The sequence below is a fragment of the Anopheles coustani genome, chromosome 2, assembly GCF_943734705.1.
Source record: "Anopheles coustani chromosome 2, idAnoCousDA_361_x.2, whole genome shotgun sequence".
NCBI classification, from domain to species: domain Eukaryota; kingdom Metazoa; phylum Arthropoda; class Insecta; order Diptera; family Culicidae; genus Anopheles; species Anopheles coustani.
Window position 1 is genome coordinate 61,156,552 of NC_071289.1, and position 119,561 is coordinate 61,276,112.

Here is a 119,561-nt window from a genome sequence, read left to right on the forward strand (position 1 = left end):
GTTCGAAATTAATTGTTTCTCAACGAGATGCTGGAAACGACTCAAACTTTTCAAAATGTCATAGGTGTGTGTGTGTGTGCTGGTTCTGTGGACCTTAGAGGGATTTTTAAAAGGCCAACAATTGACCGAAAGCGGAACACACATATGCTGACGAGGCCTTGAAACCCTTATGAAGCTCAACGATGTTAAGTACCGGTATGCAAAGGAAGACCAGCGGGAAAAAAATGCTACCATGTGTTATGCAGGATTGTCCAAAACTCCTCAATGTCACGCACGGTACCACAGTGTGGTAACATTTATTTCACTGTCCCTGAACGCTGGTGAGGTTTCCGTACGGGGAGCAATTATGAGCTGTGGTGTACCATCGACGGATCAAAATCGTTGGACAGCTGCAGCCTTCTGATCTGGTAAGACAGTTTTTAGACGCTCAATCTCTGTGGCGCATTTGGAGGAGACTTTTATTCCCGTTAAATCTTCTGCGGAGACGGCGTTCCACAATCGTTAATAAGCCACATGTGCACCTCCCTCGGGTCGCGTTAGTGTTGCGTGAATTTTGGGTGCGTTCGCTTTTGGGACATCGTGTGCATCGCTCCTCGTCGTTGCCATCGCAAAGCGCTGTTGGAGAACGGATGGTCCAACCGCACTCCACGACCCGATTCGTTTCTGGGTCGTCACCCGTGGCTAATTGCTGCCCGTGCGCCTCTCGTCTGCCTTTTCGGCTGGCTGTCGGGCGTTCCAGTTCTCCGGTACAGGTTTTTTGGAACAAAGCCAACCGAACGGGTGGCACCACATGTGCGTCAAAACTGTGCCCCCCACAATTAAACCCTTCGCCCCGGCGGCGGTTCGAGCCACCGTACGGTATTGTGTGCTCATATCACACGAACACACCACGGTGGGAAAGAAAACATTGAAGATTCACTTTTCCACCGGCGAACTTTCCACACGCCCAATGCCTCCACAGCCGAGTCGACGTTGGGGCACATTTTCGAGGTCTAAAAACAATTTTCGCACATCGAATACGTCTCCCACGTCGGACCGCAGTGGAGCAAAGGTTGAACAGCGGATGCCATAAACCATTTTATGGCAGTTAGGGGTCGAGTACGAGAAAACACCGGTAGAAAGTGGGAACACCCCAGGCAATCGCTAACAACGGTGAGGAAAAAGTGCAAAACTCCAACGCCACTGCAACCACGCGCAATGCTCTACAGATTCGCGAATCTTCGGATAAGTTCAAGTTGCTGAGATAGCTCAAGAGGAAAACTTGCTAAGACCCAACGTACCCGGTTTAGGGAAATAAAGCTTTAGGAAAATAATAAAATTTATAAAGTTACCTTTTTCTAAGTAATTATTTTGTTCTCACTCAATCAATGAATGAAATAAACCAATTAATGTAAAATCAACCTTGATACCTTCAATACTTAGATACCAAAGCTTTCAACCGACATCAATTAACGGCTCAATTTAATCTTTAGTACTGGGGAGATTAGCTACAAACGTTCTTAAACCCAATCCGAGATTCAAAATAGAGAAGAAAATTTTGCTCCAAAAAAGTTGGAAATGCTCAAATGTAATGTAACAATGTACAAATAATGTAAAAATATGTTTAAAGATCAATTAGTAAACAACGTTCAAGGCACGGTGATATTGGAATGATAAAAAGGGAACTAGAACACGGAAATTCGTTTTCTCTTATGCGATGCCTCTTATACACGAAATTTCACCTGATTCCCTGAGAAACATGAACAAACCTAGTATTGCAATCCCCTTCGGAGGCTGTGCACAGCTTGCGGAACCTTCGCTAGTGCCGATGCACATGCTTACCATCCCGGTTGGCATTATTTTTATGCAAATGTGGCCATTTTTTTCTCCTTTCGTTTCGTATGCCCCCTGCATTGCTCCCACTTTTCCGCGCACTTTCGCTAGACAGAAACTTTCCCAAGGCTCGCCGATGACGTTCTTGCGAGTCATCCGTTTAAAAGGGGGTTTGAAAAGCCGTCTCATTCACAGTTTCCAGCTGAACATACACAAACACAAGCGGGGAAAACTTGGGGACGCGTGTGAGCAGGAAAAGAGTGAATCTGAAACTGGTCATGTTGTTTGTGCGTCTGAGCATCGGTTACATATCTTATCGCACCATAATGCTTTACTCGATTCGATGTCTCGTGTCTCCCGGAAGAGCTGCGTGCATGCCACCCATGGCAAAAGAAAGTCTTCTCTCACTCTCGACAACGGTAAGAAAGTGAACTTTAACGCCAAGAGCCCTCACGCCCGACCAAAGTGTTCCCTTTCAGAAATTGTGAATTATATTATGGTCGCGATAAAACAATATGCGTCTGATCTCATGATAAGAATCAATCGCTGGTGAGTATGAAATGAATTGCATGACCATTGGAGAAGGGAAAGGAGGGTGTGATGACCGATCGATATGGTAGGTTCGTACGATCAGCTGGCTGTCGTCTGCCCTTATTTTCCCTTAGGCAGTATTTGAATTAACTCGTTCTCACTTTCTTTCTCTCGAACCAGCCTGAAGTGAGACTCGAGTGAGATAAACGTGATGAAAGCAGTGAAATACGATGATATCACACAAGCGGCGTCTTTGATGTTGGTGACCGAAGATGAAATTCGCAAAGCTCCCTCTGCTCACTGGTGAAAGCGAGTGTGCTCGTGATAGCTCACCTATTCCGGGCTTTCGTAGCATCCCTCACGCACGGCGCACTAATTGAACAAAACAAACGAAACCGTTCTCCGAGAGTAGGGAATTTTACCCTTCTCTCCACCGAGGGACAGAATGTGAGATGAAAAAGAGAGTGAAAAGAGCGAGAGAGAAAGAGAGAACGTGTGGAAAAGCTTCTCGATTGCGACGCCTTTCCCGATGGTAATGTCGCTGTCAACTGACGTGCGCTGTCAAACCGTGCACCACAGCATCCGACGCCTCGAGCGATGTTCCCATCGACCGATGACGCTGATGGTTCGGATTTGGTTTCGTGTCGACATTCTCCCACCCTTCCCCACACCTTCTCGACCAAGCCCGCTCTTTGACAACCACACACCCCCCCACACACACCGTTGACCTGATTGCTCGTGCTCCAGACACTCCCAGCGACTGGTGTCGGGAGATGGTTCTTATGTGTTATGACGTCATTGAATACCGTGGCTGAACCACCGCCACCAGGACCAGGCAAATGGATGTCGACAGTTTGCAGCCCGTGTGTGCAAGTTTGGTGCATCCTATGTTCCGGGAAATTGATCGATTGAAAAGTTCAAGCAACTTCTTTTTGTTGTTGGCTGCTCGACCTCGTTTCTACAGACGTCATCGGTGTCCGCTTGTGGATGGAAGTGGTTACCATCCAACAAGTGCAGGCGTCATCGTTACGAGTGCTGGGGTGCCATTGTAGCCAATACTTTTCAGTTTAATCCAATTACACAATCCACTCATAACCACGTTCGCAGGGAATGGGAGCAGGACCGGCGCAACAGTCTGACGAACAGCGTTGAACTCTCTTCCTGCCACTGGACGTGCAGACACTTTCTCTAAAAGCCAGAAAACACATCCAGCGAATGTAGTTTGGTAATGCGAATGCGCTGGCTTTCTCTGGCTACAACTTCTAATCCGTGTCTAGTCTTCCTACGGATTTGGGGAAACAATGCCGAAACACCTGGGCGAAAAAAGATGGAATAAACTAACCCCAAGTATTACTTGCATATCCAGCATTGAAGCAAAAAGGTCTTCAGGAGAAAAAATGGTAAATAAAACCTTGCATATCCCAAGTCCGTGGGACTACGTCCAACGCGGACCTAATGACGCAACAAAATACTGTTCGTGCTCCGGTTCGACGATGCCGGATCTAAACTTCACACTTGAACAAATTCGCCTAGTTCAGCGCCCCATTCTACGACCTGGACAAGACTTATGGATGGAAATTGGATCTGTCATATCTGCGCTAGCTACCAGCGCTGGTGTTGGCTTTGTGGTTTACTTTCGGTTCAAACCCGCCGTCAACCATGCCGGTTGGCCTGTACAGTTTCAGGGTTAGCAGTTGCATCCACCGTTCGCTAGTGCTCCCGTGCGGCGGACGAGGTACGTCGATGGTTTCAAGTGGACAGATTGGAAAAACCGTGCAACATGCCCGAACGATGCACCAGCCGGAAAACTACCGTCCAATGAGCCCGGGGGGCCAACTACAGGCCGCTAGGCCAATAACGATCCGTCGGTTTAAGGGTGTTCACCGCAGCAGAGGTGCACGCGGCACTGTGCGAATGTGATCCATCCGCAAGGGGCTCGATTTACCATCGGCCTCGGTGCCAACACGAGTGGCAGGGGCTTTGAAACTTGCCTCGGTCATTGGACACCCCTGGGGTGCGGCTTAAGGATGAAGAAAAAATATATGCACATGCAGAAAACGGTACCGGCGTCGGTGTGACATTACGCACATGTGCCATTCGACATGTGATCGCATGTGGAAAAATTGATGCAAAAGTGCGTTGTTGGACGATAAAGTGTGTTGACTTTTCATACATCGTCAACGCTCAAGTGTAACATTATAATACCTGAATCTTTCCGTTGGGTTGTCGAGCAATCGAATTTCAAACCACTTCGTTCTCTACCAGTTGTTGGCTAATGGACCAACGTTTTATTCAAATATGATATAAACCAATCGATATTAGTGTTGTGTATTATGAATCTTTTATCAACTTATTATCTTTTATCAAACTTTTATGAATCTTTCGAAACCTTAATGAATCTTCATGAATCTTTCATCGATCTTTCACGAACCTCCATGATTCTTTCATGGCCGTGGATCATTCAATCAAAAATCGTGAATCTGAATCGGAATGACACAATTCTAATCGATATGAATCTGCAAGAATTAACTAAAATATTTACAAAATTAAAAAAAATTAAAATCTATGTTTTGTTACAAAATTATATTAGTCAGTAGTTTTCCCCAGCAACGGCTTAGAATTTATAAGATTAATCCCTCCCATTAGCCATATCGTTGTTTTTATGTTGGCTTTATCCTACACGTAATCTGAAAGACATGCACTCCACACAAACGAGAAGACACACTCGTAACCGAGTGGAGCTAAATGAGTGACAAATTAATATGTTAATCTCGCTATCGCCTACGCCAAAAACCGGAAATATTAATTTCGACAAAAGAGTCCGTTCTACTGCAAAAGGCAAATCGAGAAAAGTATCACAAAACCAAATGAACAGATACAAGGTTTGTCAGAGTTTAATCTTCCCGGATGGTGTAGGTGGACAATTTAAAAAGCGAAAAAATTATACTTCAGGAGCATTCTCAATCCACCATATTTTGGTGTCGTTATTACTTTAAAACTCAGATAAAAAAAATAACTTATGAAATAATATCACACACAGTATGAACTGTATAGTTTATGTTAGTTTGTATGTTGACTCATACATATACACAAATAAAAAAATCATAGTTCCAGAAACACACGACAAAAATGCTCATCTCTTTTATCTACAGCGTTGGCTCCACCACGGCGCAGTTGATTCTGGTGTGGTTCGACCCCATCGTCGACATCTGTGCCGACCAGTTTATTATTTATCATTCGCTCTCAATTGGATCCGGGCCCCTAATTGGAAGTGTCTCGGGGCAGGTGGACCGGCTCCTGTCGATCCCACTGTTTCGTACGTCCTTTATTTCTAGTTCGCCCACTGTGAAGGGCTGTTTGTTATTGGAACTTGTTATTATCCTTTGCTTGTCCTTCGTTTGCTCCGTCGAAGCTGCAACTCGTTAACCCGCGCTCGCGAGCCCCTCGAATAAGTGGGAGTTGTTTGCGTGGTTGTGTGGCTGAGGATGTTTGCTAGTGTGTCCCTTGATTGATAAATCCATGAACCATTGTTCGCTAACCAGGCCAAACAGTGGTAGAGTATAAGAAAACGGAAAAAGACTCAACGTTCGCCAGTCAGACTAAAGCTTGATCCTTATGGTTGTCCCACTTGCCAACCGTTGCCCCCGAAAGCGGGGCAGCGGAGGGCGGGGTATTTCTCTCCGCCTAGGACGCAGACATTGCCTTAAGAAGATACGACATCCGATGACACCAAAGCTGGGCAACGCTTTCCGTTTTCTCAGCGTCGTGTTCTTCCTCGTTGGAAGAAAGATGGCAGCAAAAGGAGCAAACACTAACAGAATGAATACTCGATATGTTTGCCGAACCACTTGAGCAAGCTTCACCAACCGAGCGTCGGTGCCATGCCTCCTACGGCGACGATGGTGGGATTGGAACACGCCACACTTGAGGCAACCACCCGCGGATTCGCGCACGATAGTGAGTCCGATGGGCGAACCGGGGACTGGGCGTAATGTCACTAACCTGAAAGTAGAACGCTCAGCCATAACTCCCAAGCATAGATTCCCGCTCGGCATCCCTGCCGTGACGATGCCGGGCTTTCGTCATCGGTTTGCTTTCCAACACTTGTACCCGTCAGTCGGCACCACGGGCGACACCCCCGACGATGTCCTCGTGCCAGGTTCTGACGCGCTGCGAGTAATGAGAGTTTGAGGACTTTGAGGACAGCCGCTGTAAAATCGTTGACGACGACGGATTCAAATCGGGACACAATGGTCCGCAAATCAACCCGCAAGTGGACAACAGTACGAAATGGGAAGGCTAAGTGGTCCAACTAACTACTAAGTATGGCAAGGGAGTGAAATGGGACGAACTTTACGCGAAACCATTCCACTGATTCGTTGGCTAGCCTTGGACGGTGGAATTAAACTCTAGTTTTACTAAAACATCTACAACTTGAACTAGCGTCGTAGAAACTATGCTGAGTCCTAGAGAGCGTTACACTTAATCAAGACTTTCTGCAAAGAATATTTTCTGAAATAATAAACTCTGAAGTAAACCGCACACCTCCAGTGCAACCAGTTAAACCTAGTTAAACTTAAGGTAATGTGAGACATGATGCCCCCCCTTTGGCAGAATATATTAATTTCTCGTACACTACTCATGGAAAATAATTATCCCAAATGTTCAGAGATCGATTCTCTACCCTCTCGCTCTTCGGCCAAAAAATAATAAAACGTCATCAAAACTCTTAATTTATTATTAAAACGAAAATTTTTGAGAGCACTTTTTCCACGCGAAATTTTAAATTGGGCGACAAAATGACCCAGAACGAGGGGACTGACAACAATTATTTAAATTTTTATTATATCCATGTAATGTGATTTGATTTTTTATCTTTTTTTTATCTGATGATTCCATCAGAAAGTAGATGTTAAGAAATATTTGCGAAATGTGCTTCCATTTCCAAATAAAAACTATGGTTTGTTGGAATGAATTTTACATAATATATTTCAATATCAAGAATTCAAAATAAATAAATTTGTCAGTTGGCAACGCAGAACGCAAACACAGATTTGAGTATTCTTTTATTTTTGGAAAAATATCATTTTGAAAAAGTATGGAAAGCTTGACAATTACAGTAGTGTTTTCTGCCCCACATAAGCCGGTGCATATTGCCTGCGGATAAGGATGTTTTATTTTATCACCAAAACCTTAATACTTGAATCGAATTCAGTTCGGTATTCGTTAAGTTAAGGTATTGAAGTACTTGATTAATGTCTGTTTGATATTTTTATATTTAATTTAATTAATTATCGTAGGAAAATCATACATAATTTTATGCCAGGTTTCTCTTGGTTTCTCTTATGATAGAGCCGTGAAATTCACATCGGATGTACAAGACACGTAAATGAACATAACATATTTCATTACTTCAATTTGTTTTGAATGCCTAAATTAAAAAAGTTACTACACTGGGGCATCTTGCCACACTGTCCCTTACAAAATTTCTAACCGTCTGAATCTACTGCTTCGATTGTGATGACACAAAATACTGCCTCAATTGGTGAATTGAGGGAACGCAACTGATGCTGAAGCGAACGTGAAAGGGAATCTTCTGGGCAAGCCCGCAAAAGCCCTCGATGAGTCAATAAGGTGCCGAGTCTCGTGGATCTTTCGATGATAGGACTTCACGTGAGTGCCCATTGATATTTTAACTTTCCTTTTCGGTATCTAAGCTTTCCTGTATTCGTCTAAATTCACTAAGCTATTGAAGAAGATTGTTCAACTCTTGGTGGGTAAATCCATACGATGAAGGGATTTTCACCGATGAGTCACGACTACGACCTGTTTTTAATCGCCCCATCTTTCAACGCCTATGAAGCAACCGGCGGACTCGAACCAAAAAACAGGAATTAAATAATATAAAACGGGTCATCAAGCTTGCGCACGAAGAGATGAGCAACCTTCTGCCGAAGTTATAGACCACCAACGTCCGTCCATTGCATCATCATCGCCGCCGACTGATTAGAGCCATTCAAGCGACTTGGATTTCGTACTGCCGTCCGTTCTGTGACCTGCGCCGACCGGAATTTAACCTCAAGAAACTGGGAATGCATAACATCGCCGCCATCTGTTCGTAGGAAACAACATGCAGACACTATCAAGAAATGCTTGATGATAAGGAAAAATTCGAGTTCGCGGCAAGAGTGTGAATCAGCGCTCAATTGTTGAGGGTTCCTTTTGCAAAGTCAAGGAGACACATTGCACAATGAATTCCATTTACATATTTTTTTATGTGATAGCTAGAATTAATTTTAGCTGGATTCGGGAATTTCCCCGATCAGAGATTTATTTTGCATATTTCCACAAAAATTAAGCAAAAAGCACACGATTCGGCAAGTATTAAACCTAGTATTGTTCTCGAAATCCGCACAGAATACAAAACCAAATTTTTTTTTACTGTAAATATTTGTTTTCTTATATTTATTTCAAAACCAGATAAAAAATACTTAACACTCACTATTCGCTTCAAACGCAAACAACGTGCCAACAGAAGGTTGCAAAATGCAAATCAACCAGCCACGTGGACGTTGTTTTTCCATTAAAAATGTACATTCCAATCGAACACAATGTATAATCGCACTTGTTTTTTCACCTTCGTCATGTTTTTCCGTAGCACCCCCTTTCTGTGTTTACTCTCGTCGGCGTCTTTGCTCCGGGGGAATTCTGAATTATTACCAGCGCATTCGCCTGATCGTTGTGCAACATTGTCGCACGGTGGAAAATGCATCGTAGGGATGGGCTCTCGTCCGCTACATTGTAATTATTTTTTCCGGGCCCAAATCGATCGATGCGCTAAGCGAAGCTGTAGACATCAGACTTTTTTTGTGCTAACCCTCAAATATCAATCGAGAAGCAGCACGTTCGATGCCTCAGTAGGCGGCAACGAACATCCTGTTTCCCTGGAGCTGGTTTGGTGGAGGAAAAATTATGCGTTTCGTTTCTACCGCACGGGTTGAAAATCCTCGTTTAGCCGGAAACGGAAATTGGTTGCACCGCTTTTGCCTGACGCTCAGCCTGGAACGATTTGGTTTGTTTGCGCTCCCGTCGAGACTGTTTTGTTTTAGCTTATTTTCCCCGTCTTAATGTTCACCTCAGCTAGACCAAACCGGCCAGACTGGATGGGAAACGCTGTGACAAAATGGCGGTGAAAGCTAAGGTGGAACCTTTTTAATTCACTTTCCGTCGCTTTCCGCGCTCTCATATCCTTTTCCTACGATCCTTTCACCACCACAACCTTATGAGATCCGGTGCAATGGAACGCCATTACTTCCTCCCAACGGCCCACGACTCAATTACATACGGTCTGGTGCGCCAATTCACACCATCCAATGTTCTTCTTTCGTCACTAAAGAGCGTAAAGAGTTGGCTGGAATGGTCGTTGGGGAAGGCTGAATGACGTACGATGGATAAAAATACGAGTACGAGGACCACAGTGAAGAAATGTGGTCGAGATTTTTATTCCTGGTTATTGAACTCATTCTAGTTATTATAAACCGTTCCAGAAAAAGGAAAGACCATAGATAGCATTAAATTTGAATGCAAAGGAGAAAGGTTTAGCAAACTATTATCTTCAGTTTTCGAATTACGACCGTGCAAATTTATTTATGTGAACATGACAGTCAAATCAGTGTATAATATGCAAACCAATTTTATAGATCAGGAACACAGATTAATAGATAAAAGGTAACAAGGACACTCTTCATGAGTGTGTGGATTCAACAAAATAAATCAAAAAAATACAACAACGTAATGTTAAGTTGTGATAATTGATATTCTCATGAAAGTGGTAGAATATTTTCCACTAGCTTATTCTTTCTAATGATTCACCATCACCATCCTGACTATTAACATCCTTATCTTCGACATGCGTTACAAGATTTGCAACGTTCAAGCTAAAAAGAATGGCATAGCTCGAGACGAGATGCTTCAATATAGCCTTAAGGCATCTTCAGCCACGCCGGGGACCGTTTGAAAGGGTTCCGTCTGGTCTTTGACAGCCAATCTAGACCTAGCAAGGGATTGAAGGACTTTTTTTCCGTGGTAGGATTTTTACAGACAGCGAAGCTGTTTTTGCTACAGATCCGGTGGGTTTCGCCAACACTGTCTGCAAGGTGCATCAAGATTATCTACCGGCGACGCAATAGAAATCTGAAGTGGGTTTTTGCAGAATGCAAAGATCTCTACCGTCATCACAAAACGCGCAGGAAAAAAGTAAGATTGGTGCGTTCGCTTGATACTCGAAAAACGTTTGAGAAAATGGAGGGGAATAACATAAATACTTTGAATGGCCGAACACATACAATTTCCTCTGTTGATACAGTTCTTGAGACAACCTTTAAGCCCCAGGCAGGTCTTATTTTCCAGCGTGAGCGAGTTTATTTCTTCCACACTTGGATGAAAATGTTTCCACCGGTGATCGTGGAATATATTGTGCATAAATCGAAATCTATCCATCCCGGATGGTACTTCCGCACATTATCTCAATTAGATCAATATTATTCCAATCGAATATCATGTTCTCCCCTTCGACGCAAGTTTTCGCTGGTGAAACCCATTGCTACGATACGTTCGTTGTGCAGAAAAGAGATCCAAAATGAAAGATGCACGCAAAGGAAGGCGTGATAATTACGTTATTCAGAGAAAAGATTTATTTTTAGGATATTCCGATCAATCGGACCAGAATCATCGATGTTCTAGTTGAAAGCTATACGCGAAAAGAAATTAACCCCACGAAGAGGTTAGCCATTAACCAGCACACCAAAAGCGAGAGATTTACATAGGCCGATGCAGGAACACTTGAACGGCGGCTAATAACAAGCACCGAGAATGTGCATTAAAACAAACCTCTTCATCCCGCCACCCAAAACGGGAAAGTGATAATTCCATTCATCCGGTCGGGCGGGGCGATTTTATGTTTCGTGGTTTTCACTTTTATAAGTGAGGGAAGCACTTGACCTCCGCATTTTAACCTCTACCGTAACCTTCAAACATGTTCTGGACATTGGCAGGAAAGTGCGGTTCACGGAGCACACAAACTATACTGAGTTCTTACGAATGTTCTTAGAATTGCTTGTAAATAATTAGAAGAATATCTATTAAGGGTATTGTTTTTCATATCTACAATAATTTAAAATAGTGTCTTCAATTCTTTAATTGTCGATTACGTTTTTTTCGAACTGGAAAAGTGATTGTCTACTGTAAAATAATGAATGCGATAATAAAACAGGAAAACTCGCATGAAAAAAAAAAGAACGAAGACAAACAACTCAAATTTACATCTCTTCAACAGCATCCAATTTACTTTCGTTTTCTTTTTCAATTGACACCGTCGAAGAAACTCTCAACAGGACATTGATAACGAACCAATTGAGCGAGCGGTTGCTCGTGTGTCGATTTGTATACTCTTCTTTCTGCATTTCCATTTCACCGAATCGAGCCCTACGGGGGCCAATCAATCGAGGCATTCATCCGAGCTGGGGTGTTCACCACCCGGTTGCATCGGAAATGCAGCGCGGAGCAGAAAGGGAAAAAGTCGCACTCGGATGAGGCGAACAGAAAAATAAAAACCGAACTAAAAAACCATACCATACCAGCATAACGAAAAATAAAACACACTCAAACGACCACCATCTGGACGGAGTCGGGTAGAGAAGCATACGCCACCACCCTACGGTATCATCCCAATATTTCCCAACCACCTTCCAACTTCTCCCATTGCCTGCTCCAAGGCGTTCGAGTACCGAAACCCCGGACTGCGAAGTTCCGAGAGGCGATTACTTTCTTTCCAATGGCCGCTCCACTATCAGCCGATAGTCGTCGTTTTCGTGGCACAAAGCACCGCCGGCTCTTGGCCACCATCGTCGGTCCATTAAACTCCGGCAACGCCTGACCGATTGGGTGGTGGTTGTTTTTTCTTACCCTCACCATCTTTTTGTCACGGTGTTTGCCCTGTGTAACTTCTGGTAAGGCCCAACGGAGAGATTAGAATGATCGGGGGAAGGGGGAAACATCGAACCATCGGAACCGCGGCCAAACTTGACGATAGGAAGTTGTTGGTTGCTCGCCGGTTTGGTTTCCGGCCGCTTTACCGGCCGCCTTTGCAGCTCTTATCGACTGTCATTCATTGACCGCAACTTGAAGATGTGCGTGTGTTGTGGTTCAACGGAAGTAGTTGGTCGCTGGTGTAAAGATCGAAAAGATGCCTAAAATCCACGCATTGTCGTCAAATTGTGTGAAAAAAGAGATAAATCTTGGACAAGCAATCAAGTGGTAACAATTAGATCAAATTAAATCTGATATCGGAGAATACTCGATTCGGCCCAATTTTCCCAACATGTTTTTGGTGACCATAACTAGAATAAATCCGTTTCACGTCCCCAGGCCGAGTATAAGTTTAGAGGATGTAAAGGACTCATAAGATAGTTAAAACAAAATGTCTGTAGCTTGGGTTCAACTACATTCAATTTATAATGTTTGTTAACAAAAAACAAAACTGATTGTACATAAATTTAACATATTTACAAAAACTTTGCTTTGCCCCAAACGAGGAGCTTTTAGCAAAATTAGTTTATTTAAAATGACTCGTTTTTGCTATCTTGGGGCTCTCTGTTTTGTTTTCTAAAAAACAGGAAAACACAAATAAATCCCTACATGACACATCTGTTTGATTCGTTTATTCTTTTTAAAATCCAATTTTTTGCGAATCCAAGTACAACTCAAAGCCGAACGCATCCGTTCCGGTTTTAATGGTGCCGCTTACCACTCGAGGCCCGAAACCCGGCCGGCTTAATTTGATATCGTACAAAAAGCATTCATCCCGCAAAAGTAATTAACCCACTTGTGCAGAGGGAAATGAGAAGAAATTATCTTAGCAACACCGGGAGTGGCGGGACTGGGCACAACAATTACCTCCGCGCCGATGATTCCAGTTGCCGGACAGACCTCGATCGGGCGTCTTATTCTAGACGTTCTGCCGTGCCCCAAGGCGGTAGCAGGAGCAGAGGAAGCAACGACTGCGGGTATGGCGCCATGACGCGAGGGGATCATTTACTTGCGCCTTCACGCTGGGCGAATTATGATTTCGTTTCGGGTGCGATCGGAGCGGAGCCCGTCTGTCCGTTTAGACGTACTCGTCGAAGTGGTTCGGCATGGTATGGTGCTCGAGTTTCGAAGCATTTGACCGGAAAGGGGTCGATCGATTGCTTCGATAAAGTGTTGCAGCAGGAGTGTTAGCAATTACCGGCCAATTATTTTTGGATTTATGCATTATAGCCATCCACAAGGGGAACCAGAACCAGATAAAAGAAAACACACAAAAAATGAAAATCCAAACTCCGACTTGAATTGTAAAGTGTCCGAATGTGCAAACATGTGCTAACTAAAAAAACAATATTTTAAACCTATCATTGAAATCTACACCAAGATTTTGCCATTTTATCAAACAAAGATGTACACTAATAATTTAGGCAACGGCAGTAAAAAAGCCTGAAAGTTAACAAATACAAAATAATCGTGAGAGCATCAACTGACGAGAACTATTAATATGAAAATAAAAAAAGTAGGAAAGGAATCACAAAAATATTCTTATCGTTGTTAGTTTGTTCAACACTAAGCTATTATGTTTAGGTTTATGTATGTAAATAAATGCTGCATTATGCATTCCTAGTCATCAATGAAGTCAAACTCAAAGTTCTATGCAGCAAGAAAAGTTTCTTTCTGTCCTTCAATCACTGGTAAATCGTTAGCTTAAAACAACAACTGAAATGTGTAAGAATTCTAGTCGAAACTATTAGTTTTTTTACGTATTTAATGAATTATTGAAAAGTTAAGGTTTGAAAGTATGTTTGTTCGTATACATTCTAATCTTTTCTAAAGATAGCGAGTTTAAAAAAATTGATAAGAATCGCGTTAGGCTGATCAAATAGAAGAAATAATTTCAAGATAGCAACAGCTAGATTATAATATAATTATAAACCAATTGATCTAGCGATTAAATGTGGTTGCGCAATAATACCACGGCTATCATAAGAAACAACACACTGGCCCGTTTCGAACCCTGTTGTGTCAACGGACACCGGAGGAGACTTCGAGAAGGAAACCCCGGCGCCGGCACATTCTCCGAACCACCACCAGTGTATGACGCGTTTTACGATGTGTAACCTAATTACGGTCGGCCGATTGTTACACGACGACACACTGCCGCATTCCAGCACTACCCCGTCTGCACACGGCTAATCGATCTGAGGTGGTAGCCCGCCAGACAACTTGCCGCCAGCATCTGTATTGCATATGTGCAGATTGTGATGATGCTGCGAGACGCAAAAGTGGAAAACAATTCAAATTAAAACGGCGGCAAAAGCGGGTACGGGCGCGGCCCGCTGATGAGGATGTTGTGTGCTGAGGGAATAATCTAAATGATTACCCCCGCGAATCGTGATTCGTACAATGGCCGTCGAAGCCACTGCTCCCAAGCTCAGGCGCTGCAATTTTCCCAAGCGAGGCCAATTTTCGTTCCTTAGGTTAAAGAAATTAATGAAAACAATAACGAGAGAAAAATAAGACACATATGGCACGAGGTGGCCGTGTTTTCATGTCATGCCGGAGAGTTGTAATCGGATCTACCATCAAACATCATCACATCATCAAAAATCCTCCCCCGAGCGGGTGCTCCAGTATCGCCCGAAGCCAGGTCAGTCCGATCGCGAATCATAATGCCAATTATATAAAATATCCATTAAAAAAATGGATACCATTCCTTGCGCGCCGAGATAACACACTCTATGTGTATGTGTGCTTTGTGGTTCATAGATCCCCCAGAAAAAGAAGACCCCATCGTGCGTCCACGTGTGGGAGAATTTATTGCTATTGTCGTTCAATCGTCAAAGTGTGATATTTTGTTGTTTTTTATTTCCTTGGTTCAATTTTACCATTCATATTTTTGCCCTCTCCAATATATTTTTTTTGTACATTCAAAAACAACAAATCCACACAACATTGGCGTTCCTTCTTCAGTTCCTTACCGTCCCTCCCCGCGGGTGGGTTCGCGCACGCATTTCTGTTATGATTTCGACCGCCTTTTAATGGCTGACCGCCATTACAGGTCAAACTCCTTATGGCCACACCGTCTGCCGGCCACTCTCCCTGCCTTTACCCTGTTCGCAAAATTTTGAAGCGCAGAAACCAGGCAGCGGCATACATGCTTCGGTGCCTTTGATGGTGAAACAAGGGTGGGAGGGAGGCTGTACCATGAGTACTGGGAGGAAATAAAGGCAAAAAGCACAGGAGGGCAGAGGAAAGAATGGAAAAAAGCTACAACTTAATTATAATGGCGGTAACAAATTTGCAGCGTATGAGATTTTGTGGCGTACGCGAAAAAACAAACAGACTCGAACAATTCTGAGGACGGATGGAAGAGGAAACGCCAGGCATCGATCCGTTTAAGTAGATTGATAAGCTTAACATGGGATAAATATATTTTAAGCTTCTGGAAAATAATGTTCATTTCATGCTGAATACACAATTATTAATTCGATGACTGGCAGAAATTTAATGTTGGTCCACATTTTCGAAATTTTCAAACGTATTAAAGTTTCGTAAAATTATCAACCATACATGAAAATTAAAGTTGTAAGTGCGCCAGTGTATGATAACCGGTTGATAACTGTATATAAAGGACCAATAAAACTTACATACGTTGACAAAATCGTATTTCCTTCCTCTAACATAAACTAGAGACAGCGGTATTTATCGCGTTTCCAACAGTTAGGTAAATACAAAAGGTACAAATACCAAACTTTATACCTTCGTTTGTACCAGTCTGCTCCCGTTGTTTTAAAGCGAACCCTTGAAATTTCGACAGCTTGGCTCCAAATCTAATCAATCCCGCAACGAAACCAGTTTGCGGTTCGAACAACTAAGAATCAAACAAGCAAAAAACAGAACGAAACACGGCAAAGCTCGGCAAGAGCGCAACATCTACAGGAAGTGCGGGTAGGCAGAGGGATTGCGAAAACTGCGCTGATAAACGATCCGGAGTGGCAAAGTTTTCCAACCACCCGAAAAGGGTGAAATATTGGTTGGTCGGGAACCAGCCCGGACCGGACATTGATTTATGGGCCGGGAAACCCGGGGCGTCCAGGCCCAGGGCTTACCAGGCCACCTCTCTTTCGCCGGGCGTTAGATGAAGATATTAATCTAATTACCGGAATGACTCGATGAAATGCCGAGCGCTGGTCGGGGTTTTCCGCGCGTCAACGTAGTTTAAGTTGGCTCGCAAGGCTTTTCCGAGAGAAAGAGAGATAGAGAGAGGGGGGTTGGGAGGGTATGTATTGTTGGTCTGTTTGGTTGGCTAATAGTGAAGACGATCCTGAATCGGGAATAGCAAAGTTGTCTGCCGCCAGGAAGTAGCTTTTCTTACGATTCAGCAAAGGCGAAAAAGAATCGCTGACCAAACAAAACAAAACCAAAGGAAAGCAGTCAAAAAAGTTTAAACTCTATCCTTGAACTACTTCTGTCGTCTAGAGCGCAATCGCTGAACTTGTGTGGGTAAAAGCTGATGCAGTAACGTTTTAGTCATGGTGTTTTACCTTTCCATCACGGTATAGGATAAAATTTAAAGTGTTTTTCAACATAGGTTAATTATCGGACAAAAGAGAAGATTTTCAAGTTGGTTTATTCAAAATCCTTGATATTAAAAAAAAAATGTTACGCGAAATAGAATATTATGCAAACATATTTAAATTAAGAACTGAAAGACAAAAATGTCTTACCTTTAGGCTGGCACACGAACGTGACTACAATACGCTTCTTCCTTTTCCGACGTCAACTTTTTACTTCCCTCCCAGGACTCCGCACGTATGACTTAGAATATAATTTAGAATTTCTGTAAGGTCCCGAATTCCGGTTGCACCGACTCCCGGTTTCGTTGGTTGGCTTGGCAGTATTTGGGCAAAACTTTTGCAAATGCACAAATCTATCTCACAGCACTCGTCGCGACGACGACGACACGCGTATCCTTTCTCGCGTCCCAGCACACACTACACTGCGAACGGGCAGGACACTTTTCGGCACAAACACATCAACAGCAACGGACAGCACGCGAAAAACACACCCACTGCAACTGCTCTCCGGGAAAGCGTGTGCTCACTTCTACACCGTTTCGTCTCGCGACTTTCTCACCGCAGATTTTCTCGCTCTCACACTCACACCTCCTCACGCCAACTGCGATTTCGTGAATCGCTTTCGGAATCGTTGAAAGTTTTTCCTATCGCTATCGCATCAAAACTGAACCATTTTCCTGTCCCGTTTGTGATGGAAAATCGCCGCGGTCACAACCACCGTGCATCACTTTGACGAGGCAGGCCGCGCAGCATCTCTTAGCTTTCTCACGCCGTGTTTTCGATCCTTTCGACGGCTTTCGCTCACAGCTCACTTGGATGCATTAGAAGCATTCTCCCCAGCCCGCAAGAATCACCCGGGAGCTTTAATTTTTGTATGTATTGTCCTATCTGTACACGGGCGAGCAGCTCACTCTGCTTCCCTTTCATTCCTCTCCAACACCCCTCTCCCACAAAGTTGATGAGGCGAGATTCTCACTTGGCTCATTCTGCGTCGTTCTCTGTTCGAAGCGTCGAACGGCGCAATTAAAAATAAGCTTTACTACTTTTGTCTCGTTTTTATTTTTTTCCCTCGCTTTCACACCTGCGGCAGGGTACACCCTGCGATTTACGATGTGTAAATATGCATAGGTTTAGCTTCAACCATTCGTTCGCACCAGCAGACGCACACCAGCAGACGCGTACCGCGTTTCTGGATTTCTCTTCATTCTTTCATTCGTTTCCAGTGCGTTCACATGCGTGCGATATGATTTTAATATACTCTTCAGTCTATCGCTGCTAGCCGACGCGGTAACATGCCATAGAAGGAAGCGAAATTTCGTTCCTGGACACGCTTTGTTAAATGTCCGTATCGACCATAAAAACACGCTGCGGTCTCAACCGTACACTTGCCACGCGGTATATGCCTCTTCTTCATCCGTCATTCTCCGTTGCCACCGCCGCAATACCAGTACAGAACATTTCAACTAGAACAAAATTACATATGATCTTCGCTCAGGATAAAACTGTTTCCTAAACGTTTCATTATGTTTCTTGCAGTACCTTACAGTCATGGGCAAAGTTTTAGTTAATTTTTGAATGCAAAAAACAAATATATATATTTTATTAATTTTATTTTTATGGGGTGAAGGAAGCCTCGGAGACGAAAGTGGTGCAAGTAAAAAAGTTGTAATTTATTGTTAAGCAAAACTTTGTCCAAGACCGCAATTAGCTATCTTCAACCGTTTGCCCGTTAGAGCCGAAAAACTGTTTCCCTTTAGGTCACGAACAAATCGATTACATCAGCATGTCGGCAGATGATGCACATTCGATTTCTGAAACAAAAAAAATTACTGAAAAATTCTATATTTGGACTTAGAATTTTTTTTTCGTGATGCCTGAGCGCATCAAAACTTATTTTATATTGGACGCAAGAACGGTGATTGTTGGAGCCAGCGATGGCCTAACGTGTATAGTTTGCTATTTTCAGAAGGAAGGAACGGAATCGACACGCGACGACATCGCGCCGCATAGAAGACCCCGCCGCATGCATGCATGGAAGAGCGTGTGCGCAAATTGGACGGAGCACGCACAGCCAGCCGACTGAGACTGCATCGTACCAGCGCTGTGGACATACTGCTGAACAGACACGCGCGATAGATTCAGGAAGTCAAGCTGGCTAAGGAAAGAAAGAAAGAAGAGATGAGACAGAGAAGAGGCGCGAACGGTGACCGAGCCACGGGTGCACGACCACCAACGCAGAAGTCAATGCGAAGCAATCGCGGGGCGTGGCTGGGTCAAAGCTTACGCTCCGAGCTTTTTTCCAAAGCTTTGCCAATTCCTACAGGGCATGAAGGCAGAACCAAAATGGGGCCAGCTAAAAGGCCACTTTTTCACTATGGTGAGAAAGCTTTCACCAGTGAGATTTTGTGGCACTGGGTCGCTTTCTCCTCTCTCTCTCTCTCTTCTTCTCTCCGAGACTGATGGAGCTTTTCGCGGTCCACCCACACCTCTTCCGGAAGCGCCTTGCAGGATGCTGCGGGACGTCGTCCGTCTTGTTGGATGGGGACGATGGAAAGATTGGAAAATGATGAGTATGGTCCCCCGCTGAATGTGTTCCGCCTTAAAGAGTTACGGAAAGGAAGATGGAGGGTGCGGGTGGGATAGTGGGGGAATTTTGCGTAGAAACACGTCCCTGCTTTAAAAAAAAACTAGCTCAGAACAAAGAGCGTGGGTGAAATTAACATTCCACGGATCATCAGTTTGCTTGAACATCAAACATTTTTTTTTTTGGCAGAAATTAAAAAATACGATGCAATAATTTGCATTCTTAAGTATGCGAACCAAGAGAATGATTCTCCTACTGTTGCTGAAAAGCGGACTGTCCTTGGAAATGAAGGAGCTTTAATTTGCGTTATATAGCTTACAGACGATATTTTGCAACAAAAAGATTCGTACAATGCTATCCAGGCCAAAAAGAAAACACGAGACGGGCGACTTCCCAAAACGAATAGGATAAATGAAAAAGGTAATCCTTTTAGAAAGAATTCTTTGAAAACGGACAGTGGTGTAATGAGCAATGCGCTTGGACGCATTCCCCAAGCCAACCATTTGGTTGAAGCCAGGCCAAGAGGTTTTGTCACCTACTTATCAAACGAATCACAGCCGACGATAGCGTCACGGAGGCAAATCGGTGTCCCAAACTGCTGCTGCGGTTGCTTTTTTTCAACTCGAGCCCCCCAGCAGGAACTGCGACCGCACACTCGCGCACTCTAACGCCTACAAACACACACACACATACACAGACTCAACGGACAAAACGACGCGCTAGCCACATCCTACCGGGCGGCCGAACAAAACGAGACTGGCTCGTTTTCGGTTGCTTGGCTGGGGACCGTTTGTGGGGCCTCGGGCCCCAAGCTTTCTTTCTCTCACTTCTAGCGGATAGCTGAGATATCACCATTGCTGGTGAGTAACGGGGAAAAGCTGCACCGTGAAATGAAAGAAAGCTCCCGCGTAGTAACCTTTGTTCAGTAAAGCAAGAATTGAAAGCTCTTATTAACCAAATCTGGCGCTTTGACGTAAACTACCATGCGTATCCATTGGATACTAATTTGTTTTTTAAAGCTTATCCCTAACATAGCCTCACAAAAGAATGCTTTTGAAAATTAAAAACTGAGATACAAGAAGAAAACAACCCAAATGTTTTCTGGAGTCTCCAGTAGTAATTTATTTGGCATAAACGGTATACAAATGGTTGGCGAAGAAACCGATGGCACTAGAAAGTTTTCCATTTCTTTAATATTTTAAACAAACAACTTGCCTAACTGGATGCCCTAAATAGACTGATGTTTCTGAATATAGCGAAACAAAACCGTCCCAGATGAAGAGAATATTGCGATTGTATTATTGAGCTGAATTGGAATAAATGCTTGTTTCGCGCCATTCCGCACCCTTCCGAAATTGTGTGAACATGTTTATTTTTCCTCTCCTGCTCCTCCTTCTCCTAATCCTCCTCCTCCTCCTCCACCTTCTCCTTTCGATCCGATCAGTAGATCCGTACTTGTGCTGATCCTTGCAATTCGTGTCCGCGTTTCCATTTCGATTGTCCGTTTATTAGTAGGAAAATAAACGCCACAGCGGCTGGCCTGTTTCGCAAAAACCGTGCGTTGGAATTGCGGGTGCAGGAATAGGCGGTACGACGGCAGTAGTGTGCAGGCGTGCCAGTGCGAAAAGAGAAAGAACAATCGATTACTTATGACATCATCGTGCACCCACACTCGGTCAGCGTATACTGGAGAGGCATGATCTTGGGGAGGGGAGGAGTAGGTTGCAGGATTAAATATCTTTGAAAGTTTTTTAAATAAAGAAAATATTGGAAAACTCGAGGACATCCGGGTGGATGGTCGGATACGGGGAGAAAGTTGCGATTGGTTGCATTACCCGTGCATGTCGTTCCTAGTTTCTAATGCCAGTGATAAATGAACGAATGACTGTGCGAATATGCAGACTGATGATGTTGATGACGACGATGAATGTGGATGATCAGGATGATACAGCAGAGAAATATGATTCCAGACGGTGTAGATGAGTATAAACCTCCACAACCTCAATATGTTCCCGATCCTTTCGCTTAACAAACCCACTTCGAAAGCCCAATTAAAATAGGAAGAAATATAATCATTTCGAATGAAAGCTCCTCATTTCACAGTCTTCTGACGTACATACATACATTCACCAATTCTTTCCCTGCACAACGAAAATGAAAAAGTGTGCTTGCGTACCAGTTTGTGTTTTAGTATTTTTCCTCTGTTTTATTAATTACTCAATAATAATAATAATAATTATAATGATAATAATCCATTACTTATTAAAAAGTGTTATATCAATAATTCATTTGTTGTTTACTTTCTCTCCATCTCTCTTCCTTTACTTATTTTTTCACTTTTATTTTTACGGGCAAATTTGTTACTCGTGTCTTCTTTCAACGAAAAATTTATCTTCTCCATGAATTCAATGTTTAGTTGTCCGTTTTGTAAGAGTTTCCGTGTCTATGCTTTCTCTTGGAGGGAGATACAGAGGCACGGGAAAATGGGCTATTATGATTTAACATTTTCGGCATTCCGATCCGTTTTCCCGAATGGTTCCGCGTCTGCGGTGTTTCATATTCTCGATTAAAACATCTAATGGGGGTTTAGTGTGTGTTGGATCCTTGCGATCTGTCCTATTTTTCACGAACCTCATTTTGTATGAGTTCACTGCGTCTTCGTTCCAATTGCCAGATAAATATGGACTATTTCTGGTGCATTCGTGTGTGATCCTCCCAATGGTTTTCTGTATGCGTGTGTGTTTTTTTAGTATTTACGATCGATTTTTGTTTGAGGAGAGGGTTTGTTTCTTTTTTTTTCACATTAAATCTACACTTTCCCATCGGTTAGTTTTTTTAAAACAAAAACGCAGGAAAAGCGCACGCCTATATATCTCAACCTACCTAATATTAATGCATTACACTTTGTTATAAAGTTTTTCTTCTTCTCCACTTGCTCCGTTTTGCGTTCGTCTCCATCGGCGGAAGAAAGGATAGTCTGTTAGCTATAATTTACCATTGCAAGTATCCCCAACGGAAAAACAGACGACGATTTCTTATACAATTCTCTCTTCTCTATCTCTCGCTCTTACTTCGCTTTGCTTTTAGGATTCGGTTTTCATCCCACATCGTTCATCTTGTACATCTATTCGGGAGTTTTGGAGTGTGTATTTTTCTTCTACTTTCCCCTACTTCTACGGTATAGAGACTGGATGATCGTTTTTTACGTGTATTCTTTTTTCCGCGTTCCGTAGTTTGATTCGTTTTTGGACGTTTGGTCCTTTTTACGTACTTTTCTATTCTTTATATGCTTCTCCTTCTTCCGGATCGACGAGAACACACCTGTTTCACAAAAAGCACACTACCAGACAACAAAACATCTATACACTTTTACACAGCGAGACAAAAGAACAACAGAAAATGAAATATGCGCATATTACAAAAACGGTTTAGTATGTTATCGCATTTACTCTACACAAAACGGAGGGAGCAGCTGCTGGAAATGTTTCGTCCAAATTTAGAAAAAAAAGAGAAGTTTGTGTGTTCAGAAAAGGAAAGACAAATAACTTTCCAAAAAAACCCCCTGCATTATGACAAACACCATATTTTTGACTCACTCGTACGTTGATATTGTTTGACTATAAAGGCTGCCATTGGCATATTAGTCACCCAAAGGAAAGACAAGAACTAACAAGGAAACCGTACAAGCAAGGGAATTTTCCTATCAAACAGGAAAAGCAGATTAGGTTTGATTTTTAGAAGCTGCAACCAGCACGTAACGAGATGAAAGAATTGGGCCAGGGTTCCCCTTCATTTTCACTGACCCTCATCTGCTACTCAACTCAGAAGCCTTTCGATTTTTGTTTTGTTTGTCGCTGTATGACTTGAAACTTCTCTCGTACTCCGCCTCCCTTTCCACATTTGCATCTATCTTACAATATCTATTTGATTTTGGGACTTTGTATATGCTTCTTGCAATCCTTCTTTATCAACGTGTTTCGGTTTCTTTTCTTTTTATGTTGCTTTTTTTTGAAGGATATTTTTCATCTTTTTTATATCTTCACCTAAAAATTATCTGCTCAATATTTGCTCCGTGTCGCAAGTTTCCCGTCCAATATTTTGATATAACATGTAAATGATTTTCCGTCTGTGATCTCCCTTACCTCCCCCTGGTCTATCGGGATTTTCGTATCGCGAGAGGAAGATTTTTTTTTGTTTTGTTTGTGTCGATAGTGGTGTGTTGAACACGTTTTCTTAGCTTAGGAAGATAATAGGAAAGAATTTTTAAAAGGTTGTAGTTGGATGAAAAATTGGCGATTCGATTTAGTCTTCTCTTGATGTCTACAGCTTGAAAAAGTAGTACCCTTCAATTAAATTGCCACGAATTGAAAAGAAAATAATAAATGGACAAACATCCAAACATACAGTCGATGTGCGTTCAACAATGTACACACTTTGATCCCTGATGTACCTTGGAAGGCTTTCTGATGCTCGCCCTAATCTATTTTTTTTTATGAACGATTTAGATATTTCTCACCGTTCTTACAAGGAAGCAAACATGTTTGTCCATCGAATGATTTGAGGAGTCTTGGCAATTGTGCGGTTTGAAATTTCCTTTCTTATTTTCAGTTTTTATACAAATTTTCAACGATGCACACCATCATCACCATTCAGTTGTCAATTAACTCAAAACTCGGTTTTAATCGTGCCCGTCCTAGTTTTTTCCTCTTTTACTCTACTTCGAGGTGTGACGCGCAGCCGGAAGATTGTTTGCAGCATTATGTGTTGTGTGGCATCCTTGCAATATTTAAATAATAGAGTGGTTTGAATCTGAAATAGAAAAAATGGAAACCATTAGAATGTGCGTTTGGTATGAAAAGCAGTTGAACTGTAATTTTCAAACGTATTTTGTTTTGATGATATCTGAATTTAAGAAAAATGAACAAAAAATAGAGAATCATGTATTTGTTTGAAAATTTTGTTTTAAAGTTCATAACTCTCTTCCTACTTCCCCTTTTAAATTGCAATTACGAAGAGCGACACATAGTAGACATGAGTCATACGGTAAATTTGTTTCGCCATTCTAAAAATAATCCACACGATACCATGCCTCGATAGGAGAACATTGCCTCCCTCTACCTCTCGAGATAAAAAGGGTAACGTTAGATAAAATATAAAGCCTTATAGAAGCAAGAAAAGTAGAAAAACTGGAATGTGCGTGTGAACGAAAAGATCCGAAAACTACGAAACTAACATTACGTTTCATCACAAACTAAAACTTCGCACAAAAATCACTATTGGCACGTTTTATCACATTTCGCGTCGACCACTTTCTAACCTTGTTAGTCAGAGGCAAAGAGAGCCTCGACGGTAGGAAAACAAAAACCGTACGACGATTAAGAAACATCCATTTCACCGGGTATTTCTGCGTGCATCCGAACGATGCCAACTGAAGCACGGAAACATGCGTTCATTTAGGGGGTGAAGGTGGCCCAACCATAACCACCATCCAGTGGGAGTGAAGCCTTTCCAAATAGCAATTGCCGCCAGCAATACCTCCCCCCCCCCTCCCTTCCCTCCCCTTACTACCAGAGGGTAACCGTGCCGTCGATGGATGCAATGGAAAAATTAAACTAAAACAAATGAGAAAACTAATTTTCCTCGCAAAAATGCATCGACCTAATTCGGTGAAGCGGTAGCCTCGTCTCGGCAAACCGTCGCCGTTTAATGGAGATTAAAACTAACGGCTACTCATGTGTGCTCGTAAAACAACAGATTAACAAGAGGAACTGTAAGTAATAGAAGGAAGTGAAGTAATTGCGAAAGGTGGACAAAAAATTAAGTAGCATTAGATAATGATTTTTTACGATCTGTTTTTGTTGAATAGTTTGTTTTTTATTTAGTGATTTGTGGGTGGAAACATATTTACCTGTAGAATTTAAACAACCGCTCCGTATGTGTTTGTATGCTAAGCACACAAATTGGATACAGCAGGATAAAATTGAAGCACTAAATCAGCTGCTACGGTGTGGTCTTCTTCTGTTTTTAGAAACTAGGACAGCCTGCTGATGAAATCGTCTTCCAGACTTTCCAGAACACTGCCAAGCGAAACGATGTGGAGTGTTGTGGCGGATTCGATGCCGAAGAAAATACGGAGGTAGCCGGGTTCTGCGTGGATGTGATCCACATTTCAGGGTCGGCGCTCGACGTTACGCTTTACAATCATTTTTCGTCACAGCATCATTCATTCATTTCTTATCTTTCGTGTCACATAAAGCCGCACAAAATTGTTTGTTGGTTTTTTCGACTAGGGTAAATATTCCTATATGATTCCTCTTTTCCTCATACACGTGAGTCCTTTCTCGCGAGCTATACTGATGACGGTTAGTGACGTAGCCAACGAACTCATAGAAATCGCCGGCGCCACGCGCATCAAAAGTAGGCGACGATAAAACGGATCGAATGACAGCTAAAGCGACCACGAGACGACGCCGAAGGCGATGGGTGAGCGTATGGATGATGGATGATGAAATGGCGATGAGATGGTGGTGGTGGTGGCTGGACAACTGTTGTCTTGCATCATCTATTGTGCATCCTGCCACTGGTGTGCAGGGGAAGGAGGATGGAAGGAGCGAAATAGGGACGAGCGGGCGGATTTCGGCGTGCAAAGAAGATGTTTGCCGACAAGCATGTGTGGTGGTATTTGACTCTTTTCTTTTTTGTTTTTTCACCTCCAAGGACATATTCAATCGTTTTATGTTGGTTCCAATCAACCGAATCATGTTTGTGTTCACTTTCGTTTACATATTTGTAGGGTTTTTCAGTGTAAATTATTCCTTCACACATGGGGGTTGGTTCGTAAAACATCTTTGACTATTTCGCCAGGCTACTTTGACCAATGTTTACGCTACTTTACGTAAGGCGCTTTTATAAGATGGGGGATGTTCGATTTTGATTTCCTCGTCTTTCCCGGAGAGACTAAAACAAAAAAAAAGCGACTATACCGTCGGTTTTAAAATTCTTCCAGGATACGTCTACCACTGCCGGCGTTCTCCATATTATTGCATCTACTGTACTGGGCAGCCGGAACGGGGGAGGATAAGGTGATACCAATTGGGTAGGTGGCGAGAAGTTGTGGGTAACAGCCCAGCCGCTCGCTTCGACACACTCGCCTGCCAACAACAAGCCTGGCAAGGCAGGAGCAAAAAAGCACTCGGGCGTTTTAAAAAGACGAAAAAAATGAACGAAGAAAACAAAAACATGAAAAAGAAACAAACGGGGCAATGGATTTCCTTTAGAGGATTTTACACTTGGATTTCTTCGGCGGTATCATCGGACAGAGCACCGCCCGGATCGCCTCATCGAACACCGTCTTCAGGCCCTTCTGCGTCAGCGCCGAACACTCGAGGTACTTCACCGCACCGATCTCCTTCGCCATAGCCAGCCCCTGTGGGTACGTGATCGGCGAGAGCTTCTTGTCGCGCAGCTTGTCCACCGTGTTCTTGTCGTCCCGCAGGTCGAGCTTCGTCCCGACCAGGATGATCGGTATGTTCGGGCAGTGGTGGCGCACCTCCGGATACCACTTTGCCCGCACGTTCTCGAACGAGGCCGGATTGACGAGCGAGAAGCAGATGAGAAACACGTCCGTCTGCGGGTAGGACAGGGGCCGCAGCCGATCGTAGTCCTCCTGGCCGGCCGTATCCCAGAGGCCGAGGTTGATCGGTTTGCCGTCGACCATCACGTTGGCGGAGTAGTTGTCGAACACGGTCGGGATGTACTCGCCCGGGAACGCGTTCGTGGTGTAGCTGATAAGCAGGCACGTCTTACCGACGGCACCGTCACCGACGACGACACATTTGATCGCTTGCATTTTGTTTGTTTGTTTTTTGTTGTTTTCTGTTTAGTTGGTGTTGGAGGATGTTGGATTGCTTTCCTCCGCTCTGACTTTTTCTAGAACTGTTGTTGTTGTTTCACAAGCTTCCAAGTCCTTTAAGCTCTCTGGTTAAGTAGCGATTGCAGGACCTAAAATGGCAAAAATCAAACGAGTGGGTTATTAGTTATTGACATTAAAAGTGGGTAAATAAAATAAATAAAGATTTTAACATTATAAATATACGGACACAACCACCACGAAGAATAAGCTAAAAGGAAATGGAAAGGAAAGAAGTTCAGAATTGTTAACGTGAAAATAGCTCTTAAAGATAAAATCTTTTCACCTAAAATTATTGAATTGTAGTTATATATTACCATCATTTTGGTTCAAAGTGCACTTCTATTGACACAAAAGGAGTCAATGTACTCCAGATGAATCATCGTTGTAGGGAATCTAGCAGAACTTTCTTATGCTTAGAGACATCGTGGACAACTGTTCTGAGAACTCTATCGATGGGAAAAATATACAAAACATTACCCTGCAAATCATGCACATTATCGCGAGTAAATGCTATAAGTTCTAGCGTTTGTACAACCGGCAAGCAGAAAGATTAATCCGTCGCGACCAACCCAAAAACAGTTCGTTGCTGGTAGGTAGGTATAAGTTGACGTTTTTGCAGTGTAACATTTCTCGCCATCGTCGTTGGAACGCCTTCCGATATCGGTATCGCGGAATAAAGATAAGGAAGTCTAAACTGCTGATTTCCTAGGAAAAAAAAACATTCACACTAGCGGGGAATAAATATCGAACTCTGGAATTGTTTGCCTTCGTACGTACACCAGGGTATGTACATATTCAGTGCTTCATTGCACAATACCATCAACATTTTGCCTAATGTTTTTCATTATAAGCGGCGGCCAAAAATAGCGCCAAACGAGTAAACACGGAGGGATTGGAAAAGTGGTTGGAAAAAGATTTTCCCGCAACCGAGGTGGGCGAGATACAGCGACAGAACAATCGTGTGGAGAAAAAGATGCAGTACGAATAACCAATTCTAGTTATAAGCTATGAATTTACTTCAGTTTCAGTTAATTACCCTATCGCGTGGCATGTTTTTCGTATTTCATTTGGTCATGGTCCTATGCTCCAATAAACAAATAAAATAAAATATATTGACTATTTGATTTGTCAAATTTGATAACATATAAGGAAGAAAAAGTATACCCAAACCAATATTTAACACAATATTTTCAAATCAAATCAGGAGCCTTGTTTAATTATTTTTTTTATAAACTTAAAAAAATATTACGATAAGGACGTCCTGTTACCCTTATCACAGATATTATGGTTAATTATTTATATAGAGTGATTACATATCGTAGAACATTAATACTAGAATGCATTGCTTTGAAATCTTGCCAGAATCCTTTCTAGCGGTCTTTTTGTCCGTTCTTTTCCAAATGCTATAACTTCACATTTTTTTCGAAGATTTTTCAAATGCGTAAACGGGTACTTTTAAGTGTATTTGTTGACTGTCTTTTGGCGTATTCGGTTTTTGTTATTTGTTATTTTTTATTCTGCTAGCTCGGTGTAAAGTACAAAAGATAGGGTCGTATTTCTTTTCAAATTTTATATTCTCAAGTGATTGTTGAGGAATAATGTAATTTACATATTTTTTTCAATTTAAAAAAAAAATAGCATACACAGTGATGTTTAAAAACTTAGAACACACGCCTATTAATATAATGAAATACAGACCCAAATACTAAACAATTTGTTGTTTACAAAATCGAATGCTACTGTTTATGCATTTTTTTGTGAATACTGACTGAACATTTACGGTTCTATAAGGGTTAAACTTCCAATGAACCATATTTTCCTTGATCATGGGGATCACACGATGCACTTGGCGTTTCGTTACGTGTAACTTATTGTGATGCATATCAAAATGAAATCACAGCGACAACAAAGCAAGCCACGGCGTGATCTTGTACTAATTTTCTCCATCAATCATCCAACGACCATGAAGATCATCTACAACAACAAACAGACGATGCGCCTGTATGCGTCTGTGGAGTGGTCAATTGACGGAAATTAGTGCCCCTGCTCGCTACTTTCTCCGGCGGGAGGTCGCGCGGCAAGTGAACGTAGACATGGCCAGATCCATCTTCCATGTGTGCATCTTTGGCAGAAGCACCCCAACCACCACATCGAGTTGGGATTCGGAAAATGTACGTGTGGCCAGCATCCACCGGCGAAGGCCCTTCGTTGATTCCGATTCGATCATAATGATCGCCTTATGCGGGAAGAGCAATTGCTTAGGCAAATGAAAAACGCCTAACGACGAGTGCACCAGCACCGGCCATGGTGGTGCCGTGATGGATGAATCATTGCTCTCGCGTATTAAAAGGGGTCTCCGCGCATACGCTGGTGGTGGTGGCAGTTATTTTTGTTTCCCTTTTTCCCTTCCAGGAATCATCGGTCAGATGGTGACGCGTATCAAAACAACGCAACCAAGGGATCAACGGTTGTTCGTCCGCCGCAACGCGAGTGGGGAATGGGTAATTTAAACCGTGTTCGACTTAATCGGGAGTTACTTGTCGCATTCCAAGGCCAATCACCGGCCGGGGTTTCATTCGATCAGTTTGTTCGGTGTGTGTGTGTGTGTGTATGTTTGGGGAGGGGGACACCTCCGCTGGATGTCGAGAATCCGAGGGCAATGTCATTTATGAGCAGTTGCATTCATGCGACGCGAAATATGCGTATGCTTGTGTTTTTGAACTCTGCATTTCCTTTGCTTCCTGTCCGATCCTTAGCTTTTTTTTATCCTTCTACAAACCGACGTGTTCGCCAACATGATCATGTAAAACAACGGCAGTACACGCAACCCATTGGTGGCCATTGAATGTTATGGGGTTTTCCTGCTTTCTTTTCCGTCCGTCCGTCTGTTCGTCCGTCCACCCGTCTTCCGCCGTATCTGCCCATCGTCCATCTCAGCGCGACTCCCTTGAACTCCGTATTTCTGTATGCTGACTCAACCAACCTCAACGCGAACGAAAACGCACTGCTTTCGTGCACATTCGTTCTGCACCACGTATGTGTAACACAACCACATGCACGCCACCACCGTCGAGCGACCTGCCTGATCGAGTGCGCGTTGGCGCGATCGTCATGTGTGGGGAGGCCCTTTTCAGCGTTTTCTATATTTTTATTTTTTTCCGTACATTGCCTAGCGCACTATGATTTGGAAAGCGTGTTTGGAACCTTAAAATATACACATGTGAGGCAAACACACACACACATACACATGGGAGGGGGGCATTCGTTGACGCCCGCGTTTTTCCGACCAACATCAACAACAGTATCATCGTCACTCTGAACCATCTGTCAGATCGTTTCGGTATTCCGTCATCTGGACCATCTACGCGAGGAATGGAAGCTGGGGGTGTGGAGTGTTGGTGGCTGGTGGGTGCAGCAGGTGACCATCAACGCCAGCGCAAGTAATATCATCATCACCGTCCTCCGCTAGATCATTCCATTTCACATACGCTACAAGAACTGACAGTTATGATTGTGGAATGGCACGGAGGGGCAAGAAACGCAGGACCTTGAAAGACCGGAACTGAGCAAGGCGAAGAGAAGGAGGACGTGGAGCATAAATAACGATCGAGAACGATCGGTGCACGCGACGGGAGGGTAAGCACCAGCTGCTCCCGCAAAACTCCGATGAAAATCCTATTCTCAATCCGCGGCCTACTGTGTGTTGTTTTTTCACTTCATTCTTCTTCCATTTCGATCATTACCACACACATTACACGGAAACACTCACACATAACCAGGCACACTTTGGCGAGCGAAATCTCTATTGCCGCTCGATGCCACTCCCGTCGTTCTTGTTGCCGTGACACAGCACAACTTCCCCACCGAACCAACCACTCCGGAACCTCGCGAAACCTTGGCCACCGCGCACTCCGCTCCGGCTCCTCCGGATCATACCGCACATACCGGCAACCACACCACCAGCAGTGTCACACCCGACACTTTCGCATATGTGTGCGTGCGTGTGTGCGTATACGTGCTGCGGAGCCTGTATGAATGCGTGTGCATACACGACCGTCGTCGGACAGGCAGCAGCAGCTATTCTGCTACAGCGACGACGGGGATGACGGTGTTACGTTGTTTCGCTTCATTGTCGCGCCTCCTCCGCCAACTCCGGGGCCACTTGTATGTTTCATATTTTTTCACCAAAACGAGAGCAACACAGAGATCGAACCTGGACGGGGGAGGGAACAAAAACTCACTTTGCTTCTTTCCGCACACCGTGATTGCTGCTCTGCTACTGCTGCTATACACTGTCACCGCTTTCGAGCCGTGATTAGGGATGAGTATGAGTGTTGATTTGGCTGCTTCTTATTCCGTTTTTCCTTCGGCGGCTGCTACTGCTGCTGCTACTGCTCCGGCCGCTGGTGCTGTTTTGCGCACACAGCAAGGAAAAAATGCACACGACCGCGGCGTTATCTATGCGCCTCACACCACGCGTCACTATTCGCTGCCCGTACAATTTCCTCTTTTATCGGCTGTTCCGAGTCGTTTTCTTCTGCCCCGAAAAGGCTCACTTCACAACTCGTTAGTTAGCACTTTTTCACTTGCACACGTTCCTCCAGCCTCACCCAGCGTCACACACTTCTGGATTCTTCAGAAGCGTTTCCCTACACACGGCCACTTTACTTGCTGCTGCTGCTGCTGGTGTTGCTGCTGCCGCGGATTCGCCTGCTCTTTTGCGTACTCTGCGCGGGGGGAGGTCTGATCAGTCGAATATATTCGTGGATTAGTACGGGAACGACTGACAATCAGGACCGAGTTGGACGAATTGGTCAGGACCAAGGTTGCTATTTGGGAGGTTACATCAAGAGGAACGTTTTGACAGATAAACATCATGGAAATTGTGATACCAACGCAATGAATCAAAGACGATGGTTTAATTCCATTCTTTTAAAATGATCGAACCATGGCATAAAACAGATTTAGGATGGCCTGATGCTCAATTCATTTGAATTGATTGTTTTTGGGTTTGTGAAAATCAAGATAAAGAGACATAACTAATTCCACATATTGCTTCGTTCTAGTCACCTTGAGAATAACCGCTTGTCAATTGAAAAACCTGTTACCGGTATTTCAAATATAGCATACTTTTTTCATCGGGCACTGTTGTGTTTTGGCTTCCCTGAATTTGTGTATCGTGTAAACAAGAACTAGTGTCCGCGGACGCATTTTTTAGATGTTAATTTAGTTGTTTCTAATCGAGATCTAGTTGAGCGCGTCTACCAAAAATGGCTCACTTACGGCAGTGCTGTGTGCCGTGCTGCAAAAACGAAAAGTTTTCCCTGGTGCACAAGTTTCCCTCGGACAACGAGCGTGCCGAGCGCTGGCGTCAGGCGTTGACCATCGATAACTTCCTTGGGATGCCGATCGAGGTGATCCGGAAGCGGTACTTCGTTTGCTCACGCCACTTTCGCGATTCGGACTATAAAAATAAAGCCTCGCGGAGCCTCAATACGACGGCGGTGCCGTCGATCAATCTGTTCGCGCTGGACGCGCCGGAAGGTTTGAGCAGAAAAATACCGTCTCCTGTGCGGCCTCCGATGGTAGCCTACTTTCGAGCCAGCGGTTCCAGTGTGACGGAGCAAGCGGAGCAGGAGGTGACGCTGATAGAAGCATTAGAAGAACCGGTGCACCATGATCAAGACGATAGGACACTATCCGAGTTTATCAAAACGGAGGAATTTATTCAGCAGCACGATCAGCAAAGTGATAAATCGTCATCAATAACCTATGAGTTGAATAATTTTATCGATGATAGCTTTACCAGCGATCCCACTATCACCATGACAACCATCACGAAAGGCGAATTGCTTGAAGCGACACCTACAGCCACCGATTCAAATCGAGATCTTACCCTTCATTCCTCATGCAGTGTGACAGGAAAAAGGGCGCTGCTTAAACGCCCGCATTCCAGCATTTCCGCAGATGTTATTACGGTACCGATTAAGACTGTAACGCAAGGAAGCACACCTACACCCTCACTTGGCAAGCAGGGCAGATTTTTCCCTCGCCAATCGCCCCTACTGGCGCCGGTTGTCACCCCCAGCGAACCGATCGTATTAAAGCGGATCAAAATGACCCCTTTCGTGAAAGAACGAAAGCAAAACACGACTAGTTGCGCAATGACGCAAACGGGCGATTGGCAGACGAGCACTGATAATGGTCGGACCGAAGCAGGGAACCTCTCGGAGGGGGAGCCAGAGCACGAGAGTACCGAGAATGTTCCCGTTGCGTCGACCCAGTCAACCAAAATCCTTGCCCTGCTGGAGTGTACTCCGGAGAATCTACAACGGTTGCAAAAGAAGCTGAACAATCAGGGAGGCGCACTTTGTTTAGACGAACGATTACTTCATCTCGACGATGATGAAACCGCCCGAGAAGAGGACAAAGGTCAGTACTCATCGTCGTCATTGGAGGTTTGAATAACTTTTCAGGATCTGACCCAGAAAGTAAAGTGTATCGCTCAGGCGATGATAATGTGTCTGCGATTGTGGTAAAAATGGCACGCTTTAGTCTTGCGACTGTGGCCGGCTTATCACGTAGGGCTGGGGGAGAATGTTGAGATAGTCCCCTAGCCTGTTATATTAATCCGGCAGATCTTCTCCTATCACGCTACCGGGACCTATCTGGTACTTTTCCACTTGGCTGTACCTTTCATTAATAATCGCATGCCTTCGCGTTCCGTCGAATCATTTGCAGCGATGGCCCCGAGCAAAGCGGACAGCAAGTCGAAGTTCTTGACGATTCGCAACGCGCAAACGCAGGCGACGACCTCAGTAAGCTACGTGTGGCTGCGCGATCACTGCCGGTGTGCGGAGTGCTACAATGCCACAACCTTCCAGCGATCGTACACGATCCTCGATTTACCACTGGACATTGAGCCGGAGTCGTGCAATATTAACAACGAGCGCATCGATATTACCTGTAAGTAAATAAGTAGAAGTTAATTCTATTCCAAATAAATATGTCAAAATCAAATGCAGGGAAAGATGGGCATCAGTCTACGTACGATTTGAATGATATTTTCGAAAATAAACGCGACTCGTATTGGAAGCGGTTGGCGGAACGACGTTCGCAGCTCGTCCTCTGGGATCGCGCGCTTATCTCGGCCAGCAGCAGCAATGGGTCCACCAAGGCGCCCGGCTACGCACGTGTCACGCTGAACGAGCTGCTCTGCGAGGACGACGTGATGCGGCAGGTCGTCCGCAGCCTCGTGACGTACGGTGTCGCGTTCATCACCAAGGTGCCGCCGAATCAGCAAAGCACCGAGATAGCGGTGAAACGGATTTTCCCCATTCACCGTACGCTGTTCGGGGAAATGTGGACGTTCAGTGACACGATGGACCACAGCGATACGTCGTACACGAACGCGTACCTCGGACCACACACCGACAATACGTACTTCTGCGATGCGGCCGGACTGCTCGTCCTGCACTGCATTCAGTTCAATGGGACCGGTGCGGAATCGATCCTGCTTGATGGTTTCGAGGCGACGGAGCGCCTTCGCAAGGCCGATCCGGACGCATTCGAGCGGCTTTGTACGTACCCGCTGGAGGCGGAGTACATCGAGGAGGACAAGCACCATCGGTACGTGGCACCGGTCATCCGGCGGCATCCATGCTCGAACGTCGACAATCCTGACGAGAGTATCGTCGAGCAGATACGCTTCAATCTGTACGACCGGGCACCGCTGAGGACGCTACCGCCCGAAACGGTGCCACAGTTTTACGCTGACTATCAGCAACTGGCGCGCGAAATCTCCAACGAAGAACTGCACTGGAAGTTCCAGCTTACGCCCGGCACGGTAATGATATTCGACAACTGGCGCCTACTGCACGGCCGGATGGCGTACCGTGGGAAGCGCGTCATGACGGGGTGCTACGTGGCACGCACCGAATTTCAGAGTGTTGCCCGAACGATGGGGCTGATTGAGTGATTCATCATTAGAAACCTAACGAATGCGTGTTGGAGCAGCAGGAGACAAGCATCGAGTCCATTGAGTTCGGATTTTTTTTTTTAAATCTCCCCGAGCAACAAGGGCAATCAAATATTTGTTGATAAATGAATAACACAAAATAATGAGTGAAAATACAGTGGAAACATTCTAAACTAAAGTTTTTGGTTTAATTATAAAAACAAAGCATATTCCTCGAGATATATCTTCTTTATGCTGGATTTCTATTTCGCTTTCCGATTTTAAATCCTCTAATTAAGAAAAAAGCTTAAAAATACTTCTATAAACAATATAACTCAGTGTTTGTAATAAATGTTTTAGATACTTTTTTATATTTGGACACATCCGCAGTATTAGCTTATTCGTAGACACCATGCCGCTCTTTAAAGCGGATTAATGGGAGTTTACTGTATTTGGAACTCTTTGTTTTATTTCTTTTTCCGTTGAAAAGGTCATAGCCATAAGCCTTTTTTGGAAGAAATGTAGATTTCGTGAGGTTCTTAACTTTTGCTGTAGTTATGCCAATTCTTCAGCGAGAGACATATAGAATCCATCTCGGCCGCCGTGTGCTATTTATGCTTTTCTGCTTATTTAATACAGATTAACTCACACCAGATGAATATTAAATAATTTATTTTCGAAACACATTTACAGTTTCACACATTTTTATCAAATCTTATCTAACGATGGTGCTAATGCTGGCTCGGCAAATACTTACGGATGAAAAATGCACACGTAAAGACATACTAATAATCCAAGGAGCAATGGATTTGCCGGGATCGTAAGTCCGACGCCCGCGGACGCGGTAAGATCGAAGAACTGAACCTGCACAAAGATCGGCACACGCACCTCTTCGTCCCGCCGGAAGCGCAAGTTAACTCGGGGGCCAAACACCACCTCTCCGGTGTGCAGTATGGCCTGATGGCGCACGTCATGTACGCGCTGGAGCGCATAGTAGAACCGATAGTCGACGTTAATCAACATGTTGCTGCAGGTGAAGTAATCATGTCCGCCATCGTGCGGAGTCGACGTATCCGTATCGGAACCCGGTTTAGCCTCAGCAATCACGTTCACCGTGCGTAGCTGAACCCAGTCGGTGGTTTTGTTGATCGGATTGCCGTATTTCGAGAGGTACAGATTTAGGTTGTCGTAGCCGTCGTTAGTTTTGCGCACACCGTGGAGCAGATGTTCGTAAAGTTTTTCCTGAAGCTGACGGCAAAGTTGGGTGTAGTTCTGGGTGGACTCCGTGCTAACGTTTCCCCCATCTACCAGCACGAAGTTGCACCGGTGCCAGGAGTTCACACCAAAGTTGATCGTTTGGTAGGACTCGTCCGATAGCGTACATCGGTTAACCTTGCTGATCGGAAGTCGCAGGCGAAAGGATTCATCAGGAAGCCGCGTTTCATTGGTGAAGTAGGCTAGCATCAGTTTAAGAGGGCGCTCGGAAGGTGCGTTCGGTTCCAAACCACCTGCCCCGAGTGTTCCATTCGGTCCTTTTTCTAGGTGCGACACGATAAGAGGTTTCCCGATCAGATACCCCAGGTTTCCGCTGACCGAGCGTGAAGAATTACTGAGCTTACGATACGCTACGGGGAACTTTACGGCCACCCGTTGCCACACGGATGTATCCATCCAGGAATCTGGCGTGTCGGGATGACAGAACAACTTCATTCTCACCTCCAGCAAGTGCGTGTAGTTGTTATAAAAATGTATCTCTAACCTATCACAAGTACCCATGCCACCGACATCTTCCTCAAGGAAGTCCGCTGTGGTGTCCGATGTGGCGTTGGACGTTGTGTTGACATTCTGTGCAGAGCAGTTCCATCCGGAACCACCTTCACCCACCGGATGGCACACGGATAAGGTAACATTAATACAGTCCTGCTCCTCCACGCAGTAGTGTTCCATGACGGTAGATTTCTTGGGTGTTCGGAAGAACCGTACCGATCGATAGTGCTCTACGAAGGCACGATTGAACGCCACCAGTTCTTCCACCGTGCGCCGGCAAATGTTGCTGCTTTCACGGAGGAAGCGCACTGGCTGACTTATCTGACATACACTATCGGTCAGAGAGTAAGGGAGGTCTGGAACGAAAGAAAGCGAAATGATACCGCAGTCTTCTGGTGATTATTAGCTCCAAAGTCAACCTACCAAACAATTGAACAGTCTCGCTGGTTTCATTGAAGAAGTACACGATATCCCCCACTCGATAATGGTCGATCCGGATGTCGTTCGGATCGGTTGCGTCGACCGGGAATACATCCTTCCACTTGAACCTGGTAGCAGCTGGGAGTCTTTTCGGATCATAATACTGTAGGAAAACGAGATTCAATACTTCAGAGCGTGTCGTCATCCTCGAAATTTCCAAAAACATACGCTCTCATCTCCCTCCTCGTGGATCGGCTCGACGAGACAGAACAGTCCGCCCTGGACACGGCAGGACTGTAGCCCTGCGTCGTGATGATACTCGTCCCGGTGCAGTTGCTCCTCGTCGCAATGGAAGGCTTTCAGGATGGCCTCGTTGCAGTCAATGTCGCAGCAGCAGTTAACGTCGCAGGCATTAATCTGAGAAACATTAAATCAGGTGGGTCTTCATTTGAAGAACATTTTCTAATGGAACTCTCACCGAGCCATACCTTCAGATCACACTGACAGAAGTATCCCCTCGGGACGAGCTTGGCCGCACGGCCTTCCTTGAGTAGTGGGAACGTTGGATCGAAATCGATCGACATGGTGGTATCAACGGTAGTGGCCGTTGAAGTTGTAACTGGCGGTACAGTGACTGACGTGCTCTCCGTTATTGGCCCAGCAGTCGTTGATGTTATGTTACCTGGAGCTGCAATAGTAGGCTTAGCCGTAGTAGAAGCTGAAGTTCCCAAGGTAGTAGATCCTTCTGTAGTTGGTGAAGTCTCCGTGGATGTAGTGCTGACATTGTTCGAGTCGGTTGTACTTTTAACGTTTATCTTGGATAGGTCGATCTTCACGAATCGCTGCACGTTTCGATCGTCCCTAGCAGCGATGGGGACAGCTATCAGTAACGTCGACAGCAAGATCACACAGCAATGGGTTACCATAGGAACCGAGGCGTGCCTTTGCCTTCTAATAGAGCTCGACGCCATACTCACAGAAGTGCTTAAACACTAGCATAAGCTCAAATTCGACCGTGCCAGCCGACTTTGTGAGCAGTTTGTACCGCTCGATGCCGGAGAACGCAATGTCACTTTTGGCCAGTGCGAACCCACCAGTATGGAACCGCTCCCTGAAGGCGTCTGCCGCACGTGCCGAGGACACCTTCCACGTGGCGATCTGTACCCGATGATGACCGGGCCGAGCTGGGACAAAACCGAATCCGTACCCCACGGGCCAGTACTGTCGGAGTGCGTTCACAGCGTAAAGTTCTACGTGCAGCTTTGGCCAACCCTGCAGACCGCGGGTGACGAGGTGCAGATCGATCGGTGTACAGAATTCGGACCGTTGCTCGATCCGGGCTGTACTGCTGCACGATTGCCCTTCGACGTGACCCTCGACGACCTTCCAGTTCGAGCCGAACTGGACGCTCCAGCGACAGAACAGGTTCGGTTCCTCGAAGCCGATGACCGAACTTAGCTCGCCGATGATGTGCAGCTCCGCCATCAGGCGCCCTTCGGTGCCATGCAAAATCTGGCCTCGTTTTAGAACCTACCAACTGCACCACCGGGGTAGACTTACCAAGGATGAATAAATCCAATAAAATGCGGACTAGAAACGACCGTTCAAAGTGTATTCTGGAGCAAACTGGTGCGTCAACTGAACTCCAAACAAGGACTACTTGGTGGTTACCGAGCAATACCAAACATTGCGTCACCCATGGCAACCGGATCATGCTGTCAAGGGGTGCACGTTTTGGCGGTGAACCTTGAAAACAAATATTCAAACAATTAGCTTTTCGTTGTGCGCTTTATTCCAAAAGCAACCAACTGTATAATTTGTTTGGTTGGAGGCAATTTTAATTGTCATTTACTGTAAATGTTACAAAGTTGAAAGGAACTATCAGTTTTTATTCCAGTACATTATTACTTTAAATAGGTGGAGGATATTCGCTTCAAGAATAGTTCCTTCGAGCTAGTTCATATTTTGTTTATACCGAAATTGGCAGCGAATAAGATTATTTCTCACCTGAGGTCAGAATTGCAGGTCGTATACAATTATGGTACGAACCATGACCAATGTCTTAATCATTCGGAAGAAAATGAAATAAGTGGCTGGTGCAAAGTATGCAGCTGGGGGCTTGACCGACCGACCTACAGACCAGTCAACCGATAACGTTGTCAGTTGATAGGAAAAAGTGCATTGCCCTATCCTGGGTTGATAGCAGTACTGTTGGGAAAGGCATAGAATCATGCGGATCACTTTCTTCCGTTTAATGAATGTAAAACCATAAATCAAAAAACACTATCATCGAAAACTTCAACTACATAATACCACATATTCTTTTTTTATTCTATTTCTATTTTATAGTTTTCATCAGCCTTTAAAATACTTGCCCCAAACAGTAGCAAGGAATTTTTCTCACAGAAACCAAAATTATGAAAAATAATAACACGTTTTATGGTAAATGTGTTTTTTCAGTTTTTTACTATCCTGTGTTTATTTCGAATGATTATACTTGTTGTTGTAATGGTTGTTTGCTTGTCTTTCTTGCGATATTGAGAAAATTTAAGCTTGAGTTTGAAGAACGATTGAAAAAAATATATGCTCTTTTTTCTTCTGGCTTTCTGCTGGTAATTTATATTGTTTGCTTACCCAGTCTTATACGCTCGTGCTATCGCTTCGTAACTTTTACGAGCGACTTCTTTTTTGTTTATCCCATATTGTTTATCCAAATCTCCGGGGAGCAAATGTTTCCTCTAACAGTAAAACAATTCATTGCTACGCGTTGTTGATTGCATATTTTAGATTACGTGTTACTTGCTTTTAACCACAGCTCGATCCGTTAGTTTTGTTCACCAATGTTTGTTTCCTCCCTCCGTTTTCCCCCGTTTTATCGCAACGCCTATATCTCAAGATTTGGCGTCGGGCTTGTGACTTTCTTTGCCATTTTGTGTTACTTATTTCTTACCTAACGTTTCCTCCTATGTACACTACTACACCACTTTATCGACTACAGCCTATGCTTATCATTGTGCTAAAAAAAGGACGAGGAGGGGGAGGGGGGGTATGGGGTTACATGGGTACTGATTATTCTGCCTAAATGCAGTGAGTATTACCAGTTGCTAAGTATATTACGCTACGAGAAAATAGTGTCACTCGAGAGAATGCAAATGGTGGTGCAGAAGATACCATTTCACACGATGTTCGATCAATGGCACACACGTACTCACTTTTGCTCGCACAGTCAAAGAATAACCTGCAAACACATTGTTTGTTGGAGTACCACCACGTTTTGTACCGATTTTACGCCAGGATTTGGTTTGCTCTATTGCTTATAGCTCCCGCTGCGGAGAGCGGATTGTTGAAATTTTTAAAAGTGCGTTTTGTTTGGTTTCAGCGGTACTGACCTTTATCAATTCATCCGTTTCATTTTTTCAAATGGGAAAGCACCCCGTTTTTCTCTACAGAGAAGGGTGCAATTGAATGCTTCCTGTACATCGACGATTGACTATCTCCGCACGCTTTCTCGAAATCACTAATGCTTTTGTTACATTTAAACTTGCTAGGAGTACGAGGGACGCCCTCGATGCAATCCTAATTTTCCTTCCCGTGCCTATCAACTCCTTCACGTGCAAGCACTAAATTATAGCTACAATATCAACGAAAGTAAAGCTTCATTTGATTAGTTGACTTATCAACTCCTGCTGCTATTTTCGGCGGGAATAAATTCCTATGCCCCGGGTGGAAATCTCGACTCGACAGTTTTCTCGATTCTCCCCCGGTTTTCTACTCCTTTCGTTTTGGTACATTCATACTATCGCACGTAATACCTGTGCTGATACACCCACGAGTCGACGACGACGTATGACTAGCAGTTTGGTGTGTGTTTTCAATTAGTATCCGAATCGAGATGAGATTCTCATTCAATTACTACCACCGAACCGTGACTTGGCGGCCGCCATTACAGTCAGCACAGCTCTTTGGCACAGTTCTTTGCGTATACACACACGTGCGTAATGTTATACAGGGTAAAGTTACCCCAAGGAAAGCCTCCGGGATTGAACAAACTCCTTTTTTGCAATGTCGCAAACCTTGCGTTCCTCTTGTGCGCTTACATAGATTCGATCGCGTACTATTTCAGCCCCGCTCCGCGATTGGGAATGTTAAATATCAATATGAAAATATTGCACCCGTGATCGTACGAATCGGTGCTAGAGCCATAGCCATAGTTCGTATGAATGCGCCCTGCGTGGGGGGAAAGGGGGAAATGATTGGCGATCAACCGTAAACGAACAAACCCGTCCCACCGGCTGGTAATTTATTTACCGGAAGTCTATCTAGTCGAGCGCAACCGTCTGAAATCACCGCCTTCGTCTTTAAGGAACTTAAAGTAAAGCTTCCATTTGATGAAAGAATAATACCTTACTCTCTCATGAATGAACGAATACACACAAACCTACACTCAGATCACTCGCTTCAGTGTCCCCTTCTAGTTCTACAGGCCACCAGAGCCGTTACTAATGGTAGGTCACATATTGGTCACATAGAGTCCCTAATTTTCAACACGCGGTAAATTTGTGAATTCAAAAACCAGCTTAAACGTACACTCCTCTAATGTTCGGTGACTATTGCAATATCGTTTAATTGCTGCATACGTCCGTACCCATCCCGTGCAACGATATTGCTGCTGTTATCGCCTATACTTCTCGTCATCACATGGCCAGATCCTAACTAACTACTTATTTACAATCTAAATTTGTTTCCACCGTTCGGCGATGCACTCTGATAGCGTTTCCTTCAAGTCGATTCTAAATATTGCCTTCTGTTTTCTCCATCTTGTATGCCGCTTTTCTGGTATTTATCTTGCTTTATCTCATTGTCCTATCGTTTCTGTATCCTTTGGTGGTATGAGTTGTTCGCAAGCCGTGCCCATCTCTATCGGTTGTCCTGATAGATCATCATAGTTTTATTAAATTTTGGGCAGGACGAAAACGTTGACATGTTTCGAAGCTTACGAGAAAAGTTTAAAAAAGATCTCCAAACAAGGCGTGGTGATGCAAATTCACGGGGTTCGACAGTATTTTTTGATAAAGTATCCTTTTGGTAAAATCCGGTACGAAATTCGTAGTCGTACGATCACCTTCATTGAATTCCTCCACGCTTTCGTGGCTCTCTCTCTTTCTCAATCTCTCTCTCCTGGCAACGGGATGACCTATGTACGCTGGCCGTTCAACCCCCGCCACTCTTACTGACAAACTCGTGCAGTATGTCGCACGCCATCTCAATGTTGTTCCGCGAGATGCCGAGCGCCGTGATGACGTTCTCCTTCGAGTAGCCTTCCTGCATCAGCCGCGCGATGTACTCCAGGTTGATGTTTTCGTACGGCACGTTCGAGTTGTTGTTGTTGTTCAGCGCCGAGTTTGCCATAGAGCCTCCGGCAAGCACCTGCATCCGCAGTTCGCCGGCATTGCCGGCATTGGCCGGACCGCTGGAGCTGGATAGATGGTTGTTGTTACTGCTACTGTTGCTATTGCTACTACCGGACACATTGGCCACCATCGTAAGGGCCGCTTGCTGCTGCTGCTGCTGCTGCCGGTTTCCACCACTCGCACTCGATTGTCCGCCTTCCTTCATCGGACAGAGGCCGCCGGACCCGCCGGTAGAAGCGCTGCCCGTGGACGGAAGGTTCACGTTCTGGTATAGCAGTGGATGGCCCACCGTCGTTGAGCCCTTGGATTGCGCCGCCAGCTGCGACGAGGTGATCGACTTCGAGGGCGGATGTGGAAGAATCTTTGTCCCCACGGCGGCACTGTTCGCCGGTAGCGATTGGTGCCGCTGGTGGTTGTTGGAGGCCGGCGACGACTGTCCGAACTGGGTGCGCGGTTGTGGCTGTGGTTGCCGTTGGGGCGTCGGTTGGGGTTGCGCCGGTGCCGGCTTAAACACGACCGTCGTCGTGGTCGCCGCCGTCGAGGCTGTTGACGTGGCGTTCGCGCTGACGGTCGACTCGGACGATCCGTTTGTGACTCCACCACCATTGTTACTGTTTGTGCTATTACTGCTGCTGTTGGCGCTACTGCCGCCACTGACCGTTTGCACGGTGACGAGCCCGTTCAGGTTGCTGCCGCTGCCGCTCACCGAGCCCCCGCCGAGCGTCGGCTTGAACTGGTACACGTTGTTCGGCGTGAGTGCGCCCGCCGTCGTGAGGATCAGGCTTTGGTCGGACTTTTCGTCCACCTTCAGGATGATCGGATGCCGTGCTTCCGGGGGCCGCGTGTCAATAATGCCGACGATCGTTTCCGCCGGCCCAACGATCACCTTGTCTAGCGCCGAGCCATCTCCAGCGCCGGCGAACGGATCAACCGTGTTGTTGCTGGTGTTCGCGTTGGCGCACGGGCAGGATGCACCGTGGTGTTGCTCCGGTTGGGCGATGTTTTGATGCTTCGGCACGGGTGGGGGGTGCGGCGAGGGAAGGTAGGTCGATTCCGCCGAACCACCGCCCTCCTTTGCCGCCGCCAACCGGGCGGCCAGCGAGGAGAGATTTTCCGAGCTGCGCGATAGATTGAGCCCGCTGGTGATCTGGTTCGAGAGGTTACACAGGCTCGAGGCGGCATTGATTTGCGTCCGGGAGGTCACATTCGCTTGCAAGTGTTGGTGTTGCTGCTGTTGCTGCTGCTGCTGCTGCTGCTGGAGCGGTGACGATTGGCCTCCACGCCCCGACGAGGACGACTTCTGTAGCCGCTGGTTCTCGCAAGGCGCCCCCGATTGTGGTAGGTTACTGCTGAGAATACCGGGGGACGATTTACGTGGTGGAAGCGGTGGTGGCGTCGTTGCACTCTGCCGATACCCGTGCTGGTAGATTGACTCCATCGAGCCGCTGGCGGCCACCGTCACATCGCTCGAGAGCGCCTTGTTGAGCGCCTTCAGAATTAGGTAGCTGCTCGGGGAGTTACTGGCGCCGGCACTTCCGGAACCGACCGGTGCACTCAACCGGTTCGCTTGCTGGTGCGTCGGCTGATGGTGCCCGGTCCCACCGGAACACGACGGCGAGGACGAGGACGAGGCTCCACCCTGCGGTAGAAGGGAAGAGGATGAAGATTTGTTGCACTTGACGAGATTGTGTCCGCCGGCTGCGGTGTTGGAACTGCTTCCGCCGCCGCTGCTGCTGGTCGCGCCGTTGAGTGAGATGTTGGTATGCGTCGCAAGGTTCCCGTTGACCGTTTGGGAGACGGTGGCCGCGGCTTGGGATGGTGCGGATGCGGCCACCGCAGCCGCAATGGCCGCCGGGGTGCTTAGCAGTGGCTGCAGGGACGAGGATCCGGCGCAGGTGGACGATGGCGTGTGACCGACACCCGCTGCGGAGGAGGTGTTGCAGGACGATGATGACGTTGTGGATGAGGAAGCGGTGGCGGAGGAGGAGTAGGTGGTGGATGATGAACAAGCAGACGACGACGATGACGATGATGATGATGATGTTGATGATATGGCGGATGAGTTTGCCGATGCTGCACTTCCGGGTGCGGTGCAGGAAGATGCTTGCGCCTGTTGGTGGTGCTGGTGCTGCTGCTGACTCGATGACCCGCCGAGCGACATCAGCAGCACCGAGGGACTTCCGGCGTAGATATCGTTGCTGGAGAGAACCGGTGCCGATGGTGCCTGGCCGGAAGGTTGTTGCTGCTGAAGCTGGCGTCGGGGCAAGCGGGGCGAGGAGTGCGGGCTTTGGCGGTCATTGTTGTTGCGTGCCAGTGTCATACTATTGCTCAGCGCGTGCAGGGATGACGTGGCGATGTTGAAGTCGTCCTGAAGCGATCCATCAAAGATCGAGGGGGAGGGTTTGAGTGTGAAGTTTGATTTTTTGGGTTGCATCACCGGGAGGCCACGGTCGTTTTTTGTTGCGGAAAGGTGGGTGTCGCATACATACAAACACACACACACACACAGACACACGTGCACAGAAAAAGTAGAACCGGAGAATAAAATCATTTAGTATGTAATCGTCGACCGGAAAATGTTAAAAATAGGGAACACAGGTGGGAGGGATCTGGCAGGACGAACACACAATCTTGAACCTGCCCGAGTGCATAATTGAGGTTATGTGTGGGCTGCAATCGGCTCGGAGGAGAGTAGGGTAGCTGGTTTCCTCGGGAAAATTTGAGTTCGGCCAAAAAAAGGATGAAAAGTGCTGTAGAAAGAAAATATGTTTAGCTGAAAAAACAACACAAACAGACATGCACTCACACACATTCCTGGATATTTTGAGAAAACGAAAAACATGCGTATAAATGCAAACAAACAAACAAAACTAACCGTTTTGGGGATATTGTTTCAATGTGCATCACCGGGTGAGAAAACAAGCTATCCCTGTTCGTTTTGCAGCATTGATGTTGTTTTAAATGTACCGTAGTTGTGCCGTAGTGTTGTACCGTAGTTGTACCGTTTTAAATGTACCGTAGTGTTTTCGACCCATTTTGCTTAAAACAAATGTGTTTTGCTACGATACTTCATTTAGAACAGTTTTTGCAACTACACACAGGTTATTTGACCAACATATTTTGATCAACGAGTAAAATCATTGAGTTTATCTTTATTGTTTGCAGAATGGATGCGTTCATTCTCATATTTGCACATAATAATTAAACAAGTCTCATATTTAGTTATGTTACATACTTTCAAAATCTACTTCAGTTCCGAAGTGAATGTGGTTCCACTTTATTAAAATATTTATTATGTCTTTGAAAAATTTGCAAATTCTTATATGCCTATGTGAAAAAAAATATATACACCCATACTTCTCCAAGCAATAATTGTGGATGGAAACGGTGGTGTCTGATTGTTTAGATACAAATCTTTACTTTCCACGTGGGTAATAGGGACGTATTAAAATACCTTCTTCTACAAGTGTGGGACGCAGGAAAAACTGTTTCCATCGGTCATTCGAGTGGCTGACATTTTCCACAAAATTTGCAAAGGTGGATCCATTGCCAATGTTCTCTAAAATGAACGGAAGGACGGACGAAGGAACTCCTGCCGCGTGGGAAGATTTGCCCACGACGTTGCAGCTGCTGCTAAAAGTCGCTTGCTAAACATAACAGATCGACAAACAGTAAGACCGGTGTTTTTTCCTATTAATGACTGCTGAAGTTATCAGGAGAGGGAGGTAAAAAAGTGGCGAAAGAAGGCGGGCCAATTGAAAACCGAAATAATTGAAGAAACGATATTTTAAGAAAACAATAACTCATCGCGAGAAAATAAAAAAAAAACCAATGGCACCCTTAGAAAATTGAAGTTGAAAAAATAAAATCACCATGATAAAATGGAAATTGCAAATATTACAATGCATTCTAAAAGAAACGATAACTAATGTGAGGGAAGGTTTACCAAGTGTTGTAGTAAACATAACAGATGGCCACCAAAATCGGAAAAATTAAAGACAAAATATTCGTCGAATCGATTGAAGGTTAATAATCCGTCATCATGTATGCTTTAAAAATACACATTGGATGAAAAAATACTTATACTACAATTACATAGCATTTAATTGAAGAAAATAAAACAAACAATGCCAGGCTGCAAACATTTTCCTGGAACAAAGATATAAAACACTTTCACACCCCATTTTTTATTGGGTTGGAAGCATAATATTCCGTTCCGTCATTCTGAGGCTTTTTTTACCTCTCCTTCCAAAATATAACTGAAAGTTCGTGAGGCCCGATTGATTGAATCAGAATGTAAATTAAGCGACGCTTTTATGGCTACCCTTTGTGGTACACAGTTTTAATTACACGCCGGAGTAACCGAGGTGGTCGCGATGGGGAAACAATTAATTTCATCACCAGTAAATGGTAATTATTAAAATCTTTAACCTCACCGGAAAAGCTTGCACCAAATAGTATACCCCTACTGTTACTCATCTCTCTCCCTCTTTCACTTTTACTATGAAATAAAAAAAAGATTTGCAATGGGATTTACATAAAGTGATGTGGGTGGGAACGATGACTTATTTCACCAATCAATTTTCAATCATAGTTTGATAATGGAGATTGTAAAAAACGTGCTCCGGGACGGTTGCGATTAATGTCGTGCGATGATGTTTTTTATTGAGTTCCATTATGCCACTACAAACGCACAGGGAAACGTCCACCGCGAACGATCGGGAAAGATAATCCTTGACAAACTCACCGTTATTAACGGGAGGTTGACAAAGCACGTCCCGCTTTTCAGCTACGAAAAGGATATGTCAAGCGATCGAATGATGAAGTAGATTTTGAATCCCTCGTCCAGAAAGCCGGAGTTTTGCCTTTTTCACGAAAGCGATCAATTTATTCAATTGCTTGAGCATTGCCGATTATTCAAAGACCTTCATGAACAAGGCTACTTAAGATGGCATGGTTTACACGGGTCAAGAGATACGCGAGGGACATCCCATCTTGGTAGGTTTCATCTCTGCGAAGAATACCCTTCGCTTCGGTTCCATTGAAAGGGGGATTGAAAATGGATCAATCTCCACATCCGGCCGATATTCGGGGCCTTGTTTGCAGATTTCCGGTCGACGTGCAAAGGCAGGAGTTTTCAAATAAAGGGTCAAAGTGTACGGATACCCTTTTTTACTTTAAAACATATCGCCTATTTTGGTTGTTCACTCTTATTTTTTTCCCCCGATATTAAAAGCCATTCACCGGACGGCATTATTTCCTACGTTCCGTGGAAACGGGGCGCGCATCGCCATCGTTTCATTTCCCGTGGCGGCTGCTGATGCAATATTCAGACACAACCATTGGTAACCGTCGAACTGGCTAACTAGGGCGCGCTTGAACGAGCGCCTCCATTGTGGTTATAATGTTTACCACCCCCGGCCGGCCAGTGTTGTATCCTTTTTTTCCGGCATATCCTGGCGGGCGCTTTTTCAGTACCGGTTGTACCGAGCAATGGCTAGCAAAATCGGTGGATAAATAACCGACTCCGTAGGCACATAGCGCGTAGAGTGATGTATTATTTGCTAGGTGCCTTAAAGTTATGCATGATTTACGGCATGTAGGTCGTTTTTCGGTTGGAAACTTCATCGACAGCGTTTAACTTGGACCGTTTGAAACCGTACGATACTTTGGTGTGGCTTGAATTTCCATTATACCGAGAAAGAATGGCTCCCATTTGAGCGAATATTGGCTTAAATAATAGTGAAGGTAAATTGGCGAGTTCGATAAATTTCGTGTGTATGTTCTTTCACGAACCATAAAAAACTAACACATACTAACCAACCGTTCGGAATGCACTAAAGTGGTACGATTGCATACACTACATGAAAAAAATAAACCAAGCGAAAACATAAACGGCATGCAAATATAAAATATAACTATTTGTCCTGTTGCAAAAATACAAATTTGATCGAATTGCCGAAGGGTGCGAAACGGGGGTGGTGGTGGCCGTCCGCCAACGGGGAAATTGTAGTGAATAATTAGCGTGCATATTCCAACGAAACAAACGCACACAAACACACACAATCAAACAACGCCATTGATCCTAGATGAAATGGGTGCAACGGATGAACTATTATGGGTGTGGACACACATTTGAGTTGACTGTCGTTTGTTCTAATGCTTGTTTTTATTTTTATTGATAATTTTCTTATTTTTAAAAAATTAGACTATCTATCGTGCTGGCGCATATAAAATGTATAATAATCATCGTTCCGTTCTATGTTTCGCTTTGAACGAACTATTTTGCTTATCCACTAGAGTTCTGTTTTCCATCGGTAGAATTGCCGAGGCGTTGGAGTTTCTATTTACGAACGATTCATTTTCCTCATATCAATATGTTCTCGTAATTGTAGCAGAACGTTGTTTCCTCTTATTTTTGTTTTACTTATTAGGGCGTTACAAAAGTAATTACGAAAGAGAGGCCATTGGGAAAACTGTCTGTATTGGAATGAAATTGGGAAACATCGCATCTGTGGGAGGCACCGGAAAGGTCGCAAATAAATATCTTAAGCATTAGATAAACTGGAAGCAATATCTGATGGAGAAAACGGGCAAAGTTGCCGTACACAATCTCCTAAGGGGAAATAAATTTGGGCTTTATGAGCGGTAGCAGCTAATCCTGTAAGTGAACGCGCCTAATGAAATATATGTGCACATATTCTAGCAACGAAATGGCAAATGATCCGTTCCAAAGTTTCTCGCTGCAACGAACGTTGTTTTGTTTGAGTAAATGTTTGTTTAATCAATAGCCCTACCGAGTACCGAAGACTTATTTGCTAAACTGTAGACCGCTGCTACATACGCTTATCGATATAAATTTCTAATCATCACAAGGTTTTAAGATACTTGTCCTCTGCATTCACGCAACTCTATTGCCATTTGCCAAAACGAAGTGGCAGTCACCATATTTTTTTTCCTATATCGTGTACCATCATCTAGCTAGTTTCTAGTTATTTACAGTATATGTCGAAACGATACTCTTTCCACTATCCCTCCGGTACACACTTAGCCTTTCGGAAGCCTCTGTCCAGCAGCGTTTAATTTTTTACACATGGGAAAGTTATTATCTCGTTATATACTTCCGCGCGGAAGAGAGTATTTTCTGTTGTCTACAATTCGAGTGTTGTATAAAGTATAACTATTCCTCGCTACATGCGCCATTGTTTGGTAGAGTGTAAGATAAAAGAAAGTTTGATAAGAAATCGTAAGGTTAAGACCAGCTGACAGCATAGCATAGATTAAATGAAAAAAAAACCTGAAAGGTCGCCATCAAGAGACGGCCTAATAAGAACTGGTACTTGAATTACGATATTGTTACCTAGCAGAAATATGCATAAAGTTAAATAATGTTACGTACCTAGCGACTGGGATTTTAAGGGATGAGAGAAAGATATAGCAAGATCATCAAGAAAGCTTAGATCGTACCGCTGGAAAGCGCCAAATCAATATGAAATATCTTATCTTCGTCCACATCACTTTGACGTGCGTTCGAATACTAATTTTCACGGCTAATTTTAACAAAATCAAATGACTGAATATTTTCCTAGTGGTAAAACCAACTCGCAACTGGAGGTGTTTCAGTTCCTTTCGCTAGCCGTGACCTAATCCTGTTGCCTTTCGTTGAAATGGTTGCAATGGTAGCACTCGTTAACAAATATTAATAAAGTGAATTTAGATAAACAGATGCTTTAGATAAATAGAAGGAGCTCCTCGTGAACGGGAAGGCACATGAAGATGGATGCAAGTTTCCAACTCTCTTTTCTCTCTCTCTCTCTCTCTCTCTCTCTATCGCTCTCTTTCAATTGATTTGAACTAAATACGGATGCATCATGTGAGATTTTTCGGTCACTATCGAATCGGAAAAGAAAGTGAAACACAAAACATGACAAACCCACGGTGGAAAAAGTGTAAGAGGATGGGAATGATGGGACGCGAACGATGTATTCGAGTGATCGAGTGCACAACTGCATGTTGTCTGGACAATGAATACGATTTTATATGATCCCTTCTCGAATTGAAACAAATGTGGGATGTTTCCTTGAGCCAAGTTGGTAGTTTCATAGGCGCTATAAGAAGAAGTCTTAATGTTTCAATTTCAATGGTTTTGCCAGTCAAGGCAAATACTGTTCTATCGGATCGTTCGGCTTTGAATGTAAACGAAATCATTTGGTATAGATTTATAGCTTGTAGAAATACTGTACCGATTGACTGATTAGTTAAAAATACTACTGAAACAGAAAGCAATACTACTGACTCTAAGGAAAAAGGGTAAAAGAAGGATGTAATCGTGAAGTTTGTGATTGGCAGCCAATGCAACAATTTGTAATAGAACAACAACAACATTATACGCTATCATTACAAGTCATGGATGGAACATAAACAATACAAATAAAACCGGATGCAATGTCGATGAATGAGGAGGGCAGCAGGCAGCAGCCAGGGACAATCTCAAGCCAGGAGAGCGTAGGGTGCGAATATGTGGCCGGCGATTGTGCGGAAAGTATGCAAGGATGCGTTACGCCACATACAACAACACGCTGCACACTACAGTGCGCCGGATGCATCTTGCGATGCGATGGGCAGTGTCGGTCGTCACCGCTGATCAACAGATTGTCTGGATCTTGGATGCAAGCGCGCGCGCTGCGTGTGCGGGATGATGTGTTGGCCAATTTGATGGGTGGTTGTGAAGTTGAAGACACATGGCGAGTGAACGGGCGGGAGGGGAACAAGAAGGAGATACACACACACTCAAGGGTGCAGAGAGCTCACAGTACCTCCGTATCGTCGTCGTGGTCATCGTTCTGCAGCTGTTGGCGCCCGTTGGCCGAGTTGCGGTTGTGCTGCCGCTTCGGATCGAACGCATCGACAACGATCTGTTCCGTACCCTTGATTTCCGCCCGGCAGAACGGACAGCCCTGGGGAAAGGAGAACGATTCGGCATCGCGAAGTGAGAAGAAGAAAGAAAGAGTAGAATTAGTCGAGGTTCTTCCCGGATTCGAAGCGAAGGACACACAACCACACAGGGATAAACACACCGATGTGCAGCAGTGTCCTTCTCCTCGGATGCCTCTCACGGATGGACGATGGCCATGGTATGAAACAATGGAGCAAGCTGAGCATGCCGTGGGTTAGTTTCTTTCGGTCAGTAAGCTATTTTACAGTGTGTTTCTTTTCCCTCATTTAGCAAAGGCGCAAGCAAATTGTTGGCGTGTTTACGGTTTACGATTGCGCTTTCGCTGAGCGAAAGCGTTGTGTATTTTGCTGTCTCAAAGTTGTTGCTGACCTTTGTACGGACCACCTTCCTTCCGAGCAGGAGTCGATTGTGCACGCTTACCTGTCCCTCCGAGTCCACCTGCCACGCTGTCAGGCATGGTGTGCACAGCAGATGGCCGCATGGCTCGATGCGAATATCCTTGTCGTTCTCTGCACAGATTTTGCACAACTGGAAGGTGCTTCCTGGAAGGTGCAAGGATCATGAAGAAACAAAAAACGAGAAGCATGGTCATTAGCGTTGCTGCAATGTAGGGTCAAATAGTTTTAGTGTCTTCTCTAGAGATGTGCGTACTGAGTAAGAATGAGTAAGTTCGTTTTAACTTATTTCTAATTTGAATCCTCAACAGGTTTTCGAATCTTATAAAAATAAATGAGCAAATAAAAGGATTGTTAGTCCACACGGCGTTCGAATCCCAAGGAAGGTTCGAATCGGAAGTAGGGATTCGAATCACAAGAGTGAGTAAAAGAGTAACTAGTCCTCACAGAGACTTCAATCCGTACAGGAAATTGTATGCCGATTAGGGATTCATAACCCAATCAACAGGGAGTCGAATCCCGTAAGTATGATTATAACAGGGTTTGCATCTGGTTGGGATTTCGAATCTATGTTTAGAATGCGATTCCTTGCTACAAATTCAAATTTTTGTAGTTTCTCTTGTACTCAGTCTTGGGACCCAATCCTTACTTGGAATTATTTGCTTAGAATTTAAATTCCTCATTGGAATTCGAACGCTGTGGCGACTAGCAACTCTTTTGCTTAAACATTTATTCTTTTGGAACTTGATTCATTATTAAAGATTCAAATCTCTTGCGGCAACAAATAATTCATTTTTCGCGTTTTACATCACAAAATAGTGACTAAAAGATTCGAATTGCCGTGATGTTTGTTCAGTCTAATTAAAGTATCTAAAAAGATTTGTTATTCTCATCATTAGTTTGCTCTTCTATTGCACTCTCTCGATTTTTGTCACGTTGTAAAATTTGAGTTGTAGTTGTAGTTTTTAAAACAAATGAAGATTAACTTTCTACCTATCTTGTGACGCTTCTTTAGCTCTAGCCGCCATCGACGCTTTTCAATGATGATTTAGTAAGTATAGTATTTTTTCATTCAGCTCATCTCTCGCTCTACTTCACTATTATTTAATTCAATGTTTTCTCCTGTAACATCAAAAACGTATCAAAGCTACATATATTCTATTTCTGGTATAACCTTCGCACTCGTTAAACGACTGAATGAAACATAAACGCTGAGCCTAACTATGCCCCCTCCCTTCATCTGCCACCAGCTAGGAAATATTGACCTTCGCCAAGTCAACGTTTACACTATTCCAAAATTGATGTTTACAACGCTTTGACACATGATGGCATTGACTTTCCACCCCTGGCCTGCCACCATGATACGCACCCATCTCGCAGTAAAGCTCGTACTGCTCCTGCGTCACGGTGATATGATCCTCGAGCGGACTCTGCACGGCAAACGAGAGGTCCGGGTTGTTTGGCTTGCCGTCGGGGTACAGGTAGAACCCTTCCCTGCGGAGTGAAGCGCAGCGTGGGTTGTTCGATTCACCGACGTCGTAAAACCACGGGATAGCCGAACGCAAAAAAAAACGGGCCGCCGGAGAACATGGAGGTGCAGAAAGAAGAAAAAAAAAGTACCGTATTTCAATAAAGTTGTATTGGAAGATAGAGAAACAAAGCGAGCAAAAGCCGACGCTTTTAACTGCCAGCAGGATCGTCTGTCCCACGCCCTTACCTATGGCCGTCTAGTAAAGCTTGACATAATGACTTGTTCTGTGGGATCGTCTGCAGGATTTCGCCCTCTTGCGTCACGTACCCGATCGCCCACTGTCCTAACCGGGTGCAGGATAATCTGAAATAATTAAAACATTAATAATCAACCTTCCGCCGTGGGTGGTGACGGTGATGGTGGGTTTCCCTCCCAATCCGAACCCCAAGGCCGGAAAGGGAAAAGCCAAAAATCCGACGCAAAATCGACGGGCAAATTCGCTGGAAGGAGAAATGGTTGGTGCGTGGGGATGGCGCTCACCTGAAAACATAACTACCAGCCTTAGTGATATACTTTTGTAAGCGTGCTTTGACTTCGTCGTAGGTTAGGAAAGCTACGTAGCCCGGGTGGGTCACAGCAAGGATTTGCCAATTTCTCAGCAACGTATTCCAGGGTTGAAACAGCCTGCGAAGAAAGGTAGAGATAAGTGGGAAAAAACGGGTGAGATAAAGATAACCAACGGGCTCATGGCATTCGCCAACCTACCTTGTAAACACATCAAATTCAAAATTTGATATATAATCATTGCACGTTAAGTCTATGGTGGTTTTAAGCGCCATCGCTTCCAGCCCCGAGGAGATCGGATGCACCTGGGACAGCTCGAATCGAAACAGCTTCCAAGGTACGAGTGTGCTGGAAAACAGAGGAGAAACAGTTTTACGTTAACATATGATTTTTTCATTCGTTTGTTTTTAATTTATATCTCACGAATCTGAAAGCTATAAGCGCTACAAAACGCTTCCATTTGTCAATTGGTTTTCGATTGGGGAATAAAATTTGCTTTTGCGAAAATCAAACAATCTGTGTCTGTATATATTTGTTTGCTTATGCTATTTCTAAACATAAACATATCAAAGTTTCAACGACAATATTGAGTGGCAGAAACGAAACAAATTGAAATTTTTAAATTTTGCTGGACATTGTCGAAATGCGTTTAACAAAAACGTTGCTATTATCAGTGATGTTTTTGCAATTTTTAAAAAGTTTAAGCTTCGTGTATAGGTCGCTCATAAACGTTAGTCCATTTCCGAGGAAATACAATGTTCGTTATAGTAGACGTTTAATCGTTGTTAGTAAAGTGGTTTGACATCTCGTTATAAATGGAAAATGACAATAAATCTGTTTCATTTTGCAATATAACCATGATAGCGTAGAGTGATTTTTCGTTAAAAAATGAATTCATCAAATAAACTAACTTCCATTTCTCCGCCGGTAAATTCAACTGATTAAAAATGAAACCGGGAAAGATGTCGATGGAGATTCATTTTACATAGCGTACATTTGCAGCACACTGCCCGCGTGACTTAGCATAGCTCTTAGCATCTCGCTTTTTGAACTTTATTATCAATTCGTAATTCAATCAGAATTACAGCTGCCAGTCTCGTCCGCGAAGACGGGAAGCAATTAGAAGGTATGTCATGAATAATTACAAATCATTCGACGTGGGTAGCGCCAAGAAGAACTGCCGCACCGTACGGCAAAACCAGTTGTGAGACGGTGAGAGCGACGCAGGCAACGAAAAAAAAGGGTTCGGAAGAATGAAAACGAATCAATTTCTCATTCGAGTTTGTTGTTTTGTCCCTTTTTCCTCTCCCCAGCAAGGAAGCAAACATACAAAAAAAAGGAAACTAACCAGAATTCAAAAAGATTTTCATTTCTTTCCACTTCATTACCAATCCTCCCCCCGTGAGGGTGCGGACGGTGGGAACGTGAAAGAGGAAAACGTTGCCGAAGGCTTTTTTTTTATCTTGCCTTCGTCTGAGCTTTCCCTTTTTTCCCTTTTTATCGGTGAAAATTTCTGGTTTGGATCACTTTTTTTCCCTCAACACTTCCTTATCCATGCCGGCATTCACTTGAGTTTAATGATGCCTTCGCGCATTCGTTAGTGGCGGATAGGACGGACCGGGCCCAGAGCGGTGGTGGTAGTGGTGCCGGAAGTTCTCATCATTAAAAACTCATCCTGCACTCATGACCACCGTATGTGCCGGAGCTAACGACACACCGACACGGCATGCCACAAGGAGCCAGTTTTCCTCAGCCTTCAAAAGCTGCTGACGACGCAAGATCGCGTTGCAAAATGAAGGCGGTCCGGAAAAACGGATGGATTTTTCTCGTTCGACAAACCTTCTCCCTCCCCCCCCCCCCCCCCTCTCTCTCTCCTACACACACACATGTCCCATCCCCAGCAAAAAAACGGCGCTTTACGTCGTCGGTTTCCAATGGCGATGAAGCTGGTCGTTCGATGGTTTCACGACCAGCACATGCCAAACCTCATACAACCCGAGCCAAGGTCCTAGGAAACGAGGGTGGTGGTTTTGTGTTAGTTCTCTCCGTTGTAGTTGAAATTTTTAATGGCGACTTTTGCACCTCGGTGGAGTGAATCCTTGCCAAGCGTGGAATCGAAGCGTGGCAGGAAAACGGATATTGAAGTGTGTTAAATGATAATGGAAGCGCGCAAGGCGAACGACATTCCAACATGCGGTGCGCACCACCTGAGGTGCAGGCGAATGTAAATCTGCTTCATCGGCATAAAAGGATGAGACATTCGAGTGCACACTTTGTGCATTGGTTTTCTTTCCCTTCCCAGCCCAAGTTTGGTGAAGGCGGGAAATAAATTATAATTGTAATTGAAATTTCAGCCCCAGAGTAGGGACAAGGATATGAAAACCTTATGATTCCACTTCTTTCCGGGCATGCGGAAAAGATAGAGAAATTCAAGTCAGGACCATACTTTAAGCGAGTCCTTATGTTCGATAGATGCGCCTTTAAAGCGCGCATTTTATTGCGGCGTGAACATTCCGTCCAAAACATCCGCACCACAAACGAACGAGGATCGGATTCGTGGGAGGGAAAGCATCGCTCGATGCTCGTCGGAACGCTCCGAGCATACGGCTGCCCACACGATTGTTTGTTCATCTCTCATTTAATCAAAAACCCTTCCATCATCCATCCGCCCTGGTGGAAGATCCGAAGAAAAAGAGCACACACCACGTAGGTGAATATCTTAACGGGTATTTTTATTTCTGTTTTCTTGGGCGCCGGGCCTTCGCTTCGTTGGAACATTTTAGCAACCTCTCCGAAAAAGGGTCCTTGTCGAGACGAGGAGTTTTGCAGTTTAGAGAAAGCAGGACGAGCAGCACATTTTTTAGGCGAAGGTAGAATCAACCTCCAAAAAAATTGCCGCAACGCGTTCGGTGCTGCTCGCTTTTTCTTCGTCTGTGAAGTATTTTCACTTTGCTGCGCCTAAACCAAAACGAGAAAAGGGGGAAAAGAACTGCAAACCCACATGCGGCTTCTTTTCTCAGGTTTGATTTGTTCTATTTTAATTTCGACAAAAAGCTTGCATTTTCCGTTAACGTCGGCGACAAAAAAGGGGTTGGAAAAGCTTCACAAAAATCGTGAAGCACAAAGATGGAAAGTCGTGCAAAAAGGTGAGTGGAAAAAAAAAAGAAAAACCGAGCCCCAAAACACCAACGACGGTGTAGGAGGTGGTATTTTTCATTTTGTTATTTGCGGGCTCCGGCTTTGTTCCTTCCCGACCCGTTGCACTTTTCTCTTGTTATCCTTATCCCGGGATGTGTGGAGGGGTGTTGGGCGACAAGAAGCAATCACTTTTAATTTACTTCCCCCGAGTCGGTAATGGATGTGCCCTTTTCCCGCCTTTGTTTTACGCTCCACCAACCGAAGCCGGCGTTTCGGGTGGGGGGTTTTCCTTCTGTCAACAAGCGTTTTCCACCAATTTGTGTAGCACTAACTTTGGGTTCGTTCCGAAAGGGTCCTTGGGAGGGTTTATTTTAACGCCGGCTTTGACTATGTGGTTCCTTTTTTTTCCTGAAGATTGTTGGTGTGTTTTTGTTTTGTAAGTAGAAGACTAAGTCGCGTATGCTTTTAATTACATTTAAAAATGCCTTATAAATCGCGCACGCTTGATGTAACTTCCTTCAAACACCCAACCCATCCTCGGTGGGAAGGTTTTACAAAGGACGTGAATCTCGGCTTCTCTCGGCGGCCCGAAATGAAAAACATGAACGAAAAAAAGAAGGGTCCGGAAAAACGGCTTACTTTCATTAAATTACACTAGAGTGTGCGAGGCTGTAGTATGATGAAGTGTATAAATCAATTAATGCTGATTATTTCTCCACCCGTTCGTCAATCCCGACCTTCCGGACGCGACCAGCAATAGAGCAGGTTTCCTCTACGGGAAAGCTTTTCAAATGGAAGGTGAACTTGTGAAGGGATAAAACACAATCCTATCGAAACGGGTTACGTATACCGAGAATGAAAAGGGTTAAAAGGATCCGAAACGTCGGTGCCGTTCCGTTTCGTAAAGTTCAGCCCGGCTAGATTGAATTAATGAAAACCAGAATTGAAGATAATGATCAATCGTCTCCCTATGCGCGAAGATGCAGCGCACTGAAAACAGAATAGAACATGAAGAAAAACCAATGGAAACCAATTCTACACACGCTGACCACAAGCCGCGCGCGTGTGTGTGTGTGTGCGCACACCGCACGTATGTGCTCGTTAATTTGCTGCGGTATCTTTCGCTTTTATCCTCGGCTGCCTCGGTTACTGAGGGGAAGGATGCCCGCCCGGGTTCGATCGATACTATCGAGAAAAATTATGTCTTCACGTTTTGATCCCCGCTGATCCCCAACCGAAAGGAAATGAACAAAGAACGGGGTGCTGAGTGTGGGTTCATCGTTTTTCTTTTCGTGCCTGGAAAGACGAAGATCGATTCACAGAGGCCACCCCGGGGGAGGGAAGCATTTTGAAGTTGGAGTTGCCTACGTTCTAGTTTATTGTGGGCACGAATGGTTAAGGCGGAAAAAGAGTGATGGCGTGGGTTAAAAAGGGGTTTCCGAAGGATAATTTAGAATGTTCGATGGTACCCCACTGGAACGAGGTTTAGTCCATAACATAAATATCACGTGAAATACAAACAAAACGATCCGTACTTCAATTCGCCGAAAAGAACATCAAAGAAGGTATAGTTTTGTAACACATAGGCAATTGTTTTTTAAAACGTGTAATGTTGTCTACGATTTTACCTTAAATTTTATTAATAAAAAAACATTTCTACCTGTTCATCAAATCGTTTTTACTTTAATTAATCTTTATTTTTGATCAATTCCAGCATATTACTGCAGTTTGGAATCAATCTATGGTCCTGGAAATTATAGTACTGAGTACGAATCAATAAGTAAATAGTATCTCAAAAATGAATTGTTGTATTTAAATGATCGAAGGTGGTCTTTGTAATTCTATTGTGATTTGAATTCGAATGACGGATTTTTATCCACGAGTCAATGAGTAAGTGAAACTGTGAATAGTTGGTACCGAGATTTAAATTCCTACAGAGGAATTTGAGTTCTTGTTTAGAATTTCAATTTTTAATGCGTAAAAAAAGATTTATTCATTATAAATATAAGAGATAATAATTCTCTCTTTAGAAGTAATAAAGAGGATAAGATCCCTCTGAAGAAATGAAATTTCGTGATTCAAATTACAAAATAGTTACTAAATGTTTGATAATATTTGATGATTCCTAAAATTGTATTATTTAGAAAACACCATGAAAACCTAATCAAAATTACACATAAATTATGAGATTCATTATGAAGATTCTTTTTAACAAGGTTTATGTATTCAACCATTAGTGACAGTTGTGGAGCGATATAATACAAGTTGGTTCCTTTGCAATTAATGAGATATCATTTCGAATCACTCGAACACATTGATTCATATCCGTATATTTATTTAATTACATAAGCAAAAGAACAGCGGAACAAAACGATAGATTTCCCGAGCAGTCGTTCGGTGCACGATTAAGGCGTCAGGACAAGAGAACGTAACAGTATAGACAACCATCGAATGAGATACATTCGCCTCCTTCCAGTCGCCCACCCCAGATATCCTCCAAAGGCGACGAGCTGAGTAAATTGATTTCAGACTCTTATCACACGCGTCGAAGGGTGTACGAAGTAAGCAAGTACATCTAAGCGGATAACTAAGCGTATCGTGCTGCCGCAAGTTGTCCTGTAGAGTGCGGAAATGCAGTTCCGACCCTCGAACAACAACAGGACAGTGTGGTGTTGTGAAAGCGCGTCGGGCGGAAATTGATGGTACCATTCCCTAACATACACACACCCACACACCGGTTGAGGTCTTCGCAATCCGGTGGCGAATCCGCACACCGATGCACTTGCATTAAATGTGCATTGCTTGCAAACCATAGCTCCCGAACAGGGGTGGTATCGTGGTGGTATCGATGTACAAGCCAAGGAAGGGCGGAGACATTACGTGGTAGGAGTTGTGTTGTTGTTGAAGTGCTGGCAAAAGGCGTGCTTCTGTAGGACGACCGCCCGAGAGCTCGTCGCAACTACTAGAATATCGCATTTAGTTTGTTAACAAACAGCCACGGAAACCCACCGAGCGAAAGGAAGCCTGACGATGCGGGAGGATAGCTTTCCACGCTTCCTTTCCACAGCTACCACCTGTCGAGTTCAACTTCCTTTTTTTTGCTACTCCATTGGAGGATCCCGCCCAGAAGACAACTTTTTCCCGCATTCCAGAGAGTCATGTGCACTACCGAGCGCCGATGGAGGTTTGTCCCGATGGCTTCAGCATCCCACGGCGAAAACCGAACCGAATACAGTTGCTAGTGTTTTTGCTTGCCGTGACATCCACGCACCGCCATCCGCCAACTTACTCCCGTCGGAAAGTTCCGTCCGTGGCTGATTTATAGCGCAAAACAAGTGAACTTCTGGAATTAAAAGGAAAACAAGAAGGAAACCCACACAATCTCTTTTTTTGCTTTGGCTTTTGCTTTTCCAGACAACTCCCTCAAACCAAACGCGTGTCAAACGCAAAGCTGGTAGACATTTTCGGCCACTTCCGTCGAGCGCACTCCAGCGGAAATGTTGTAGCAGCGCGCGCTCGTTGGTACATCCGGAACTGGGCGAAATGAATGACTGTCCTTATTTAGTGTCCATTTTCCGACCCCGCGCTATGGTTGGCGCTTGCTCTCCAAGTAGGACCTGCTTTCCGGTTGTCACCAAACGAAAATTGTGGATTACTTCCCAGCACAGGTTGAGAGTTCGATCTGGTAAAGCCACATCGCATCCAGCGATATTGGGAACACAACATTTTCCATTGATGACTGACTGAAGTGGGCTAGGGATTGGCTAGGAAAACTCTTCCACTTACAAAATAACCTGGCTGAACATCGATTTTTGTGCAAAATTCAAAAGTCATAAGAGACATTATATTTTGTAACACTTTCTATTGGCAGATATAAAGCAATCGAGTTTGTTGCAAAATAAAAGAAGTTCGACTTTAACTCCTGGTCTCGCAGGAAGTGTGGTAATTGCTACTTTTTGAAGACCATAAAGCGCTTCTATTTTACCTTTCTTCCTAAGAAACCATTATTAGCTGCGATGTTTGTAAAACATTCTGGATAAAACTGGCATGGTGCGATTCCAGGTTAGGTCTGTGGTAATACTTTCCCGGAGAGAACTCCCTGTGGAGAGCTGAAGTAAAACCGAAACGAGATGCAAAAGAAATACACAACCCACCGGGGGACTCCCTGCGGCTACTTGGTTTGGCTGCCTGTCTTGTAGCGTTGATATGGATTTAGCAAAACAACTTTGGCTGCCGAATCACCACCACCACCAGGTCTCCAGGCGATGGGGATCCTACATTTATTTTTCGGGAACGACACCACCGACCGGCAGATCCAACGGTGCTCACTATTCCTGATCGACTATTACGACTCACACGCTGCGAAATGCTCCATTATTCCAGTACGCGAAGTAAGGAACACATTCTGTTTTATGATGTTTTTATTCCATTACAACGGCATCGCTGGAAGAGAAACCATCGAGATGGGTACCGGGTCTGAAACGTGGGCTGAAAATCTGCGAATGGTGTGTGTGTCAAGCAATGAACAGCGTGTGAGCACAAATGAATTTCCGCTAAGGTGCCCCCCTGCGCAGGCCGCAAGAATCGTACATATTCTTTCAAATTCGGTGAATTTCCACCTGTGCGATCTGTTTGTGCGTATGTGCGTGCGGAAGTTGGCGGGTACGTGGAACCAAAATCAATTTTCCAGCATCCATGTTTGATAGAATATCAAACTTATTACTAGGGAAGCAAAATGTATTATGTGGTTACTTAATGGAATAGAACAGAGGTCGGCAACCAAATCCACGCGCCAAATCCGAGCAGAAAGTTGGTTTCCGGCCCAAGAGAAAAGTTAGTGCTGCAAACAAAACACCATTTCAATTTTTATCGGAATTGTTCACGATGTCAGGTTTGTTTTTTACGAAAAATGAAAATGAAAATCGTTGAATAAGGTGTTCAACAGCAGGTGACTTTCATGTACACTTTTAGTTAGACTTTTTTGATCGTATTTGCATTATTGATCGTTCTAAAATTTCACTTGTTTCACTGTGTTTGTTGGGTCTTGTCTAAAATCTTGTCCAAATCATGTCTGCCCGTGAAGGCCTTACAAGACTGTTCCTTGAAGTACGTGTATAGTTAGTCCTCTCGTACAGGGGATAATCCAGTCTCGGTTGGGATTAGAACCCACGCCGTCGAGCCGGTGAGCCCCGACGCTCATGGACCGATTTTCTAATCGGCGCTACCGCTCGTCTGCCGCAGACCCCCAAAGTCATGTACAAAATCCGCCGTTAGTAACTCGTTTATTTTGCATCAGTCAAAGAATAACATTGACATATCCATTAAAAAATAAAATAGGGCTCGTATCATTGAAAACTTTTCGGGGCTAAGTGATTTGAATTTACGCGAGTATGCAAGTAAAAATAAAATATTTTAAAATAATTTGAGCAGAGGATTTATTTTAAGTGCAATTAAAGAAACTAATTACTAGTACAACAAAACTAAATGTATATGTTGTAAAAGATCAAAATTCAAATTGTATAAAAAAGTTCAGCGATAAAATTTCAAATAAACTATCTTATAGCACTTTTTAATGCAGCTCTACTGTTTCGAAATTTGATACTCAAACGTGTTTAATATTGCTTTGAAAACATTGTGGCATCGTTTAAGGTATCCAGCCCACGCTTAAGGGGATTCTTATTCGTCTTCCTGAAATTTAAAGGAAATCTATGTCGGCCCCTGGAATAGAATGTTGGAGTGCTGTTTGGAAAACATTATACGATTGCCTGTAGCAGGATTAGGGGTTTTCATGAAAGAGGAAGTGGATTAGAATTTAGAGGTGGTTTGACTGTGTAGGCGATGGAATCAATTCGGTGCCAAGCACGTGTTAAAGATAATTGTTTTCATGTGAAATGAACTTTCTTCCTACGAATATGTCAACAAACAGAAACCTTTGAACTGTTCTTTTGTTGCAAATTTTTCAACGGAGAGTATGTTTCTTACTGGAGTACACGAATGTATTTTATATATCTTATCGTCGAAAGTCATTTCGGTTTCGGTTGATTTATTTATTTATTTGCCATTTATGGCAATATAAAAAAAAGTTATTTATTGCCAGAAATCAATGTTGACTTTTTAAGGGGACAGCAAGTGTATGTTTAGTTCTACCGTTTACATGAAAGGTTCAACCTATTGATCATCTTTCAAAATGCATTCAACCAATTTTATAACCCGCCCGAAACAAAACCACACATCTTGAGCCCAATACGAAACCATAACTTGTCTCCAAACCAAACGTAAGCATGCTGATTGACCAAGTGTTGAATTGCCTCATCTTTTATTGGTTGGTCTGTTGCTGAAGAGTCAATCCTCAATAAAAAGGCGACCAGATAACAGACGGAATGGGATGAGAGATAAGATAGGAGCGGCTTTCGAATAGTCGCGTTCGGATATAAAACGAAAAACAAAAGGCTCTATAATAACGAACTCTGTGTCTAGCGAGCATCGGCTGTGGTCCAAATTGTTGCTTCGTTTATTTTTGCAACCCCGTCTACGGTTGTTTTGCGCCCGGCGGATGAGGTGAAGATAAAATTTACGATCTCTCACGCGGCGAAAGGGAAGCGTAGATCATAACTTTTGTAGATTAATAAAAAATATACACAGATATAAAACAAAACAAAAACCCCACCTACAAATGTATGCGAGTTCAAACAAATACATTGCTTCCCAGCGCAAGTGCAATCGGCGGACAAAAGGCCACCGGCGTATGAAGTCGTAAAAAGTAATCTCACAAAAGTTGAGTAGCGCCGCCGTATCCTTCGCCGGTCGGGCAGATCCGTTTGCCGGAAGCGGAATTCAATCATAATCATCGCTTCTCCGTGGAGAACTAGGAAGAGGAATTTCGCTGAGGGAATTGGTTCTCCACCCTGAAGCCTTCACACTTTTCACGACGTGCTCGGCAGGGACCCGAAGTATTAAGCAGCGTTTCCTTTTTGTTTTCTTTTGCTTGATATAGACCGTCAACGGTTACTCAACTTCTTTTTAGATTGATTTTCACCCGACGTTGATTATATGCTCGAAGCGATAAAGCGTTTTCTCCAAACAAAACAAAAAAAAATATTTAGAGAAACCCCATCAACTTCTCTCAGGGTGTGTCGGCCTAGCATTAAGCAGAAACCCTTTCCTGGCGACCCATAAAAGACAGATTGCAACACCCACTTCTTCTGCCCGACGGTCCATATCCTGACTGCCGCACCACACTCATCAAACACCACCGGAGCTCGAGCACAGGCTCCATATCTCGTACGTGATGAACTGTATGGTCACTTGCGAAGGGTTGGGTCTATTTGCGCCAGCCGGCAGGAGGAACTGGATGAATCTCATCGCCAGCAAATATCTCATAAAAACAGAAACGATGATATGATTAATGGCAGCGTGCGCGAAACGATATGTGCCCTGTTCAAACGTAACCCACGTCCGTTCGATATGAGCTTGTCAGAAGAAGGAGTTGGAGTAGTGGACCAGGCTTCTTTTCTCGTCCGACCGTGTGGAATCATGAACTGCGGTGACACATTTTTGGGGCCCACAAGGGTATAACCACTTAGAGGCATGCGCTTGGACGTGCATGTTCAGGGTCAAAGAACACATCAAAGCTACTAAAGTATATCAAAATTTAACACCTCAAGACATCAAAAATTCTCTCTCGAGCGATTTATGCTACGAAGCACGTCCACAACTATCCGTGTAGGCGTGCGGAGAACTGAGTACTGAATGTGTCTTTCTTGTTATTCCTCGAAATCCCAGTGAAATTTCAAGCAGTGTAAGGCACCCACAGCTTATGCTGCTGCTCTTCTCGCAGATTGAATCACTTCCAATGCTTTTGAGAATACTTATTTCTTTTTTCCTTATACTAAAAGTGTCAGTATGAGCCGATAAAAGTCACAGCTGGGTTGGCTTCCTAAATTCATCTTAAATGGACTCACTAAACCTCAACGGATGAACAACACTGGACGCGCACGTAGGATAGTGTGTTGGTATACAAAGCGTAACTTCTAAGCTGGTCCTCAGGGTGGCAAATAGCGGCACAATGTGTGAGTAAAATAGAGATCCGCCACACACAACCCTTATAGCGCTACAGGAAGGTCATCTCCGGCTTAACGAACATTGTGTTTAGGTTCTTTTTAACTTTTTCTTTTTCATTCCATTTTGACAGCCTCCACCAACCCTTCGCTGGTCTCTTCCATCTCTTTCTTCCATTCTATCAGTTCTGTCCGACACCGATCCAAAACCCGTCCCCATTTACCCCATTTCCGGTTATTGTGTGTCAGGCGATCTAGGGACTCAGCCATCTCTGCCGGACAACCGCTCGCGACATACTGAACACGCTGGTCGATGTTTGAGACAGACCCGGTTGAGTGTTTCCACTTCCCATTTCCACTCGGCCACATCTTCCGGGTTTTCCGGCCAGCAAAACGTGCTGGATCCAACGGGGTAAAACAAACGGGGGTTCGTGAAGTTTGACGCGATGATTGATTGAGAACTCACTCGATACGCCGGGTGTCGTGGGGAGATGAGTGTGTTTTAGACTTTGTTTTCGGCTCACTCCAGAATCTCGCCCAATCTTTGATCGATGGCAGCCCCCGGCGATAGGTTGCGGGGTGGCACATTATTCGTCGCTCAACATTATACGGTCGTTTTTCCACCTGCCGCACAGCTCATTGGGCAATCCCTCGGCGAAGCAGCAAAAGGTAGTACCGGTACCACTAATTGGTTTTAACGCCAATCGCTCATTTGGGAGTTGTTTTTTTTTATTGGGCGCGCGAGCATACGATGCTTATCGATAGCTATACGATGCGTTCATTACAGCGTTAACGTCGGCTTCGTTATCTATTTTTAAAACCGTGGCCAGATCATAGTCCCTCTTATCGGTGCGATGGGATCATCACGACGAAACGGTAAATTCCGTACGATAATCGGTCAATCGAATCAAATTACGATAATGTCCAATTGAGTTGTTGATTTGATATGATAATGGGACAATCAGTCATCAGACATCGGGACAAATTGAGGCGGGCTTGTAGAAAAGCAAACCTTTTTGGTGATACACAACCTGTAAGGAGTTGTTCGAGATTTTACAAAATATAATAGAACATATTTAAAATCGAAAATTAAATATACGAAACAATGCAGAATTATAGCTGTCTTTAATTGCACGCTGAAAATATCAATAACTTTTGTGAAAATTTTTGACACTTTGAAACAACAAAAGGAAATTCAATGGTCTCACTTCATTAGCTAGCTTCAATTCTATATCCCATCTCTGCGTTAACTGTTGCTAGTTCGGGCATACATGTGCATGTGGATGGTTCTGATATTTTCAGCCTCCCACAAATACTAATAATTTCTGTCGGTTCTACACAGATTCTACCCGATTTGACGATGTTGCATCCGTGTATCCGAACTATCTCTTTCTTTTGGCAGCCCACACTGTCCCGGCTACAATTGAAACCGCCCGCAAATGGTGCGTGCAGGGTGGGATTTCGTTGCCTGGAAAACCACAGCGAGCAGCGGGAGCGGTTGGGGTAGTCTCGCCCGCCGGTCAGCACAGTGGTCAGTGTCACAGTGTGCACACACCCAGCGCAATCGGTGACCGGAAGGAGACTTCCGATTGCGTGTCGGTCCCCGCTGATGATGCTGGAGGTTAGCGGGCGGGCGATGCGCGAGATGGCAAGGCCTTTGAATGCTGAAACCCGAGCGGAATCAGACTGGAGAGTTAATGGAGAGCGATGCGATGCTTGTTGACTTGTCTGTACACTGGTCGCGCACGGAGCACTAGGTAGCGAACTAGCGGATTTTCGTTTTCGGTCGAACTGTGTTGTCCAGCCCAGGGCTTACGAGGCCACGGAGTATGCAACAGAGTGAGGAACAGTAGCTTCCTCAAACAGTGTCGAGAAAGAGCACACGGTGGATCAATATAAATGCTTCACCAAATGTTCGACTGAACCATTCCAGAGCCTGTGGATCTCTGATGCGTTTGCTTTGACAAAACTGAACGTGGTGTGAAACAAGACACGCAATTCCAGATCTATTTTGCAGCGGACTTTTGATCAAAAGGAAAATTTTATTTGATTCTTGTTATGAACTACCGCTTCTGACCGGTGGCTAGCAGTGTTACCATTCACTTAGAGTTAAGAAACAAATTTCCAACACATGCATGGCTGGTATAGTTCTTGATTTAAAATTGATTGATATTTCTAGATCTAATTAATTCCAATTGTACCGATCTCAAATCGTCCTAGTCTACTTTGGATTTTTATCAACTAAACGGAAAAAATTAAAGAATTAATAATATCATTCAATACAATGTCATTCTTTTCTAAGGGGAGTTGTTTATCTCATCACCATATCCGTATCGCATTTTTGAAGGTTAATTTATGGTTGTGTATTTTGAACACTTGCGAGTATCTAAACTTAAGAGTTCTCTGAATACATGCACTATTAGGATATTCAATTATCTTGCAAAAATCGGATTCAGTACTTCATCAGGAATTACCGCACCTTTCAACAGCGCTTTTTGCGGCCAGTAACATCCTGACTGTCTGGGTACATTAACGTACAACCGTTAACCGTTGTGAACGTACAACCGCACAGCTAGCAGGCAGGCAATAAAATGGTAATGATCGTTGCGAGGTTTATTTTATTGTGATTATTTTGTGGTGTTTTGATTGTCGACACGCCGCGTTTTGTTCGCCCTTCGGGAAAAAAGGCCGAAAATAAAGATTGGCCCTCGCCACCCGTGTTTTCCAAAACGATTGATTGCCTCGTGGTCGTCGGCATTGGCGCTTTATTTCCCGTTGGGGAGAATTTTCCACGGTGTCGCGAAAAGTCGGAAGTAACCGGGGAGGGGGGGGTTAGCACAATAACGAGCACAATATTTTGTACCAATTCCTCCGGGGGCTCGAGTTTGGGTGTGAAGGTGTTCAAGCAATTGTGTGGTTGATGATCAACAAGAAGAAAAGACACCAAAAACAGGGAAAATTACAATACGACATGAAAAACGTAAAAATTAAGTCTTAGGTAAGCAAGACATACATCTTTTGCTCGCAAGGCTGTCTCATCACACTTTCTCTTATTTCCAGATAAAGCTGTTCCCAGGCCTACCACCTATGAATTATGGTATGACATTTTGAAGCCACGGTTCTGTTGTTTTTTGCTACTCTTAGGAGCAACATTGTAAAGTGTTTTCTTTTTTTCTTTCTTTTGAACGTTTGCTAAAACGCTCCATTGCCTTAGCTTGCTCGAGGTTTCGTGTCGATCCGCTTAAAGCGACATCGTGTTTGTCGTCTTGGAATTATAGTTGAACCACTCTTCGTGTCCGTTCTTATGTTGCTAGGCCAGCTAAAGTGTGAAGGGGGAAGATCATTTTTTCCTCGTCTCTATCCGTGGCTTTTGATTAAATCAGTCCAACGTTTTTGCGTCCTTTTTTCTTAACGTCGTCGCCGTTTCGATGGGCTTTCGCAATGAGATCGACTCGTTGTCGGGGACTCCTTTTAGGACGGGTTCGGGTGACATCTTTGCGGCGTTGAACGCAGCGAAACCTAACGTTAAAGGCTCCAAGAGAAAGGCATATTCTCAGAGTAGACAATACCGAAGCGAAAGTAGAGCACTTTTTTATTGAAAAATGCTTAAAGTTTAATCCGTTTAACTACTGGTTTGATGTTATGTTCATTTCGATCCATTATTTTATACATGTCTTCCAAATCTACGAACTCTTCTTCTTCTTATTGGCATAACGACCGTCTTGGTCATGGCTGCTAGTTAAGGGTTACTTTCCCTCTTTAAGTACGAGGATAGGAAGATAATTGTTAAAAATTCTGATGGGAGCACAAATACCCAAGGAGCAAAGGAACTGAAGGAACCGATGAATGAGATGCTGATGGACCCACCCAATAAGACCGCACTAGGGGTTATGCATTTACCAATTGAAAAACCCATTGATCTATGTTGTCAAAATTTGATCGAAAGTTGTATATACCTTGGAAGGGCCAAAAAAAATTTAAACTTCCAATCTAACTCCAAATTGGTTTAACAGTAAAACTTATGAACAACATGCACAACAACACACTAATGGCGAGCGGTCCTTTAACACAAAGTTGAACTTAACTGAATAAGCTGTCAAAGACTCTAATCGTCCATCTTTTTGTTCTGAATCGATATTTGAAGATCGCGAATGAAATAATGTTGTAGACATTTCCAAGAAAATTTTCAGGATTATAATATTTCCCTACGAATGTATAGATTACTGATTGCATTGTATTTTGCTAGCAACCCATAAATCGATGTGTTGATTTGTTAAGAAAAAAGGATCCAGTTTATCACAGTCACACCGTAGAAGGTTCTACAAAAAATGCCATTTATCATCGCTTAAACTAAACCGTTTAAACGCTTACCTTAAATAACCACATTTTCAAGTCTTCGGATTGAAAACTACTTCAAACTTAAGCTATTCGTAAAACTGCAGATTCAACCGAACCGAATGGCTTGTCAAACATTCGTTAAATAAAACAACCCAAATCGATTCCAGGTCGCACTTTAAAGCAAATGCTAATATTAAAGCAATTCAATTTTTGTAAAGGCCATTTACTAAACAGCCAGAAGGGGGGATTGGATGTTAATGGTTACTAAAAGGTTTCCTTGAAATCTACCCTTCATTGAGCATCCTTTTCCAGCTGCCTGCCGCTGTGGAAAGAGCAATATGAATGAATGGGGTTTCAATCTACGCCGCTTTTAGGCGGTTTCCGTACTGTTGGGATGCAAAAAAAAAAATTGTATGTTTGTGTTGGTGTGCCAACCCCGTGAGCGTAAACAAGATTTAGTTCCCTCCCGAAGACAGGGTCATTCCAAAGACCCGTTCTCGCTTGTCCGACGATTGCTGCCGATAAAATGTGACATAAGAGGACACGCCATCCAGCGCTGATGAAGGTTCCAAACAAATTAATGTTTAATAACCCTCTCATCCTCGCCCGGCCATGAACGATAAACACCGAGAGCTTAAACCCACGACGTTGGCAAAAATGATCATTGAAAACCATTCATATCTTGCGACGAACACGAATTAAGAAACGACGAATACTATTGCTGTAACGAAGCGGGATATTATAGACCACGCTGTAGAGCAGTAAAAACATCATTATGGTAAGGAAAAAAAGCCCACCGGACAATATTCGATCAACGGACGGATATCCGCGAGAAAATCCGTAGAAGGTCGCGACGCAATGGCCAGCTTTGAGTGAATGTTCAATGGAGCGCTTAGAAGCGAAGGCCGCTCCAAGAAGAGCCCGATGTTTATCTGACCGAAGGTGAAAGCGAAAGTTTATCGCATCATCAAACATGCAGTTAATGCTGGCAAAGTTATGACTTTGTTTTTGGCCTGTGCGTCATTGTGAAAAATAGCTCAGCCCCAGGAAAAGTTTGCAACATAAACGTGAAAAAAAAACGTGAACGACGACAAAGTTCCGAAAAGATTGATTTTGCTTTGAAATAATACGACGTGAATAAAATGAAGACACTTCGAAGGATTTTTTTTGTAGACAAATAAATCACGACAAGAGAGTGCTTCCGAGTGTGACTTTATTTCTTTACAACGTGTGTTCAGAATTTATTGCTAGATGGTTTTGGACGTTGTTTTTCCCATATGACCATTACAAAACGTTTTGAAAAGTATTTTGATATCATAAAAGAACTGTTATTGATATCCTTTAGTTGATAGGTTTAACACGTTTAATGACGCTATCCTTCACGTTCTTGGCGAATAACGCCAAATAATACAAATTAACGAAAAAAAGGAATCCTGCGCCATTAGTGGAAATAACATGCTCAACAATACAAGTCACAGTAAAAAGATTAAAACTAAAGCTATTCGCTTTCAAATTGTGTAACAATGTATGCTGCCACCGAAATTGCGGCGGAAAACTGGCAGGACAATAAAATCAAGAGCTTTTGCATTTGCTGCTTCTTTTTGTAACGTAAACTGTCAAAACCAGTGACATCCACCTCACGCCTGAAGAGGTTCCTTTGCACGCCATGTTACAAACTCGGCGACATGCTCAAAGGCTGGAAAATGGATGGGCTTTTCGCTTTTCTCGGTATTATTGTTCTCGCAAAGGGTTGGGTAACAGTAACATTCCCTTGCTTTCCGCAAAATTTACCCGACTGCGTTATGTAGCATATTGGCACAACTTTTGTCTGCATGTCATTGCGTTCGGTACATGATGGACGGGTATAGGCCGAATCGGAGCCGATTTTCGTTGCCAATTTCGTAAGCGCCATGAGAAACCGTCCGTTCAAGGATGTGGTTTGGTGCTTCTACCAATTCGGAGTGCAGTTGCACATACGCGATGTTGCATGTGGTGCGGGAAAATGTACAATCTCGTTATCGGAGGTTGCAAGCGTGCTTCGGTAGCATTTTGGGGGGCACCTGGAGACCTAGATATGCCCACTTCGGGTACTACCGCTGATGGAAAAGAAAAGACAGACATGAGTACATTTTTTAACACCCGAAAGATACTCAGTTTCACTGTTTAAAACAATATACAATTTGTTTTAGGATTCTCCACAAGGAGTTGAAAAGACTATAACGATGTTTTTTTTTGCAAAGTTAATCCCAGAGTACGTGAAGCCGTCCATTATAACGACAAAAAAGGCAAGCATACTGTTTTTAACACTAGTTTACATTGCTTGGAATCTTGCCCGAATGCTTTAAAGCGATTTTTTTGACTGCTCTTTAACAAATGTTATGACATCGTATTTTTGGAAGATTTTTCCAATCCGTAAATGACTACTTGCTAGTAGTATTTGTTGGCTATGTGATATAGATATGTGAACGAGGTATATACAAACTACACCCTTGCTTATGTCAGTTTTGACAGCTGAGGAAATAAAGGAGATCATTCGAGAATTGTCACCACGTGTTACGGTCAAGTCCTTGAGATCAGAAAGTTAATAACTAAGAGATACAATAGTTCTGGCGACGAGATGGTTGATCGAACCAATAATGCCGGCAGTGCGCCGAATACAAGTTCCAATACATCGGCAGAAACAGTTGCCGGTACTGCTCCACCACCAAATTTTGGTATGGAACCATTCGACCGACGCAAGTCGAAATGGCTGCGGTGGGTGGATCGACTCGAAACCGCATTCGAGATTTACGGAGTGACGGCGGAGAGAGTAAAAAGGAACTACTTATTGCATTACATGGGGACGGAAACCTACGATGTCATTTGCGACAAGGTTGCTCCGGATGCTCCTCGGGATCGGACGTACGACCAGATCGTGACAACTCTGAATGAGTTTTACAGTCCGCAGCCACTAGAAATTGCTGAAAACTATAAGTTCAATAGTCGCCGACAAGGTGACAAGGATGCTTCTTCGGCTGAGGAGTCAGTCGACGAGTACTTGGTGGCGTTGCGGAGGATGGCGGCATCGTGAAACTTCGGGGATTACTTAGAAAAGGCGCTGCGCAACCAGCTTGTGTTTGGCATTAAGCGTAGTGACATCCGAGATCGATTGCTGGAACGGCGGACACTAACACTCCAGGAAGCTCGAGACATAGCAGTGGGCATGGAGTTGTCTCGAAAAGGCCGAACAGAGATCGAAGGATGTGCACCAAAACAAGACATGCATGCGGTGTACCATCCCCCTGGTAAAGGTGCGAAGAAACCGAACCGTGCGGAAAGGCCCAATACTAGCTCGGAGAAGCCTAGCTGTTATCGATGCGGGGATAAGTCACATTTGGCTAATACATGCAAGCACAAAAATACCGTCTGCTCGTGCTGTAAGACTAAAGGCCACTTAGCGAAAGTGTGCCTTAAAAAGAAGAAAATGGAATCACGGGATACTACGCAAACCCATCATGTTGAAAGTGTCAAAATTCGGGAGGTGTTTACAGTTTGCGCACCCTCCCATTACAAAAAACTCTGGTTAAATGTGACACTAAACCAAAAGATCATTAAGTTTGAAGTAGACACGGGGTCACCAGTTAGCATCATGAGTGAGGAATACCAAAGAAGACTGTTTCCAAACGCGCAGTTGCGGGAATCTGGAACTAGTCTTGTGAGCTATTGCAACACTCCAATCGTTGTACGTGGCATACTCGATGTGGAAGTGCAGCTAGCTGACAAGACAATGCTACTACCACTGTATGTAACCAAGTCCAACAAACATCCCCTAGTCGGCCGGGAATGGCTAGTACAGATGGAGATAGACTGGCAACGACTTGTGGCAGAATCCGTGAATACTGTCGAGCCTGACGTGAATCACCATGCAACGGATTGCAAGGCAGTGCTGGAGCGGTACCCTAAGGTGTTCGAAGCGTCAATAGGGCGCATTTCCAACATGCAGGCCCACTTACGGCTGAGAGAAAACACTCGACCAGTATTTCTCAAAGCGCGGAAGCTACCATTTAATATGATAAAAATGGTAGAAGACGAGTTGGAAAAGTTGGTGCAGGAAGGAGTGCTCTCAAAGGTAGATTCAAGTAGCTGGGCAACACCAATAGTACCGATCAGGAAAGCACACAATCGAGTGAGAATTTGCGGAGATTATAAACAAACAGTTAACCCGAATCTGGTTGTGGACAGACATCCATTACCGACAATTGATGAACTGTTCGCATCGCTTGCTGGAGGGAAGAAATTCAGCAAAATTGTGCTTACTACGTGGAATTCGGGTTTACATACCACCATCGCTGCGCAGGAAAGTGCTGGAAGAGCTACATTCAGCGCATTTCGGAACGACTCGCACTAAATCGCTTGCTCGGGGTTACTGCTGGTGGCCTGGGATGGACCAGGAGATAGAACGAATGGTAGCAAACTGTACGGACTGCCAGTCGGTCAAACCTGAACCGGCTAAGGCGAATCTTCATTGCTGGGAGACACCAAGTGCGCCATTCCAACGGGTTCATGTGGATTTCGCAGGTCCATTTATGGACAAATATTTCTTCATTTACGTTGATGCTTTCAGCAAATGGCCGGAGGTTAAGATTTGCAAATCAATCACGGCTGAACATACTGTAAACATGTGTCGTGAGCTGTTCAGTACATTTGGAATTCCATCAGTTATAGTGAGCGATCATGGCGTTCAGTTTACTTCAGTACTGTTCAAAGAATTCCTCAAGATGAACGGCGTGGTACATAAAATGGGTGCACCGTATCATCCAGCTACAAATGGTCAAGCGGAGCGATATGTGCAGACTATTAAAAACAAGTTAAAAGCTGTGAAGTGTTCCAAATCACAGATCCACCTGGAACTGTGCAATATATTGCTGACTTACCGCAAAACCATACACCCGGCGACGGGAAAATCGCCATCCATGCTAGTATTCGGAAGGCAGATTCGATCGCGATTGGACCTAATGCTACCTACATCGGATAAGTCCAATAAGGAGGGTTTGGAAGTGCGACAATTTCAGGTCGGAGATCGGGTGCGTGTACGAGATTTCCTATCTCATGACAAATGGAAATTCGGAAGAATTGCTGAGAGAGTTGGGAAGTTAAGGTACAATGTGCACCTAGACGATGGACGTATCTGGGAGCGGCACATAGACCATATTTCAAAGGTGGGTGCTGATCTGCAAGGTACAGCGAAGGATACTGGTGCAAAGACCGATCATCAGAGAGGTGACATCATAACTAACCCGGAAGAGGTGCTCCCACCTGCTTCTTCGAAAAATGCTACTGCCACGACGAATACGGAGAATGATGCCGAAAGGACGGATGTCGGTTCATTGCCTGTGTCCGAGCGGGAAACCGACATCGCTTCGGAGCAGATCAAGGGTTCGGACGGAGGAAACAGCCCGGAGCCGGAGCCCGACCGATCAGATGACTTGAGCGGAGAGCTGAATGTACGACGCTCCAGTCGGACGAAGAAACCTCCCCAAAGGTTGAACTTATAAGGAAATGCTACTACTGGAACTTCTTCTTCAACAAGGGGGAGAATTGATATAGATATGTGAACGAGGTATATACAAACTACACCCTTGCTTATGTCAGTTTTGACAGCTGAGGAAATAAAGGAGATCATTCGAGAATTGTCACCACGTGTTACGGTCAAGTCCTTGAGATCAGAAAGTTAATAACTAAGAGATACAATACTATGCTATGGTGTTTTTGTGTTTTTTAATGTAATTGTGGCATCATTTGTAATAGTAGAAATAAATTTTGTTTTGAAGATAGTTTAATATTTTTGCTGTCTAACGCACTCTCTTTTTCTGAGTTCAGTTGAAAAAAAGGTTGAAAAGAGTTTCGAATTCGATCTTGTTTGCTTCACACTGAGCTAGCAAAATTATGGAGAGGTGAATAAGAAAACTAAAAATGCCAAAAAGATAATCAACAAATACACTTAAAAGTAGAAATGATGGAGAGACGAATCTAAAAACTAAAAATGCCAAAAGATATTTAACAAACATACTAAAAAGTAGTTGTAAAAAAGTTATAGTATGTAAAAAGATTGGTCAAAATGACCGATGACTGACCGTTAAAAAGCATTCGGGCCTGGTCAACTTTCTCTAATTTAGTTCTGGCGGTACTGTTGGAACAAAAACTTTTAAATCATGTTTTAGGTTTAAACAAACACTATAAAACAAACTCAGTTTATAGTGGAAAGTTCGTCTACCAAAAAAAAAGGGGGGACAAGTTTCACAAATTCTACAGACAAAACCTAGCTCGGGAGTAGCCTGAGGTCAAGCGTAAAAAAGTTTATCATTCCACATTCCGCGCTGTGGAACGCTGTTGCTTGTGCATCGTATCAAAGTGCAGTTGCGTATCGGTTGCTTTTTTTTCTCACCACAAGGAAGCACAAACATTATCAGCAACGGCGACTGTTTCAAGCAGTAACCGGAGAGCGGTCCCTCACAGTGCTGCCGACCCAAAAAAAAAATCCGCTGCAAACCGCGGACAACAAACACCAGCATTGTTGGCCAGCATATCTATCACCGCACCCAAAGGCCCGGGAGCACATAACATGTATGCTAATGTTTGAGCAGTCGTTTTCAGGCCAAGCTTTTCTTTTCCTTCTGCCGGGGGCGTTGTTCGATGCGCTGCCTTTAGAGCTATCGGCGCAGTCGAAATATTTCGGCAGACCCTATGACGGGGTGCGTCGTGCGTGTGTGTTGACATTGCGCCACTGCGCGCGTTGAATGAGGGCAAACCTACGGAGTCGTCCGCACAACACACCACTCGCTGCTGCTGCTTTCCGTACGTTGGCAAATATGAGCTGCAACTTGCTGTGCTGTCCTCCTAGCGAACGGGGGCGACGCGTACCGGAGTACTTGCCCACGATAAGGATGCTCTAGTTTATGTGCGATGGTGCGGTTTTGGCGGTGGTTGCCCAACTCAGCTTCAACGAAATGGTTGAACACAGGAGCACTTGGTACATGTTTCCACCAACGAATTAACTTCCAACCACGAATGCATGGAATTCCGTTACAGGCCTTTGTAAGAAAAGCTTTTTAGAGAATATCTGAAATCACCTAAATCAGGATGTTGTATCCCTCAAGTATATCGTAGATTTCTTGAATTCTTGGGCACATCGTTTCTTTTTAAGTATTAAGAGCTTTACTCCCACAGCACTCCCATTTCTCAGAATTTGATGCATTAGACCTGGATTCTAAATATTCCGGAAAGTGGAAATTAACTTGAGCTTTAAGGCAACGTTCGACAGGAACCTTCGGACTAGATTTTGTCGGTAGTTCGAGGAAACACTTCCTAGCTTATAATTAGAATTTGGTTGAAAGACGCAAAGTACGATCAAAAACTTCCCGTTCACCCATTTACAACCCGATATCGCGTCCACTTTTGAAGTTTGGGAGATGTAAACATGAAACTCTTAGTAGCAAAACCGAAGGGTCCGATGTGAGATCGTGCAAAGTTCAGGGGGGAAAATGTGTCCGTCGTTCTGTTCCAGGTACTGCGGGTTTCAGGTGTAGTAGGAACTGTGCAGAGAAAGACGAATCCAATACCTTCCGGTGGAAATGGTAGCGTAAACGGAGGAAAAACGAGCGCTGACAATGACACATTGCGAAACGTCGGTACCTCCACCGTTCGGCAACCACCCCCTCGGCCAATGGGACAAGAAATGTACTTGAGTCCAGTGTCTTAAGACTGTTCCTACCTTCAGCCGAAAACGGTACTTCACGGGTTCACCATTGCACACGGAGGACGACCGCGATAACGACCGGATTTAGTTGCCCGTGGCAGCTGTGATTGGATTTTTACGCTTTGCCGAACTTTTTTCCCCCGATCATGACGAACGGGGGAAAAGGAAAAAAACTCACATACACACACGCACGCCCACATCTGGGAAAAGAACTTATGGTCTCAAGATGGCATTGGAGCAAGATTTTACCAGAAGGTAAAACGGTAGGTTTGCCGCCCCGACTCGCTGCACGCTAATCTTGTGCACAATCGAGAAAATTGGCTTACATCGTCGGTACATCGCCCGGGGCGTAATCAAAATGTTGGCATTGAATCTTTCCGGACCATACGTACCGGCCATATTGCTCGTCGGCAGCATATGTCGAATCGCTTGTCAGCCGGAAGGACTAGCATTACAACATCGCATATAAAAACAAGTATAGCAAACGGAGTCCAAAAAACACGGCTAAAGAATCGAACACGAAAATGATCGAAGGATTTGATTAGCCCGAAGGAGAAACCAGGGAGCAGCGAGTAAGACGCTCGTGGTTCCAGAGAAGTTCAGGGGTTTTCTTTTCTGAGGAAACTAAGACATGAATAACGTTATCCCCGAAATAGGGGTTTTGAGGTATATACTTCCCTTCATCAATAGGGAAATTGGGCACGGGAACAAAACAGTGCCGACATACAGGAAGTAAGATATTGCAAAGGGCAGCCAGTTTCCCACGGTTCCCTCAAGGCGTACTACCACATGCCCACGGCACGTTATCATCTCGTCGCAAGTTCACAACAGCTCACTGGGAAAGTTCACCAATCAAATTGGGCCTGAAGATTACGAATCGTTTCGAATTGGCGACAATCTCACCATTGTTTGAATACTTCCCTTCCCGAAATCGATCGTCTCATCCCCAACGGTGGACGACTATGGGGTCTTCCGCTGACAAGGCGACATTAGGTCAGTCCGGCACTTCTCGGTGCTGATAGTGGACGACATTCGCTTACCAAGGCTTGCGCACCGTGGTTCAGTGATAAGAACGATCGACCGCGTCTTCCGGGCCAGGGTTCCCCATGTAGAAGAGACGATCCGAGATCCCATGCGACCGGAAGTCGCACAGTGTAAGTGTTTCTGCGTGTGTACGTCCGATCACGCGTGCATTAGTGACCCGCGAGGAACTTAACAAACAAACTGGCAAACAGGGGTTGGTTTATCAATGGCGAGAAATGGTGCCTCGGGGAAACGGAGCAAGACGCGAACTCCACTCTGCTTCTTGCCTTGAAGGGACGATTGCTGGCATAAGATGTAAGGAGGTTTTTTGTACCGGTCAACAATTAAGTTCTTTGGCAATGTTTGTTATCAGGCTTCTCGAACAATCGCCCAAAAGTGATTTCAATCATTTTTGGGCACGTGGCGACAAAAAAAGCAAGCCAAGATGAACAACTCCTGATTATCCGACTTTTTAGGACATTGATGTTTTTACTTTGCGCGAAACGTTTCGTCGAAGGCAAAGAAACCATTCTCATGGGTGTGTGGTTGGTGACTAAAGGTACAATATGAATAGGAACTTATCAACACAAGGCTGAACGAACAACCCTGACCGAAGTCAGCCGCGAGAAGTAGAAAAAAGTGTGATAGCATTTTTCTTAAATGTTCCATTTGTAGATAAATACTATGAATCACGGCGAATTTATCACGTTAGTAAGAACTTATCATACCATGATTTTCTAACAAACCGAAAATAACTATTACAGAAACGATAACAACAACATTTACTGAGAATGTGTCATAGTAGATTTTCATATGAATCAGTTTACATTAACTTTAATCAAAAAAGGACGATGTAGATGATTGTACAATTTGATCGGAACAAAAACCAAAAACGATGAGATGGTATTATCCAAGATCAGTAAAAAGAGAGCTATTTTCTGCTCCACCGTTGGTTTGACAGTTAGTTCAAAAAGTGTTTACATGTGTGGGAGATCTTCGCAACAATACTATTTTATTTAAACCATTTTTCTCTTAAAAGAATCGCACCAGAGCCAGCGAATACCGTGTTTACCGTTTAGTTTTATGCTGAGAACATGACGTTTCTATCAGTAGCAGTTCGCTTCAGCCGGCAGTGGATGAATTGAAATTCTAGTTACTATGCTAGCGTTAATAGCACACTCTTTATAATCCGTACGTGCCTGAGAACGATTTTGACAGATTTCCGCCCAAGAAAACGGCATGAAAATCAATATGCATAACCTTGGACCGGTTCGCAGTTCTTACATAAGTGAAGTGGGATGTCTGCGACCTTCTTTTCTAACATAGTGAAAAATGTTTATATCATCGTAAAGACAAGTTCTAAGAGTATTTATGAATATTTAATAACAGTATACTTACGTGAAACATGGTGGGAAAATATGCTAACAAAAATCCATTAACAACCATAAAGCAAACACTAAATCTGTGCTACATTTTTCGATCGAACGACATCGTTTACTTAGAATTGATGTGCTGCAATGATGCTTTTTAATAACGGAAAAGCGTAACAATTCCATCGCACAAGAATGCATCGTGCAATTTCAAAGAAAGATCAATTCGATGGTTCCAACAGAGACGATCAATAATGCATGGTGCATTGGAATCAAGGCCAACCTAATCCAATTCAGCTTTTGAACTATCAGTGTCAAATGGTGTAAAAGCAACTTTTTTATTTGCCCAAAGAAAATACGTAAAGATCGAAAGATTTTAAATATAAAGTTCACATTGTTTCATCTCAAGCAAGTGAGAAATACGAGAGTCTGACAGGGAATCAAAAGAATGCACAAAAACGGTACCGATTGTAGGACAAATGTCAGAAGCAGATCCTTGATGGTTGAAAATTTTCTTTTTTGTCATTCCAAACGGGTTATCCATCGATTGCAGGGTTTAAAAAATCCGGATTCCACATTGCCGTTGGTGTTTTCATGCACTCCCGACCTTGGATGTTTGCTAGAAAATCTTTGCTTGTTCGCTACGGATTGGATTTCACGGAATGCATGTCCCTAAAAATAGTAAATGTCGGAGGGTTTTATGGCACATGCGTCCAACATACCTTTGATATGGTGTTACATGTGTTAACTGTGGAAGGCATTTCTTTCGCAAAGTTTCAAGTGTGGGAAGAAAGGTAACGGTTGAAAATGGGAAATCAGAAGTGTCGTCTGCGGAAAATGCCGGTTTCGCCGTACAGTGCAACAACCGGATAATACTGAAAAAAACCTTCCATGCTCGCGCGGAAACCGGGCGGTAGAAACGGCGCGGAAAAGCGGGTTTCTCTGGCAGTCGGACGACCGTGTCAATTGTGTGGGAATTTTCTGACACGTGTTCCCAGACCACGGACAATGAAGGCAAAGATTCTGTGTTCTTTTAGCGGTTCACATAAGAACAACCACTCGGCGGCGTTCTCGCCTCACCGAAGGACCCAAACTTCCGCAAAGAAAATTAAATGAAACCGTACTTTACAGCTAACCATTATTGCCAGACGATATGTTTTTCGCAACCCGTTGACGCACGCAACACATAGGGTCGGGTCTATTATGAACGTGGTTGACTTGCAACGTCTGGTGTTTGCAAAAGGTTCACCATTTTTCTTTTCCACATCGTTCACACTCGCGTCTCCATTTCCACGCTCATACATGTGCGAGAACGGCACACGTGGAAACGGTTAATTTATCGAGGTCATGTATTTTAACAATCGTCGGCAGATGCAGGCGAGGCAAGGAAAACAAACCGGAAAGGTCTTAGAATGGTTTCTAAAGCAGGATGCTTTATTTCACTTGACTTGAGGTATATTGATTCAAAAGAATATAATCAAAAAAACGTTATATGAATCGAAGAGAAACAGCGCTGAAACAGATGCATTAGAAACATTGTTTTCCGTTACATCGGTTACAATAAGTGATGTGCGTTCTGAATCTTTTTTGAATTGAAAAATTGAAATCATCACGGAGTATTTTGATAACTTTTTCGAATTCGTGGAATACGAATCCCAACCATTACATTTAATACTAAACGTGGAACGCAATAGGAATTTGAAATTTATTTTCCAAAAATGAATGGAGAAGTAAACATTTCAATCGCAAGGAGGAATAGAATTCTCTCTTAGGAGAGCAAGAGTAGGATTCAAATATCTGTGGTGACTAGTAACTCTTTTTTTTACTCTTTCAGTTTTTATAATTCGAATCTCTGCGATTTTGAATAACTTACTAAAATTTGAACGTGATTCAAAGCACAGAAGAGTAACAAAAATATTCGAATCACGATGATTATTGATTCAGTTTACTTTAAATTCGGTAAAAGAGATATTATTCTCATCACTTGTTCGAATTATTCTTACGAAATAATTCATTGCAGTAGCTTCCTGTAACCGTCCAGTTTAAATTTATCAGGAATTTAAATGCAAATCAGATTTCTGTCTTTACCGCTACCAAGACAAAGATGGAAATAAATTCGAAATTACAGCGCGACAAACATTATTTACCGGTGAGAATAAAAGTATAGTCAACATCAAGAACTAAGAAATACTTTCCCTTCATGCCAGGAAAAACCAGCAAGTAATAAAACGTTTTCTTCGTCGTTCTTAACGTCGTCCACTCGTGCAGATCCCGGCATTGGGATGGACCTTTTATTCTCCTGTGGCGGACGCGACGAAGCTTCCCAAAAATTATGCAAACGAAACATTCGGTATCTGCTATTTTTCATCTCCTTTTACTTTTAACATAGCGATGGTTTTTCGTGCCCGCGGAAAAAAGGACGATACCGTGCTTCGGCCGTTTCCGTTATTCATTTTCGGCGCGTATCTATTTATGGATCGAGTGGCCATTAGTCGGCGCTCGCTATCGTCGCTGGCGTTCCGGGAATGTCCTGGCGAACCTTTGATTGTTTTAATTTGCATGCTTTTTTTAATAATTTTTTTTGCCGAAGTTCGTTCCCCGCAGCACGAAAAGATAGCAGGCAGCATCATCGTGAGGTCCGGACTTTAACAAAGAAAGTTCGGCTGGAAGAAAATGTAAATTTCTTAGTAATTGCCATTCCGGTTGCTTGTAAAATGTCCATTTACCAAATACTGTCGACGTTGGACATTCGTTGGGAATTTCGCTTTGAAGCAACTTTTCACTCATTTGTTTCATGTGTCTGACACACAAAAGGCAGATATTACACTTGGGCAACTTACAACAGCATTACATCGCCGGTGGCTTCGAGGGGTGAAAAGTAAATTCGCCCCACAATCGGTGGTGGTGGTGGGGTGGTGGTGTGTTAATGAAGCACTATTTGTTCGCCGCCAACGTGCCAAGTGCACGTAGGAAAACCAGCAAACAAGTTCGCAGGCTAATTTGCGCTCATTAATTTGCACATGCTGGCATCGTGTGGGCGTCCAGCGTAGGGCGGGGTTGGGGTTTAGCGATACTCTTTATCGTGTGTGTTAATTCGCGGCGGTGGGTTATCAAAACCTAGACAAGAGCAGTGTGAATGACGGGTAGAACATTTCACCGTCACTTCAAAATGAATGCTTTAAAATTAAGGACGAGTTACAACATGTCTGCTTTACGTATTCTATGGTTACAAAATGAAATGCCTCTAGAATGGGTTTACAAAAGTATGGGAAGGCCAGTGATAACTTCTCCGCACAATGGAAAAGTAGCCCTATTCATCCCAAAAGTGCCCATACAAAGGGAAAAACACATATCGCTCGTTTAATAGCACTGAAACAAGGATGAAAGCGAGTGAGCGATTTGCATCGAATCAATCAAAACGGCGCTTACGAACGGACCATCAAGAGGTTGCGGTGCGATGGAAGCTGTTACCGCTCTTTTTCGCATCTGAAAAACACACCCATCGCCATCGTACGCCCTCGTCGAACGGAAAACGGGCACGCGAGGCCAAGGTCGCAGGGAAAAGGAGGCACGTGTAGGATTCGCTCGGCCACTCGCGATGATGAACATGATTATGCAGCGTAACGGGGTCGAGAAATATTGCCCATAAATCACCGATGTTTTGCCGTAGAACTTTGTGCCGAATCAGCTGAACCAGCGGTAGCGAACGCCGCCATACGTTACGAGCTTACGTCGTCATATTTCAACACTAAAAACGGAGGCCTTGATGGCGGCAGGATATCTAGGGCCCTTTTCGGGGAAAGTATTGGTATTTTTCCAGCGCACATTCCCGTCGGTTCAGCGTATGGTTTTGGAAATAAAATGGATACGAAGCACAAGGCCGACAGCGAGTTCACACTCGAAAATGAATTGGTGCAAAATGTATTAAAAGCTACGGCACGTAATTTGCGAACTTCGTCCAGCATAAATTGTTTTTAACAAATTAGCATTTTCGCTACCCTTATTACCATGGGATGCACATGCAGATTTTAGGACAGAAACTTTTTGGTATAATTAGCTCGCAAAAAGAATCCTGTATGGATGCATTCTATGCCACATTTTGTGTCATATTTTTTAAGCGAAATGGATAACGACGAAAAGAAAAAAAACGTAGGTTCAAGAGATGATTTTTCTTATAAAAGCCCTTTTCTCTAGGTGATACTTTTCCACACAGAATTTTATATCACGTTTCATTAACCATATCAGCAAATGAGCTAAAAAACTCACTTTAATAGAAATAGTCAATTGTTCTATTGACACAAGATAGTGAAAATATATAAAAAAGTTGCTACAAATGATCTATAGCATGTGTGTGAAAAGATTTCAATAAAGCATTTTTATCTATATGTAGAAGGATAAAGTTTGGATTAATGCATTTCAAAGTATACTCAAACAAATACACCGAGCACACATTTAATTTACCATCTCTTGTGAAGTCATATGGTCGAATTGGTTTATCAGTGCCTGCAAAAAAAAGTCATCAAAAACGAGCCGCTCGACTTCAAAGCGCCTTGAGTTTCTCCTCGCGCGGAAACGAAAACATTTTTTGCTACAAGTAGTTTGGTGGTTCTTTTTTACTGTTTCAGTATGCTATACTATTTCCACATACTTCGCCATGAAAGTGTTTTCTTTTCCATCTGAATGTGCGACGGGGAAAAGCCATTATAAAATATCTACTATTTTCAAATGTATTCTTTGATTTAAGTGTGACGTTTTGTGGAGTAAATGTAACATATTTCTTTAATAATTATTCATCCATAATCCGGATGCAGCGTTCTTGGAGTCTGGACCTGTCATCTGTCAACTATCACAGCCGGGATTCCGGGGATCGATCCCAAGTCGGATGTGGACCGACCGGTCCCAGCTAGGATAGCATTTTCTCATCACTACTCGAAAGTTCCCCGGGTCCCCAGACCTGCTTGACGGATGGAAATACGTGGAAAATATGTCAAGGAGATCACACCGGGCGAACGAGAAGAGTTCTCATACGTTCTGTAAGCCGTACAACATCTTCTGTAGGGAGGGTTGAATGTTTCCATTTTTTCCCCAACTTGAATTAAAGATAAAACAGGACCCAGCATGGAAAAGGGCAGGAAGTGTTAGCCAGTGAAGTGGACAGATGAAAACAAATTGCAAACCAGAGTGAATACTAATGAACGGGATTTGCGGGGTTATACTCGGGTCTCGGATCCGGGGAGCAGCGTCCGTGTCTTCGTCGGTCGAAGGCCAGCAGCTGCAAGTTAGTTTTCCACTTACACAGTGTGTTTGTTTTTCCTTGTTTTTGCCTCCGATAGCGTATGCAGCAAGGATGTACTTTATTCAACCGTTTCGCGGTTCACCGGCAGTACACTTCTTCGCTACGGTCGTGATTGTTCGCTTGACGGCGCACGACGGTACACACAGACAAAACCGTTACATAATGTCAGAAGTAGGGCACAATTTTGCGTCGCCTGGAAAAGCAAGTTCCCGTTGGCGTTGGCAAGAAAGACTTCGCCGACGTGTGCTGGACAAAAAGGGGCACGAAGCTGGCAGCTGTTTGCTGGATTGAATGGTGGTAAATGAATTTTCACCATTGACAAGAAAACTCAGCCAAGGCGTAGCAAAGCTGGTTTTCCCGTTCACGCTCCGGGGCGGGAAAATGGTTACAAAATGGCACCACGGCTGCACCCTCAGCGTAATCAGCGTTTCGTGCTGGGGCGGGGGTGGTGGGTGATTTTGAGAAAATGCAATCACATACTCACTTCACTGGTTGTGACGCTCACGTGTCGCTAGCGAGCAGTTTTCCCCTGAACCCGACGATAAGTCCATAACGGTCCTTGCTTCGGGAGAAGTTGCTGATGATAGTCGGTGAAATCTGAAGGACACCAGCCCACCCCAAGCTGCTTATATACACAGACAGAGCAGGGTCCTTGTAACACTATCGGGAAGATAACGCCGAGTGCCAGGAAAATATAACTGCGCAATAGATCCACGGAGGCGTTACATCCGGCGACACGACATAAGCGTCTGCGGTTCGCGGGTATTTTCGCGGGGCGAGGGCGAATATTTCATATTCATCAGTACACCAACACCGAACAACCGAATTATGCGTCTCGAAGTTTGGAGCACTTGTCTTGCAAACATCTTTCATTCTGCGGAAATATTTTCGGACGAAAGAAACGTCATCGACCACGCGGGAGGAAAAAAAATGAAAATAGCAAATAAAACTGATCGCATCGCTGGTTTTGCGCGTTTTCTAGCGCGCGGAAAATAACGTCCCATTCATAATAATCCCCAAAAGCGAAGAACGATGTCCCGTCGCAACGTGGCGCGTCCGAGCCGACATCAATAAATTTCCCATTATCGAAGGTCGTTACCGGGCGTTGCTGGAGAGGAAAATCCTGAAACAAGTGATGAGAGAGAGAGATGCGCGGAAGAAGAGCACAGTGGTTATGTGTAGGTTGAAAATATGTGTAGGTTGAAATTGCTTCCTTTCCCCATTGGGGGTTTTTCGGGGGGACTTGTGTCCCACCAGCCCAAAAGCGTCACGCGGGTTGTTTTTTGCCGGCCATCGCGTTGATGTATTGCAAGTAGAAGGGAGCATAAGAATGCGGCGTGGGTAGGAGAGAGGGGAAACTGGTTAAAGGAGTGTGTAATTTATGGCACACATTTCCCAGGACCAGCATGGATTAGATGTTACAGAGAATTAGCTCCAACCGTTTATAATTCGCATCTTTTTCACCATCGAGTATTACAAAACAATAAATAATAATAATAGAATGGCGAGGCAATGCTGTGTCTAATCTCATTATAACATTAAAACCACTTATACCATGCGAAAAGCGGTACCGTTCGAACAATGACTGCTGCCATGAGCAGAAGAAAACGGATGGAAGGAATAACAATGAAGTCTTCGCAATAGAAATCCTCTTAAATATGAAATACACTTGAGGAAAATAAAAGTTCAGAAAAAAAGCTTATTTTTAATATGAAAAATAAGCGCTTCCGAAAGGAAACCCAAAACGCTCAGACGCGTAGGATAGTCTGTAAGGACACAGATCTGTTCCTTAAAAATAGAGGCTTTTCACTTGAGATAAAATGTATCAAGCCTTGTGAATTCGATACATTCGTTCTAACCTATCTTGCCTCTAACCTTCTGTCTCTAACGCATCTGATTTTGTCTGTTCATTCAAATTTCCAAAATTAAGCAAAATTATTAACAAATTCTAAGTTTAGTAAATTGATGCATACCTCCATATATTTTTTAAATTTTAGTCAGAAAATTTGAAAAATATACGGAAGGGAATCTAAACTAACAAAATAAGTGACGTCTATCAGCTAAGTGAAAAAGTTTATACTTTTAAAATTCCTGATTTCGGCAAAAGACAAAAGCTAACGAGTTAGAGATAAACTGAGATTCGTTAGAGACATATCTGCTTTCGCGATAATGTTCCTTTTTACTACATGTTAATCTACTACATTTGTTTATCTTATCTCTTTACTACATTTTGTTATTATAAAATTGTAGTTCACAAAATTAAATTTGTCTCTAAATAAAATAATCAAATACCAGCAGCTTGCGAATTGTTTCCAGACTTCGAAATGGGGGAAAGATTACCCACTATTTGGTACACACACTAACCCAGGTTTAACATGACAGACTATTTCGAGACATTCTCGGATCTTTTCCGGTTGCTACAACATGATAAACTGCTTCCTGCAAGCGTTAGGTGTCAGCCACCGAATATTATCTCGGTGTGCGAAGTCACGTACGTTGGGAGCATAATAGAACCGAGCCTTACACAAAGCGTTTTCAGCCGGGTTTTGCCAAGGTTGAAGATTGGGTGGGGAGGTAGGTGGTGCACCATGGAAAAATCTCATTTTGCCACCGAGAATATAATTTCAGATCGTTTCGAAAGACGCCGGAGCCGGTGATGTGTTACGGGAGCACGGCCGGAACTGGTGAATCTAATACTTTCATCGGTCGATCGTAAATCTATTCGATATTTTCCTTTTTTTCGTATGCGAAATACGAGAAAATATTGGTTTCATCTCAGGCAGCAGAGATTGTGTCGTGATCAACATCGACCAGCCCCGTCTTTGGGGACAGCTGCGCAGCTGACAGATTGCTTACTGTCGCCCTTTTTCTCGCTCATTTTCATTGCCACCATCTTCATCATCATCATCGTCATCGTCATCATGATCACCAACAGGACCGGCATCGAATTTCCTTTGCGAAGGATTTAGCAAAATGGAAATTTAAGTTTATTTGAGTTTCGATGAGGACAAATTTACATTTGCTTCCACGACTGATAAATTGATGAGCGAGGGAAACAAATAAGTTTAGTGAAAATGAAGTTATGGAACGGTTAAAATGGTACAGTTTATGGACCGAGCTGAACGCTTCAAATGATTTGCCATTACATGCCGATGATGATGATGATAAATAAAGCAGAGTAATACTCGATACTGGCGCTTTGGGTATCCAAACAAATGGATTATCTCTCCTTTTTCTATCCCGGGCACAGTAAAGTTCGCCAAAAGTTCTCGCACCACCGGTAGAGCGAGTTGCTGTACATTTCCGGACACTAATTGAAATCATGAATCGTTAAACGAATCTTCCCGAAAGAGTCGAACGCGGGGTGGTAAACAGCCTCGCAAGACCACCGGAACACAATTATCGTTCTCATCCCGCACTTCGCAATCATTGGGCTGCTCATCGGTAAGAAAAAAAAGGACAAAACAACATATACAAATGCAAGCAAGAAAAAAGCAATTCCGCGAAGGGGGCACACGGTAGCGTAACTCCTTCCGGCGCCACCGGAAATCGAACGATGAAGGAAAATTGATTTTCGGTTCGGCGGCGGGTAATTGAATGTAAGTAAGCAATCGCTCGCGGAAATCGTTGGCCAAAAAAAAACCCCCGTCTAAGCGTATAGGGATCAGATTTATCGTCTTCGAATTTTGGTATGTTATGACGGTTCGAAGGCTTTCCGCCCCGACGTTCCAAAGCGTTAACTCTGTATGCCGTCAAAAGAATATCGATTTAATCGTTTGAGGTTACGTGGAACTCACAACAGCACAGTGCGGAAAATATTTCCAGCTAAAGCGAGGATGCTTTCAATTACCTAAAACGAGAAGAGAGAAAGAACATCATTAACGGGTGTTTATTTGCGTACTGCCTATTATTTACTCAATAATTTATTCGCAACATCGCTTTTGTTACTTAACACCAACTCAAAAATCATAATCCTAGCAGCTCATTAATATTTGAGACCCTTTTAAGCAGCTTACATTAACGAAAATATGTTTTCAAATATCTATTAATGACTTTTCGATAAAAAATATTATTGAACCCCGCCTGCGCATCACCGGATGCGAACGGCCCACTCTCGTACCGGTCGTTGGTAGATGTTATTGCATCGAAGCGCTGTCGGAAACTTGGGGCAAAACATATGCATCGACAAAACCATGGTATGGAGTGATCAGGTGTAAGACTGGAACGTGACACAAGCTGGTCAAGGTTGATTTTATTTCATGTGGGATTGGTCAAACCGGCTTGTTTTACATCAGAGAGAGGTAAATATTGAACTCAATCAGATCCTTTAGGTAGCAAAAGTCGAAATGTGGGCAATATCTCAACAGCTTCCGCTAGCTAGGGCTGATTACATAATTTACTTACACCGGAACGAACACATGCACCTGGGAAGCGAACGCCACATCTCGATTAGCTTCCCATATGGGAATCTAAAATGTGTTAGTTTTCATTCGATTACCATTAGAATGATGGTTTAGCTGGAACTTTGCGGAAGAAATAACAAGAAACCCCCCCTCAACCCATTGGACTAGCCTACACAATCAATGTTGAAGAACCAAAAACTTATAATGTTTTCCCACCGAGCCAATGTGCAATCAGACGACAATCCACTTTGAATGTGATTTCTTGAGCCAATATTGATGGAAACTTTCTTTACAACAAAACCTGTGTCATCACAAATGCACCATTTATGACTTTTGTTTCACCCAAAAGGAGTGTATACCCGCCCATAGTCCTACCCACTTGCTCCACGTGTTGAGCTCAGCTCAAGTGGACGCTTTACCGCCTATGCACAATTCATCTGGAGATTGGTTTTCCCTTGGTGTGGAGGATTTTCCCCCATTTTGTGTGGTGGATTTGTGGAATATCGAGTGGTCGTAAAATATGCTGACTTGAAGCAGAAACATGATGAGCTCGGCTAATTTGCCGGTGGTAGAGGTGGGCCGCGTTAAGGACAATTATACATAACTGTCGTCTTGCGGAGGGGGCCCCCCCCACCTTTCGTTGTTGTCAAATCGGTGGTTTTCATGCCAACGCTTTCGTCTCGTGTTTGACAATCGATCGTCCTTCGCATCATGGCAGAAGGCCATCGGAGAACCTACATTAACTTCGGTCAAGATGTGCCACCCCGTGCCCTGAGGGTAAAACACCAGATCTTAAACAACACGACCTCACCATCATCGTTACGGCGTGCTAGGGCTGGCCAAATTTCTCCACAACACCGACAGGAAGATAGATCGAGATAATGGGCAAAGAGAGGTATGTCCCTTCTGTCGAGCACACTTTTCGATTCGCATCATGTGCGGCCGTTTATCCGATGAATTTTATTACCACTACTCTTGCGCTACCCTAGCGGAGGGTGGTTTTGGCATCTTGGAGTGGGCACTTGGTCCAAAACGAGAGTGTAGGCACATTCCTCCCCACCGAGCTGGAAGTTATTTTCCAGTTCCCAAGCGAGTAAGCTGCGCGGTAACCCAATTACAGCCTCTTGGCTCGTCTTAGTACTAACTGCTCCAGTATTAATACATCTCTTTTTTTTCATTTCCTCTGGGAATTTGGGCGAACGCCGGAATAAAACATTACCCAAGTCGAGTTGGCCTTCGTTGAGCCCAACATTCTTGTCATGTCCAACAGCAATTAGTACGTGCACAAAGGTCTGGCATTGTTGCGTGAAAAGATCTTCGTGTCCTTAAGATGTGTCTGTTAAGCGAAAGCAAACGAACGGTAGGTAGATTCATGCTTACATAACAGGATGCTACGCCTCTATGTACCTCAAACGCCTATGCAACTGTTTAACCGAAAACCCTCGGGCTATTCTCATAAAACAACGTTTCGTTGATGAATTTATCATCCGCGTTCCTTTCCTTGCCGCAAATAGCTTAATTTCCCGGAAAACGCACACACCAACGATCGATGGCGCGTGCCAAAGGGCTCATCATTCTTCGATTAGACAGCCCCACGTTCCCTGCCAGATGTGGTAGAAGGTACTTCCTAATCATGCCGCATCAGTGACACCAGGCCCACGTACTTCCTAGGGGGAAAGGTAGTTCGTAGAAACCAGCACGCTTACCGGATCCTAGGATGCGGTACATGAAAAATTAGTGTACGTCAATCTGGTCCTGATTATGATAGCGCTGGTAAAAAGTTTGCTCATTTAGTCACTCCTTTGCAGAATGGGAATTTTCCAACACCCAGCAGAAGCTTCAGGAGCTCGATGAAAACAGGGAAGGAAACTATCCGAAAAGGACGAAGCCGAAAGGTTAATGTGATTGAGATTGATGAACGCAAAGATGACAATCGGAAAGAGTTGTTTATCTCTTCAACGAACTATGGTTGGGCTAGGTTTTCATGACATTTACAGGCGGCGGCACAAAACGCTGAGTGTAAAATCACAGATTGGCAAAGCAAATGTGCCAACACTATCCCCGTTCCGAGTCGAACAAACACACAGTGACAAGGCTGTTTTATCATGGTAATATACTGTGTGTCACTTTTATTGCCGGTACCAGAGCTTTGCCCGCGTGGTTTCTCGAAGCGGCTCGAGAGAGGGCCTCTGCTGGCACCGATGGGTTTTAGCCATAATTGAGTTAGGGAAACTTTATCAACGTGCTAACAATGCGAGTGCGAACCTCCGCCACCGCTGCACATCCATCTAGGATCTATTATTCAACCGGAGGGTCGCCAACGGTGAGGAGGTCCTTGCGTGGTTGACGAGTGGAAGGAAATGGGCCGTGTCCCTCACCTTCTCCTAATCGCCCCGCACAATTGCGTGCGTGAAGGAAACCCGTAACGAATCGAAATGAAACTGTTACGAGAAGAGAAAGAGGCACACTTGGGGAAAGAAATGAGAGAGTGGTTGGAGGGGGTGGTGGGGGAGGGGGGGGGGGAGGGTTGAGTATATCGCAAGCATTCGATAATCGATTTGCGTCACGCAATTGGGATCGACAAGACATTATTGGTGGAATAATGGTTTGCGATTTTTTGTTTGCCCCAACTCATTTCCAACATCGCACATACACCCATATCTGCGCTACGGTTGGGAAAACTTCGCCCATTTCGTAACTCGGCGTTCGGGCACACAATGGGAAAAGTTTGACAGGCTGCACCCAATTTTCACCTCGTTTCAATCGGGGGTAGGGAGGGCGGTTTCAGCTGGGAGGTGTTCCGCTGTTTTCCACCAAACAACCTCTTCTACGTCGTCATTCAATTAGAGGAAGAAAAATTTCCCAAATGCTTCCTTTAACTTCCTCGCGCCGTCGGTGGTTTGCCACGGTTTTCCAATACGTTTTCCCTTCTATAGCCGGACGAATTAGGCGACTCCCGCCACGACAGGATCCATACCGGAAGTGTGTACGTGCGAACATTTCCCGCATCTGGCGCGAACAGTCAATCGATGTGTCCATTATCGGTGGAAAATTGCTTCCCGTTGGTTTTTCGATAATGGATTGGATTTTTCGGACCTTCTTTACGAGGCACCGAATGGTGGGCGAAGATGCGGCAGACATTGGAAGGAAAAGCTAGCGACAAACTTGACATCGCGCGGCGTCTCTTATGATAAAAATGAAGAGTGGAATGTTTTTGATATCAAAAGATAGGTGGAGAGTATTTTTTCGACCACTGGATTGCGGTTCCGTTTGCACTATTTAACTTTACCTTACTTTCGATTTTGTAAACATTACACAACTGAGTTTACTGGGAAAGTTGATAAAAACTGTAACACATTTAGAAGACGAAAGCTAACCCATCATAAGCAATGCTCGCCAAAATATTCAAAAAAGTATAAATGGTTGGTTTCTCGGATGAATGAAAGCCGTCCGTGTTCGGATGAATGAAAGTTGTGTAAATGGATGTAAACTAAACAAAATAAATTATGTTTCACAAAAAACCAACGATGCTAAAGTCGGCTAAAACTATTTTAATCTTTCCAAGGACACTCGGCTGTCAAACGGACCCTTCTTGACGCGACCATTTCGTCGTTTCGGCCTTGCTGCTGGTGGCATTCGCTAGCATAAAAGTTAAATTGGTTTTCCCGAACCACAGCACACCGGTGTTGGTACTATGCAAACGAAGAAGCTGTTCCCTTGAACTTGGATTGCTATTGCTGCCTAGAGGGTGGATGGAATTCACCGAAGGACAATGCAAGCACCAAGCTTCTGGTAAAGTCACTGCCATCGATTTCGACGGCACACCTGACGATTTTCTTTCGGAAGGTAAAGTTTTACAGTATCGATCTGAGTTGATATTAAATACATAAGTTAAAGCTACATTCCATGCCTCTTCGAAACAGTTTATTTTACACTGTTTTTAAAATTTCAACGTAAATTGGGTTTTTGCAACATGGTCTGGCAAAATGAGTCCAGTTAGTCGGGCCAACTATTTGAAGCCACCGAAAAAACAAAGAACTATTTGCAACTCCTACACAACCATGAATGCGTTGGGGTAAAGTTTGGGCGCAACGGTTTGGTGTAGGATGTAGTGCAATAAAACTGATTACTGCACTGTCCGACGGTTGAAGCCGTCATGTTTTGGCCTGAGGAACATCAACCAAGCTTCGGCTCAACGTAACTTTGGGGCGGTGAAAACTTTCCCATTTGTTGTGTTACATGCGAAATACTCTAACCGTTGCATATTCAGTTCATCAAAAATGGAAAAAGGGTCGTGTTTTCACCGGATTTTATCAACATTAAATCTACTTTATACGTTGTCAACCGACCGAAACGCTGGAAATGCTAGCGTAGTCACTTCTGATTACGAAACTGATTGTCCGAATTTAATTGTCCAAGGAAAATTTCGATAAGATAATGGTTGTTTACACAACGAGAGAGTTTTGTCTACTTATTAGAAAGTGAAAACTTCGATATAAAACCTGTTGTGCAAAAGCATGATGATAAAAAATTGTCAAAAATTGCCTTATGGGAAAATAAAGTTCAATCACTTGACAGAAGCGGTGGCAGAAATGGTACTGAGCAACTCATACGAAAATTATCTCCTACTCTCGTGACCTTATCGCTTTAATACTTTGTACGATTAGGAATGATAATTTCCCACTAATTGCCAACATCGTATAAATCCAAATTACACTTTAAAAATTTGGTAAATAATCGGTGATTCGAAGGACCTAAGCTTATCTAATCCGAACTTTGTCTTCACGAGAAACAAACATGGTAATTAGCAACAGTGTAAAGGGCAGTGGTGGCCGCGAGGCGCCCGGCCTTTGAACCTTTACCTGAAATGCCTAGGCCATCTAATCTGCGTTAATTCGACGTACCTCGGCTAAACCCTCTGTTGTAATGGTTGTAAATTTTCCTTGAATTGAAAGACGGTACCGTCGGGGTGGTGAAGGGTGGACATTACGAGAAACCAACGGGTCTGTTCTCTGAAGCTTGCGACTTTGCCGAAAGCTAACCTCCGTGGTTTAAGGGTGTGTATTAATTGTAATTGCATTTATCCGCATAGTGTTGAGATTAATTCTTCTTAGAACTAAGGCTTCTCGTTCCAACGCGAGGGCTATTTGAAAAGATGTTTGGCTCATTTAGGCTGGTGTCATTGCTTTACCGCACGATGTTTTGTCGGACGACAGGTCCGCCAATTTTCCTGTAATTTTTCAATTTCTAAGGCGATTAAATGAATTTTATTATTTTTCTTAGATGAAAGCCACAACTCCGAGTTTATAAAGTCCAACTTTGTTGACAGATAAAATCGGATGCGTCCATCCGATAAAATCAAATGATTTTGATTTTGTCGTGCGGAGAAATCGTGCGAACCTTGCAGCTGTCAAATCCCATACATTTTCGCCTGTCAAAAGATCGTGCGGTAAAGCACTGACACCAGCCTTACTAGCGCAAACAACATATTCACAGGAATTGAGGTTAAAAACATCTAATCACATAAAAAGTGTAAGTAGATTGAAAACATATCTAAATAGGTAGTCGTGCAATTGACTGTACAGCTTCTTTACCACAATATTCTAGTCACGGAAAAGTTTATACCAGTTCATTAACTCATCTTTTTACACGTGCTGCCATTTGTTGATGCTCTCCCCCTTTTTATGTGACTCTATCAATAGCAACATCATTTATTGATTTCCTTCGCTGCAATAACCCTCGCTGCGATCGCTTGATAAGGACGGGCGGACGCGTGTGTGCCGTTATCAACCCCCACCACCACCACCATCACTAAAGCGAACAGGAAACGGTAAGCGATAGCACTAAGAACCCAAGAAAGGAGCATCTCCGCGTATATGAATGAAATTGAAACGGTCAATGAATGAGTAGCGCTTCGTTGCTGCACGATTTACCTTCTGCCAGCCGCTACCTTCCGCCTCGAAGCCCCTCACAGACAGCAATTTCACCCTCGGGGGTTGTGTTAAGTACACGTGCGCAAACGATCAGCGCCTATACAAGCACGAACACCAGCGCGCCTTCGCTTGGCTTTGCTTTTGCGCGTATCAAATGGCGCGCAGCCGGAACGGAAGTGGATGATTCGCCCATCATTCGGTCGCGGGGTTTGAGGAGAGGGCGTAGGATCCCTGGAAGGGAAGGTATGAATGGAAGCTGCTTCAGCCAAGCCCCTACCACTCCCTCCCGAACCAGCTGTTTGAATTCGCTTGTCGTAAACAGACGGAAGGTCGTACGGACGAATGAACCTCACACACGGGATGGATGCCCAACACACGGGCAGATCCCGTGGGGCCACTTGACAACCTAAGGTAGGCATAACATCAAACGCCACTCTAAGTATCGCCTTCCTTCGTGCCCCCTCTCTCTTCATCTTCATTTTCTCTATGTTTGTCCATTTTTGGCCACAAGAAGGTCGGTGTAAAATTCAACCATGGCCAGGTAGGCGAACGAACTCGCAGCAACCAGCTGATTAGTGGACGTGAAAATAGAACTCACCCTCCTTCTCCTCCTCCCACAAATGCAGGAGTGGAAGTTCGTTCCCCAAAGCCCTAACTCAACGCCCCCCCATTCGTCGATCGTCATGAAGTCTGCAAAATTACAACCTCCGGTGTGCGTCATCTGTTGCCCGGTTCTTGTGTGTGTGCGTGTGTGGTTTGGGTTTTTTTCATAACCAGAAACATTTTTATTACCATCCACAACACGCGCGAATTCATGCGCGAACATTTGCGCTCGGATCTGATGCTTTTAAAAGCCATTTTGTTTTTTTTTGCTTCTCACAGAGTGCATAAAAACCGACAGGTGCATCAACCTAAAACGCCAAAAGATAGTCAACTAGTATACTAAAGCGCAGCCTTTAACAGGTTTGAAAAATCTTCAAAAATAAAAAAGTTATAGCGTCTTGAAAAGCGCGGTCAAAATGGCAGCTAAAAAGCAATATAAGGGTTCTCAGAACTGGTCGAACAGAAAAATCTGAAATTTGTGTTTCCATCTCAGCTTCAGCTTCGTCTTTAAATTTTAAGAAAGGCCTTTGTTTGCAAAAATATGCAGCCGTAGTTGAGATATTAAATTTGAAAATTGCGTTCGGACAAAAAAATTGCAAAATGACCGATATCTGGATTTGTGTGTTAAGACAAATTCAAATGAATTACGTCGCATGCATTATTTTGTGGCGCATTTATAATTAACCCACCAAGAGCATAAAAAAAGAGTCAACAATATTTTTGGCTGCCATGATGCGTTAAAATTACTATTTTGAGCTTTAGAAAGCGTCAGTTAACGTTAAAGTTGATAGTTAACGATAAGGGAGCGTAGAAATCGTTTAAATCCTTTAAAAAATTATATACGCTACGTGTTTTGTTCATTTTTGTTGTGTTTCAGAAACACATTTTGTTTTATTTATTTTTGAAACACTGTTTTTCGTCCAGTATATTAACCCTTTCACGGGAAGTATTTTTTCCATCTACAAAACTAGTTACTGTTTGTTAAACTATTATCAAAACGATTCTTTTGAAACGAAACATCAAAGAAAGGCGGCAAATGTCTTTCTTTACGAATAAACAAAAAAGAATTGTCAAAATTAATTCCTCCAAAACCAACACCAACAATATTTGGAAAGTTTATTAGACTTGATGAATTTATTATTGTTTTTACAGAAATGACAATTTATTAGGATTTTTAATATGCAATTTGTTTTGGAAAGCAAATAAAAGAAATTCCGATATTATAACTATACTCGTTTATTTACGTTTATGGTCCATAGGAAAAATATTTCCCATGGAATTATAAAAAAAAATCTACACAGACTGCTAGGTTTTTCTGGTGATATTCTATATTTTACACCCCAAATAGCCAAAATATTGTGTTGTATTGCCAATTTTAGTCCTAAATAGCTTATGGTCCTGAAAGGGTTTATTAAAATTTCTTCCAGTAGAAAATTTGAAATAAAAAAAAATAGTACACCGAAGCTCCCTTTAACCTATAAAAGTCTAACCTTAAAAGGTTAGACATTCAGGGAAGTAAATTTTAACATATGAGGTCGTTCCTAATTCCAGGCATATTTTATAACACGTTGTCTGTGATGAGGTCTTGGATTTTAAAATGAGTTTAAAATGAGTACAAATTGAATCATTGTCATGGTTTATGGAATGTCTTCCAAGGCTCCAATTATATGCGCCAAAGAAGCTGCCGAAAGTCGATTAGACTATCACTATACGAATAGCAAATAAGTAGATACACTTTGGAAGATTAATGGTTCACTAATATACCCGCCACTAACTCAAAGTGCCATAGTACACGAAATGGAGCGAGAAGAAAAGAAAAACTGCTGTCTAATCGAGCTAGTCCGCGGCAGGTGCGCAGTTTTGGCGCTACGCTGTTGTGTTTGTTAAACACCTTTAACTGCTAATAGACACTATTCATGCACACGCCGGTCCCCCCGAAGGGAGTTCCTTCCATCCTCCGATGCAATGAGAATGCGTGAAATGTTTTCACGCGTAGAGAATAGCCGCTGCGTGGAGCCGCTGGGAAAAGGGCGCAGGAGTCGAAGATTAATTAGCTTAAGCGCGCACGTCGTACTCGCGTGACCCCGGAGCGGACCGTTGGTTTTGAATGATTGCTGTTTACTCCATTGGGGCGGGTACCGAAGGGTGAGACCGAACGGGAAACGGTTCCCAACGGAGCGTTACACGGGGAGCCAACTGTTTTTTTGCAGGTTATTTTCTCACAATGAGCTTCACACATGATCGAAGCAGCCACTGGTTGTCGACGGCACGTGGACGAGTTGCTGGCGGCCTATGCTAAGCAGGTCTAGCAGGTTGTCGCCACACAAGTAAGGTATGCCGCTTTTTTATTTCCTTCAAACTTCCAACCGCCCCTGTTTCTCCTTGTGCGATAGTTTGGCGAGCCTAAGTAGGACATCGGTGCGTTGCAGTTTTTGGACCGATTTCCTATTTGGCCAAGTCGCGCAAAAACGGCTACGAATTCCCTTACCGTCCGGGGATAGACCTCGAGCTCTAAGGTGTGAGTAAGCGAAAATAATGGACGCACTGCGGTTTCGCATGCCGGATGTGTACGCGGTACGCCGGACCTTCTTTTAGCCTTCCCGTTAAAATTACATTACTAATTCGATGACTAACAAAATGATTTGTTCGAATCGTTATTGAATGAGAGCTAATTTAATTCTCAGGGTAAGAAATTGAAGTCCGCTTGTAAATGTATAATGTCGAAACGTGTTGATGAAACCCGTTGATTAGTTTAACTCTCCATAGTCCTCGTACTCAAGAAAGAATACCAAATGAAATTAATTATAAAAAGAACTCTTTTGAGGAAGCTATGTGTTCGCATGATATCGTCGTTAGTGTAAAAGAGCACTCTAGTACCGTTTGCAGACTGGAAGTAACTTGTACCCGTACGGTATCAAAATGAAATCCGCAATCAAATGAGCACAGAATTCACGTTCTTGGCCGTACGTGTTGATGGCGTTGGCTGATGTCAAGTAGCATCACCACAGCTGGCGGAAAGGTTGCCTTTTGTTAGGGCAACGACGCCCGCGCAGTGTCTATGCCATCAGCTCCATCTGGATTAGTACTCATGAAATGCTCATTCGTACCGGTACAAATTAGTGGCCTAACGAAAGGCCTGCGCTGCCAGGAGTTGGAGAACTACGGCGGCAAATGATTCGACAAGGATTCTCCAAGCTTGAAGAGCATCCTTACGACGACGCACCGGTAGGACGAACTTTTGTGCCGTAGATTAATAAAGGATTAACATCTGCCTACCAGCTTTGCTGAATCCAGCGGCGGCGGTTACAACATCTGAAGGGGGAATGATTCCCTGCCGAGGTGTTCTCGCCTCGCGAGCCTGAAAGAGGCTGGGGAAAATCGGATTTCAAATTCCATAACACAAAAGTACTAACGGGGGATGGATTCTGCGTAGGATGACGGCAGAATGGAACGGTACAGAGGATTGCTTGTTTCCAGCTTGTTGTTTCGGATAAAGCCGAGCCGAGCGAGTTAGGGAGTACTCAGTCGGGAACGATGAAGAAAACTGTGCTTCGAACTTTTCGGTAGACAAGACTACCCCAAGGCCGCAGCAACTGAACCCGACCGGATTTGAACTTCCTTCCGTAGGCGAACGAAAATGTAAGCCATTGGTAATGATTTTCAATTTAAAAACAAATCTTTAACACCCTCGCAGCGTCTTAGGCGTCTTCCCTCCGACAGAGCGTCAGGCGGGGCTTGGAGCGCAAGTCACGGAAAGCAACCCAACGACAGTACACTTAACTGTAAGAAGTAAAACAGCTTTAGCGCGACTAATCGGCGACTCACATTATTTCCAATCGGCTGAAAAGGCCAAACAGACCACCAAGGCGGCAGGGGAGACATACGGCGGAGATGGAGTCACACTCCAGCAAAATGAAGGGAAACCTTGGAAGTGTCGACAGGATGGGCCGATCCATGATGTGACGTAGCACGGCGTAATGCGATAGTGCGTGGGTGGATGGCGGTTATTAAAGTTGTAAGAGACAAACTCCGGGGAGACAAGATCTGGAATTTATCGATCGTAAAACTGTATCCCGTTGCTGATTGCAGAGAAGAATGGGGGGTTGGATGTTTACCAATTGTCATGCTAATGAATATGGCTGGCAGTTCGATAAATAAGAAGGATTAATTTGTTATTTAGACTTCAAAGATTATTAAAAAAAAGTAAGGCATCCAATGTAAATAAAGAGCCACATCGCTAGATAAGCAGAATTTGACAATCCTGCAACACATTCAAGGTTATATTGTTGTGCCATAGTTTTAGATTTTGCCATTGAAAAAAAAGGTCCAAAGGTGCCTTAAAACTCGTCCCAGGTTGACGAAGTGATTTTATAACAATTTAATTTTATCTTTACTTCTCATCATCTTATCATCTTAGCGTATCTTTTCAGCTTGAAAACAAACAAACAGTTTATTGTGACGCGATCTTGCGTTTGACAGGTTTTTAGTACACACTGGCGCCACCCGGTTTAAGCGATGGCGCCACCGTCACGGCATGATGGCTGCCAAGCTTCGCTCGAGATCTTACCGATGGTAAATGGTTTATTTTACCCTCGCTTTGCTCTGTATCTTCTCCAAGGAGCTACTTGGTTGGTCATATCCGTCATCGGTCGAAATATTTATATATATTCACAGACTCTCATTCATTCATGCCTTTGCGTTCATTCATACGCCAGCCCGCTGCCACAGCGTGTGACGCGCTCACACGATGAGACGAGAAGTTCAAGATTTAGGCCGTCAGCTCGGTCGGTTCTCTGTAGGCCTATCTCACTGTACCGTCTCTGAGTCAGAGTCCAATTAAGTGCGCCGGTTAATAATGTCCCTACATTCCTTCTTCTCGTACGCTCGTCCCTGGTTCTACGTGTTCTACGACCGACGACGGCGAGCGAGTATAGCAGCATTCAACTATTTATTCTAGCAACGCCTTCATCATATCCCTTCGGAGCTTGTCCCTTGCCTCCTTCCTCCATTATGTCGTGCCGCCGGCTGGGTTCGCCCGGTCGCAGACTGAATGAAGGTTTCGCTCCAAATTTATGATTTTCTCATTTTTATGGCATCCACTTCCGGTCCCGACGGCTCCACACCACGCCTGCTTACCTGCACCAATCCCCTTCGCCCCGCTCGTCCGGCAACTTGTTTCGTCATTCGATCGACCTATTTCTTCGGCCACCTCAGCTCAGATTCGTAGGCCCACACACTCGCGGGATGGATTTAGAACATTACCGACGACATTGCCGGTTTATTTTGGTTTAATCACTCTACGTACGTCCGCGCGAACCTGTCACCAGCCGGTGGGGCACGTGAACAGCGCCAATACGTATGTTGGATCGGACTAAAAAAATGATAGCGCCGTCTTGTCCACTCTGTTCAGCTTGTTTAAGTTGTACATTTGCAGGATATCATACCCTTGATGTAATGGAAACGATTAAGAATGGGCGATAAATGCGATACCGTAGACAGTAAAAGGTGTTGTCTCAAGTTTATCATACCTCAGATACAAGATACGAAACGGAAGGTTTAAGGCTAGATTTTATCTCCACTACTCTTTGGAAGACTTGTCCACAAGTCACGCACTGTTGCCACCTGTTACAATTTCGATGCCGTTATAAACTCAAGATACTGATCGACCGTCCAACAAACTTCGCACCGCATGCGGATTTCGAAACGGAATGAAATGGCAGTAAAATAAGTTGAATTTATTACGGTCAACCAAGCCAACCGAAGGGTAGCCCCCTAAGATGGGAGTCCCGAAAACCATAAATTCGTGAGAATGGTGTTGATGAAAGCTAGTTCTCTTATCAAGCGATCGCTTTCTCACCGTTTCCATTCTCGATCACTTTGGCCATAATCCAAGCGTTGGACCAATTTGTTTCTTTAATAAATATTGTTTCCTCCGCTTCATGCTTTTGATAATCATCTTTTTGACGCATACATTTATCAGAAGAGTTTTGGGTTTAAGCAATATACCAAGTGTGAGTATTTCTTTATTGAATCTGAGATTAATTCACTCACACGAGTAATGTTTTTCCACCATTTCGAACATTTTATAAAACGCCTTAAAACGCTCAACATATTATGTGGATACCTTTCGTTATCCACCCCCTTGTGGCTTTAACAACATTATTTCTTCATTATGTGCGATGCATCGCAATCTCGATAAAAAAAAGACACACACACACCTACATTCCCGTACGTCATTTAATTATTTCAGCAGCGGGTGGCTCATAGGTCATTCGCCCAGCCGTGCACAGAAGACCTTCTTTGCCTTCTCAACTTCCTTCAGCTGATTGTACTCCGTTTGTTACGCACACGACAGCGTTCCGTAAGACGTAAGTTGGCTGGCGGTTCGTGCGTATGAGCATAATGTTTGCGCAATTGTTTCGCCACAAGGGGGAGCTGAATTTGTTGTTTTTTTTGCTTTCAGATAACGTTTTCTATCCTTCTATCTATTATGGTTTCATCGTCGTGCATTGAAATTTGCTTTGTTTTACTTTTTCTATTATGTCGGCAGACAGAGAGGCTGTTTCGCGATTCACTGATGCGTATTATTAGCTCACGATAGCGAAAAGGGGAGAACATGCACGCAAGACATATTTTAGTAAATGAAATATGCCTGAAACAAAAAATTGTTTACAAGTTGGTTGATGTATGTGTGGCTTGAAGTTGTAAGAATATTATGATAAATATTCTGCCACGTCACTTAATTGTATGTAGAACATTTATAGATTATTATGTTTTCGTATCAAAAATTGTAACGTTAACTGAGCTTGTTTTTGATTTGACACTTGATACTAGTGAAACTCGAAATCCCATCGTAATCGATTCGGATTATTTCTTCTACTAAGAGCATTTTGAATCGAACCTTTACTATTATACCCATTAAAAAAGGAAGATCATAAAGAATCATATGCATGCCCTCTCGAGTAAAACATCCTCTTTCTTGTTTGCGCTGGCTTATGAGAGGACCGTTACGGGTTTAAGAAAACAGATTTTCTAACATAAGCATTCGAAACACAATCATGTAGCGAGTCGTCGAATGGGTGGAGAAGCATTACGCTAAGAGGACCGATACTATAGAAAATCGATTTCCGTGCACAGAACGCGATACAGCTAGGAAAATCCCTTAGGAAAACAGTGAGCAAAAAACCTGCAGAAGCTCGTATCGTATCGTGGAAGAACTTTCGTCTAGGATGGTTTGTTTCCATTGGAAGTGTTTGAGGGAACAAACGAAACAAAAAACAGGAGGAAAAAATCCCTGCCAATATTTTCCCGACACGGAAGGAAGCGCCAGCAACGCACGCACATGTTATCGCAGGAAAAAGTGAAATCCTTCCAATGACCTTTCGACTGCCCTTTGCTTTGGACGAGAACATCCGAAGCAGAAGCCAAACACATAGCACGCTTTAAAAGCGCCGTCTCCGTTGGGAAAAATAAGAAGAAGGGATGGTTAGAACCAACATTCTTTGAAAAAGCAAGTGAAATCCATTTATTTAACACTTGCAACACGATTATTGTTGTCAGTTTTTACCATCTCCTAATGGGAAGCCCGGGAAAGTGACACAACAGTTGGTGCAATGATATTGCTCGCGGTATTGGTCGCGCGTTACAACGTTCGGTTTATTTTATTTTTTTATTCCGACGCTCCGTTCTGCGAAACACAGCTTTTGGACCGAGGTACATGCGGGTCGGTCGGTTTATTAGATTAGACGCAACACCGGGGGTGCCGGCACTTGGGCGGCACTTTTCCTCGCTAGATGGCATTTTCTGGGGAAACTTTTCTTAAGCCCTTACGCCTGCCGACCCCACTTGCTTTGCTGGACACGGAACCTTGTCTAATCGCGGTCGGAATCGCAGGTTTTCGCCACGCGACGAGTACACACTTAAACCCGCGACCGCTTAAGTGGTATGAAGCATTAGAAGCGTCAAAAGAGCATTGACATATTCTTGGTAGGGTTGGCTGGGGTAATATCCACCCCTGAGACAAAACACACCTTGTCTAATTTCGTCAAACAAAAAACAAATAGTCACCCTCCAAGAGTGAAGTAAAATATGGTCACCCAGAGAGTTTGGTAGTTCTAAATCTACAAAAACGCGAAAAAAACAAAGCAAAAACATCACCTGTTCGGACATGATCTGATGTAATTTTGCTGATCACTCCGCTAATGAAGAGTGCAAAATTCATAGTTTCGATAAATGGGGTATATAGTTCTGTTGATTCAAATTAGAGGTTCAAACTGCATATAAAAATCTCGTAAAATATGCAGATTTATTCCTATTTCAATTAAAAATATTTCAACTATGAACGGGGCAAAATGCATCAGTTTATGAACAAACTAAAACGAATTCGCATCATTCAAAATAAAAATATTATTTCCTTGAATTAAAACTACTTTCGGTCAAATCACTGGAAGTTTTTGATCGTTTTAATTGAGCCAAATTTGGTTATTCAAGGAGCGTATTAGCTCTTCGTGTTGGTGTATTTCACAAAAACAAAGCTGCATTTTGCTTTAACCAAATACCGTTCTATATAAGCTTAAAGTTAAAAAAAAAAAAACTCATGACTTTTAGCAAAAAAGGCAAATATTCCCTAACAGGTTAACCCCTACAGACGAAGCCTGTTGGACACATGAAACGTATTCTGTTTCAACCTTTTGCGAATAGACCTCATATCTCGTATCACGTAGAACAAATTTTAACGAGAATGAGAAGAATGAAATACGAAGGATAAATTGTGAAAAGCATATGTTAGAGTTTGTGTTAATAAGTATGAATGTTTGTGTACTTTTAAAACTTCACGTCAAATGAATCATCGCTTCTCAAAGCTGCAAAACATGTTTAAGGTCTGTTTAAAGACTCATTTCTTGCGTATCCTATATTAATACAAGTAAACCAAATATATACTATAACCTTATATGTTTCAACTTTATCAACAATCTCCGCTTGTTTAGATCATTGGTCACTATTGTAAATAAATTGACGGCTTGTTGCAGTGCATATTTGCCGGTTAATTCTTTTACGACACATTGAACGCTATAGGTGTTCGTATATTAAGTTTTTCCACAAAAAACGATTCTGGATTCATGTAATGGTGAGAATTTCAAATCGATAACCGACGGTCACGGGGTTCTCTACCTCTTTCGTAAGGCTTTCTTAAGGCATTTCTTATTTTAATTTGCTCTTGAGAACATGTTTAAATTATTTCAAACAGAATGGAACAAATCTGGATTTCGGTCGCAATTATTAAAATTATGCTTATCTCTGCAATGCGCATTCATTTGTAACATTTCAAATAGATTACACGGGAATTTTCACTTTTTTAGAGAACCACGAATAGAGAAGAAGACCACGAAGTAGAGAATGTAATAAATTACAGCAATGCACAATCAATTTGCAGGAAAATGTAGCAAATTAGAGCAATAATTCCAGATGTTCCTACAAGCTAAACTACGTCTAGTATCGCACAACATATCGTCTGGATCATAAATTTCAACAACACAAAAAAGGAATGAAGATGACAAATAATAAGTAGGAAATACTCTACCAAGAACAACCTCCAGCCGAGCGGTATTAAAAAAGATTTGTCTTTTCCGCTTATGTCCTAGACTTCCAAATTACGCCATTTCCCCCCGTGCCGGTCCTTTAGCGATTTGTTCAAATCAATTTATGTATAATTTATGACATTCGCTTTTCACCACCCTTAAGGGTTTCGTGTGCACCTTACCTTTCCACTGTCACTTCGATTTGTCAAAGTGACAATATTATTCACAAAAACGCACGATAAGCAAACGGAGAGTGGAGAACGTGACAATGGTTGGGTGACAAAGAAAACGGACTACCGGGGGGTTTTTCCCCTTTCCAGCATCCTTACTGGGGTTTCCGTGAACGATACAAACACCACGGCAACATTTGTGTTACACTTATGATTGTTGAAGGTGTCGAGAGCAGCTCTCCCGGAAATCGCATATCTGGCTTCTTATTTCTCAACCTGGGGTCACGCGTTTGGCGTTGAAATTCCCACTCCGATGCTTTAAGGGAACATCATATCGACACCGTGCAATGCAAACTACAACAGGAGAGCACAATTTCCATTTTTCTCGTTTCTACACGGACGCAATACACATACGCGCAGAGTCAGCCATAAGCCCCGCGGAATGTGTTTGAATAAATCATAAGAGGAAAAATATGAAACACGAGCAAATAAATGTCCCTTTTATATATGTTCGCGGATTTACGCCACAGTCATATTTACATCTGCTTTCGCTTTGACAGGGGGGGCAGGCAGCAGACAGCAGAAGCAGAAACCTCGGTGGAAAATATGTCGGACAGCTCGGTGTGGTATGCGTTTGCAGGTCGAGCGTGGACGTGCGGTGTGTGTCCTTTCGCGCGGCCCGGCCAGAAATTTCCAATCGATTTTTCGCCACACACGGATGGGGGACGATTTTTCGCCACCGGAAATCACGCCTTCGGTCGCAAATATTGACAATCGACCAAATAACGTTATTCTGACCGAAGCAAGTGGAATCTTCACAAGCAAGAAGAAAGATGACAGGATAGTGAACGATGGTTCGATGGGAGAAGGATGGTTTTAAAAGCTTTTACGTTTTACTAAGTTTGATATTTGTCTTTGAACGGGTTTTTCACCCATGTTTAGAAATTTCATCACATCAAAATTTCAAAAAATAAATATTTTATTGTTCAAAAATACGTTAAAACTTGTTCTCATATCGTTGACTAAAAAACTACCACATTTTACAGAGATTGAATGAACTTTCCAAACCAGAGTCAAGCATTCTCAATTTGGCAGCTGAAATGACATACACGTTTCACTTTATGTTGAAACCCTTTTAGCTTTGGGTCACGCGGCAAATCAATGTGCGAACCAATCGATTGCGCCGCATTGTCGGAACGGGCGAGTTTTTCCGGTGGTTTGAGCGAGGGTATTTTTCCGTATCTGATTAATTCACCAACCGACCCAACCGTTATCGATCAACGTATATGCGAGTGAATGTTTCACATCAAATCTCCTTCGGGCAACGAGTAAAACAAGGAACGAGCAGTTCAAACAAGGAGTGGAGCAGTGTATATGGCTCGCTGAAATTGAAATCGTTGCGGAAAACCGATTGCGGACGTGCGAAACTACCATCGGATGACCTTTGAGTGGATGCGAAGTTGGGGTTTCCATCAATGGCTTTGACGCATTTTGAAATTGCATCCTACACTCATATGAAAGTTAAGCTGGAAGGAACTTAGTTTTCCTTCTTCTCAATATGGGAAAATCGATGCCTTGCAAACAAAACATAATTTACAATCAGTGGGTTTTCTTGCTTGTTTGGTGGAAACTTACGTACATTGAATTTTCAGCTGATGGAATTTCCACAAGAACTCACTGGAGGTTTGTTTCCTGTTTGTTTATGGTAATTACATCGAGCGTTGGGACTGAAGTCCAGGAACACCCTCCTAGGGTTGCAATAGCAAAGGTTTTCCCTCCTGCCCGACCCGAAACAAAAACACCATTAAAGTTCGGGGATAACCATCGGTCGGGCACAAAAAAAGTTCGACCAGTGACATCGGGTTGGTTTTAGGGGCGCAAAACTTACGGCAAATAAATTGCACAGAAAATCCCCTGCAATGGTCAGAAAGGATGATTTTTTCCACCACGTCACTTAAACTCCCTTCTTTTTCATCGCGGAGGGAAACGAGGGGGAATGAAACTCGCTTACGGCGGAAAATCCTTCAATCGTTGCGGAAGCTTATTGAGTTAAATTCTTAAACCATTTCGGTGCGCCAAGATTTGGGACGGACACAATCCATTCACAGTGCCCGGTGTGGCTCGGGTTTGGTCGGAAAAATCGAAAAGAATGATGGTAATCAAATTTCGATTTCATATTTTCCCTTCTCCTGCTTTGTGTTCCCCGGTTAATGTTTATAGTGAGACCCTCCGTGGAGGCTGTGGAAACGGAGCATCTGGAGCAGCTCCGCTGTGTTTATATGTATTTTCGTCGAAGAGAAAACAAGTATGAACGCTAACCAAGGGCTAAGGGAATCCGATGTTGGGCGACGAACGAACGGTGGAGGAAAAGGAAAAACCGTCGTATCGCAGGCCCCCATCGTTCCCTAAAACCATAAGCCCCTTCCATCATTTCGATGGGGCCTTAGAAAATGGTCAGAAATAAAACTATACGGGAAGGGAGAGGCCCCGTGTCGTCTTCATCTTCTCAGTGTTTGGAGCAAGCCAGCAGAAGCGAATGAAAATTAAATTAATTCTAAACTTTACCGATCGCCGGCGGCACCACGGGCAGTCTCGGATGCGACGTGAATCGAACGTAATCGATGATGCTTTTTCGGTGGCGTGAAGCGGCCAACGAAGAGCGGCATAGCAAAGCAACGACTAGAAACATAAATTGAACAAAGAAGATGCTTCTGGCTCCTATTCGCCCTTCGTGCAGATGCATGATGCTGGACGGAGAAATGCTAATACCAGTAATTGCGGTGCACGGAAAATTCAATGCAGGAAACAATTCGGAACATTCCCAAACCGACGAAAATGAAACGTAGCCTGTGGTCCCTCCGGTCGCCGCACTTTCAAGCCCGGTAATTTATTTCAACTAGGATGCTTTTTTTTTGGGGGGAAAAATCAGCGCGTGAGAATTGTGTGAAATATAAACGATACCGGTACGTTTTTTTTTTCCTTTTTTAGCTGATCATTTGAAAGATTTATTCGAAACGTCACTCAAAATAATGCCATAATCCCGGGGTATTTTTATTTTTGTTGTTGCCGTGCTTTGGCGGGAGCCCGACACATGAAATTCGGGGTTTTATCCATCCAGATTTTTCCTTTCCATGCCAAACTCCAACCTCCACCCCGACCACCGCCTCCCTCCGTAAACGTCACGGGATGCGTCACTGTTCATTAATCATTATTGTGGTGTTTTATTTTCGCATTTGCACCGATGCTGTCCGTTTCCGGATGTGGAGGAAAAAGGTGGAGGAGATCGAATTGGGAGAGTAAAATACAACTGCGAAGACGCGGCCACCCTTTGCCAGGACCGGCCGGGGAGGAAGGGGCACGGAAAATCGATGATTAATTTTATCAATTGTGAAACTTTCGGAGGAAAGTGACACAAACACAACGCGGCAGTTCATGGGTCGTGATTGATTAAATTATAAATTGTTGCGGGTACAACAACAGTAACCAATCATATTACAATGCTTCTGGAAAGTTTGCAATAACTATATTGACATCGAGTTTTATGGCAACGGTGGTGGGCCGAAACTCCACAATGGGCTACTTCAGCACAATTAAATTGATATCTAGCACAACAAAGGGCACATTTAATGTGTCATGATTTTCAATGAAGCTAGAAAATGTTGATAAAACCCATTTTCACCTGAATGAGTAGTAGTCAAATTGATGTTGCTTAGCTAAACCAACTTTTTAGTTATCCCGCTTCAAGCGAATTGAGTAGGAAAAATTGCAATGATAAAAAGACATACTTCAAAGCGATTTATTGCTGTTTATTTAGATTTGGTTTATATTTTCTAAATGAAATACAACAATTAATATTCTGTGTTAAAAATACATTATTTTAAAAGCAACATGTAGAAATTCTTATAAAATTTGACGTCCTTTTCTAAGGGGAAAAGGGGAATATAGAAAACGTATGCTTCAGTGGTGATAGGCAAAGGGAAAAGAATACAACGTCAGGATGCTCCGTTGTGGAAACATGTCTGCAGTGCATCTATACGACCCTCAGCTCGGAAGCAGAATTTGTAATTAATTTGCCAGAGTTTTCAATTTTAAAAACTAAAAACTGTATGCCTCAAAAACCACCGAAACGGAACGAAGGAGCCGTCCTCGTTGACGATGACGAATGTGGACAGCCCAAGGTGCAACACGCCACACCTCGCCATGGCTCCCACAGTTTGCATGCACATCCGGGGCGCAGAACATGCAGAAAGCAAGTGTCCGAATTGTACAGACAGACGGGAAATTTACACACACGCAGACACACTAAAAATGAAAAAATCGTGACGAAAAAAGGGAGGAAAAAAAATATTCCACGATGGTGGGGCCCTTTGTCATTTCTCTCCCATGGCGGATATATTCACTGATTCGTTCGTGGGCCAGTTTTTATTTTTGCACCCTCCCCCGTTTTTTTTCGGCCGCTTCCGTTTTGCGAACCAAGTGCAATTCCCTGTTGAGTTGAAAGTTTGCAAATTGGTCAATGCCCTCCTCTTCGCTCGCTCTCGCTTGTCAAACATTCTGGGTGAGAAACGTAAAAAAAAAAAAAAACATGACGCTGCCGATGATCTCGAGAGAAGCGGTTCGGGATGCGGGTCATGTTTTTGCCCGCTAAAAATGGAATGGATTTTTATAGCGAAAGGCAAAAACGGAAAAGGTACATCTACGCGCCAGAAAACGGTTACGTCGGATCTATTTTCCTTGAGCCAACAACGGTCAACCTACAGACACACATACACATGCCACGTGTTTTAGTCACCGCACCCGGTGCATTTGGCGCACGCGAACTTTTCTCGCGAGGGGGCGAAGCGACCAGTCATCATTTTGCATAAGTGTTTCAGTTTCGTTCTTTGCTACCCCTCCAGTGTCCAACGCCCGAGTGGCCCTTCCGTTGCCGGAAAGGAGGATCGGCAGCTGGCCTATCTTTCACCGAAGATCTCTCGTACGCGTTCGCACATGGCCAAGGCAACACCTTAAAGGTGGCATACGAAAACCGCCCTCCGATCTTGCGAGCGCATTAAAAACACGTTCGTGGCAACGTCACGGCCCAGTGCATCGAAGTTAGTGGAGGGGTGGTGAAAATATTGTGTCCATATGTGGATATTGTGCGGTTTTTACGAATCTACGATCAATCGAACAGAGAAGTTGCTTCGGCCCTCGGCGAAACCGCGATGGACGCGACCGAGCAGGTGAAGGAAATAAGAACAGTTAATGCAAAAAAAATCGCCTACAGACGGCCGCAACTGACGCTGCAAGTCATGAAGGGAGATACATAAAAGCGATAAAATTTAGGGAACCATACGCGTTGTTCCGAAGACATATTGCGATACACAACCAAATGCAGTTTGAGCCTTTTCAATCCTTTTTCTCCCTATTTTGGGGATCCATCTACATTACATTTTCGCATATCATTGAACATATCTTTCCAACATACTACAACAAGTTTGGCCCTAAATTACAAATTGTTGCTTGATGTTGATACAATATTTGACATAGTACATGTATTTTTCCCTTTATCTACTAGCAAAGGCATTTCATAATTTTTAAATTGATTGAAAATGCAAGAGTGAAGAGTTTAGCCTTTGGGCGATTGTTACACTTATCTGAAAAAATAAAAACTAAATCATAAGACAGCTTAGCATTAGATAACAAAGAGTATACTTTAACAATACTTTTTAATGTCAAAATTGTACATAGAAGAGGTGCAACCGTTGGCACCTAACTATGCCTCTAACCCACCCATGAAACCGCGAATCAACTATTTTATTCTTACGCATCTGTGTTTGTCTCTAACTCGAGCTTGCTTTTGTCTCGTGTTCATCTGGTTTTGTCTCCTAATTTTTTTCATATCTAAAAATTTGGTCATTTACGATGAATGAGAATATGAAGATTAGCGAAGAAATCGTTTTGAAAAAAAAGGAAATTAAACAAAATTATGAACAAAAATTAAATATTTGACAAAATGTTTACACGGTAGTGATTATATACAAACAAAACGAGCGACGTTTAGCAGCTATGCCAATAAGCTTATATCCTCTAGTTTACCGTTTCTGTGCAAATTTCGAAATGCGCAAACAAAAATGTACTCGAAAAATTGGTAAAATAATCCCTGGATAAAGATACAAGTGCCAATCATAATAAACAGTGTCGGACTTTTCCATCTCACCTGCGTCTTCAACATAAACAAAAATTGAAAATATTGAATGAACTTCAATTGATTGCTATTTTGCTTTGGTGCGTCTCACGCGCGCTCCGGGGCAACTCCATCGAATGATCTTCGAAAAAGAAACACTCAGCTGGACGAGTGTTGATCTCGGGAGTGCAGCGCCGACTACACCATCCAAACGGCAACCGCATGGCTCCAAGCAGCGCATCATGCTAATGCCGATGACGACATACCATGATGGATGCGTAATTAATTGGAAAAGGGTAAGCTTGCCGACCGTTTGTGCTCTCGGGCGCCTTCTTTGCGCCATCGCCATCGCCAACGGATCGGAGCGGGGCCGAATTGTTTCCACACCAAAAACGATCGGTAAGATGCACAGCCGTAGGTGTGAATAGCGTCTCGCCGAGCAACGTCTACGGTGGAGAGGTTGGCTTAGGTCAAACGTAGTGGAACCGGGGGAACAGTAAAGTAAAACACACACACTTCGGTCTCCCGCTCTGGTTCCATTATTTCACTCGACACTTAAACGATCATGCATAGGCGAACTTATGGTAAATTCACAGAAAAACCCTTTCTTGAGCTCTGGTGTGGAATTTAGTTGTGCTTTTTAACCGCTTAATCTTTCTGTTAGTTATTGAGATGCACATTAGTCATTCGAAAGCAACTTGAACGGCGATCTTCACCGAAGCTGTCGGAGGTGTGGCATTACTAATCGATTTACCACTTGTTAACCTTTTGCCAGCAACTGACTTTTAATTTGTTTTTCACCCCTTTATTCTGTCAAACGGTTAACTGTATATGTATGCATATTAACCTATGAACCATAAAGGTGGAATGAATGAAGCGTTTAGGCACCATCAAGAGAATGGGTAAAATCAGTTTCAATGTAATATATCTATGTCTCGGTTGGATTGCATGTTTTGGATGATTATTTACTATTACTTTTCCTTCTGAATCTATGCTATGCTTACTTATCCATTTAAAGGTTAACCAAGAAATAGTTCCTGAGCTTTTTCATTAATCATTTCATTGACAGCATTCATAGGCAGATGCAGATTACCTAAAATGAGGATTTTAAGCTGATGGATTGCCCATTTTTATTAAAACTGACAGAATCTTTTGGCGTTGATGTGAAATGTCTCACAAAAGTATAAAAAAACAACATTCGTGCTTATTATTACAGATGAAATGGTGGGCACCGGTTCCAGGAATCATATTTTCAAGAATAAAAATTCAAGAAAATGCGAATAAATTCTATTCTTTTTTTAGTGATCCAGTACGTGGAAACACCCATGCGTATTATTTCTGTGGAAACTTTCCAAATTATAGAATGAATTTTAATAAATCAATGTAACTGGCCAGAGTATTTTGATATTAATATTTTTTGAAAACATCACATTAATCACGCACCAACAGAGGGTGTTTGTTTTTATATCCATTTCGTAGGCGTTAATGATATAACGGCTTGGTTGTATAATCACAAGTGACTCATTTTATCTGAATTTCGTTTTTTTGTATGCATGGCATTTCAAAACTATCAATAGTTAATTAGAATTTGCCATGAGTAATGTTGTTTATAGGACGTATCAAAACTGTTCTAATCAAAACACGAAAAACATTCAACAAACCAATGAGCAATTCAAAATTATCTACATACTATCAGCCTGTTTACGCTCTTATATCTTAAAATACACTTGGTTTAGTTGTGGCGAGTATTGTTAGCAATAATCAGAAGTATTAGTCACGACTGTGACCATTTTTAACACTTCTTGAATAAAGTTCAATGTTGTCCTGTATCAAAAGTGCAGTTGGGTCGTAGCAAATAAATCTTTGTTTTGGTTAGTTCAAGTACAATTTTATGTTTAAAACATTTGTTCCAATCCCACCCATCGAGCTCTCGACCTACCTGTTGCCGAAGCGTGTCTTCCAGAATTCGGCCGCATCCGCCTTGGTGATGCGAAACTGGTCACCCGCGAACAGCCCGTTCGGAAAGATGGCCTTCAGCTCGGACAGCATGTGCGAGAACACCAGGCTGAGCTTGGTGAGGTTGCGCCGGTAGTGCGAATTCTCGTCGAACATCTTCTCCTTGCCCTCCTTGAACAGCTTGATCGCCTGCTTGCACTTCCGCATCAGGTTGTTGATGAAGATGTTGTAGTGCTCGTTCGAGTGCAGCAGGTGCATCTGGTCCTCGTACTTGGAGTATATCAGGTGCAGCCGCTGGTAGGTGTCGGGCAGGATGTCCAGTATGAACGGCGGGCTGTTCTTGAGGTTCATCTTCGACTGCTGACACAGTTTGACCACCTTGTCCATCAGCTTCCACGTCTTCTCGAGCGTCTTCTTGTCGGTGAGGAACTTTTGCTGCGCGCACGCGTCGCTGATCTTGCCCTGGATCTTCGAGAAGAACGAAATGTTCGTGCGCGACTGCGGCCGCACTCTGTTGGTCGCCGCCATCTTGCTGCTAGTGGCCGGACGGACGCAGCAGCAACCGGCGCACAGGCGACAGCAACTCCACCACAGCCCCGACAGCTCGAACGGCTGCTCTTTAGTTACCCGGCCAGTAGTAGTTGCCCCGAGCGCGCTAGGTCGGTCCGGAGAAAGGCCGGTGTAGCCTTTCCAGCTCGCACAACCGGTATAGGTCCTTCTTGATGGTTTCTTTTTTGCCGACGATCTCGATGTCGGAAGGATTTTATTCACCCCGCTCGAAAACCGGGCCCAGGTTTGTCGTCGGAGGTCACTATGGTAACCGGGAAGGAGAGTGTGTGTGCAACTTTTCTCTCCCGCTTTCCACCTTTTTGTGGAACGGTTGACCCGATTTTCAAGACGCTTTAAGTTTCTTGCGTCGGTTCTCCGCTGACAAAGGCGCGAGGGAAAACTGAAACCAAAGAACTCAGCCTCTGCTGACGAAGCTCACTTGGGTGACACTGCCGGGAAAACGGGCGAGCAGCAGTAAAACTCCGACTAGCCCGGGACACTTACAATGGACACAGGCACCTGAACCAAAACGCAAGGTTTGCGCTTTTTGTTTTGCTATGATACCCTACACTCGCGATTTTCTTATCGTGTGGGGGATATGTTTTAAAACAATTTTCCTCCCGCACTGCTCTACGGAGCACCCCGTTTCGTCACACGACACTTTGGCACACACACACACACAACACACAAGCACGCACAATCTTTCTTCCAGTGCGGCTCGCTTTTCGCAGTCGGCACTGACCTGCCCCCGTTTTGGCTGCACAACCACACACACTGGGGACACACTCCAAGAGCCCTTGCCCTTTACCGAAAGACACACAGGTTTAGGGAAGAAAAGGCAGCACGATTCCCCGCAGCTCAGCACACACGAGCGAGCACAAGAGCACCCAGTACTCTTCCGCCTCCTCACTGGCAGCTTTCTTTGATCTTCCCCCCCCCCGTTTGAGGGCGCAGTAGGCTTGCACGGGCCTTCTTTTCTTCCGTTTGCTCTTCCTGCTTTCTTTCCTTCGGTGTGTTGGGCCCGTGGCGCGGGAATGCTCTGCGCTGCGGAGTCTTTCGCGTTGCCCTTTCCCGAACACACAAGATGGCAAGAGCAAGCTCGCTTCACTTTGCCTCTTCTTTCACTCTTGGGCTTGGTTTCCCCCGTTCGCCGGTACTTTCTTTTCACTTCCTTTCGGCGGCCCCGGGAATCAACCACCTCCCGTGCTTTTCCTCCCCGCGAAGATGTTTCACTCTCGAACTTGTTTTTCCCTCACCACCACCTTCTCCTGCCTCGGCTGTGCTCGATTGCTTCAGCGCCGGACACGTCTCCAGCTTTCCTGCTGCTGGCTGCTGGCGGTGTCTACTGCGATTCTCACGAACACCAATGTTTGCCTACCTAGTGCCGTTTTTCCTTGCGACAAATTTCCTGCACTTTTCCGCGAGTGTTATGGCACGGCATCATCAAAATCGATGGGTTTATTGGCGCTGAAATGAGGGAAACGGGAGTGATCATTTTGTTTGAAATAAGTTACTGCAGTTTACGGAAGCTGCCGGGATGTCATTTTACTAAGAGGGTTTTGTAAATAAATAAAATATTGTTCATCTAGACCTATCGAAAGCTATTTAGTATCTCAGGCAATCTATGTTATGGCATCTGCAAACGAATTAAATTTACGAATATTTTCAATAAATATGATCGAGATAACATAATACATTTGTTTATTCTTTGAGGGCATAGCATCCTAGCTTGAATGCTTTCATTCAACAAAATCCATTAATATATCTTGTTTGAAAAATGTATGTAAACAAAATGTATGTTTCTTCTAAGGAACGCGAGTTGGCAGAATCTCTATTCACGAAAAGGTAATACAAATTAAGTGGGAGGATAACTTTAATTGTCATTTGTAACTTTCACACAAGAATCAAATACATGGACTTTGAAATGCAGGCAGGAATATTGTGAAACAAAATAACAGGTTTCTGGTGTTCAAATATTGTTAAACAGTTTTTGGATCATGAATGTTTCTCTTGTTTTTTAGACTCTCGCGTACTCAACGCCATTTATGTACATCAGCGTACGCTCTGTTGTGTTCGTGAAAACGGTCACAGTGCGCTTGCTGGTGTGCGTGTAGCAAACTTCCTCCTCGACGTTCAACACGATTGTCTCCAAAACGAGAACAGACTTCGATGGGCTTCCTTAGTTTCGGGGAAAAGAAAACCGTGGCACGAACCTTGGATTCGCTTTGCTGACTTTTCATATCTTTTGTGCGAATTAACACTTGCGGCAAACGTGCAGGCACTAACTGACCATCGACGAACTAATAAATCGAACGCAGGCCGTTCACGCATACACAAACTGGATACTTGATGATGGACGAACGGAAAACAAGAAAGAAAAAAACGCAATTCGCTACTGCACTTTCCTATTTCACACGCGTACTGGGACACAGAATAACGGGAATATCGTAATCTCGGGAGCGCTACGTTACGGGAACGATTTCGCGTACATCACGGATGATGTCCAACGACGACGACGACGAGGGCACGGGTTCTCATCTTGAAAGTTCACAATCGACTGAACAGTTAAGATAGATAGCACTTTAAGGTTTACCTTTTACGTAAAGAAACCTTGATTTGCATTTGACGGAATATGTCGGATTCGAATTTGATCCAATTCGATTCGTTGAAGATTCGTTCTGATCCGGACTTGATCCACATCTATTTAATATTCAATCAAGGAAAGGTAAAAAACAATAAACACAGCTTTAATAGAGAACTTCAGTATTGTTTTTGATGGTCCAGGATCCTCATTTGGGAATCTGAGGCCCATACCAGTTTTGATTCGAAAGCTTCGCATTCCTGCGAAAAAACGATTTTCCCACCAAGATCTAGTTTTTCCATCACTAGACACCGACAAACTGACAGCACTGCAAGCCAAAATATTTACCAAAACATAATGTTTGAAACACCTTGGTTACATTATGAAATGTTTGCTGAAATACACAGTTGCTTGATAACTGAAACTTCCTTTGAAGACAAACAACTTTATGCCACAAAGGTGTTTTTCTTAATTCGTAGTTTTTGCAAGAAAAGTGTGTAGGGGAAAGTGGATCAGAAACGTTGGTTGGTATTTAAAGTTGAAAAAGCAAATTTATCAATAACTTGATGATCGCTGAACCGATTTGCATGTGTGTCCCCTCATATAAAAGGTGTTTTCAAGGCACTTCAAGGCAGAGTTGGTAAAGATATCTCTATTGTTTCTAGTTTTTGAGGAAATTAAATCTGCTATTTATCCGATGGATTCACAATGGCGGCTCCAGCATTGACATTTGTGACATTCACACGAACCGGTACCGGTAAATTACTGATTCACTGACCTTTGCGGGAAAAACGCAACTGCTGTTTGAAAAATCAGTTAAACCTGTTTACTTCACAAACTAAACATTTTTTTTAAAAAAGAGGTGAGAATCATCTGCATTATAGCACAAAATAAAATTTTTATGACGTGAAAATAAGGAATTTTTGCAATAAAATTCTTATTAACAATTTCCAATACGTAATTTTGAATACAGTGGATATCCGACTTACGCGGATAATGGGAACCAGAGAAATCCGCGTATCTCGAATTTCCACGTATCTCGAGTATTGCTTGACACATAGCCTATAGTAGGAGTTAAGAGATCGAGTTCTTGTGTACAAGAGTATTCAAACAACATAAATTGCAACGAACGAAATAAAAAGCGTAAGTTATGCAAATGTGTAATTTACATATTTATTCGTGTGGTTGTGGAATTTAAATCGATGTAATAAACCCAATCTACTGTCAAATTTTGAATACCGCGTATCTCCGAATCCGCGTATGTCGAGTACCGCGTATGTGGGATATCTATTGTATATGTATTTAATATTTTTAGCATAAATAGCAGATCATAAACGTAAATCGCAAAGCCAATCGATAAGCCAAAGAAACAGAAAACAGCGCAACGTTGCATGAATAAATATTAATATTTTGTTTTGAAAGTTCATCAATTCACGTAATATTGTTGTTATTTATAATTGATTGAGAATTTTGTAGTGTTTAATTGAATAACAATAAGGTTTAACATATACCCAAATGTGTTTCTTTCCTATGGTTGTCATCATTATTCAAAGGAAAAATGAAATGCAGATTACTTTTTCATATGTACGGCGTTTTAATTAGTGCGAAATTATTTTTATATTTTGTTAAAAGTGTTGTGAAATTTTCAATAAACATAATAATTCACAACTAAAAATAAACTGCCCGGGAATGTGAAGCATTACGAGGATGCGCACGTGCTCGTCAGAGGTTTCGGGCTACCACCTTGACTGCAGAAAAATAACGCAATAACAAACGGGTACGTTTTAAGCTTTTCTTCCTCTCTTTATTGGCAAAAACACATTTTCGAAATGTTTGTGTCACATAAACATATGATTACCGTGGGTGAATTATCAAACGAATCGATCTCCTGCGGTATCCTGGTAGCTTGCTGACTTACGTTCGTTGTCACTTTACTCATTAGTTGATTTTTGTTTCTTTCTTTCTTCCTTTTGTAACCTCGCGGCCGTTTTCACTAATCATTTTCGTCTGCTTAGTCGTGCTTACAATCAACTGATATGTAACTAGTCGTTATAAATAAATTAGCGTTTCCTTTTGCGCAACATGGCGCAACCTAGTACCCTAATGCCATGTGTGTGTGTGTGTGGCTTGCAACGTTTCAGCTCACGTTGGATCCGCTCGCTGCACTTCCTTCCGCTGCTTATATAAATTATACACACGAGTTTAATTAGCTTTTTCCTTTA

The 119,561-nt window shown here is 43.6% G+C and overlaps 5 protein-coding genes across 6 annotated transcripts; 1 reads left to right on the plus strand and 4 right to left on the minus strand.

The window, feature by feature from the left end:
* Positions 1 to 21,098: 21,098 nt before the first annotated feature.
* On the minus strand, positions 21,099 to 32,274 carry LOC131266625 (ras-related protein Rac1). 2 transcript variants are annotated; one of them, XM_058269223.1, is made up of 3 exons: positions 31,744 to 32,274; positions 26,878 to 27,591; positions 21,099 to 21,130 (listed from the first exon to the last, which is right to left on the minus strand). In XM_058269223.1, the coding sequence occupies exons 2-3, from the start codon at positions 27,437 to 27,439 to the stop codon at positions 21,099 to 21,101; spliced, it is 594 nt and encodes a 197-aa protein (XP_058125206.1). In that variant the 5' UTR covers positions 27,440 to 27,591; positions 31,744 to 32,274. The 2 variants fall into 2 exon arrangements, with proteins under 2 accessions (XP_058125206.1, XP_058125205.1); XM_058269222.1 differs by lacking the exon at positions 21,099 to 21,130 and having other exon boundaries at positions 26,262 to 27,591.
* A 453-nt stretch (positions 32,275 to 32,727) lies between these two features.
* LOC131266613 (uncharacterized) lies at positions 32,728 to 35,652 on the plus strand. Its single transcript, XM_058269206.1, has 3 exons — positions 32,728 to 33,934; positions 34,244 to 34,468; positions 34,528 to 35,652. Exons 1-3 carry the CDS (start codon positions 32,773 to 32,775, stop codon positions 35,478 to 35,480), a joined length of 2,340 nt encoding a protein of 779 aa, XP_058125189.1. The 5' UTR covers positions 32,728 to 32,772; the 3' UTR covers positions 35,481 to 35,652.
* Positions 35,653 to 36,212: 560 nt separating this feature from the next.
* LOC131264748 (tectonic) lies at positions 36,213 to 38,572 on the minus strand. The gene is made up of 4 exons (XM_058267016.1): positions 38,135 to 38,572; positions 37,875 to 38,063; positions 37,650 to 37,809; positions 36,213 to 37,582 (listed from the first exon to the last, which is right to left on the minus strand). The coding sequence occupies exons 1-4, from the start codon at positions 38,570 to 38,572 to the stop codon at positions 36,213 to 36,215; spliced, it is 2,157 nt and encodes a 718-aa protein (XP_058122999.1).
* A 25-nt stretch (positions 38,573 to 38,597) lies between these two features.
* LOC131266626 (B9 domain-containing protein 2) lies at positions 38,598 to 39,131 on the minus strand. Its single transcript, XM_058269224.1, has one exon. It carries the CDS (start codon positions 39,129 to 39,131, stop codon positions 38,598 to 38,600), a length of 534 nt encoding a protein of 177 aa, XP_058125207.1.
* A 992-nt stretch (positions 39,132 to 40,123) lies between these two features.
* Positions 40,124 to 117,297, minus strand: LOC131266610 (serine-rich adhesin for platelets). Its single transcript, XM_058269201.1, has 10 exons — positions 116,972 to 117,297; positions 114,193 to 116,225; positions 54,645 to 54,791; positions 54,420 to 54,563; positions 54,126 to 54,242; positions 53,778 to 53,902; positions 52,434 to 52,555; positions 51,874 to 52,014; positions 43,670 to 45,425; positions 40,124 to 43,600 (listed from the first exon to the last, which is right to left on the minus strand). Exons 2-10 carry the CDS (start codon positions 114,735 to 114,737, stop codon positions 42,858 to 42,860), a joined length of 3,840 nt encoding a protein of 1,279 aa, XP_058125184.1. The 5' UTR covers positions 114,738 to 116,225; positions 116,972 to 117,297; the 3' UTR covers positions 40,124 to 42,857.
* Positions 117,298 to 119,561: the final 2,264 nt, after the last annotated feature.

Excerpts from the sequence above, each read along its gene's own strand:
- LOC131266625 (XM_058269223.1), bottom strand. The coding sequence starts at position 27,439 with ATGCAAGCGATCAAATGTGTCGTCGTCGGTGACGGTGCCGTCGGTAAG. Across the intron at positions 21,131-26,877 it reads ACCGCCGAAGAAATCCAAGT|GCCAGCCGCTGTGGCGTTTA; the intron begins GTAAAATCCTCT and ends TTTGCGAAACAG.
- LOC131266613 (XM_058269206.1), top strand. The coding sequence starts at position 32,773 with ATGGCTCACTTACGGCAGTGCTGTGTGCCGTGCTGCAAAAACGAAAAG. Across the intron at positions 33,935-34,243 it reads CGCCCGAGAAGAGGACAAAG|CGATGGCCCCGAGCAAAGCG; the intron begins GTCAGTACTCAT and ends AATCATTTGCAG. Across the intron at positions 34,469-34,527 it reads CGAGCGCATCGATATTACCT|GGAAAGATGGGCATCAGTCT; the intron begins GTAAGTAAATAA and ends AATCAAATGCAG.
- LOC131264748 (XM_058267016.1), bottom strand. The coding sequence starts at position 38,572 with ATGGTAACCCATTGCTGTGTGATCTTGCTGTCGACGTTACTGATAGCT. Across the intron at positions 38,064-38,134 it reads TCTGTCAGTGTGATCTGAAG|ATTAATGCCTGCGACGTTAA; the intron begins GTATGGCTCGGT and ends AATGTTTCTCAG. Across the intron at positions 37,583-37,649 it reads CGAGACTGTTCAATTGTTTG|ACCTCCCTTACTCTCTGACC; the intron begins GTAGGTTGACTT and ends CTTTCGTTCCAG.
- LOC131266626 (XM_058269224.1), bottom strand. The coding sequence starts at position 39,131 with ATGGCGGAGCTGCACATCATCGGCGAGCTAAGTTCGGTCATCGGCTTC.
- LOC131266610 (XM_058269201.1), bottom strand. The coding sequence starts at position 114,737 with ATGGCGGCGACCAACAGAGTGCGGCCGCAGTCGCGCACGAACATTTCG. Across the intron at positions 54,243-54,419 it reads GCTGGTAGTTATGTTTTCAG|ATTATCCTGCACCCGGTTAG; the intron begins GTGAGCGCCATC and ends TAATTATTTCAG. Across the intron at positions 45,426-51,873 it reads ACCACGACGACGATACGGAG|GACGACTTCAACATCGCCAC; the intron begins GTACTGTGAGCT and ends GGATCGCTTCAG.